This window comes from Bactrocera oleae, chromosome 4, assembly GCF_042242935.1.
Source record: "Bactrocera oleae isolate idBacOlea1 chromosome 4, idBacOlea1, whole genome shotgun sequence".
Classification (NCBI taxonomy): Eukaryota; Metazoa; Arthropoda; class Insecta; order Diptera; family Tephritidae; genus Bactrocera; species Bactrocera oleae.
In genome coordinates this window covers 38,759,965-38,904,143 of record NC_091538.1, presented here as the reverse complement: position 1 = coordinate 38,904,143, position 144,179 = coordinate 38,759,965, and the positions used below count along the sequence as shown (strand labels likewise).

The following is a 144,179-nucleotide window of genomic DNA, read 5'->3' as shown; positions in this document are numbered from 1 at the left end:
GGGGAATACGCGCCATAAACATAGATTGTAGTTACAAGATTTTGAAAACAAGCGACTTTTCTGAAGTATTGCCGCTCTATGTGAATACTTTGGACTTGTCGTGGAACACAATGGACGAAGTGCCCACATTAGCTAGCGACAGTTTGCGAGTGTTGAATGTTATGCACAACAACATTTCCACATTAACCAACAAAAAATTTGTCAAGGTTTCTTATATCCGTGAACTCTACTTGGGCTGGAATAGCATACAATCAATCGAGTTGAGTACTTTCGACGAGTTGGCCCACTTGCAAGTACTGGATTTATCGCACAACAATGTCCATATGTTGGGCCTCCAGTTGTTCCGTTCGTTAATTATACTAGAGACTTTGGATTTGTCATGGAATCGACAATTAAACCAAACTGAGGATATTCAAGACCAGGACTTTTATCGCACTTTTGGTGTTAATACGAAATTAAAAACCTTGCGCATGCAAGCCTGTAGTTTAAGAGATCTGGTTTTACCCGAAAAGGTGCCACTCGTAAAATTAGATTTACGATGCAATATGCTAGAAAGAATTCCAATGAATCTTCCTATTACTTTGGAGATACTTGATATCAGTGCTAATCTATTCCAGAACATTTCGTCAGTGATTACAGCTAATTTGTCTTCCACGTTGAGTGAGTTGTTGGTGGAGGATATGCCGCGTCTGCAGTCTGTCGAAGAGAATGCTTTCGAAACACTTACTGGATTGAGAAAGATCAGTTTTCAGAATAGTCGCCGTTTGACTAAGTTTAGTGGAAACGCATTTGGTTCTGATGTTGATCGCTTTCCAATGCTACGAACACTGATTTTTCGTGGCACTTCAATTGGCTCATTTAATGCTACTTTGGAGCCTATTTTCAAACAACTCATCGAATTGGATTGCAATGGTGTGCCGCTTATCTGCGACTGCGAATTAGTATGGATCAAAGAGATGAAATTGGAAACTAATGGTCGTTGCTACAATCCCTCACAGTTGAGGGGAGAAACTCTAACAAGTGTCGATAAATCCGACTTCAGTTGCCCTCAGTGGCCTCATTGGGTCGGCGGGCTCTTCATTTTCGGGCTTATTTTGCTATGTACCGTTGGAATTTGTGCAGTAGTTATGTGTCTACGGCCGAACAGGGGTGGGGTTATTCTACGTCGGCATGTGGGGTCGGGCAGCCCATATGCCAGAGTTACTATCGAACCAAATAGACAGGAAAACTATTATTGATACTTACTATTACTAAATATATAGCATAGTTTACTCAAATAAAATTATAGTATTAACGCGATGTGATTAAATAAAAATGTATTTATTTAAAACATATATTTTTCTTATTTTACGAACATACATAAATATAAAATTTAGTTCGTATTTGTATATTTCTGATAACGAAATCTTATCTTTGTGTATACAGTCCAATAAGTGTGAGTTCATTGTACAAAGGTTTTACAGTGAAACCGGTGCTGTATTGAACACAAGAACAATGTACAGTATCCCTCTGGATATTGCACTTCAAAATTGCATAATGTTTGGTTCGGGGAATCAATTAACCGATACTAGTTTAATTGAACAATTCCTTTAATTACAGGAATCCCGCTTAATTGGACAAAATAATCAATTATAAGAATATCCTTTGCGCGCTTTAAGTGTTTATTTAGTTTTTAGTAATTATGTTTAAATATTATTTTTAACTTTAAACGGAATAAACATAAGGAACAAAAACAAGGCAATGCACTTACTATGTACATATATATTTAGAGATATAAAAAGTAAAAAAAAACTTAAGGTACAAAAACAATTTATATTATTGTATAAATGCAGCACTTGCATTCACACATTTAGAGATAGTTGCTTACAATTTTATGACGTTAATTTAGGAAGTCTGTAAATCTTTTTTTGTTTATTGTTCAATCTACAAGAAATAACATGCAATTCTATATTCCCTAATTCATACAAAAACTTGTTTTCTAAATAAAAATATGTTTGAAGTTTTTGTATGTCTTTTAAAACTTGGGGAACCGACGGAGGCTTTGGAATATAATTTTCTTTCTCTTGCTCCTCAACATCAGCACCAGAGCTAAAATCAGCATCCTCCAAAATATCTTTACCAATAAACATACATACATATGTTTTCAATTCCTTTGCAGAGATGTCAACTGTTGTTTATCACAAATGCTGGGAAATACATATGTAAATAGATTCCGATTGTACTACGGAGTGTAAAGTGTTATCAAATCGTTACTCATCATATAAATCATTTAAGTTCATTGAAGTGCCAATCGTGTTCTATAATCAGTGTAAAGGTGTTACTTTTATAATGAGTGAGCGCAATGCGCTTAATTTTGCAAACAATGTCGCAATCTTAAATAGAAAAAGAAAAAACGACAACGTGTTCGAACACACAATGTCGAAAAATACCAAAAACAATTATTACGCTATATTAGATGACGATCTCGGAGAGTGCAATGAAACACTTCAAAAATTCGAACAACACGTTCGTTCCAATAATCTAAGTAACGAATATGAACAAAATGAAACTAACAATACAACAAAAAACAATCTATCAACAAGTGCAGCGGGTACTTAGAAAAATCAAAAGTTAAATTCTATTCTTACACCCCTAAATGTTTAAAAACAAAAACATACCTATTAAAAGGGCTAAACGGCAATACCGACCCCAAAGAAATTTTTAATGAACTTTGCACATACCAAAACGATAACCTAAAAATTCTCAAAGTTAGTCAATTTACCACAAAAATTTCCACGCAACGCAATATAAAACTACCTATGTTTATGGTTCAAACAAGTGCCGAAAGTAACATTAACGAATTAAAAGCAATCAAAACTATTTTGTACCACTGCATTAAATGGGAACCCCTACGGAAAGCTGAGATTCCGCAATGTAGAAACTGTCCAAGTTTCTTTCACAGCGCAGCTAATTGTAATCTACCACCAAGATGTGTCAAATGTAGCGGAACACATAAAACCAAAGATTGTACCTCATTAGACGCAAACTCAACCGAAAATGAAAAGGTGTATTGTGTTTTATGCAAGAAATTTGGGCACCCAGCTTCCTATAAAGGCTGTGAGCGATATAAAGAGCTTCAACAAAAAATAAGAATGAAAAAACAAAACCTAATAGCCACGAAAATAAACACTAACCAAAATTTTACTAACTCTAATTTAAGTTATGCAAATGTTTGTAAACAGTCATCTGGTATATTTTGTGATACCAATAATCAAAATTCTCAAAATACTATATTCGAAGAACTAAAAAATACAATGTTATCTTTAAGTAAACTATTAACAGTTCTGCAGAAGCAGTTGGAAATACAAATGGCAAGAGTTGATGCAATTTACAATATAATAGATACAGCATGAATTCAGACCATACTATTACTATTACCCAATCCCAGTTAAATATAATTTCTCTTAATGTTAACTCGCTTATTAATATAAGCAGGAGAATAGAGTTACATAAATTCTTATCGAATAATAAGCCTGATATTCTTCTGTTGAACGAAACTAAACTTAACACAAAACACAAACTAAAATTTATAGGGTATAATTTAATAAGAAAAGATAGATTGTTAGGATCGAGAGGGGGAGGAACCGCAATTCTAATTAGTGAAAACATAAAATACACGAAAGTCTTTCACCAACACGTTATCCTGTTAGAATGTTGTGTAATAAAAATACATATGCCTCCGAATAACATCATGTATATAATTTCAGCCTATTACCCGTCAGGTAATAATAACGACGCATTTAAATCTGAACTCAACACAATCTTTGAATCCTTAAACCTACAAAACCCCAACCACTATTACATATTAGCTGGTGATCTCAACAGTAAACACACAGACTGGGGTAACCCACAAAACAACTCTAAAGGTAAAGCCCTAAAAAACTGGCTGACCTCTAACGAATTAAAGTTCAGATGCAATATGTATGCTTCGGTTTCTCCATCTTACGAAAGAGCTAATTCCTTTCTAGATATTTGCATTGCTGATCACAGAATAGATATTCACAGAGCCAATAACACAATTAACTGCTTGAGATGCATTGATTACGATAGCGATCACTGCGCTATTCAAATCGTTGCGACTAATAGGGACAACACAAACTATTTTACTTTGTTAGGCAACCCAATAAAAACCACATTTGACTACAAAAGGACTAACTGGACCAAATTCAAAAAATATCTAAACATGCAACTTCAAAGCAACCCCCTTGTACCAAACGATAGAAACTTGAGCAACACAGAGATTGATCACCATTTGCTTCATTTAAATAATATTGTCTTGGAAGCCATAGAAAATAATGTACCAAAAGCAAAAATCATTAGCCCTACTCAATCTCTTGTAAACTTGCCTATCATAAAAAAACTGCTAGTAGAAAAAAGTAAAATCCTTTCAGCCATCAAAAAACATAATCGACTTCAAACATACCTACCTCCCACGACACTTCAAGTAGAAAAAGCAAAACTGAAACTTGTAAAAAAATTAATAGATGACAATATTAAGAAACATTTTAATAACCAACTCGAACAGAGACTTACTAGCCTTAAGACTAACGATCCCTCAAAATTTTCCGTTATTAAAAAATCGTTTATAAAAGATAACAATAATACAATCAGTCACATAAATATCCCCTTAAACTCATCCAACATAATCCAAAACGCTGGCTTAGACCGCGACCTTCTGCAAAAAGACTTAGTTAAAAACAACTACGTCATCAACAACAACAAATTTATAAATGAAATAGTCGGGACTCATTTCGAAGCAATCCATGCTTCAAAAGAAAGTAAACCCAACAATCCAGTCCACTACCAGGTACAAGAATGTTTCAGAAAGTTTTTGGAAATGAAAACTTTATTCGACAGCGCTCGAGCGACCAAAACAAACTTCAATATCAACAAAATAGCCAATAATTTAAATGACGACCAAACGGAAAACTTTTTTGTTAGTTCAAACGACCTTACAGACGTATTCTCTAAACTAAAAGGTAAACTATCATCCGGCTTAGATCAAATACCCAATATCATTCTAAAAAATTTCTCCCCAGAACTAATATTAGAATATTGCACTTTATTCAATAATATGTTAAACAATGCCTACTTCCCACCTAATTGGAAAACAGCTAAACTAATTGTGATACCAAAGAAAGATAAGGACAAAACAATCAATGAAAAACCTTCGGCCAATTAGCTTGCTACCAAATATTAGCAAAGTTTTTGAAGTTTTGGTTAACATAAATATAAATAAAGTTACTAAAACCAACAACTTAATTAGCCCTAAGCAATTCGGGTTCAAACACAGGCATTCGACTATACATGCCATTAATCTTCTCGTCTCCGAAATAAGCTGGAACTGGAATAAGAAATATGTCACAGGTGCATGTTTCTTTGACCTTGAGAAAGCATTCGATCAAGTATGGATCGAAGGGTTAATATGTAAGCTCATCGGCTATAAATTCTCTCTCCATCTGATTATACTTATTTATAACATGATATCCGGCAAAAAATTTTCTGTTCATATAAATAAATAATACAAAAAGCAGTCGCGAATTTCACGTAGTAAATGGTCTGCAACAAGGGACAGTAAATGCTCCAATTCTGTTTAATCTTTTTATCCTCGACTTAGTACAAAAAATGGACAACATTGTAGCCTTCGCTGACGACATTGTCATTTACCACTCCGACAGAACGATCGACAGTGTTAATAGGAACCTGCAACTCAAATACAATACTGTTGAGAATTATACAATAAACTGGCATCTGAAAATAAATATTAACAAATGCGAAAGTATCCTTTTTCGCCCTCCCGTTAATAAATGTAACTCAAACGTTAAAAAAAAATGGAAGGAGTTTAATATAAAATCCAGTGTAGCAAATATCCAAATACAGCGCAAGGAGAGAATCAAATATCTTGGTATTCACCTCGATAAGTTTTTATATTTTAATGATCATATCAACATACAAATCCTAAAAACAAATAGAGCCCTTTATACTTATAAAAAAATGTTTTCTTCAAAACTGCTATATAACAGGCTTAAAATTATCATGTATCAATCACTAGTGAGACCAATACTTTCATATGGATGTTCAAATTGGTTTAATATCTCTCCTTCATACATGGAAAGACTCAGAAGATTCGAGAGAAGAGGTCACAGAATAGTAATTTTACCAAATTTATATCTAACTCTAAACTATACGACACGGCAAAAGTTCCCAGAATTGATTGTCACATCATAAATCTAATCAGAAAGCATATAAGTCGCTGCCTATATGATGACAATAACACTTTAATAAGAGCTCCTTTTTACGAAAGTGATGACAACTTTGCATTAGCTATTGCAAACGGATTTGCACCACCAGAATCCTTTCTCTACTTGGACAAAAATGGTTTCATCGAAAACAAAGACAACATCCCAATAATATATCACATATTTAGAAGAGCTAACAACAAAGTAGTCACTTCAAAAATACTCACTGCTGAAAATAAACGATTCGACACATACATCTCGTTTAGAGACAAAACTAAAACCACTTTGACGAAACGGAACTGCTGGTGGCTAATAAATGATAATGATAACTAATTGACTCCTTGACGCAACTGGTCTGATTTCTTGTTCTTCTTTTAACCATTTTATATTATAAAATCATTTATGCATCGTTTTTTTTTACTTTTTCCTTGGTATATATGACAATTTGTTGACATTCCATAATTGGCCTAAACGTACCCTACAAGAAACTGCGGATGGGTTCACCAATACACTCCCATTTGATATGTCAGTACTGTTAATTTACATTTGCATTTTTAAATTCAGAACTATCCACTGATTGGAGAAAGACGTACGCAGAGCTATTGAGAGGAGGAGATTGCATCAAGTGAAAATTTATTTTTATATTTTCATATTTTATTATATTTTTTGTTGCAGTCCTTTTTATATTTAAGTATATTATTATAACTAATTTTGATTAAAAGTTTGAAATTTATTAAAGAAATAAAAATTATATTATCTACTTCGCAAAAGAATTTTTCACTTCTGATAGCGTTTCAGTCATAAATGACAATTTTCAGCTATGACGGATTTATGGTCAGCAATGACTCAGAAAAAACAAAACAAACAAACAAAAAGAAAACAAGGCTCTTAAGAAAATGATAAAAACTTTGTTCTGCGCGCTGACAACATTTTTTCAGCTATGACTGTCATATTACCTATCAGATGACCGTCACTGTTCTTGTAGGGTACATAACAAATGTAAACAAATAGATGTATGAACTGTCAATGAAAACTCATCGAAAACACACAATGTCAGTCAGAACGACTTTGGTTTCATTTATTATTGGATTTTCGTCTTTTCGAACATATGCAAAACCAATATTCGAATCAGCTGTTTACAAACAAAGCTTGATAAATTTGAAATGCCGAATAAAGTCTATTAAAGTTTACAATGAGTTCCGCTATTTTGGCTTTTATTTTATTGGAAGACAAAACAACGAAAAATTAAAAGGAAGATTTAAAAAGATCAAAGTAATCATCTTGATGCACTAGGGGAGTCGCATGTGAAATTTGGCTTGCATTTACTTGTATGTTTGCATACATGCTTACTTTACAGATTTATATCACATTATGGACTGAATAAAGACGCATTTGGGTGTTAAATTACGTTTTGTAAATCCTCTTAAAATATCTGGATTTTGTCCCATAAACTCATTAATTATGACATTTTGTATTTTATTCTTATGTTTTTTCCTAAAGAAATAACGATAAATTAAATTGGATTGATTGCATTAACCTTTGGCATTAAACTAAAGTACGCTTGAAAATATGTTTCCTTTGTTGTTTGTTGTATGTTTTCTTTTATTTAGATAACACAGAGAGTGAACAATCTGGGCATAAAGTCGGTCTTGATTCCGATGACTTTGTGAATTAATGTGTTCATCCATACGCACATATGTATATGTACATGCTTGAGGCAGTGTCTCAACCACTCTTTTCGGTCTTTTGGAATTGAGTGAATTGTAATCGGAGTTTCCTGAACTAGGGTATTAAAACAAATGCCAAATGAGGGGACTAAGAATTCAGCTGCTGCTGCGAACATCAGCTTTACTGATAATGCCGTAGACTCCATGGTGTGATGTTTCTATACGACCCCGGCACCATTGTTTCGCCCCACTTTGTTCGACGTGTGAGTGTCGGCAAATATTCGTGGATCCCTCGTCTCCAAAATGTGTCTTTTAACTCCGCGACGGTTGATAAAGTTTCGAATTACAATAATGCACGCGTCTGTTGAAAGATCGGCACCAATTTCCAGGTGAATGGTTAGTATAGTTAGGCACGTGAATTATACCACCCATTATATCTCCTTACGCCGACCAACTGTTATGTAGAGAGGACCAAAATAATTAATACCTATATAAGGGCTCATGAATGGCGTTAGTCGATAGGGTATGCACCTTGAAGTATTGCAAATGGACTTGTCGATATATCATATCATAGTAAGTCTAATGTTCGACACAAAGTACCTTGAAGTATTGCAAATGGACTTGTCGATATATCATATCATAGTAAGTCTAATGTTCGACACAAAGTATCTTTCCAAACTTCATATATCATTTCATTCGATTGTGACGATCCAGTAATATTAAACAAGTAAGATCATGGTTCAGGCGGAGGAAAATAGGTCGGGTGGTGTCATACGGAAGCCAGCTGGCCGCGTTGATACGTTAAAATGTACAAGGGCTTCTAACAAGGGTTTGTATAACTAAGTTTCCTTAATTACATTACCGCCTTCTCTTAGTTGATTAAACTTAAATGAGTACGAGGCAGAGCGGCATTGGCAAGTTTCGGTTGTTGGATGGCCCAAGCGACTGGCCGCTTCCGTTTAGTTCATTTTTTTTATATTTATTTATATTTTTTTTTACACTCTTCTAAGAGATCAGGCATTCCTTTAGTTGCTGGGCAAGCTTTCATCGTTCTCTTGTGACGGTATCCAACGCCAGTCTATACTATGAATGGTTTGTAGCGACGCGTTCCTGGTCTAATCCAACTTAAAACAGTTTCGTTGTCACTCCATAATGCGCATCGTTTGAATACAACTGAATGATCTTTGACAATAATTTCTAATATCGAGTTTCTAAGACGGCTGATTGCAATTGCCAAGGTGGGGAATTATCATTGGTTTAATGGAGTGCATCTCGTTTTGATCGCAAAGAGTCCGATATGCATATGTTGCTCTCCAGTATGCAAAGGCTGCAAATATATCTTCCCTGGCATCTACGAAGATGTAAAAAAAGAGTTCGGCTGGCGGTCCACAGGCAAAATAGTGATGAGGGACCTAAAAGTTGAAAATATTCTTCAACTAACGGCGGTACTTATCCCACTCTTGATACATATATACATATACGAGGTATGTTCAAAGCAAAAGGTGAATTTTTAATTTTTTTCAAATGCACTTATTTATTCATCAATCTCTATTTCGGCCCCTTCAAAGTAATCGCCCTCGGAGATAATACACTTGTGCCAACGCATTCTGCAATCGTCGAATTTTGAAATGCCCTTTTCGGTACGGCCAACAGCTCTTTCTTCGATTTTGATTTGATTTCATCAATTGTGGCAAAACGCTTTAATAGCATTTCTTCAGTTTTGGGAATAGGAAAAATTCGTAGGGATCCAAATCTGGTGAATACAGCGGTTGACGCATGATTACGTTTACATTATGATTATCCTGAACGATACTAATGCGACATTGATTTTGCTCAAAATTTTGCGATTTCGGAACAAACTTCGCTGCCACACGTTTTATGCCCAAACCATTCGAGAAAATTGAATGGCATGAGCGGATTGATATGCCAACATCCTCTGCAACTTCCCTAATGGTGATTCAATTATTTTAAAGAACAATTTTTTTCACTGTTTTGATATTTTCTTCGATTGCCGACGTTGTCGCACCTCCAGGATACTCATCGTCATGAACATCTTCTCTGTGTTCTGTAAAGCGCTTGTACCACTTATAAACACTTTTTTGAGACAAAGTGTTCACTGAATGCCACAGTCAAAATTTCAAGTGCCTTGGAGCACAATATTTCCTTTTTAACGCAAAATTTAATACGTATTCTTGGATCCATTTCTTTTAAAAGTCAAAAATCGAAGAGCACACAAAAACGTGACTAACCTTTTCTGTTGTCAAACACAAACTACTGAAATTGGCTCCTAATGCAACCATATGATAAACATATGTCTCTAATTATAACAAAAATAAAATATCGACAATCGAATGTACACAGCCCGCAAAAAATCAAATTTCACCTTTTTCTTTGAACACACCTCTTATACGCTCGGGCAGGCGCTCATCATATCCAAGCGGGTCTAGTACTGACATGACCATACTTAATAGCTCTCTTTTGATAGGCCTTTTGTCTTCACTGATGTTACTAGGCAATTGGTCACTTATTCCAAATTGTAACCATTGAGGCGTTTCGCATTCTGATGGATAAATTTAACTTCATTGGCTACTTTAATGGCTTCTTATCTGTCTGTTAATATTTCTAACGTTATGAGCCGCGCAAGACGAACATGCAGTTCTAAATATTATAACCAACATTTCATATACATCGCAACGGATCCTGTAATTACCGTCCAACCAAAGAAATCTCTAGGCGCTTTTTTTATCATCTTTTCTTATTGGAATTTGATGAAACATCTTTTTAATGTCGGCGATGACAAAGAGTACTGTCGTCTTTGGTTAATATTGTTGAGGATCTCTTAGTAGGAAACTGTTTAGTAAACAACCATTGATCACGGCGGCGCTATCCAACACAAGGTGCGGTTTAGCGGGCTTGTGGATATTCATCACACCGAAGTGTGGAAGGTACAATGATCTTGAGTTCATAAATGCAACTTCATCCGGTCGTAACTTACTGGCATAATTTGTTAACACAAATGTTTTATCTCGTTTCTCCTTACGCTCGATTTCGACTAGTCTTCTCTCGGCTATGGAGTAGCTGTAGGTCCCTTGTATTGTAGGGTCTCAGTCTCCGTAGGAATTCCTGACTGTGGTCTAATCCAATAAGAAACTTGCTAACGTCGTTGGGGTACGTTTAAATCTACATCAGCTTTCTGTAAACCTTGCATCGGAAGCTGTAAATCTTGGATACCGTAGATATGATGCAACTTATATTTCCGGCTTAAACCAGAACCGCTAATGTTGATGTCAACGATAGTTGCGTTCTCACTAGCGGCTCTTTCACCCAAGCACTTTAGGAATACTCAGCTTTGGTAACCTTTTATTCCAATCTACTCAATTATATTATATATATAGTTATGGATGATTCTTTATCCAGTAGAGCGAAAGGATTAATACTCGCTTTGTGACTACACAGGAAGTGAAACTATCTGGCTGTAGAACTTAATACTGAAATGGGTGTGGCTGTTTGGGTAGGTGGAATCTCAACTGGCTTATGTAACACTTATGCAATTATGAATCTTTGGCATCCGTTTCTTCTGTAGATTTTTTGTCGACGTCAATCTCTTGTAGTATAAGTACCCTGAAGGCAAGAGAAAATAAAGCGAAGGAGCTTTACTTTATCCCACCTGTCACGTACACTTAATTACTTGAATGTTTCACAAACGATATTGTAATGTACTACATGGCACAGTGAATTTCTCTAGTATTGTTGGCGGCTTGATTCGTCCACTATCTTGTACCGTACATATTAGATGTGCGATTCCACTAAGCCATGTGCTGAAATTTTTAATTGTGAGATATGGCCATATAATCGATAAAATCTTGGCCCACTCGAGTTTCTTGCACAAGGGTCACTTTTCCATAAGCTGCTCCAATAACGTTGGATTACACAAGTGCTGCTGCCCATTTATTGTTTGGAAAACAGCTAAGTTTTTTTTATATGGTATCTCACGTACTTGGCATAACTGAAATGTTATGAGTAATGCTGGAAGGTGGAATCGAAATCGCAAAGTGTCCATAACGGCAGGAATATTATCTGGATGGATTAGGCGGAGTGTCTCTCTGGCTTCATCCTGTAAACATCTATGTATATAGGCGTTGGTTGTTTTCAAAATGTTTATAGTTGTATGTTGCAGTTAACTACGGTGGCGAACATAGGCTAGTTTTCTGCACGTCACGATGGCGACTCGTGAATAATCAGTTAATCTACAACAAGCTTTAGCGTTTCTCAAGCAAAAATGGCAGGACTTTAATTTGATATAAACTGTGTACTCCACTGGAACGGGAGTTACGGCTATGAAAGAATTGGCTAGTTGACGATGGTACAATTGAATTGCGATGGTTGTGCAAATTTAATAAATGAGACGCACATACATACATACGTATGTATGTATATTTATATTCACACACATGTGTTCACGCGCATTCATTTCTATAAAAAAATTTTATTAGAAAACTTCAATATTAAAACGCAAAATGTACTCATTACAGTATCTCAACCACTTCTTTCGACCTTCTGGAATCGAGTGAATTGTAATCGGAGTTCAGGAATAGATAATTTCATTAAGATACATCACAGATTAAATGACGACCTAAAACCAGTATTGCGCAGCGTATTAAGTTTGCCATGCTCTGTGCTCCTGGACTAACGCTTCGGAAATTGATGGTACGGAGCGATGAATTCTAGTTTAATTTTGGCAATGGTAATAGGTTATGCCACTGATAGTTTGGGTTTAGATAGTTTATCCCGTTATATGTGGTCCCCCAGATGGACAAAATTACTGGATAAGGACATTTTTCAGAAAAGTCTTCTAAAGTATTATGCTTACGGTTTTGTTCTGCTTTACAGAATTCCAGAGAGCCACGGCTTAATGAACAATATATGAACTTATTATGTCCCCAACATAAAGTCTCCATTTTAAACCCATGGAAAATATAGAGTCAAAAAACTAATATCGTCATTTATAAACAAATTTAAGTTGCAAGTGGTTTAATCATGTATCCACGAGTGTGCACTACCTACAGTCCTATATGAATACACACACTATATTCAGTTGCCGATTTAAAGTAAAGTGCTCTCTCTAATGTGTCTAAATTGTTATATCAGTCATGACTATCAGTCTGAGCTTTTTATTTTTATTAATCAGCCGTATCGAACTTCTGTTTGCTTGAAAAAAAACTAATAATATCATCCTTGGAAATTTAATGCCTCAAAAATTTTATTTGTGAAATATTGAATAATTTAATGACTACAAGAACTTTCAGTTCTTCGGACTTATACATATACATATACATATATAAGTATGTATGTACATATGTATTCATTCGTCTGCGCTTTTTTTCGAAAGTTTCATTGACATGATTATCTGTTTATCTATTCGATAAATGTAGTCGAAAATTAAAATTATTCCTTTAAATTAATTTCATTGATTTCCAATGGCCGAGTTTTTCTTTCATAGCGAATCGGCTGAAAAGGAAAATATTAATTTCTCTTGCGAAACGTGGGAAACGTGTAGTGCTTAAGCGAGTAACTACAGGAATATTAATGATTCGATTCGATATCGCACTCCCGGAGGCTGAGTTGTATAGGTTGCTAACAAAACGGGTACAATTCTAGGGTCTGCACATTTGCTAGCCATTCAATAATGTGTGTGTCAAGTGTGGTAAATTATCCCACGTATAGTATCGGCAAACGCTTATACTATAAACAAAGTAACGGAGAGATGTTAAAAACAGTTTACTGTAATTCAATGGCGATAGACGTCAAGCTGGAACTTTTGCTTGAATATTGGTCTGCTTTTTTGCTCACTAATTCGAAAGTGATTTCTCTCGCCACTGTCAAGTCGACTCTGATTGACTAATATGGTATTTGTAAATTGGTACTTTGTTTAAAATCATTAGTGAAGGTGTGTTAGAAATCCTTTTGGTGGTAAACTGAACGCATTTTATCGCCGAGCATTACAATATACAATGCTTAATAAATACTATTAAAATTTATTGAAGTTAAAGGTAAGTGATAATAAGATAACTTTACAAAGAAATCCGGTTTATCCACAAGTTTCTTGATTGATTTTATTTTCTATCGAACTTACATTGAAAATGGACTAAAATCTTAAAGCTGTCAATTAATTTTTTTTTGTTATTTCCTTTATTATGATTATTCAGCACATTTACAAGGGCTATTTTGATGGTCACGTCAACAGGAGCTAGCTATGTAGGTATGGATGTATGTTTCAATGAAGCCGCCGAGTTTAACATTGGTTGTCTTTTCTCTGCTCATACCAGAAAGAGCGGCGTGGTAGGGATTTCGGGAGAAGTCAGCATTTCTAAGCATTGTTGGCTGCCATTATAGTAGCAGCAGATCTACTGTTCGGGAGCATATCCTCTTTTAGAGAAGTGATTATCCACTCCAAAAGCATGACGGTGATACTAAACTTCGTACTTAGCAAGGATGGAATTTGACAATTTTTAATTGTGCCGAATTTGGTTCAAAAATGTGCCAAAATGTAGTTAAGAATGCCGAAATTAGTCAAATTCGAATAAACTTTCTATAAAAAAGAAATTTTTTTCAAACAATAAAAAAAAACAGTAAACGTATGTATTAACTTGATTTTATACTACATAATGTGTATTACTACTTATGTATATACATATATTTACAACTAAGTCACCTAGACTTAATAATTAGTTATGTCAAGTTTTCTCCATAAGTTCATTCTCATCTATTTTTAGCCAAAATAATAGTTAATAAGTAATGAAGAGCTAAGTTCGAGTGTAACCTCATACTCTTACAACTTGCAAGGATCAAACTCGAGGGGAGTTTGTGTAATTCGTAGCTCAATATCACATATTTTCGGTATTAAACTATAGTATGTCCAATATTATCCGTTCAGTTAATTTTTTTAAGCATATTCTACATATTGACCGATATATAGTATACGATATAAAGCCAATCAGAAGTATGTAAACCTTATATTTGGTATATGAGAGATAGGAGTAGTATTAAACAGCTTATATTAATTTTTGCCATTTGTACCTCACATACTTTCACCAATATATGCAGGATAAAGTCAACCGGATGTTTTAAAATCCTGATATCAATTATATGGCGGCTAGAACAAGTTTTCACCCGATTTTTTAATTTTTATGCACAAAGAAACATTGTTATAGAAAAAATGCTCCTTTAATTTTTTTGCTGTATAAAGTCAGTCGGAAATTCGAAACATTTTCTGTTAGGTATATGGGATGGATTCAAACCATTTTTGGCACACAGGCATATTAATAACAGATAAAGATTCTCTCTGAGTTTTTATAATATATCTCACAGACTGACCGATATTTTCGATAAAAAATTCGCAAGGGGAACTAGGGTCCATGTAATCGGTGTAAAGTTAAGTGTCTCTGGCGTATTTATTTATTGATTTATCGCGCTGTTAGTAGTTTTTAACAGTACCATTATATGGGGAGGGGATGTGGTTATCCTCCGATTTGATCCATTTTTACAGTGGCGGTAGTGGTGCTTAATTGGGGTTGATTGAGGTAAACTGATGATTTATTCTGAACGAATTTGGTTCTTATAGCTATAGTGGTTCAGAAGATAAAAGGGTGGAAAATACACAATTGTGAACTATAGAAATACATAGGTCTGAGTTACCTTTGCATTTGGATGACAGGGGCTTCACGTAAGCTTGGGTAAGCTTAAACTCCTTGGATCTCTCTTTTTCTGATCGAAATATAACAATTGACAACTTGTAAGATATCACCGTGCAAAAAATATCAGTTTATTTTATGAAATGAGGGAAAAAGGTGTGCTTCCTTTTATATTAATTATAAGCTAGTTAATAAATAGTTAATTTCATTCTGGGGTTGTATGTAAGCCCACATAAGTATACATATGTCTGAGAACTTCATTCACATTGAAACTGTGTCAGGTGTGCGTATTTATAGAGGCATTTGCACAGACAATTTTATTGCCATCATTACTATTCGAGATTATACATATTTATTTTCTCTCTTTTTTAATAAAGCCATCGCAATTACGAGATTGAATTAGGATTGTGTGTGTGTCTTCTTCGCTTGCGACTTGCGTTTCTTGCTGAAGTTAGATACTTTGGGTATCACTTCTGACAGGGTTAAACTGAGTTCACGCTTGTGGGGTGAAGGAACTAAGCTCATGAGTTTGATAGGCGACACAGGATTAGTTGAAAGTTTTTTTCTGTGGCCAATGGAATTGCAATTAAGCAGATTAATTGAGATTCAAAATAAGAGCGCATGAAAGAATCTCTGTTCAATCCGAGCTTATGCCATTGTCTGTATCGTCATTATTGTAATGGCGAATTAAATTTAAGACATTAACCTTAATGAATATTAACATGCCGAACCTTTAGTTGTAATCGGTCTCATAAAACGTTAAAGTACAGTATACTCGTATGTGTTCGTTTCTTTTCCTAGAAGCTTTATTGGATTTTGGCAGAGTTTAAATTAGTGAGCTTGAGTAGTATTAAATTTCAGATTTTATTTATTTATTTAAGGTTTGAAAGCCGTTAAACTCAATCATTACGTTCTCACCGAAGTAGGAGCTCAAATGAATGTTTAAATACAAATTGCTTAATTCCCGTTCAATATGACGCTAAATTAGAGAACGTTATAAAAACTATATCTTAGTTTGTGGATTAGGATTCCTCCTTAGGGTACTAGAGTACTATCTTTCAGAAATTAATTTTTACCTTCGACAAATTAATTTTGTAAAAGTACTTTTTGCTGTTGATCCTATAAAAACCTTCAATTTTTCCTTAATACTTCTCCGCATATAGTATTTTACGAAAAGGAAAAATTAATTCAAATCAAATCAAATCAAAATTTACCATTGGAACAAAAATCCAGGAAAAGCGAATTGCTACAATATCAGAATATGTGGGCAATATTATTTGGGCATATATCGAGCAGCTTGGATAACAGAATCTCGGTAACTAGATTGCATTAAAAATAACAAATTTTGTTGTTTAAAAGTTTCGTTGCCACCTCTCTTTTTTAATGCTTAAGGTGTATTCTTAAGCTGCAGCAGACTTTTGCATTCTCTTTATTTAATAACGATATGAAAGAAATAGGTCTAGACTTAACTGACCATTCGTCCTATTTTGGCCGGGACAGTCCGGGCTTAGAAATTAAAAAAAGGAAGGAATTGAATAAAATTGTGTTACTCTCTCACCTATTATATATATGTCGCGATTTTAAGTGAATTATAATATCGAAAAAATCAATGAAGAAACCGTGGATTTGCCGGAACAAATATGGTCACCTAAGTCTAGACATTGGTCTAAACCTCATATCATGAATTCCGATCCGCTGGTCAAATATCTCCTTTTGTTTGAAGGAGATTGTGATATAAATATGGCGGACACGAAGTAAAATATAACCAAGTGAGTCTCTGATCTATACTATAAGTTACTAAGTTATAAAGATATGAATCTAGAATTCTTACGTATCATTTTTATACTCTCGCAATTTGGTGCTACAGAGTATAATAGTTCTGTTCACCTAACGGTTGCGTGTATCACCTAAAACTAATCTAAACTAGATATAGGGTTATATATAAATAAATAATCAGGATGAAGATACGAGTTTAAATCCGGGTAACTGTCTGTCCGTCCGCCCGTCCGTGCAAGCTGTAACTTGAGTAAAAATTGTGATATCTTTATGAAAGTGGTACACATGTTTCTTAGTACCGTAAGACGGTTGGTATTGCAGATGGGCGTAATCGGACCACTGCCACGCTCACAAAACGCCATTAATCAAAAAGAAATAAATAGCCATAACTAAGCTCCACAATAAGATACAAAACTGTTATTTGATACACAGGATTATATTAGGGAGAGCCATCTCCAATTCATTTTTTTTTAAGTGGGCGTGGTCCCGCCCCCTAAAAGGTTTAATGTGCATATTGACTGGCGCCCTGAAACAACAACATCAGACAGAGCCCCTATCTGGAAAAATCATTATCAGAATTTGATGGGGTAATAAGTTCCTATATGTCCTGGCGACATGCCGCCCATACAGCATATGAAGTATTTAAAAGTTACCAAGGCAGGACGAGACATTTTTAAGCAGTTGTAATAATTAATAATGTGATAATAGCGAAATTGAACTTCACATATGGGGACAAAGGCCCGATATATTTAATTGAACAGCAGTTTTCCCCCTTAAGACTGGGTAATGAAGGTCAAATAGCAACATCAATTTGCAAAATGTATAGAACAGATACGAATTTTTATATCAGGCCTTGAAAGACCGTTATGCGACATTCTGTTAGCTTCTCGACCCAGTGACCTACCTTAACTTTTGTCCAAGAAGTAGGATCAAATAGGGAAAGATAATTATTCGTTTCAAATTTCACAACTTCCATTGAAGATCAAAATAAATGTAGACAAAACATTAATCCAGAGAAAAAGATACAACATCAACAAAGAAATCCCCACTTTGTAAATAAATAGTATAGAACGAATGAAACTAGAAACAGTATAGAAAGAATGAGACTAGAAAAGCAGGAGCCTGTGTCACCCTTGAATATAGATCCGTCGGTGTCAAGATTGTGGCAAAACATAAATTGGCGTACAGAACCATCGCAGAGAACCTCCCAACAACAAAAATGGCAGGGTTACTGGACCAAAGATGAAACGAATTGATACTTTAAATCAAGAAGAGAAAAACGAGACACTCTATAATCAAGAAGATGAGGCTGAATTTGAAGACTTCGAGGAAGAGTAAATAAATTTTTTAAGGGGAAATCCCTATACCCTTAGATTGAGCGGGGAGTAGGCAATCAAGGGGAAAAATATAACTACTGGTGGACACATACTACCTAATATATCAACCTTTGATGGAATAATTGTGTGAAGGGAATTGTGTAAAGTGTAGCTGACTTCGTAAACAAAGAAGACCTTCTTGCCAATATCATCATTCCCCCCTTCAATAACCCGTTTTGAGTTGTTGATAAAAAAGGAATAGATCAAGCAAGGAATAAAAAGAAACGTTTGGTAATTGACTTCAGAAAACTGAATAAGATCACAATCGAGAAAAAGTATCCGATGCCAAGTGCAATGGTGATATGGTCAAATTTAAAGGATGCCCAATACTTTACCACACTTGATTTGAAATCTGGTTTTCACCTGATTGAGTTAGCGGAAAGCGACAGGGAAAACAGGCTTCTCTATAAACAATGGCATGTAAGAATTATGCCGCTTGCCTTTTGGGCTTGAAATCGCCCCAAGTATATTTCAAAGAGCAATCGATGATGTTCTGGCGGACCAAATTGACAAGACATGCCACGTTTACATCGATGATGTAATTATCTATTCAAAAACAGCCGAAGATCACGTAAGGGACATTGAATGACTGTTAAGTAATCTCTATGACGTTAATATGAGGGTATCGGTATGATAGAGGTTGAAATGGAAGCACGATCTGACTGTGCCTCTATGCACAGCGAAGAGTCACTGACCTACACGATTGAAACGGTGCATAAACCAGTCAATTGTTTCCGAAGTCAAATAATACTTCAAGAGGGCGAAGAAAAGAGGTCCTTTATAATATTTGGATAAAAACTATTACAAACGCTGCAGGAGGCAGCTTACCAGTTTTAATGAAAATTTAGCATCAGCTGGTTGAACATCACCCCAGTTACAGATATCTTCAACGAAGGTGACCAATACGAAAATCATTTCGCATTACTATTAAGTTGCCGAGCAAAACCGAGCTTATAGTGCGGCGCAAGAATATATGAATCAGATCTTGACTGACTATTTTTTTCCAAAAATGGTTAAAAAAGCAAAAGAAGTAAAAACAAAAAAGCAAATTGTCGAATTTGTTCAAAATTGAATTACGAACGATATCCAATAAAACATGTTATTACAGCTGCGTCAGTAGCATCGGAGGAATATTACACGTCGATGTTTTCTCTACGGAAACTTACTTAAAGCTATACACTGTGATAATGAAAAGTCACTGAACTCAAATACCATAAAATCAATATTATTAGAATACAATATTGCGAAAATTGTAAACGCTCATCCGTTTCATAGTACATCAAACAGGCGAGTGAAGCGTTTTCACAGTACCTTGACTGAAATAGTTAGGTGCCTGAATCTCGAAAGCAATCTGAATAATACCGTTGATTTGATTTGATTAACCACTTTGAAGGACAACAAGTCAATTCATTCAACTACCAATAAAAACCAATAGATATTCTTTATTCTGGCTCGATCAATATTACGAAATCGATTCGAAATCTCATTGAAAAGGTACGGACCACTGACCTCTCATATCATAATAAGGGTCGTCAGCACATGACATATAAAGGTTAACTAAAGATTATAAAATAAACTTACCACGCTTTTTTACAGAAGGATAAGTTGAACAGAACCTAGGCACCTTTACGGCTATAGTATTCCTTTTGCCGACAACTTTATGGGAAAAACTCATGGTCTAACTCACTAACGCTAACTATATACACTCCTACCCTAGACGGAGACGCAATCGTGTGGGAGCAGTACGGCTACTTGACCCACAACACCGACTTTACGATGTATTCAATAAACGATGAGACAAGAAACCTAATAAACCTATGAGGAAAATGCACATCGAAACACTACTGCGAACTGTTAATGTTCACCACCGTCAAACACGAAGCTTAAACTTTTTGGGCACGACACTTAAAATCATCGCCGGCCCAACCCAGACTTTGATGACTTACAGAGACTACAGATGTGACAGAACATACTCGTTGACTGTAACAACAAACGATAATGGGTACAGGTCACTTATACGAAATAATATTAGCAAGAAATAGAATAATAACTCCCGAGTTACAAGCTTTCACAATTTCTTTAACGTTAGCCAAACTTAATTTTATTAGCTCTGATTATTAGACAATAATAATTTGAACACACTTATCGACGAGAACTCTTCTAATGTAACTATAATAGAAATATTAGAAATGTCTAAAATTAAGTTTTTGCAGAACAGTGAGAAATTGTATTTTATTATAAAATATCCTATACCTAAGATATTTTGTAAGGAAATTAGCCTATTCGCGGTGTCGCACCAAGGACGTATACTACATTTTGGATAAACCAATACTGTGACTGAATGCGGAAATAAAGCGTATGCTCCTTCCTCCTCCGCCTTTGACTCCAACAGCACAGAAAATCAATCTTTTGGATCATCTAGAAACTTTGAGCTTAAACTACGTCAGGAAATGAATGTGGAGTGTGGCACTTCAAGAAGAAGTCAACGTGAAAACTGTGGTTTTCCTAGTATCAATAACGAGACTCAGTATCCTAGTGGTGTTGCGGTTTGCCTTGATAACTTATAAAAACATACAGCTAAAATGGTAATAGATGTCTTGGTAAAATAGGTAACTGAAAGGATCGTGGGCGATCCTTACTTAGGAAGGGAGGAGTTCACCCAAAACGATGGCAGTTAAGTTACATAGTCTGTATTGTCTGCCTAAATTCGACCAGACAATGCTAAACATCGTTGTATCTCGGGTAATAAAAAAATATGTAGAGCATTTTCACTTGTATTACCATAGAATGAACTCACCTCTAAATCCTTATGGCCATACTTGTGGAGGTAGCCATGTCCCGTCAGAAATTGCGTCATATAGAAATCCATGTTCCCATGCTTTCTATCCAACCATGTTTTAACATTTTTAACGAGCCGGTGCGACCATCTGTCTTTGGTACCAGATATGATGCTAACAGCCTCATGCAACACTGTGCGAAAAGCACTGGCTACTCTAACGGCGCTTAGCCGAAACAGCGAATTTAACATTTTAACGTATACTCTATGTGTTAACGCCTATACAGGTGCCGCATATAACGCAACTGATTGGCTGGCTTTTACCCATCAAGGTTCAGAGTAGTGATCTCTAATTTTTTCCTGCTTGTAATCAAAACTGCCTCGGTTTTCTGTGCCGCTAGCTCGAGTTTCGACGCATTTACACAGTTCTTAATGCGATGTAGCTGCACATTTGTTTTGTATTTGATGCAACTCTTTAGCTACTAACACAGATCCTTGTGGCACTCCACCAGTTACAGCGTAACTTTTGTCCAATCGCTGATTTGTGCTTTTACTTCAATTATATTCCGGTTAGTTGCATTGGCATCACTAACCAATTCATCAATAATTTTTTTTAAAGCAGGCTGCGGAAGACTTGGTTGCAAATAACAGCTATAGATGTATACTCCGCATACTTCGTATTGTTTTGTCGCCTCAGGCCCATATTGCTGCTTTTATAGTATCATCAGAGACTCATGTACTAGAGCTCGAGTTTTTATATTGTGCACAGATAATTACGACATCTATTTTATTTTCGTACAAGGTTTGCTTCAAAAGTTCTTGGACGGTTTTGCGATGGTTTAGATTTATTTGTAAATTATTGTTAAATAGGCTTCTACGTAAATAGGACATCACCGTCTGTCCATTTGGTGAACAAAATGTGCTGCGGTCTTCGGAGTTGTACATGATTTGGCTACATGCCCAAATTCCAAACATCGGTAGCATTTTTATTAAATTGTTTTTTTCTCGTATTCTGTATACTACCCAACCAATCTCAATTTTTTGAGCGCTTAACAATTGCCTCGCTTGTTGTACTGGCAGATTTATTTCAGCTCTTTTTGTACCAGCATACACCTTATTTATGCTTTTAATTGAATTCCCACAGAAAAGACTTGGTCCTTCAATTTACGAGCAGATAGCCTCGACTATATCATTCTTCGTGGTGATTTGGTCCAGATCGCGAATCACTATCGTTAGCGCATGAGTCAGAGCTCCTATCTAAACCTATTTCGTCCCGGTATTCGTGAGTACTTCCGGTGTGCGCTCTCCTAAGCTTGAGTAAGTCTTCCTTTCGCTGTCTTCCTTATTCGCGAGACATTTTCGTCCAGCTGTTTGAAGTAAGAAATTCGACTCACTTTTGCTTGTCTTCTCGTAGCCGTTGTGGCCTCTACTGCAGGGAATCATAATTGGTTATTGGAGTTGGATTTCACAATATTTGCTTGCTCTTTATGGGCACATGCTTGCAGCTTTGAGATCACGTTGAGAAGTTCTCTCATTGCGTTATTTATGGAGCGTTGTGGGAGGCTCATAATGTTTTTCAACCTCTTAATATTTTCCCCCAATTCGGACATGTGATCTCGCTCGTTTTCTTTTTGGTTCAGCAGTGGAGGTGGATGGTCTTTATGCAGTGCAGTTGACGACGGCCTTGCACGTACGTGCTTTTCCACGGTAGCCTCTTCTGGTGATCGAGCTACTTATGGTGCTCATCTAAAAAGATCAATTTCTGCATCTTTACTTATACTTGTAGCTATATCTGATGTAATAGCCAAGGACTCTACCATCGCATATACCATACCTCTGTGTGTGCGTGTGTGTGACTCTTATCACATCACACTTGTGTGTAGGCTTCTCACTGCTTTGTGTGTTGTTAAGGTTCAGGTGGTGGCCTTTGGTGTGCACGCATTCAAACATTTGAAAAAAAAAACAGACAGAAACAGAGTCAAGCATCATTATTTCAGAGAAATTTATCACTTAATATATGTACCTATATACACGTATATAAGTATATATATACGGATATGCATGTGGCAACAATGAAGGGTATTACGGCTTTGTGGCGCCAGTTTTGTACATGCTCCTCAAAGATCCTTCTTCTCCAAATGATGTTATTGGCTCTCTTCTTCGAATTTGTTGATATGACTGTGAGTAAGCTCATGAAGGAAATAGAAGGATAAAGAGAGAGTATTTTATTTACAGGGTAATACACATCAACACGTCAACAGGTCGCACTTATGTAGACGCGTATAATCTGGAATTTTGCGGTTGTTACAAGAATTCCTAGACTTTGGATTTATCTTATGGTGAGAGAGTTCCGTGGGATAAAGGTCAAAATTGGCTTAAAAGTGAAAGTAATTAAGTCGAAGAATCCTGATTGAGGAATTCTTTTACACGCGACCCAATTCGTTTCAATTCGTAGCCTAATTCGGCTAGTTTAGCCGTGGTGACAGCGAAGGTGTAATCCGGTGCGTTATCATTCTGTTTCACAACAGCGTTTTAAGCCTTTTGTTTCTAAATTCGGTATAGTGGAACCCTTTAACAATTTTATCTTTATTCAGATAGTCGATGTAGATCACACTTTGGGAATCGTTGCCTTCTTTGGAGCAGGTCTGTCAGTATAATACTACTCATTAAATTTGAAATTGGTGCAATAATTCCTGAGGTATTGGATTTCACCTAAAGGTGGGTACCCCGCTTCCTTGAAACACTTATATACCATCTACTGACGCATTTATTTAGCAGGTTTTCGCACTTTTATTTATATTTTATTAATATTTTAGAAATTTAATTTTTATCCAAGTTACCGTCGGTCCTACCTGACGGACGGAAGTCACCCGGAAATCAACTCGTGTCGTCATCATATATAACTTTATATCTCCTTATCTCGATTAGTATTAAGTGTTACAAACAAGAGCGAGAACATAAAAATAGCGAACACTTACAGTTGAGCAATAAGATTCACATTTGGAGGGGATTTGTTTTTTAGATCCAATATAAACATTTAAGAAAAGAGTAAAAAAAATTTAAATTTGTTTGGCCCCTTACTAAGTACTTATCGCGCCGCTCTGTTAAGATTGTTCGTTTAAATATGGGCAACAAATATGGCATAGGATATTTAACTTGAATTAGGCTAAATCAAAAGAATCATAAGTGTTGACCTAATGACGCTTAATATCTTACTAGGACAGTAAAGTGGATATTCGCAGCTTTTATTCGGTGTGGTGCAGTTACTCAAATACACTAATGTTGCAGTTTAATTTATCAAACCAAATCTATTCGATTAATCTTTGATAGTCAATTGGCAGACACATAGTTTTGTAAATTTTGCGGCTCAGCTTAGAGTTACCTAAAGTTGGTTATATAAGATCCCACAAAATATAATAGTTTTGTGCTCCTAATGGTTTGTTATTGTTGCAAAGGAGAACAACCCGATGGAATTGGAATATTATAATGTTTATATTTAATAAACAACAATTGAATTCGAATACTAGTTTAAATTAAAAATATAAATATCTTAATGAACTTGTGCTTTAACTTTCGCATTTCATTATATATCAATGTATTGTGCGTATAAGCTATTGATGCTTCAATACTAGAAATACTTGAAATTTCCCAAAGTACATAAAGGGTAAAAAATCATCCTCCTCTATTCTCCCCGCAGTAATTGATTGAATTGAACCATTGCAAATGTAATTAAATTTACAAGTAATTTGCATTAAATTACTCACATTCCAATTTAGCGTATTAATTCTTGGGTATTTATTATGGTTATAATATCATCAGCCATATATCCAGGATATTATTACAACAAACGAAAGAGCAAAGGCGAGAGAGAAGAGAGCGCGCAAGCGTAGCAGCAAAATGCTCAACTGGGAGCTGGTGAATGGGAAGAAAATCGCAGTTGAATTTTAGCATCATCAGAAGTTGGTTTGGGGTGAAATGGGGGTGACAATTCAAGCCATGTGGCAGTTACTTTTGTGTGCCAGTGCCTAGCACCATTTGTACATTTGGCGGTCGGTTCCGTCAGTGCAGCTCTCCGATTCCGAAACTTGTATGTGACTTAGTACTCCGAATTCTGGCCTCGGTTGTTCTGGTCGTGGGTGCAAATGTTTATGAGAAACAGCATTCACTTTATATCTGTGCTGGTTATCACTGCGGTATCTCAGTCATCTTTTAGTGACGAAGGAGTGCGGTTTGTTTTGACGGAAACGTGAATACGAATTACTGGCTCTGGAGTGAGCTCTGAGTAAAAAAATGTAAAAGGCCTCGCCTTAATTCAGTGGATATATGTTTTCAACCTAAATCAATGAATTGCTGTTAATGGCTTTTAAGTGACAAGTAAAACTGTGTTAAACAGTGTTTGCAAAAACAACCGAGTTTTGGCAAAGACAGCTGAGACACAGCAAATAAAATAAATACTCTTACCGTTGTTAGTTATGTATTAACGCGCCTAGATTACAAATGTGGCAGTGACAGCGCAAAATTCTCATAAATCAGGTCTTAATTGATATTAAAAGTCAAGAGAAAGGTGCTACACAGCTCTTTCCATCTTCAAAATTTCCACTATAATATATGAATGCCTCGCGTGACCTATGAACACCCGTACTGAAGAGAAATACACACGGATTACATACATACATATATATATGGCTATGTACTTGAAAAACTTTCATCCATATGGCAAATATTAAAGCGTTAGGCGTTCAAGCAGCTAAGAATTGAAACGCAGCATATTGGCATATATAGTGTTTGTATGTATGTTAGTTAGATAATTTATATGAAATGTTATATCGCAGAATTATCAAAATTTTTGTAATTTTTTAACAGTTACAGAAAACGTAAGACTTCTTTACGGTTAGCTCTTTCCAACGATGGTGTCAAAGCATGGTATAATTAGTAAGATAGTCTAGTAAAATTTGTCTGTTTCAGTCAGTCAGTTTTTGAGCATTAATCGAATAATTAAGTTGGCAACATACATAGGTGCATTTATCATGAGTCCTAATGCATTTGCTTAGTTAAAACAAATCAAAAAAGGGACGTAGAAATAAATATTAACATTGCTCCTACTTACTTTCCCTTATCATGTTTCATTGGACAATTATTTCATTGCAGCATATATAGAGTTACAATATATTTCCCGACGATAGAGTTTTAACTTTTTGAGCTTTTGAGAGTTTAGCTGCTTTATTTCTTACTTCACTCAGTATCCACTAAGGGAATGTTTATAAGGTACTTATATACATGTAATATATTTTTCGCTTCTATACGTCTTTTTGAATTCTGCTTAAATTAGGAATGTGCATACACTTTTTGGATAGTTTTTATGAAATCTTTCCTGTACGTGTACAAATAAAACGTTTATTAGAAATTTGTTGTGAATAATGGTAAATATAATAAATGTTTCATAGTAGCTAAGCAATTAGAATATTGATTGTTAAAATTATATTATATTATACTTAACCAAGACACCGACCTGAAATCATTGCATATAACGATATCACTAATTCTTTTACCGAAAGGTAAAATGCTAATCAAAATATTCTCACTTGATTTTATTGACATATCTAGCGTTAAAACAGATAAACAATTATACATTCAATGTATTATGTGTATATGATAAAGTCAACCGTAAGGTGTAAAATCATTATATTCGGTATATTGGGGAAAAGTTTTAACTGATTTTATTTACTTTTAATATTAAAGAAAAATTCTATGCTGGAGCAAATATTTCAACCTTATTTTATTGAGATAATGTTTATAAGTAAGCACTGGAATTAAGAAAATAATTATGTTATATTGTATGTAAGGAAGGAGCGTTGATGGTTTTTGACAGTTTTGATGGTTGTACAGTATAGGTATATAACACACCTCATTTTTTAATTTTTTCTTATAGTGATTCTGTACGTTCAGTTTTATTAAGATAAAAGTTGCTTGGCAGAGAACGATCCGTAAATAAATTCGTATCTTTTTCTTGATGATTTTGAAACAAGTTACTCGTAATGTACCCAGATATACTTCTATATAATACTTGTATATATCCCCTTCGCATCAATAATTGACCACGTTCAAAATCTATTAACAAATATATATTATATATAAAACTATTATAGCTATAAATTCCAGAAAAATAGAAAGAAATTATTACTAAAGATATTACTAAGATATTGCATTATTAATGACGGGATTAAAATGAACGGAAACTGCGCTGTATATTTTCAGCCATCGCGTTTAGAAGATGAATTTCTATTTGAACACTATGTTCTACTAAAAGGCTCACCATGTTGATTGTTAAAAGACACACCCTCAGAATACCCTTGATATCGCTCCATTAATCACTTACCGCTGTTTTCTCTATTTTGACGATCAGCTGAGAGTTTTGCTACTCCCTATGCTTTGTTTGCAACTAAGAGCTTAGTTTTTTTTTTTTTGTTTTAAGCCCTGAACAAGGATTATTTGTAACACGTCGGAGACTCTATAAAGTATATGGGTCATTCTATCCAACATTTACATTCAAGATTTTTTTTCGTGCGAAACATTTTTTTTTATGTTCTTTGAAGCAATACCATATATTGGACACGTATTTTTATACTCTTGCAACATGTTGCTACAGAGTATAATAATTTTGTTCACCTTACGGCAGTTTGCATCACCCAAAACTAATGGAGTCAGATATAGGGCTATATACAGTTTGGTTGAAATATATTTTTTTACTCAATATAATCTCCTTTAACTTCAATACATTTATTCCAATGATCCTTCAATAATTTTAATGATAATAAAATAATGACTTTCCGGAAGCTCTGTATATCTCTTCTTCATTTGACGAAAAACGCTTTCCACGACGAAATTGTTTCAGGTTTTTGAAGAGGTGGTAGTCGCTGGGAGCCAAATCTGGGGAATACGGTGGATGCTCAAGCAATTCGTACTTCTATGCGTTGAATTTTGTCTTTGTTAAAACACCATTGTGTTAATGAAAAATGATTGTTATGTGCTGAAAACCTGGTATTTTCTAACAAATTTTTTCATCCAGCTGATCCAAATAGCTGCAATAACATTCAGAGTTGATTATTTTACCTTTCTGCAGATAATCAATTAACAAAATTCCTTTTGTAACCAGCTTAAACAACCAGCTTCAGTCCACTGTAAACGTTCTTGTTTCAATTTAGGATCGTGGTGGTAGATCAAAGTCTCATCTATAGTTATAAAGCGACGCAATAAATCGGTTTGATTCTACTTAAAACGCTCCCAATTATGCAGAGAAATTTGTTTTCGATTCTGTTTTTGTTGAATTGTTAACGTGTGCGGAACTAACCATATTATATTCGCTAACGGTATTATGCGTCCTTCGCGTGGACCGTCTACAAGCCTAGTATGACCACGTTTAATTCACCAGCCCAAAATTCAACGGTGTGTTTTGAAGGTTAGGACTCCTCATACATTTCTAACAATTGTCCATAAATGTCCTTTGCTTTTAAACCTTTCAAAACAAAGAAGCTAATCACGCGCGATATTAAATTTTTTCCATATTAAAAAAATACTCTGACACGTCAACTTCAAATGGCTTGTAAACAAAGAATTAATTGACAGAATGACTTGTAACTTTGCATGTGGTCTCACGACATACTATGTACCAACTTGAAAAAAATATTGGAGCTAGTAGTGCTATTTCTTGGTGAAAGCAGTCCCTGCCTATATATATAAATGATCAGGAAGAAGAGACGAGTTGAAATCCGGGAGACTGTCTGTGAAAACTGTAACGTGAGTAAAAATTTAAATATTTGGATGAAACTCCATTATTCAAAAACCAATAAATTGCCATACTAAGCTCCACAATAAGATATAATACTGTTATTTTGTATTACGAATCGCATTAGAGAGGGGCATCTGCAGTTTAAATTTTTTGAAAAAGTGGGCGTGACCCCGCTCTCTATAGATTTAATGTTCATATTTTCTAAACCACTAAAGCTATAATAATCAAATTAACTTTGAATAAATCTTTTTTGCACCTCTATCGACAGTTTGCAATCGGGTGATAACCCCGCACACTCCCCATATAACGGTTTTAATTAAAACTACTAAGAGTGTGATAACTCATTAAATAAAAAAGGCAGAGACTTTAAATTTTACACATAGGATGACACAATTAAGCTTTATAGGAGTCAATACGAACATTGGACCCTGGGAATGGCACCGTGGTCATAACTGTTCATCTCTCATATACCGAAGAACTCAGTGTCGATGGTTGACTTATTACCAAAATTATCGTTTAATGTATGAGATATATAATTGGAATTCAAAATCCTTTCCTGATAATATTATGTCTGTATATCAAATAAATGTTGAATCGGGTAAATACTTCTTTTAGCCCCTATATACCTAATAGAAAGATTTTCGAACTTCTGGATGACCTTATACCGCATATATCGACCAATATGTGAGTTATCTTAATAAAATTGTGGGGGTGTGTTTTTCTAATAACTTGATTTTACTCCTTATACATGTATATTGGTGATGATATGAGAGATACCTGACTGATAAAATCGGGTGAATACTATCCCTATCTTCCATATACCTAATATAAGATTTTCAAACTTTCGGTTGGCTTTATTTCGCATATATCGGTCAATATCGTACATATCGTAAGAAAACTTAAGTGAACGTAAAATATTAGTTATACTATAGTCTATTATTACATGTATTATTACATATCGTACATAAAATTATTTTTGATATTTTTACAAACCTTATACCGAATATGTCGGTCAGTGTGTGAGTTATTTATCATAGTGCTTGAAAATATGTCCTCGAGTATACCTTAACAATGGCATAGGTTAACGCAACAAGCTTAGAAAATTTAAAAAAATATTCATTATAAAAGTAACTAGATTGCATAATGTTTACGATTTTTTCTCAACGCATATACGTTGAATTTATTCGATTTTTTGTTTATAAGTAAAATGTTCATTTTTATAATCAAATATTTTTTTTCAATTTTGATCTATTTTTATTAATTTTTTTAATTTAAACATGTGCATTAGTCTCTTCAGTAGGTAGGTAAGTAGATAGAATGGCTGTTGCACTTAGGTCTATAAGAGGCCCTTTGTGATACCACCGGGACTAATGTTCCTTTACTCTTTTGTCTTTTCTCTGAACCACCCCGTACCTCTGATGAAGTTCACCAGTACAAAAAGTTTTATTTGTGCAACCCTTGCCTTGCATTTCGTATGGAAGATTTTTTATAGTCTGTTCTTCATCTACCTCTTGACAGCTTCTACAATAGTCATTTTATGGTGCATACAGTTAGCTGGCATGTCTGCCTATTGGACAGTGATCTGTTAGCACTCCTACTAGAGTTCTTATGTCATTCCTTTTGCATCTTAATAGTGTGCGGCCTATTTGTAGGGGCGATTTTTCCTTCGGCATCTCTCGAACGTGTTGTTCGTACTATATCACTCGAAGCATCTTTGACCCCGCATGCCGCTACTTTTCACGCTACACGCTTGGAAAAAGCTCACTGCACTAGCAGACAAAGTTCGAAAATTCGTCAAAATAACATTTTTGTACGGTCCACTCCGAATTTTATAAATTAGTAACTAAAGCTCCTTATGTACATTTTTCAATAGAAAAACTGAATAAAAATAGTTCCAAATTGAAAAAAAAAATTTTTTGTTTATAAAATTGTACATTTTGTTTACAAAAAAAATTGAATAAATTCAACGTACATACATATATCCCACTGGAAAACTGAGAAAAAATCATAAACATTAGGTCAACTAGTTACTTTTATAATGTAATACTATTCTTCGTATACGCAAATGTCTAAAGGTACTTTTTTAGAGAGATGAAATTTTTAAAATTCCAAATTTTTTCATATTGGGTCGAAATAAAACAAATAAGGAAGAACTTAGTTCGGGTGTAACTGAACATTTTATACTCTTGCACTGTGCAAGAATCAAAGCCCGCAAAATTCCTTCAGGTGCTGGCAAAATTTTATATTAAACAAGTAAGGAAGTTATAAGTTCGGGTGTAATCGACCATTTATATTCTCGCAACTTGCAAGGATCAAAGCCCAGGAAATTACTTCAAGTGTTGGAAAAATTGTATTAAAGAAAGTTTTGATCCGATTCAACCCACAAAGACATACTATTATCGAGAGTTTCAATTATTTATTTTATTATATGAATTTCAATTATATATCTTACACATTGACCGATATTTTCGGGAAAAACTCGGCTATAGGCACTGGAGTCCACATATTCAGTACCTAGGAGCTTGAACAGTTTCGGTTCGATTTAGACAATTTTCGGTCACAAGCATACAAACATTGGTGCTTGATTTGCATAGTGGAAAGTGCAAAAATCAGATGGAATTTAATGTGGTGTTATATAAGAAATAGGCGTGGTTGTAATCTGATTTCGCCCATTTTCGCACTATAACATAGAAATATGAAAATAATGTTATGTACCGAAGTAGGTTGAAATCGGTTAAGCAGATCCCAAGATATGGGTTTTCATTTAAAAGAGTGGGCGGTGCCACGCCCACCATCTAATTTTGAACGTGGTTCCTATAAAATCAGCTTATACCATCCTAGAGATAAAATTTAATATCTCTGATGTGTTTAGTGCTTGATTTTTCGCGCTTGTAGTATTTTTTAACAGTACCGTTATATGACGAGGGGGCGGTGTTGTCACCTGGTTTCACCCATTTTCACACTGTCGGTAGGGCTGCTAAAAATATTTCTTCTCATTGAATTTCGTTATTATAGCTTTAATCGTCATTTTTTTTATATTATCTGGAATCATTGACAATGAAATTTCAACGTTCATATAATACAACGTTACGACAACCTTGACGTCATTGAACCAATGTAAGCATACTTACAATGGGATGAATTTGAAAAACAAAAACATAGGTCTTAAAAAGAAAATCATTTTACCTTCTCCTTAATTAATTGTATCTGACGGCATTAATGTAAGACACAAATACCCTTAATTCCAACTGCTAAACAATAAAGCGAAGTGAAAAGGCAACCAAGAAGAAACAATAAATGGTTTAGGTTGATTTAAAACAAAAGATAAAAAATAATTTACGGCCGATCTATTGTCGCGAAAAGTAAGGGGATGGGAGGGGCTGAATATTTTAGGGTTAAAAACGGTTTATCTCGATATCTAGCAAAACTACGAGTTCTAAAGAAAAAAATGCATTTGGTAATGGTATTGGTAATAAAAAGATCTATAGTTCTTGTATACAGACATTTTTCACATAAAGTCAAAACTTAGTGCAAAAATTCAAATATCCAAGTTTTTGGGTTTTTATATTTTTTTGTAGAAAAATAAAAGTTTATTTTATTTATTTTATGTCCTTAATGCACTGTATTTTTTTCATTTAAAATATTTTTTTCCTAATATCGGAAAAAACACCTTAATTTTCAATCAAAAATTCTCAAGACAAGTTATCCGGTCTTTTTAAAAAGTCACTAAGCTATATGTTTGTTGATATATATACTTTATGATAAGATAAAAGAAATAAACATTACTATGTGTTAAATTTTCTTAAAACATAAAAAGACCCCACTAAATAGCTTAAAAATGATTAAAAACCTCTTTTTATAGCGATTTTAATAGCTTCACCTATATGTTTGTATGTTTGTAACTTTTTCTGCGCAATTGATAACTTGAGTATAAAGTGAGATATTTTGATGAAACTTGCTACATATGATCCTTGGCACCCAAGAAAGGGAGGTATTGCAGATGGGCGTAATCGGACCACCACCACGCCCACGCCAATAAAAGAAAATCTATAAAATGCCATAACTAAGCATCTAATTAAGGTACCAAACTGTAATTTGGTACAGGGGATCACGGTAATAAGGGACACCTATTAGCTGACATTTTTTTTAAATAGGCATGGCCCCGCTAAAGCTAACTAAACCAAATTTGCTGGGAGAAAGTCTTTTTAGCATTTTTTCATACGCTGTGAAAATGGGTAAAATCAGGTAAAACCACGCACTCCCCCCATACAACGATCATGTTGAAAACTACTAAAAGTGCGATAACTCACTAAATAAATGCGCTATAAGCATTAAACTTCACAAACAAGATGTTAGGGAAGAGCTTTATAGGATATAGTGTAGAAATTTGACAATGGGCGTGGCACCGTCCACCTTTAGGGGAAATCCTATATCTCAGGAACTACTTGACCGATTTCAACCATTTGGTTATCAGCTATCCCTATCACATACTGTGAAAATAAACGAAATCGTACAACGACTATAAAACTATGCAGCTAAAAGCATCAACTATCCATGCTATCATTTGTATAACAAATTTACTCCAAGGCATCCATAAAGAAAGTGAAAAAGCATCATGTGTCTAAATAATAATAAGTATGGTTTAGAACGGCTAGACCGATTTGCCTGTTTTTTTTTTTTAGTTTTCTAATACTCTGTAGAAGGTTCTTATTAAGAAAATGTCTCAGAAAGATTGAAAAAATACATTTAATTTTGCATATTTTAAAAAACGCATTCACAGCCAATAGACTATATAACTAAAAATATTGTTTATCAAAAAGAATTAGAATAAACCTCAGAGCAGAGAACGGTATAGAGGCACCATGTGGGCGTAACCATGAGAACTCCATATATGTATGTGCAAAACTAAGATCAATTTAAATAAAGCTATTCGTTGCATTCTAAAGCGCGCGTGGTGTTGAGCTCAGTGTTTACTTCAAAATGCCAAGTTGTTCAGTAGCGATTTGTATAAATGTAAGTGGAATTATGAAACCCTATGGAATAAACACTATTATGAAAAAATATATTTTTTTTGTTTAATAAAATTATGAAATTAGTAAAGTCCTTTTCAGTTATGGCGAGACCAGGGAAATAGGGATTCATTTTTATATGGAGGGTATTATAGATTCCAGCTTAAATTGAATATCATACCTAAGATAGGACAACTGTCAGCTATACAAAATAAAGTAGTGCATCAAAGCTACTCTATGGCAGTACGAAGTTCGCCGGGTCAGCTACTTCCTTATATAAACTGACAGAAATATTGGCCGAAAAATACTTGTATTATTGTAAGAAAAGCGGGCATGGTTTGTGCCATATTTTTCGCACATCACAGTTTTTTCACAATAATAGTAGTATATTTCGTTGCTTTGCGTAATCCTTTCAAAGACATTTGTCTTTTAAACTTTTCTTTGCCTTTGTTTATCACTAAAATCGACAGCGCCGTGATGAAATGACCATCAAAAAGAAGTGTATCTGAAGCGTTAGACTCAACCTTGACCACAAAAAGTTATAAACATTTAAGATAAAAACATAGACCTTGGTATACAACTAGGTTAACAGTAAACAGCCACAATACATATAGTCACAATGGCGACACTATAACTTTTTTCACATGCCCCAGCCCATTATACTAATTATTTTCATACCTGATGACTTAACGTCACTCGATGTTGTTGGCAAAAGTTTACATCGTCTATCCCCTTTCCATCACAAGAAACGATATTTTCACTATTTCTCATGGGGACCCTCGTTAATCCTATGTTAGTAATCTTCAATATGCCAAAATGCTGTCTGCAGGTTTTATCCTTCTCCCCATTTGGCAGAAAGTTAACTTGCAGGTGATTCAGGGAACACAACTGCTACTTTGGTCGCTTTCGAACTTTATGTCAGCTGTGTGTGTTTATGTGTGTAACTTCTCCCATTTTATGTGTAAACAGAAATGAATATAGAAAATAAGACCGCAAGATTTTTGTAAGCAAAAGGCCGAAACAAAAATGTGCATTGTAAACAGATGATGCGAAAAGTTTAAACCAAGCGACGGCAGTGAGCATACCGAATATCAGACATGGTTCAGTGAACAGTGAAACGTTGAAAGACATCCCTAAAACTTCTTTGTCGAATTGGTGTGGATGTCAGTTTGTTTGTTGTTGATTATCGTCACCTGAAGTGCTGTGCTTTGTAAGTTTTGCATGTATAAGAATCAAAAGAATCTTCACAATTATATTGCACGGGAGCACCCGAGTTTCTTTTACTGCACCAATTTGAAAGAGAAGTTCACTGTCTCGGCCTTACTCAGTCAGTCAACAGCATTGCTATTGATGTTTTATCGCTGATCCATCAACCGAAAGTGGCACATACAACGACGCCATAAAGCATCTGGTGTGTACAAAGAATGTTGGCAGTAGCATGGTAGAGCAAAATGTAAAACGACGACGATGACTGCAGACGAGCGCAGACGCACATACATACATTCATTTAAGCCAAGGCACTCGTCCTTCTACTTTGGTCTCGGCTTGTGCCAGACGCAATTAGAAATTCCTAATGAGTATTTTTATGATCTCACTGATGTTAGCAGCCGAGCTCAGATGACAGGCACCTAAATTTATTTGTGGGAATGAGATGAGCATGTCTATCGGCTGTAGGTAGCCAGCAACTGGCAGTTAGTTCGTTCGACAACTAATTAGATTTGACGACTTAAATACTGCAATAAGCGGACACTTTGTTGTCACCATCGGAAGCTCGAAGGACGGCCGAACGTCCACTATTTAAGCTACAGTCTATGGATTTACATTAGGTTAAAATCTCAACTCAGCTTTGTGGCCAAATCTACTAAACTACTATCACCAAATGTGACCATGTCAGGAGAAAAACGGAGAAGAAGTGCAATTGTGGACACAGACAAGTGTTGGAGCATAGATTGCGTTCGTTGAAGAATTATTCAGCCTTTCATCAGACTCTATAAAGAATATATATTTTTTTAAATGATCAGCGTGACGAGCTGCGTCGATTTATGTCCGTCTGTCTGTTTATATGCGACTAGGCCAACAGTTTTTGAGATATCGATCTTTTCATTTAAATATCCTTTTTCACCAAGAAGCGGTTCATTTGTCGGAATCGCTGATATGGGACCACTATAGGACATCTATTATATAAACTGATCGCTCAAAACCAAGTAAAGTATTTTTATTTTTCTAGATATCTTTACGAAATTTGGTATGGATTATTAATCTAAGACAACGTTATCTCCGAATATATTTTTCACAGCAGACTACTGCAGCTGCCACACAAAGTGACGCATAAAAATTAAGTTCTTGTATGGGACATTTTTTATTCACAACCGTTTTTTTATTTTTGAAGGGTGTTGTAGTTACGGTGTAACCGATTTTTGTTTTTTTTTGTTTTAAGATATGTACCTACATATATAGCGTATATATCATATTATGTATGTAATATATGATAGCAAAATTAAGCGAATGTCCAACATTGGATATGTTTTAGTTTGTAGCCAAAAATGCACAGTCCCATATACCGCATAAAATTATTTTCGTTATTCTTTTGAACGTTATGTCGAATATATCGAATGTATGAATTATACGCCTAAAATTGAGTGGAATACGTTCCCAAGCACGCTTTAGTCTAATGACTAAAGTAAATTTCATTAGTCCAGCCGTCCTCCTTGTCACAATATAAGCAATATAGTGAGTTTTGACTAACCGCTTGACACTATTATGTATATGTCATATGTTCGTTATTTAACTATATTAAATAGATATATTTTCTTGGCCACAATGTGGTTTAGCGCTGAATATGAATGAAATCAGAAAAATGAAAATGTGACGTAGATTTATGGCTTAGATTTGCCCACTAAAAAAATTAGGTCGCCTTTTTTATTAAATAAAAAAAAACTTTTATGTTGCACAATTATATTTATTAGCTTAACAAACGGATTCTCAAAGATTTTGAGCATTGGTTTGACCCCACAACTATTCTGTTACGATTCCGGCAAGTTTCGTCGGTTGTTGTAGTTAAAATTTACGTAACCGTTCTGTTTTTAGCCACAAAAGAGTTTTCTGAACCACTCGATGAAACTTATTTTTTATTGTATAAGCAATATGGTACATACAGTAAAATATTTATATTAATTCAGTTTTCTGATATACCATAGTATGATAGTCGCACACTCTGCTAAAATTTCCTCGTTAAATCTTGATATATGTATAATATGTAAAAGACTGCTAAATAGTAAAAGTGTAAAGTTAATTAGTAATTGAGGGCTAAATTTTTTTATTTAAAAAAAACTTAATAAAATATTTCTTGATTCTTCAGTAATTTTGTGAATCAGAACTATGTTGACCTTCATGAATGTACGGACGTCTAGATTCACATTTCTCAAGTAAGCTTATATATCGAATAGAAATAAAAAACACATTCATTAAGTCATAACAAAAATCACGAAAAATTAAATAAAATGTCGAAACAAATTTGAAATAACTTAAGTACCTTAAGCTGACGCTCCATTTACTTTCCACAACCAAATATAATGAGGTGACATAGAATAGCGGAGGAGGAGCCTCTATATTGTATTATTGTACCAAATTACAGTTTTTCCCTTATTTAGTGGCTTAGTTTTAACCCAATTATCTTTCTGCTCAAACACTACATGTTATAGGGCTTAAAATTCAAATATGTATATTTCGGAAAACTATCCAACTGGTTAGAAGTGGTTTAAAATACAAAATGCACTCGTAAAACCACATCTTGTAAGTACTTGATTCAGAAATGAAGTAGGCTTTAAAATTTTTTTTCGAATACTATAAGGGTCTCTTTTTTCTACAAGCAGTCGACCTTCCGAGTACAATGCCAATCCTTGAAGAGTTTTGTTAATTTGAGAAAGATCGCCTACAATTTATTATACGTCAGGAAGGGGATCCAAACATATATAATATAACACATAATATAGATCATATGCTGGTCAAGCCATTATTTTTATAAAATTATTTAAAATTTAAAATCTTTCGTTGACAAAATTGTAACAAAGTTATTCATATCCTCAACTTAACTTACCGAATAAGGTAATTATAACAAAGTCTTACCTTGGGGAAAGTACAAGAATATACCAATTTCAATCATATTTAGTACTAAACCACATTATGTCTAAGAAAACATATCCACTTTATTTTACTAACATAAACGGATTAAAGTCAGGTGGAAGTTCTGGACTGATGGTACTAACTTGTAACATTACTGAATTATACTCGAAGACATGTTTGCTCGTAATTTTAGGCATATACATAACTCACACACTGACCGACATATTTGGCATCTGCTAGAATAGCCAAAATTATTATATGTAGTATATAGGACTTTGTAGACCAATTGTGATCCGGCAATCAATTATAGTATATCCTGTATTATACGTTCACCATATCCAACCGGAACTAAAATTATTATAATAGGTATGTACGGGGCTACGGGTACTATTGACCGGATTTTGTCCGTTTTTTTGGCATAACGATATATTATTATTAGAAAGTCTACCGAATTTTTGAAAATTTTTATATTAGGTACACAAGAGCTAGGGGAAGCACTGACCCGATTGAATCTCTCTGAATTTTAATAATATATCTCACAGATTGACCGATATTTTCGGTCAAAAGTCAGCCGAACGGTTATACTCTCATGTTGCAATGGTATACATATTGTAGACCATCAGCTTGTGCCCATTTCATTGGTTTCCTTAAAATTGCTAATGTTATAACTTCATATGGAATACCCCTTGAAAAGTTAAATTAGATAGAATGGTTAATAAAGTATAGATATTTTTCCTACGTCGTGATTCCTACTGTTTTATCCACTCATTTTTATGGGAACGCTCAAATAACTGTGTCGATACGTATTCATTTAGACTTATATTTAAAGGTTTCAATAGTACTAATCTACCTACTAAATAATAAAAATGTTTGAAATACTTGCTCGATATATGATTGTGGTGTATCACATATGCTGTATTTTGAATGGAACGTTGATGAAGAAGCCTTTCGGGAAAGCGGAAACCCTTTGCACAGTAAACGCTTTACATATTAACGCAGTTGTGATTTTCAACGAAGCCTCAATGCAAAATGCGTAAAGCCTTACTTGCACGGATATTTATGAACTTATGGAAGTGTGTATGCGAAATAATTTGCATTTACCATATGTATAAGTAAATATGCCGTCCGTATTATCGCTCATTCAATGATCACATTTGCGAAGGACTGAGTTGTCATCAGCAAGCATTGTTGGATTTATGAATACACTGAAAAAATTAGTTACGTATCAGCTTCATATTGATGCGTGTTCAATTATGCATACTTACATATATAAATACATGAAACTCTGTGTCGATCTTAAAATCGATAATTTATACTGCAGTTAATTATATTAATAAATAATTACATTAGACGAGGGCACGAAAAATATGTAAGAAAACCAAGACAAAATGTTAACTTCGGCTGCGCCGAAGCTTTAATACCCTTCACAGGTGCATTTTTATATATACAAATACCTTTATTTTGATTTTGATCGAAGAGTTTGAATGACAAGTAATTGCTATAGTGGTCCGATCTGAACAATGTGTTCAGAGCTTGCAGCAATGCTTTGGCTAATAAAATATTCCACATTTCGGTGAAGACATTTTGTGAAGTAAAAAAGTTTTCCCTACATGGACTTGAGTTCGATCGGAGGCTGTAGGATGAAGTTGTCTGACCTCAGCAATTTCTTCGGAGATTGCAGCGATGTCTTGAGTAATAATATGTGCCAAATTTCGTGAAGATATTTTGTCAAAAAAAAGTTTTCCAAACAAGGACTTGAGACTTGAGTTTGATCGGTTAGTTTGTATTAAAACTATATGCTGTAGTTGTCCGATGAGAAAAGGACGTATACAATTTCAGACTGATATCTCGAAAATTGAGGGACAGACGAACAGGCAGATGTGGCTAAATCGACTCAGCTCGTCACACTGATCATATATATATTTATATATATATATTTTATAAGATCTCCTACGTTTCCTTTAGGGTGTTAAAAACACCGTGGCAAAATAAATATACCCGGTTCAGGGTATTGTTACTAGGTTCAGATAGAGATTATTATATAAGTTTAGTCTTAAGCTTCAGTGTAGTCGTGCAACATTCATTTGCATGGTTATACGAAAAGTGCATTTCCTGAGCATTTGTCGCTGCTACCGGAAATTGTTGCGTTGCACAATCAACGATACTCTTGCATAAGTATTTGAGTGAAACAGTTTCATATGTGAGAATAATATGTCATCCTTTAACCCCCCAAAACTTTTGGTGTTATCAATTCCTCAATTCAGCTGAAATGTGAGACTCTGTTCACTCTTTATCAGAAACATCAGGTTAGAATCTATATTTAGTAATATTTGTATTAAGATTTATAACATCACAAAATCTTGAAACTTCTTTGAAAATAAATTTAAGAATTTAGGAACCAAATTTAATATTAAACATTACTCTCGTGTTTACAATATAAATGGATATCTTAGTTCCTACTTTTTCTGACTAGAAAGCTGAGCTGAAATGTGGCGGTTTTGTAGGAAGAACAAAACACTGCGATACTTACACTCGCGTTTAACGTTACAATGAAAATGCATTATTTTTATTACGGATAAGATTTTATTTACACCCAATGTAACTTTTTTAAGTATTTTAATAAAGACAGCCATGCGGAAACGATGTCGAACGAAATCATAGGGTGCTGCCACTGGATCGAGTTCTGATGAAAAAAGACGCGTGAGCAGCGATTTTCAAGTCTAAACCTTTGTTTCCAAATTAAACTAAATTTTAATTTTAGCCTTGCTTTTTATACTCAAAATCATTTTGGTTGAAATTATTGGCCAGAAAGCTAAGCCTGCAACATATTTAATGGAATACATATAAAAAGGAGTACTACTAAAACGTTGATAATATATACAATAATATGAATATCTTTAGGGGTTCCTTGGAACCAATTTCATCCAGAAGCGTTCTTTCGGTATTAAGGTGAATCCGGAAATGGACTCCATTATGTTTTCGCATGTCTTCTCTGTCCGCATAATTTTGAAATTCAAGATAATATGGTAAATAATTGCTTTGACTTCCATCAGTGCCAGCCGATTTCCTGATAAGCATGATAAATATTCAAGGAAATTGCCTATTGTTGATGATATTTTATCATAACATATTTTCTTACCTATACACATTCTGGGACCCACACCAAAAGGTAAATAGCTCATTGGATTAATTTTACTTTTATTTTCATCGGAAAATCGTTTGGGGTCAAACTGGTTCGGATTAGAATAGTATTCGGGATGACGATGAATGCCAATTATGGGTACAAATATATTGTCTCCCTTTTTAATTTCAGCAATGAAACTTCCTTCGTCATCCTTAAGTTTTTAATCGGCGGAACAAATACGATCTGTTATGATTGCTGGGGGCCATTTACGTAAAGACTCCGATATAACCATATCCGTATAGCTCATCTTCATAAGTGTATCGTAGTGTAAGGCGTTTCTGTCCAGTGACTTTTGCGTATCCAAAATCTCTACGTAAAGTTTATTTTGAATTTCGGGGTTTTCGAGCAACTCATGCGCTGTGAAACACAAACAAGCGGATACGGTTTCAAATCCGGCAACGAAGAACAGCGTACACTGAGCTAAAAGGTCTTCATTAGTTAATTCAGCATTTTCTCCCTCCAAATCCGATGTTTTTCTTTGTAGTGCTGCTTAGCTTCCATCAAAAGGTGTATCATATCGGGGCGTACAATATTGTGTTCTTTTCGGTATTTCATTCCATCGATTACCAAGTGGTTGAAGTAATTAAGAATTTTGCCGTCAAACAGTTTTATACGTAACACCTGAAAGACAGAACCAAGAGCTATAATTAACCAACATTTTCAAAATATGAGGAACCCACCTTCATCACTTTTGGAATAAGTCCAAATAAGATAGCTTTAACTAAAATGAAACAAGTAAATTCAGTTACTGCTTTTCCTGTCTGATAGAACTCATTGTTTCGATCATTGAATGAATTAATTCGTATGCCGAATGCCGTGGATGCAATAGCGTCATTTGTGAATCTTGTAAAAAAATCTTTCATTTCGACGTCCACCTCATTATTGCCACTCGCTTGAATCTCATTGGTGATGTAGTTAACCGCTTTAATCACACATTCGTTGACCAGCATAAACATCAAACGCATTTTGCTTCCAGTGAACGCGGGTGACAAACAATTTCGCATTTCCCGCCACTTTTGGTCTTTCAAAACGATCAAACTTGGGAATGAATCAAAGTCTTTTATTACCACCTTTTTGATGAGTTCCAAGTCACGAATGTGAATTTTGCAATCACGCATCGAATAAATTCCATAAATTTTACTGCAAATAATTAAAAACACTTTATGACATGTGACAGTTTTCAAACTATCCATAGTGTTATTAATAATATTGGAAGAATTACGTATATATTTATAAGGCTAGATCGGTTTATAAAACTATTTCTCGAATTTCCATATTCCAGCCCAATTTTTTGTCTGAAATACATATGTTATATGGTATAAAGTCAACTTAGAGTTCGAAAAATCTTTATATGAGGTATATGCGATTTTACCTCTTTTCGGTACAAGGGCACACAGTTATGAGGACTACATTTTTTTTGAATTTGAACAATACAAGTATATCTCAAAAATTTAGCTGTATTTTAGGTAAAATATCATCTATAATCTTGAATAGTTATGATCCCATTTCGACAGTTTTTGGACGTAGATGCCATGCTCCATTCTTTATACAAAGTTTTATTCCGATATCTCATTGGGGACTATATGAGGAGTGGGCATTTTCACACTGTCGGAGGAGGTCTCGAAAATATTTGTCCTGTGCGATTTGGGTTGATATAACGGGTGTTTTTTCAGACGTGTAGTTTTCAATGAGGTAATTCTTTTTTTGAGTTGATCTTTTTAACAGTTGTTACTTAATTTATACTCAGTTTGGTTTGCCATATTATAATGAACAGACTACTCGAATAACAATTTTACACTTCGGGTAAATTTTTTACCAACAACACTACTGCTGTTGTGGTATGCTGTTTGAGGGCTTAAAAAATCCAACTCGAGCATTAATTAAAGCCGAACGACCATCAAGCGCGAGGGAGGTTCGGTGAACGAACAAGGAATTGTCACTGTTTGGAGTGCTTTATAGGCTTAGGGATTTATATTTCCACATTACTTCAAAAATTAAGCCGGCCATAATTTTACAGTCAATGAGGGACGCTACTGAGCTATAATAATTGACTTTTTCGTGCCGAAGGATGTTGATGTGGACGACCTTTAGTTCCAACAAGATAGCGCTACATGCCATATATCCTACGAAACGATCAATTTATTGGAAGAAACTTTTGGTGAACGCATTATCTCGCGTCGTATGCCTGTGGCGTGGCCTCTAAGATCATGCGCTTTAACTCCGTTGGACTATTTTTTGTGGAGTCTTCTAGTCGCTTGTCTACGCAGATAAACCCGAGACGATTGACGCCTTTAAAGAGAATATTCGACGCATTATTGCTGACATACGGCTCCAATGGCTGCAAAAACCGTCCGAAAATTTGGCCTCTCGGCAGGAATTTATTCGAGCCAGTTGGGGCCTCAAATCATTTTTCAAACATAATGGTAAACCCTTATCTGTATAATAAAGCTAAATTCTTGGCCATAATATAAAATTATATGTGTTTTATTTCTTCTTGAAAACCACATGCCTAACAAAACGTCCTTTTACCTTGAGTGTTTTGGGAGGTATGTATATTAAAGTTATTAATCGGCGGGACCACATCCTATTTTTAAAGATTTGTAATCCCAATTCAATTTGTTGTACCATGCTTAATTGTGGCATTTTATATGTTTTCGATTAATGGCGTTTTGTGGGCGTGGCATTATTTCAAATTTGCCCATCTACAATACAGACCTTCATATGATGTCCAGGAAAATGTGCATCAAGTTTCATCAATAAATCTTAGTTTTTTCAAATTAAAACTTGCACGGACAGACAGTCACTTGGTTTTCAACTCGTCTCGTCGTCCTGATAATTTATAAATGTATAATTCTTCATTAGTTTCGATTAGTTTTAGGTGTTAGAAACAACCGTTCGGTTAACAAATCTAAAACATGTTGCAAGAGTATAAAAACATTATGAATTAGGTGTAAGTCAAATTTCAATTGCGGGAAAAGTTTCACTGAAATGCAATAATGTCGGAAGAAAAAAATATTAATATTACTTTCATCAAGAGGCGGCACCGGAGCTGATTTTCTCGCAGGGGTTGTATCGTTTACAAACAGAGAGAAGTATAAATAATTACATATATATTTTTTATCGCTGTTGATGTTATAGTCAAACAAATAGAACATTTGTCTATAAACTCACCTGCTTTTAAAAGCTTGATATCGATCGATAATAAATTTTATAAAAGATGATTTTCCCATGAAAATTTTAGTGTCAATCAAAGGAGTTGGCTGGTCGTGCGGTATCCCCCGATCACGAAAAATGTGATATTTAGAAACACTCCATTTGTAAAACAAAAACACAACAACAGCCAAAAGAATTAGTACTTCTACGAGAGCCATCACTGAGTATGCAAGTAATTTTTAACGATAAAACGATAGAAGCTTTATGAACACCGCAGGGATCGAGATATATTGACTTAATAAATATTGTTATTGACACATTTCACAATTTATACAGTAATCACGAACACAGCCGACCTTTATCGCTACTAGGTGCTCTTACTCAACTACAAGCTAGTTAAATAGAGAGCGATTTTGATGAAATAATTCCAGATGAATGACGTCCTAACTTATGAAGAGAGAGACAATACAAAAATGCAATAACTGAAGAACATTACGTATGTGATTATTATTTGATATATGATTTCTATCTTTGTTCAAATACCTTTGAACATGCTTATCAATGATAATGATGAAGCAGTACAAAACGTACATACATACATAAACAAACACATAAAATTATGTGCATTTACTTGCAATAGGGACGCATACAAAATTAAATGTATGCATTGATAAAATAGTGTTTCTAAAAATACATTTATGTATGCACTATAATTACAATATTTGAAAACAACGCTAACATATCGTAAACTAAATATGTACACATAAATGTATTGTAAACTCATACCAAATAACACAGATTACATATATGGTATATGTACACACGAACATGCATTGAGTTGTACAATTAACAAGAAAAAACGTTAACTACATTTGCACCGAAGCTATAATACCCTTCACAAATACAAAGGTTCCTTACAAGAACTGGATTCCGTTCGTTCAATTTGTATGGCAACTATATGATATAGTGATCTGATCTGAACAATTGCTTCAGAGTTTGTATGGCAGCTATATGCTATAGTGGTCCGATATCGGCCGTTACAACAAATGAGCAGCTTATTAGAGAGGAAAAGACAGGTGCAAAATTTCAGATCGATAGACTGAGAGACTGGTTCGTATATACACAGACAGACAGACGGACTTTGTATCTTATTAAGTTATACTATAGGTCATATAACATACTCACTTAGTTTTATTACTATATCTTACTTCGCGTCAGCTAAAATTGTATAAAAATTATCTTCAAATGAGATATATGGGATCTAAACTCATTGATATTGAGATTGCTGAGTTATACTTGAGATTCCAGTAATTTTATAAAATAAATATATAGCTCACACATTGAACGACATGTTCGGCATAAGGTTTGTTAGAATAACGAGAATCAATATACATATGTATGTATGTATGTAGTATTTTGGGAGTTATATATATATATACGACATATTGATCGATAATATATATATTATAAATATTATCCGTTAAACTATGGTATATCCAATATTATACGTTCGCTTAATTTTGTTAGGATATTTACATATTGACTGATATATATGGCATAAGGCCAAACGAAAGTTTGAAAATCTTATATTAAGTATATGAAAGGCTGGGGTAATATTGAACCGATTTTATCTATTTTTGGCAATGCAACATACTATTAACAGAATTACCTCCCTGAGTTTCATTGAGGTACCTCACATAATATCACCAACATACATATGTGGAGTAAAAATAACCGAATGTTTGAAAATTCTGTGATTTGTTATATGAGGGAAAGTTTTCACCCGATTTTACTTATTTTAGGCACAAATATGAAGCATTATAAGGAAACTATTTCCACTTAATCCATCCACTTAATTTTATAGAAATAGCTCACATATTAGCCTTAGCCGATATATGCGGTATGAAGTAAACGGGAAGTTCGAAAATATTTCGATAAGGTATATGGAGGCTTGAACAGTTATGGTTCGATTTTGACAATTTTTAGACTTGAGATGGTATACCTCAAAAGACTATTTGTGCAAAGTCTTGTCCTAATATATTGTTTGCTACTTGATTTTTATACTGGAAAGAGAAAGAATCATATGTCATTTAAAAGTGTGCTAGATACGAAGTAGGCGTATTTGTAGTCCGATTTCGCTCATTTTCTTATTGTGAGATGAGATTGTTAAAATAATTTTGTGTACTAAATTTTGTTGCTATTGATCAAGTAGTTCCGGAGATATAGGATTTCGCCTAAATGACGGAGATGCCACGCCCATCGCCCACTTTTGGTAAACAACCGTTTAACAAATTCGTTACATACGGAGTGGGCGGAGTTATCATACGATTTCATCCATTTTTACACTGTTGAAGGAAGTGTAAAAACTATTTATTCTGTGTAAATTTGGGTTATATAGCTTGAGTGGTTTAGGAGAAATAAATATTTAACTTATAACGAGGCGGGACCGCGCCCACTTTTGAAAATTTGTTAACCAAGGGGCATATCTCCCCAATACAATGTTTTGTACCAAATTACAGGTATATATCTTATTTTAATGCTTAGTTATGGCGTTTTATAAGTTTTCGATTAATGGCGTTGTGTGAGCGTGGCAGAGGTCCAATTACGCCCATCTACGAATTCATTCTTTCTTTTTTTGCCATAGGACTCGTGTACCAAGTTTCTTTAGAGTTTCTCAATTTTTATTCAAGTTACAGTTTTCACAGACAGACAGACATTCGGATTTCAACTCGTCTCGTCATCTTGATCATTTACAAATATACATAACTCCATATCTACTCCATACCTATTATACTCTGTAGCAACATGTTGCAAGAGTATAAAAATAATTCGCTTCAGAGCATTAATGATTAAATTATATGCTTTGAGAATCTAAGATCAGAATCAATATATGTACTCGTATGTATGTATAAGTATATGATTTATACACCTAGTAAGTAAAGACCGATTTGTTTTGCTGTGTTTTATCCATCCATTTTAAAAGAGAGATCAACACTTTATTTGTGTTATTGAGAAAAGTGAGTATATTAAGTAAATTTAATAAATATTAAAAACACAAACTAGTACCTAATATTATATGCAAAACTCGTACAAAAGCATTACATATATTCATAAACATATTTACAAACCACATGCTTTACATAAACAAGAGTAAATTAAAATTTAAATGGGATCTTCACTAAAGCAACTAGAATAACAATATTTAGACATATTTGTTAATTTTGACTTGTTCGACTTAAGGTTATGTGCGTGGTACAAGGCAGACCCAGAACCCGCCCATTGGATTTATTTGAAAGCCACGTATATCATCCATTATGTTTTCCACCGTTTTCGGAGAACGCTTCAACTTGAAGTCCAATATCATATAGTACATCATAGCCTTGGCTTGCATCAATGCATATCTATTACCTATATCAAAAAATAATTTTTCACTTAAGATAAGATATTATAAGATAGCATGTATATGTTTTGTAACTAACCAATGCACATTCGCGGTCCCACGCCGAAGGGCAAGTACGTAAAGGGTTTAATATAGTCTTTGTTTGCATCACTGAAGCGTTCAGGATTAAATGCTTCGGGATCTTCGAAGTACTTTTCATTATAGTGTAGACCAATGATGGGAAACCACACATAGTCATCAGCCTTAAATTTAAATACCACGTTTCCTTCATCATCAGTGAGGTCGTAATCCTTAGAGCACAAGCGATCTGTAAAACCGGCAAGATTCCATTTACGTAATGTTTCCGAAGTGACCATGTCCATGTACTTCATTTTCATCACTGCCTCGTAAGTTAAATGTTGCCCATTAAGTTCCTCCCGCACTTCTAGTGCCTCTTCGTACAAACGTTCTTGTACTTCAGGATTTTCCATTAGCTCATGACAGATTACCGAGGTGAAATTGGCATTATTTTCAAAAGCGGCGAAAAAGAAAATGAAGCATTGTGCTACAATGTCGTCGTCGGACCAGTTTTGGTCAGACTCCTCTTTGGCTTCAATCAATAACTGGATCATATCCGGTCTATGGATTTTATTCTCTTGTCGAAAATTCATTGTATCAATAACTAGTCGTTTGAAGTAATCCGTTTTATCGGTGTCAAATATTTTATACCCCAGGATCTGTAGATGAAATGTAATTGCAATAAAAATTGCATATGTATTACTGAATTTTTTTTGAGTATTCGAAACAAATACCTTTTGTACAAAGGGCATTGTATTGGAAACAAAGAATTTGAGCATTTGTTTGCCACGAAAATTCGAAATCGACTGTCCGATCATGTAGAACTCATTGTTTTTATCCTCGTATGAATTGATCTTCAGACCAAATGCAGTCGAGGCGATAATATCATTTGACAAGCGCGTAAACCAACCTTTGAGTTCTATATCGTGACTCTTACCACCTTTTGTCGCATCGCGTAGCCGACCCAAACATTCATTCAGACATTCGTTCATCAAACTAAACATGGCACGCATCTTGGCGGCGGTAAATATCGGTGATAGTGTGTTGCGCATGTTTTTCCACCGCTGATCCTTCATTACAGTCAGCATTCCGTTAATAAGAGGATCGTCGTCGGCTTTAAAGAATGGTGTGTGGTTTACGAAGAAATCAAAGTCTTTTACAGTCATATTTTTAATATAATCGGGATTTTGTACCACGAATACGGGAGAACGAAAATTGTAGAAGCCGACAATATCGCTGCAAAATAAATAGGTTTGCCTTTAAATACATTGCTTAGGGTTAATATAGTTATATTAAAATAAAAAAGAGGAACTCGTATTAAATATTTATATTGAACTGTCTGTTCCAATTAGTACGAGTATTTCAAAGAATACTTTCTCATAACTAAAAATATAAATAGTAGAAATTAAATCGATAGTTGGTGAAGTTATATATCTTGTAAGTAGGAACAATGTTTTAATTTATACAACAAAAAATAACAATAACAAATAAGGAAAGGCTAAGTTCGGGTGTGACCGAACATTTTATACTCTTGCAACTTGCAAGGGTTAAAGTCGGGAAAATTCGTTTAGGTGCTGGCAAAGCTTCATACTAAAAAATGTTGCGAAATAATTCAACATTCATTATTTATATATAAGTATATATTTAAATCATGTTCAGATGACATATAACTGACATAAACTCAGCCGAAGAGGCTAAATTTAATATATTAATTTGACGCGCAAAACGTTAATCAGAAGATCGGAATTGATGATATTAGGGATATGAGGTTAAGATCAAGGTCTACACCAACTTTATTCACGTTCAGCGCTAAACCATTGATATAATAAGGTTTGTTAAAATAATAGAAATTATTATATTTTCGGTATTAAACTAAAGTATATTCAATATTATACGTTCAGTTAATTTTGTTTTGTTATTACTTCATAGTATTAACAGAAAAATGTGCTTTCTGAGTTTCATTAAGGTACTTCATATATCATCAAAAATACAGGAGTAAACTCAACTAAATGTTTGAAAATCTTGATATACGTTATATGGAGGCTAAGGCAAGTTTCAGCCCGATTTTATCCAGTTTAGGTTCAAAGATGCACCGTTAAGAAAAAACACGCTCTCTCAAGCTTATTAAGATAACTCACATATTCGCCGATATATGGGGTATAAGGTCAGCCGGAAGTTCGAAAATATTTCTATTAGGTACATAGGGGCTAAGGGAAGTATTGACCCGTTTCAATATATTTAAAATCGTTTACATACAGGCATACTATTATCAGAAATATACTTTCTCTGAATTGAAGTAATATATCATACAGAATGTGCGTTATTTACGGTAAAAACTTAGCATCAGGCACTGGGGTCCCCATATGGTATACCTCAAATGCACTATTTATTCAAAGCTTTGTCCCGATATATTGTTTTGTGTTTGATTTATATATTGGAAAGTATAGGAATCTTATGGAATTTAAAATTGTGCTGCATGGGAGTGGTCACACTGGAACATTGGAATGTTAAAATAATCCTAATTGCTTGAAATTAGTGTAGTAGTTCCGGAGATATGAGATTTCTCCTAAATGTGGGCGGTGCCACGCCCATCGTCTAATTTTTATATTGGCTCCTACTAAGCCTCCTTGTGACATCCTGAATTTAAAATTTAATGTCTCTTACGCATTTTGTTATTGATTTATAGCACTTCTAGTAGCTTTTAACAAAACCGTTTTGTGGGGAGTGGCGAGTGGGAAAAACGGGGTTTCCAGCCGATTTCACCTATTTTCCCACTATCGTAAAATAAGAGTTGAAAAAATGTGTCCTGCTCAATATAAATATATCAATATTGGCTTGGAAGATATATACATTAAACTTTATAATAGATATATACATTAGTGTGCCTCTGTGTATCTTAACTTACGCCTTAGTTATGACACTTTATACGTTTTCGAATAATGGCGTTTTTTGGGCGTGGAAGTGGTTGGATTACGCCCATCTTCGAACCTGTCCTTAGTCCTTATTAGTTTAATCAATATTTTACTTAAGTTACAGCTTGCATGGAAATACAGTCAACCGGATTTCAAGACGTCTATTAATCCTGATCATTTATATATATATATATATATAACTCGATTGGTTTTAGGTGATACAAACCACTGTTAGGTGAACAAAACTATTATACTCTGTAGCAACATGTTGCAAGAGTATAAAAAAGTATATATTAAAACAATATTAATATTAATTGTGGAATCTGAAAAAACAAGTTGAGTAATGTTAAGTGTATTATTATTTTTAATTTAATTGTAAATGTGCATAGCGCTGTCACGAGGCTGAGTAAATACAATATGACATAGCCTTAACCGTAAATACATATGTCATGGCTTCAGGAAGTTGCTAACCACAGTTATTTTTTTTTACGAAAAATCAAAATTTTAGAATTTTAATTTTTTCGAAAATTAATATTCAAAAAAGCCTCTGGCTAAATGTGCATGCATTGTACAATATAATGGTTGAAAACATACTTCAGTTGAAGCACACTTACTCAGATATTGTTGTTCTTATTGAGCAATATATACAATAAAAATCTACAAGTATGCACTTATTCCAGTAGATAATGTATGCACAGTAACTTGGTGGCTAAACACATTTGTTATCGAAGAAAAAATTTGTCATACATATATTTGTACATATATTTCCCGAATTGCATTGTGCGCAATTATATTTACCTTATTTGTATGTAGTACGTACTACCATATATAATAAAATATCATATGCACATTATTGTTTCGTGCAAATCGGTGGGACACAGGTGTTTAAGATTAGAATAGCATGTTTTATTTCTTTTAACTATGATCTGGCACGCCGAGCTCGCGTGGGTCATAAGGGCTTAGTTTAAGGGCCTTCGAAATATCGATAATGTTAAGAATATTTACTAACTATATAGGTATAACTGAGAGCTAAAATTTATTTGAAAGTTGTATCCAAAATATCAAAAGGGTGGTAAAATTCCACAGATTCGAATCCGAACCTTAGAATCGAATCTTTAGTTACTTTTGCCTACCACACTTTCATTTAGGGTAACATTTTTTTATCATTTAAAATATTTATCCCAAATGTTTTTGAAGTAAAAGTCTTTATTTTTCAGAATTAAGTAGTATTTAAACATCCAATCGAAAATATTTAAGTGTGAAAGAAGCGAAGCATAAGTGGGTAACATTTTCGACTAGGCTTCCGCTAAGAAGCTCATACATACTATGTACATATTCAGATGCTTGGATCAGATTACCATAAATATGTACATACTTGTATATATGCGTATGCATTGTACTTGCATATTATTCCACTTGATCGCAACAAAGTGAATGACAATGAGCACCACGTAGAGCAAGGGAAGAACAACTAAATCATAAATAAAACAAGAAAAAACGTTAACTTCGGTTGTACCGATGCTATAATACCCTTCACAAATACAAAGACTCTTTACAAGAACTTGATTCCGATCGTTCAATTTGTATGGCAGCTATACGCTATAGTGATCTGATCTAAACACTTTCTGCGGAGAATACATTGTTGCCTTAAACAATAACTCGTGTCTAATTTCGTGATACCTCGTCAAATAAAAATGTTTCCCATACAAGTACTTGATTCCGATTATTCAGTTTGTATCGCAGCTATATGCTGCTATCGTTCCTACAAATGAGCAGCTTCTTAGTGAGAAAAGGACAGGTGCAAGATTTCAGACCGATAGCTTAAAAACTGAAGGACTAGTTTGTACAAGTAAATATACAGACAGACGGACAGACGGACTCGACTGAATCAACTAAGCTCATCATGCTGATCATTTATGTATATAATTTATAGGGTCTCAGACGTTTTCTTCTGGGTGTTACAAACTTCGTGGCAAACTTAATATACCCTGTTCAGGGTATAAAAAGCTACATATGCTACGATTGCCCGTTACTTATGTAACAAGGATACTTTTATGTAAGTAATATTAAATATGTATGTACTTACTGATCTTTATTGCGTTGATAAAATTTGAGGACAGTCTTATTGAAGCCTTCTCTATTCAAGACCACCGCCCCCGCGTTGCCCACCAGTGGCCAAGGCTCTTCGTAAGGCACTCCACGTTCTTTGAATGTGTTGTATTTAAGTGTAGCCCATTTGTAGAAAATGTATAATAGTAGCAAGGACAAAAGTCCCAATTCCATTAATACCATGTTATCCTTTTCTCTAAGTTTTTACGTATGGATCTAAACTCTCAATTTATTACACAACTGTTCACTTCTAAAGTTTAAGCAATACTGAATTGATATACAATACAAGTAGGTATATTTGTTTAGCACTACAAATGATTTCATAAAATGTTTTAAAGCGAAAAAGAGCTTTTTGTGTAAACAAGAAAACCACTTCTCCATTGTTTGTGAGTTTGTGAAAGCTTAACAATCTGAACGATTCAAGATTTCTATAATGTGATATTTAGTTAACAGGTAGGGGAACATACCTGTACATATTTGCACTGTTACAAACAATAATCTGATGAAAACATTTCATTTGGTATACAAGTATTCTAAAGTCGTTGATCTTATTGTTTATAGTGCAGAAAAAAGCTCAACAGGTTAAACAATGAGAACAAACAACCATAAATGGTGAGATATAATATAAAACCTTAAAATATAATATTTTAACCAGAGGCCTACAAATTTGTACAAGTGAGTACATTTTTATCAAAAATTGCGTTAAAATTAAAAATTGTAGGGAAATTAGTTAACATTCTGAAACTCAAATGATTCTGTATCTTAAATGATTTGTGTATATTAATTTATAGTCATATATAATAATAATAATAAACCCAACGATTACCCTCCTCCCGCCCAACCGACGCGAGGGGCGCAATCCGCATACGTGCGGATTTAGCCGAGTCAGAAAAGGCAAGAGAGTTTTTTAAGTGTTGAGATCTAAAACTGCTCAGCTACAGAAACAAAAATTTCAACAGCTAAGATCTAAAGTTACAATATAATAAATTGTTACATTTTCATTTATTAAGAGAAAACAATAAAGTCTTTTTAATTTTGAAAAGTGAGTCAGATAAGTCAAATGTGCTGGAAAGAGAAATAAAATCATGACATATACGGCGGAATGGCTCGTTTAGTTCAAAATTTGATCTACAGGATTTTAGCAGTAAAGGTCTAAACTGCCTCGAAAGGCGAACCGGGATATTAAATTTAATTTCAGACAGGAGAAAAGAACTGCAAACAGTTCCATTCAAAAGTTTCACTAAGAATATTATGCCAAGCATTTCCCTACGACTAGAAAGTGTAGGTAGATTAATAAGTTTTAAACGACTAGTGTATGGAGGTAGACTTACCCTAGAATCCCATCGGAAATGCGCTAAGGCGAAAAGTAAAAATTGTTTTTGAACCGACTCTAACTTGTCAGAATGGATTTGGTAGCTAGGGTTCCATACCACAGAGCCATATTCCAATATAATACGGATCTCTAAATTCTTTAGACCAACGTTTAACAAAACTGAGGACAGCTTTTGCTTTCAAGACCATGGTATCAATATGAAGACTGAAATTAAGCTTAGGGTCAATATTAACTCCCAAATCAACATAGTTAAAAACTTGCTCTAGAATATGGTGTTTTATTACATAAGAAGAGGGGTGCACAGATCTACGGGAAAAGCACATCGTCTTACATTTATTGAGATTCAATGGCAAATCATTTCTATCACACCATGCAACCAAATTGTTTGAGTCTGTTTGCAACAGACACCTTTCCTCAGTTGAAGTTTATGATTTAAAAAGCTTTACGTCGTCAGCGTATAATAAAATTTTTGAGAATTCAATTACTGAAGAGATACGTTAATAAACAACAAGAACAGAATCGGGCCAAGGTGACTACCTTGCGGAACACCTGAAGAAACATTAATTGTATCTGAAGGTGTATCCTCAAATATCACTCGTTGTGTTCTATTATAAAGATAGGAAGATACCCATTGAAGGAATCTTGGCTGAAAGCCCAGCAGATCAAGTTTATGTATGAGAATCGAGATATTTACTTTATCGAAAGCTTTGCAAAAGTCTGTGTATATAACATCCGTATGCTTATGTTCCCTAAAACCCAATGATACATGGTTTACAAATTCAAGTAAGTTTGTTATAGTCGAATTCCCTTTACGAAATCCATGCTGAGATGAGGAAATTAACGGAGAAATTGAATAGGTTATATGGTCAGTGATGATAGCTTCAAAAAGTTTAGGTATAACTGATAGTTTTGCGATACCTCTATAGTTTTCAATGTTGGATCTAAATCCACTTTTATGCAAAGGAATTATAAATGACTGTTTCAATATTGCAGGAAATATACCGTGTTTAAGAGAGGAATTAAATATCATTGTCAAAGGCAGGTAAATATATTTGGCACTATTTTTTTGGGAAGCATGAGGGTATCATGTCTGGGCCATAACTAAAAGATGGTTTTAACTTATTTAAATTAAATAGGACGTCTTCTTCAGAAATAATTGGAGCGTTAATTAAAGTATTCGAAAAAAAGTTTTGAAAGAATTATTACAGTAGTTTGACTTGAAAAATTCTGCAAACATATTGGATATAATATCATTGTCACTTGAAATGATAGATTTGTATTTAATTGCGGACGGAAATTTGGAAATCCTGCGTTTGGAGTTGACGAAATCATAAAACGATTTTGGATTACTTACAATATTTTTTTTTACTTTATTTAAGTAATTATTATAACATTTTTTGTTTAGGTCAAAATATTGTCGACGCAATACAGAATATTTAGAATAGTCGACAAGTGAACCGGTTTTTTTAAAATGTTTAAAGGCTCGAGTTTTTCTGTTTTTCAATTTATATAACTCTTTCGAAAACCACGGACTAATACTTTTGCTTTTATTAACAATTACTATTGGAACATACTTTTCAAATAATTTCATAATAATTTGTATTAAAATGAGAGACACTAAATTCAATGTCACCATTATAATTAGGCCATGTTATTGTAGAAAGTTCTGTATTTAACTTTTTAAAATTAGCTTTTGCAAAGTTAAACCGAGTACAGAAGCACGAAGTTTGATGATTATTATCCCGAACATTGCCTAAGATTTCGACAGATATTTCCAAAGCAGGATGATATGAGTCCTCTGGTAGAACAAGAGGATTACTCTGAATAACGGAACACTTTGAAGGGGTATCAACGTATACTAAATCTAAGCATTTACCAAATTTATTCGGAATCAAATTAATTTGGTTCAGACCCAACTCGCACATTTTTTCAAAAAACTCATTAAAACATGACCGATTGCAAATCGGCACGATATAGTCATCGAAAGGTTTCCACGAAGCACACGGTAAATTGAAATCACCTAATACAATTATTGAATTCGCATTATTTGCCATCGAGGTAGCACTATTTATTAAAGAAGCATGCTGCATGTATACAGATAAGTCCGAATGGGGTGGTATATACGATAGGGTTAAATAAATAAAGCAACTATTAACGTATACTCTAATACATTTAAATTCAAATGAGTCGGTCCCTGGAACAAGAATATTTTCAGATGGGATAGAAGAATGCACGGCAAATAGAACACCTGCACCGATTCTGTTCAGTCGATCACATCTAAAAATTTGAAATTCGCTGTTTAAAATCTCATTATCAAAAATGTGAGGTTTTAACCATGGTTCTGTAAATCCAATTATATGGAAATTAAAATTGGAACTGTTCAAATACAAGTCGGTTAATTTTGTATTAAGACCTCTAACATTTTGATAATAAATGCTTAGCGAATTTCTACCAATCAGTTTTTTATATCGGTGGTTACTTTTGGTAATTTAACAATGTTTTCCTCAGTTTGACTTCTAAGTTTAGGTTTAAATTCGCGTACAAAAGCCCCAGGTGGCCAGAATGAACTATCTAAGATCTTTTTGAATGTTTCAAGAGATACGTCTATTTTAAACGATGATATACTTCTATCATAATTGAAGTTAAATTTACGGATATTGATATCATCGATTTTTAAACGTGACGAAATGTAAGATTTAATGTCCTCCACCAAGGTATCTTTGGCAAGTCTCGAAATAAATATAGACTTTTTAGGTGGAATAACTATCAAATTATTAACTGATGCTACTATGTTATTAGGGGGAGCCTCTGGAATTGTGAGACACTTATTACTATTAGATAGAGCTTTAGGGGAATTGAGCTCTTTGGAAGTTGACGGCTTATCACCTTTAGGGCAAGGAGAAGAGAGATTTATTAGGTCATTGGAAGGAGACGTTCTTTTCTGTACAGAAGAACCAAGTGTTACTTCATCGGAAGGACGTTTACGCTTAGGAGCAGGTTTAGAGGATTCGTGAGAATCATTCAGGCACTTAAAAGATTTGAACAATTTTTTATAGTGCTTAAATTTTTCAGTGAGGGTTACAAGATCTCGACCGATTTCGTTATAGCCATTGCGTGTCTCCCTATAAACTTTAAATAGATCGATTTTAATAGATCTACAATTTAAACAGGACCAACGCAACCCCTTACAGTCGAGAATAGAATCTAAGATTCTACCAGTCAGTCCAGCGCATTTAATATGGGCAAGCCCATCACAAAGCCAGCATGAAACGTAGCGATCTGACTCGCCTTTAATGTTACAATTGGGGAAGTTACAAGTCATAATAAATAACAAGAATAAAGATCAAATAAGAGAGTAAGTAGAACAAAATTTAATAGATATATAATAAATTAGTGTGTTAACAAAATATTAATAATAATAAATTCAATTAAGAATAAACGCAAAAATAATAGCAATTTTTTTTTTTTTTTTTATCAAAGTTTAAAACCAGTTTGACAGACACAAGCAATATAGCGAGCAGTTTTAGAAGCGCTGTAACAAATAAAAAGCTAAACGCAACACAGCTGTGAATAACACAGTAGAATGAAATAAAACAAAATGAAACAAAAAGCTGACTCGGCACCAAAAATTCGTAAGTTTAAACTTTTTAATGCTGCACAAAACTGAAGAACATTTAATACTTATCTTGCAGCTCCGAGTTAAAATCACTAAATATTGAACAAAATCACTAAAAAATCAATTAAAGTTTAAGAAATTTTGCAAAATTACACACAATAGTTCAGAGCAAAAAAAGTATGGTTAAATTAAAAATTTTAAGACATTTTGAACTTTTTTCTTCTTTCCGTTGCAGTCCGGTAGTTATTCATGTCTTTACAAAATTTAAAAAAAAAAAAACAAATTTAGCTGATTTGTCTGGTTCTTCAAAATTTCGTTAAAGCTCATGACTTGTATCGAAAGGGAAAATCACTCGTTCTCAGGAAAAACTTTTCCTGAGCCCTGGTATTTGAGAAATACATCCAGTGAAATATCGAACAGTGGTTAAAGCTTAAGTTTCAAAATTTCTATTACTTGGCCGAAGCTGAGCGTTATTATGGTTCCATACTGGATTCTGTTGAAGATCTCGTTTTGCTAAATTTGTTTGTCCACCAATAAATTAACGATAATGCGATATATACAGCAGCAGTGTCAGGCGTATACCAACACGCCCCAACCAGCAAGTCAATTTTACTTGAAGTCTTTTTTAGATATGTGTCGCGCAAAATAGGTTGGCGCTCCGTAGCAGTATCATTATCGATATATTCATCGAAATTTTCTCGCTTGTTAATGCAGATCAATATTTCTGAAAATAATGTCATAACAGTTGAGAAGCTCGTCCTATTTTAAATAAAAACTAATTTTTGGAGAAAGTTTGATTTTATTAGTCTACATACAGTGAACCAAAAAAACTCGAGCAGGGAGATGGTTTGACTTTGAAGTGACTTAACTATTAAATTTTTTGAGTTGCATCCAAAACTGAAAAAAAAAACGTTTTATAAGTTTTCATAATGTAATTGAAATCTATTTTTGTAAATCCTGTTTTCTTCAAAAACTTTGAAAATCCAAAATAACTACAAAAAAATAACTCTAAAAAAAATTTTACAGTTTGCGCAAATTGACATTTTAACAGTTTGGACAATTGATAATTTGTTTGTATACCTTTGCCCTCTATCATGGTTTGTAGTCTTTAATTAATAGAGTTCTCCAAATTTTGTGTAAATTCACGAGAGATATAACCATATTTCCTGAAGAGCATCCTTAACCACATTTTTGCTTTTAATTTGTCTCCATATAAGGCCACTTTTTCATGTTGTACAGCAGTTATTCTTTAAACTATAAAGCAGAATGCTTCAGGTCGTTATCCTGAACAAAGCAGTAATTACCATTGAAATTGATTTTAGATGCTGACGGAGACAAGTAATTTTATAACAATGCCAAGTAGTCAAGTTATCTACGCCGTTTTCTACCATTGCACCCCATATGCTCTTATTGCACCATACACTATAATGCAGCCTGTACCATGCTTAAATTTAAAATTTTTATTTATCAGCGCTTAACCTTCCTTACGTCATACAAAGCGACAACCGTCAGATTCAAATAAATTAAATTTGGACTTATATGTAAAACTCTTTGGAATATAGTCAACGTTTCGCAATATTTCTCTTCGATAAGTGTAGATTCGTTATTTTTATGCTCTAAAATTATCTGAAAACAAGAAGTTTTGAACTGTTTGAGGGTGGACTTTTGCAATGCCAGCTTCCTCCAACTGCTTGGCGAAGCTATTTTTTGAACCATTCTCTACCATAAAGTCTTCCAAAATCAATAGTCCTTTTGAATTTAACAATAATGTGCCGAAAAGTAATATGTGTTTTTTGACAATATTGCATATTTCGCGAATACTTTTGTTCTCTTGACAATATATGACTACCAAAGCCTGTTAATCTTGAGATGATTGTTTTGCCACTGCCACAAAAAAGAAATTCGCTTACCAAACAATATATTATATTTTAACCAAACTCAAATAATACCAAAAAAAAAATAACGGTACATACAAGATAACTGCAATCGAGGAACAGAAGATTCTCATATTGTTACTCTTGGTTGCAGCTTAAAATCTGACCTTTCAAAGTGAAAAAATATGTCTGTAAAAATTTTTTTTGGTTCACTGTAGGTGAAAGTTTTGTAGTATAACTTATCTTTTGTTTGAAATAAGCCTCAGTTCAGAGCTTTCTTTTCAGTACCCATTTCTTGAATCATCTGTTGCGGAGAATATTTGGTTGCGGGAGCAATTTGAAGCCCAATTCATACAATTCTGACACCCTCCTCATTGATTTCTTTTTTCTTCTACTTAATGGGTTTCATTGTATATAATATTATATAATAAATAACGAATAACTTGTAGTATAAACAGTGTTAGTAAAAGTTCCGTTAAAGACATTTTTATTTTAGGGATTATGTGTGTGTACATACATATATTTTAAGATTGTGTGTTTATCTCAGATGGTCAACAGCAGCTATAATAATCAAACCGTTTTGTAGATAATCACGTCCAAAACGAAAAAAAACCATTTCATTTACGCTACCTGCTATTATTACTTTATAACGCTTTTCTTAGTTTCATCTGGATGTTTGTATGTACTTTAATATAATATATTTGTATGCTACTTTTAATACTAGTATAATGAGTTGATGTGAAAACGTCCAGCACAGGATCGCAATTCAGTATTTTAGGGGTATAAGGTTTGGATTAAAGTCTATACCAATTTCATTCATATTCCCGCACAATTTTTAAGAACACATGTTCATTAAATTTTTTTAGAGTATCACATTTTCTCAGTTGGAAAGTTGGAGATTATTATACAGGCTATATTGAGGACAGAGAAGCGGATTGGCTGATTGAGTAAATTTTGACCTTGCTGAGTTATACTTGAGATACAAGCATTTTTATAAAAATTTAACTGCCACATTGCACGACATGTTCGGCATAAGGTTTGTTAGAATAACGAAAATCAATATATGTAGTAGCTGGGAGTTGGGTTATTTTTCGACTAAACTCGCATATGTATTTTCGGCATTAAACTAAAGTATATCAAGTTTATAGTTAAACTATAGTATATCCAATGAGATGGTAAACCTCAAATGCCCTATTTATGCAAAGTTTTGTCCCGATATATTCTTTTGTGCTTCATTTGTAAACTGGAAAGTATTATAAATAAAGCAATTCCTAGTTTTAATTAATTGCTAATGCCATAGGCATCTTAGATGAACGAATACTTCATATTTTACTTGGAGTACTACATATAAAAAAGATGTCTGAAAAGTTAGTGCCGTACACGTTAACAATTCAACAAAAACTTGATTGAAAACAAATTTCTCAGCATAATTTGGAGCGTTTTAAGCAGAAAAAAAACGATTTATTGCGTCGCTTTATAACTATGGATGAGACTTGGATCTACCACCATGATCCTAAAGTGGAACAAGAACATTTGCAGTGGACTGAAGCTGGTTGTTCAGCTCGAATGCAGGTGAAGTCACAACGATCAGCAAAGAAGGTTATGGCATCAGTTTTTGGATCAGTTGGATGAAAAAATTTCTGAGAAAAGACCTGGTTTGCAGCACAAAAAAATTATTTTTCATCAAGACAACCTGCTTACAAAGGTTTTTAACAATGACAAAATCCAACGAATTGAAGTACGAATTGCTTGAGCATCCACCGTATTCACTAGATTTGCTCCCAGCGTTTACGACCTCTTCAGAAACCTGAAACAATTCCTTCGTGGAAAGCGTTTATCGTCGAATGAAGAAGCTATTACAGCCGTAGAAGGGTATTTTGCACAGTTTCCGAAAAGTCATAGGAATGGCATACAATTATTGGAGGATAATTGGATTAAGTGTATTGAAGTTAAGGGAGATTAAATTGCAAAAAAAAAAACAAATTTCGTAACAACACAGTATTTTTTCATTTCGAGCACAGAAACTTATGAACCAATCGGTAGTTTTATTCACCTAACGGTTGTTTGTATCACCTAAAACGAATCGAGATAGATATAGGGTTATGTTTTTATATAAATGTTCAGGATGAAGATACGAGTTGAAATCCGGTGTCTGTCTGTCCGTATGTCCGACTATACAAGATGTAACGTGAGTAAAAATTGAAATACTTTAATGAAACTTGGTTTACATGTTTCTTGGTACCGTAAGAAGGTTAGTATTGTAGATGGTCATAATCACGCCATTGGCACACCTACAAAACGCCATTAATCTAAAAGGTATAAAGTACCATAACTAAGACGTAAATTAAGATACAGAACGGAAATTTGGCACAATTTTGGACATATTGGTTCAATCATGGTTCGGTTACGGTTTTATTAGGAACTAAGTGCGATATATGTATGTGTATATTTTAATTGTTTACAAACATAAGCGTAAACTTTTTCATATACATACATATACATATACACATATGTTAGGCTTTGCTGAATGCAATTGAGAGTGAGAATATGAAAACTGAAACTTCGAAAGCTCCGCTGATCTTTAGAATTTAATTGCATCAATTATTTCACACTACGATTATGTAATTAACCAAATACAACTTAAAGGTTTGCCCTGTCGATAATCAAGGATGTGCTTTATTTATGACCATTTAAAAACTATAACGGAGTACATTTTATGAGTATTAAAATCTGAAATGCATTTAAACTGGAGCAATTCGATTGGAGAACTATGTAATATTTTCTTGATTGAATAATTGTTTTTCGAAATGTTTGAAAATGCTTGGCTTCGCTATTGCTTCTCGAGTGTTGCTCTAAAATTAGAGATTGGAGAAATAACTAGTTATTTAATTACTCTCTAGCTAATAAATACATTTATTTTTAATGGTTTTCAAGTAAATTTGTATGAGTGTAAAAGTGTTGAACAACTAGCGCAAAAGTTATCGACTCTGTTTTATTTCTGTGTTAACAAATTTATTTATTGATGCCCCCACTTATATATTATATTTATACCATTTCTACGAGTATATGTACGAGTATATTACAATATATACTTATATACCAGGCCTTCACACAAAGGCATTTTGTTTATTTAAGATAATTTATATCAATAAATGTTATACATAAGCAGAATAGCGCCTTCATGGATCCCGAGATACTATACGGACCCAAAATCCACCAATAGGATGGATTTGGAATCCACGAACATCTTCCATAATATTCTTCACCGTTTTCGGAGATCGTTCGAACTTGAAATCGAAAATCAGATAGTACATCATAGCCTTGGCTTGCATCAGTGCGTATCGATTACCTGTTACGTAAATTATTACACAACCCACCAATAGATAAATACTTTACTGTTACTTACCAATGCACATCCGTGGGCCTACACCAAAAGGCAAATAAGTGTAAGCCTTTATATTGTCTTTATTTTCATCATTGAAACGTTCGGGATTAAATAAGCTGGGATTTTCAAAGTATCTTTCGTCGTTATGCAATCCCACCACCGGAAACCCCACATAGTCGCCAGCTTTAAATTTAAATACAATATTCCCATCGTCATCTGTAAGATCGTAATCTTTGGAGCACAAGCGATCAATCATGCCTGCAAATGACCATTTGCGTAATGTTTCCGAAGTGACCATGTCCATGTACTTCATTTTCATCACTGCCTCGTAAGTTAAAGGTTTTCCGTTAAGTTCCTCACGCACTTCTTGTGCCTCTTCATATAAACGTTCTTGCACACCAGGATTTTCCATCAGCTCATGACAGATTGCCGCGGTAAAATTGGCATTATTTTCAAAAGCAGCAAAAAAGAAAATGAAGCACTGTGCCACTAGATCATCATCGGACCAATTTTGATCAGACTCTTCCTTGGCTTCGATCAGCAACTGAATCATGTCCGGTCTATGAATTTTGTGTTCTTGCCGATATTTCATTGTGTCTATAACTAAACGTTTAAAGTAATCTGTTTTTTCGGCGTCAAATATTTTAAAACCCAGGATCTGTAATCAATGTTTAATGTTTTTATATTTATTATTAAAACATAGAGAAATAACATATATACTATTTTCATTTGATATTATGTTTCTAAAACCTACTTTTTGTAAAATTGGCATTGTGTTTGATATAAAGAACTTTAGCATTTGTTTGCCGCGAAAATTGACGACGCCTTGGCCGATTGAGTAGAATTGATTATTCTGATCTTCGTACGAATTGACTTTCAAACCAAATGCAGTGGAGGCGATAATATCATTCGACAAGCGTGTGAACCAACCTTTGAGTTCTACATCATGGCTTTTTCCACCCTTAGTTTCTTCTTGTAAGCGACTTAAACTCTCACTGAAACATTCATTCATCAAACTAAACATGGCGCGCATCTTGGCGGCGGTGAATATAGGTGAAAGTGTGTTGCGCATATTTTTCCAACGCTGATCCTTCATCACGGTCAGCATTCCATTAATGAGAGGATCATCTTCGGATTTAAAAAACGGGACATGATTTACAAAGAAGTCAAAGTCCTTCACAGTCATCTTCTTTATATAATCTGGATTCTGGACCACAAAAATTGGCGAACGAAAATTATAAAAACCGGCAATATCACTAAAAATTATAAATTGATATAACTAGTTGGTTAGTAATTCATTTATTTTATTTAGATCATTATATAGCTATAGGCAAGTGGGTAAATTTTTCAATATGTTCGAAAACTACTCAAATGATACATAATTTGCTATAATTTTATGATGTAAATTCAAAGCAATAAGCATGCAGCTAATGCGTTTGATTTCCTATAGGACTTCTAGAAGTAATCGTCTACATAATGATTAGTCAATAAGCAATCGTAAACATTTCGGTTACATTTATGTATTGTACGAGGGTGGCCAGTACGATATTGAAATATGAAATAAGATGTGTTGTAAAACTGCATGGTGAATTTAGGAAATTCAATATGTGAAATATGTAAAAAAGTATATATATGTATATAATGCTTAAATTGGACTGATATAAAATTTTGACTTGAATCATCGATTAAAAACTAATTAATATTTTAATTTTTGTATTTTTTTCATTCAATGAATGTGAACAGTCATTTAATAATACTTATACATAACTACATGTGTGTGTACGTGTGCATTTATAGATTGTTGCATTATCTTGACACTGAAGCAATCTACTCAAAGTGATTACTTATACGTGATAACTTTCATAGCAGAACACCACTGCGCATGAGATGATAAGGTTTTTCAAATTGCAATTAATTTCATTAATTACATATAAATGTATGGATCTATGAATCATTCCTGCATTTAATCTAAATCTGACAATTGATATTTGAACATACATACTACAAACAACTACACAGTGTTTTCGGACAAAATCCTTTATACAATATATACTTTGAGGATAAGTGAATGTATCGTCCTATATAACGCAATGCTGATCACGATTGTCACAAGAAGATATGTGGACAATTGGTTTCTCATACTGGTGGTATATTATTATTATTATTATTATTTATCAGATATGTTATAAAATATTATATCTAACATAGTATGGCGTGCTAGCTACAGCGGCCTTTGACGCCTATCGAATGAGTAAGTTTAATATTATTACAATTGGTTGATCAATCTAAGTTATTCTATGAATAAGTAAATTAAATTAATATTTATAGAGTACATCTGTTTTAAACAATCTGTGGGGTTGGTTTGGTTGAAGTAGCTTGCCCTGATTCTCGCCAAGTTGTCTAAGATGTGTTCGGTTGTTAGAGTGTTACGGCATTTGTATCTTTGCGGAGTTTTGTTGGTGATCAGATGTTCGTGTGTAAGCTTCGTGTGTAAAATAAATAAATTTACTATTTTGGTTTTGGCGTGTTTGTTGGGTATATGACGCCTAGACCATTTACATTGAAAATGGTATATCTGTGATGGAAAATTTTCCAATTAGCTGCCTTTTTTTGTTGTATATATTGGGATATATAGTGTTGGAAAGACTGGGTTATTACTCGGCACCCAGAAAAGAACAATTTTTTTTGTGACAATTATGCTCCGAGTTTGGGCGATTAAGTTGTTATGACAGTTTATGTTTTTCACGGAGAAAATTGTTGATAGACTATCAGAATATACTACGTATTTTCCTGTATTATTACGCACAAACGAGCATGCCTTTAATATGGCTAAAGCCTCGGCTGGAATAATAGTCAGGAAGGAGGCCTCCTGAAATTAAGGTGTTGTTAATGTCGACGACAACGAAGACGGTTGCGATATTGGATTTAGTTGCATCGGTAAGTAACCAGTTCCATGAGCTTAGTTTAAAACTTTCTTTCAAGAATAGTTTGTGATATAGTATTTTATTTTGAGTGTTACTTTTTTTATGTATATGAGATTCAAGTTTATAGACTAGTCTTGTAGTAGCCATGGCGAAAAGCTTGGCTTTTATCTTATTAATGTAGGCAACTGTAGGTTTAGTTGTTTAAGCAGTGATGCATTGGCACTCTATCCGTAAATGGAAATACCGTATTCCAACTTTGAGATAATAATGGCTCTGGTTGTATTAATAAGAGTATTTACATGGATTTTTGAAAAATTTTAACATAGAAATTTAGTGATATTTAGCCAAGATTCTAAGTTAGTCCTTAAGGTAATACAATGTTGATTAAAGTTAAATTTATTATTAAATATTATTCCAAGAATTTTTAAATTATCTACGAGTTTTATGTTTATGTTATTTATTAGTGTGTTTTTAACCGTGCAAGGTTGCTTACGGCATATATGTAATATTTTGCATTTATCAATAGATAATAAGGCACACATCGAGTTTCCTCAGTTTTGTATGTCCTGAAGGACGTTGAAAAAGGCTACTTTCCGTGTTAGTATCCTTTATTTTGATATAAATTATTGCATCGTCTGCATAGATATGCATATATGTAGATTAGATTAGATAAGGATAGAGGTATGCACCGCGACCTATGGTCTATTGTGCCCTCATGCATATATGTAAGGTTTTAAAATGATAATGAAATGGATCACTGATAGAGGCGAACCTTGTGGAATGCCGTTAAAAACTGAATAGTGACATGGTTCGAATATTATTTATTTGCAAAAGAACATCCATCGTTTAGTTTTTTCGTTTAAATGTATTGTAGATTGATTGTATGTTGTCACGCTAGAATCTTTTCGTAAAGTTTGCTCATGCGTGGTAGAAGGGAAATGGGTCTAAAGCTAGTTATGTCGTGGATGGGTTTTTGTGGTTTGAGAATGGGAATGATCACCGTTGTGGTCCACGTATGTGTGTGGAGTTTTCGCATTGTGATCGCGAACAGTTATTTGGAGAATGAGGTGGTATATTACAATTTACGCATATACTTCTAGCTTGCTTCTTACAGTCTTTCACCGTATGGCCTAACAGCTGACAATTTTTGTAACGCATTGGGTTTGGGATGCGTTCTCGTACCTACACTGTAATCTAAGAAATGGAAGGTTTGCTAGAGAGTATGTACAGGTCAAAAGTTATAAAAACACCACCGACCTATCTGGTAGGTAGACTGTTCACGATTGTGCTAATTTTTTAAACCAAGGTAACGTGTTGTGCTTTTAGTTCACTGACAATTTCTTCCTCTGGTATTTTGTTGAGGAAGGGTGCGTAAATTGTGCCTTTGATATTATTTAGGTATTCATGTAGTTTAGGCGGAAAGAGTTAAATATTTTGGGTTAAGTGATTGCACGTCGGAACGATCTGGGAATTTAATTTAATTTGATATTGTCGCTTTTTGTTCTTTCGGCTTTCACTTAACAAAGAAAACATGTTTTCTCTTCGGTCGGTTGTTTTTTAGATTAACACACTTATAGAGAATGAAAATGTGATAAAGGAAAAACGTGTGAAGTTAAGTAAGCGAACTTATCACCGATGACGTCCGTTCGCGCGCAGTATAAGTCGAAGATGGGCGTGATGATATATTGTTTTGCATCTTTATCCACTACGAAGTATATTATAATTTTTATTATATTCACACCAAATATGCAAAGAGGACATTTCGAAACTTCAAACTTGTTAGATTTTGAATAAATTTATGTCTCGAGTTTGTGCTTTCTAAAGTAATTGATTATAGTACATAAATTTGATTTGAGCAGTGTCAACAAGCGAAATATATGTATACATGTGCACATTTATTATATAAATATATGAATGTATATAACATGTCTCATCAAATCATGAAAATCTCACATAAATTTCAATTTGTGGCCATAAAATTCACACCACGGCTTTCGTCCAGCTTTATTTAGTACTCGTCTAAGATATCTAGGAGCTTCGCAGTTCAAGAGACTAGATAAAGTATCAACATTAGATATCAAGTCGCTCTTAACGATCGCAAAAAGCGTTGAGGTCCTGTATGACGAGTACTTTAGCTCAAAATAAACTGAACCTCCATCGGGTCCATTAGCCGGCCAGTATAATCTAACATAACCTGTTTCGAGTTCCCATCGATGGAAAAATTACATTATCTATTATATCATAACTGTCACAATAACAGTTTTCTCTTTTTAAACCGTTTTTTTATGTGAAACAAAGCATTTGTTGATAGAAGGGTCAAACCGTTTCGAATTGCTTTTAAAAATATTAATCGCGCATTTGCGTATCGTGAAGAAAAAAGCCTATTGGGAAAATTTCCTCAATATTCAAAGAATTTAGTATAATGCCATTGAATAAAATAAATATTTCTCCACCCACAGTCAACACTGGCCAAAGTTTCAGGCTGTGTAACAAATTGTCTCGCCAAAAATGGTATATCACATTTGAGTTGGGTTATGTATTCGATAAAGATGGTTTTTATTTTAGCAAAAATTTCTAAATTTCTTGAAAGTCTAGCTCTTTGTTAAACAAAGTAATGTCATGTGTTTAAATATTTCGAATTATTTCATGTTATTCCATACTTATAGTTAAAAGAACTAGAAAGAACACTAGGCACTAAACGCTTTCTTTGGCTTTTTAGTTTTCATAAAGCACTAAATCTGGTGCTGAAAGCACTAAGTTGGCAGCTATGAAGAGAGTATAGTTCAGTTCTCTTCTTTAGTACCTTCGGTTGAACGGTGGAATAAAATATTACGATTTCAAAATTAAATAAACTAAAGTATATTTAACAACTTACGAGTATGTAGATTTGGTTGTTAATTGTTAGGAGCTATTTTGCTACCTGAAAATCTGACGTGGGTAAAAGGTTTTAAGTGCAATAGGGGCTTAGCTTATTCAAAAATTTAATGTACACACACATTTTCTATGTGTATATACAAGTATGTATATACAAATTACGTGTCACGTTTTTTCCGGGTTTATCTTCTAAGCTACTGAACCGGTTTTAGTAATATTTAGCATACTTTAGTTAGTTACGATAGTTTATATCTCAATTATATTAAAAGTAGAACAATTAATAAATTATTTCTAAACATAAGCATGTTTTCAAAATTCAAAAAAATTAAATTAAATTTTCAGAAAAATGCCGAAGGAAGAGTCATTATTTTTTCCATTGACAAATATTTGTATGAATCATTTTCAAAATTAAACCTTAAGTACAATGCCTTGAATTCCTATACCGACAATTACGTTTTCGCCTTTATTCGTAAATAATATTTTCACTATATTGAAAATTGATTGTTGATAATGAACAATGCAGTTTTTTCTTGGACGCACTATGTGGAACCGGTTAGACTTCGAGTTCAATCCGGAAATAACGTTTTCGTCCGTATTTGTAAATAATATTTTCATGTACAAGTATTAGGCATTGCCTATTGACCTACCAGACAAACCTATTAAATACATAGCCATACCGCCAATGAAGGCGGGTTATAATACTTGTAATAATATTTAATATATACCCCGAATAGCTGTAGAAAGAAAACCGGTGAGGGGGGGATACAGAGTGAGGTCCCCCTGATCCATCAAGTAATGTAATGGAAATTATATTTTATTTATTTTGAGAAAAAATTAGTTTAATTTTACCACGTGTCTACTTATATACATAACAAAGAACAATATTTTTGTAATGTATATAGTTTATCAAATGCATTACACAAACTCCTATTATGACTATTCACCTATGGCTATTCAATATGGTGTCTATTCAATGATCGAGTGTCCTTTCAAGAATGATGACTATGCATACAAACTAGCTTATTTCCACGAAAATGTTTGATTTTCCCTACCCAGTAATACTATATTAATATTTCGCAATATGCTGTAAGTTATTTAAAAAAAAAAGGAATTGTTTATGTGAAAATGAGGGTAATTTTAAGGTTTCAAATTTCTACTCACTGATTTCGGTTGCGTTGATAAAATTTCAACAAGGTCTTATTAAACCCTTCCTTGTTTAATACTACCGCTCCGGCGTTGCCAGTTAGGGGCCAAGGCGCTTCGTAAGGCACTCCACGCTCTTTGAATGTGTTGTATTTGAATGTTGCCCATTTGTAGAAAATATATAGTAGTAACAAGGACACAAGGCCCAATTCGATAAACATCATGCTGATAATACAGGTATCCTTTCTTTTTGAATATTTAGTTTAGATCTCAAACTTAAATTTGATTTCGCAACCATTCACATTGAAAGTTTAAATAATACTAAAACAATATAAAAGCACTTCTGATTGTTAGGAACGGGGAACACCAACAATTACTATCATTTAAATGCAAATAACAGCTTTATGCAATAATGCGACAAATTTCTACCGAAAGCTCATTTCACTAATGAATGAGAACGAACACAAATTGAGCGACTGAATAGCAAGTAATGGCTGATTCTCGTACAACTTTTGCTTCGCTTTGATTAAGACGTTTCTTTTTTTAAATACGATATATGTTTGTATAATTATATATGAGTTTGATCACATAAAAAATGCTCAAAAATGATCGAAGTGACGCTGAGCGAACCAAATGTTCAACAACTCTCATCTTTTTATGCTTTGGCAAACAGCTGTCGCCATTTTTATACTCACGCAACATGTTGCTACAAAGTATAGTGGTTTTATTCGCCTAACGGTTGCTTGTATCAACTGAAACTATTCGAGATAGACATAGAGTTATTAATATGTAAATAATAAATTGCGCGATTTAAAAGTTTGGCTTGGATGACGAAGAACGTTCTGGGTGGTCAAAAAGTGAAGATTGTTGCCAAACCCAAGAAGAGCTCGCAAAATTGTTGAGAGTCCTCAAGCAGCAACTTCATAACGTTTAAAAGCTGCCGAATACATTCAAAAGCAAGGAAACATCAAGACATGTCAGGAATGCTTACTTACTTTACGGTGTAGAAATCAAAAAGTGGGATGAGGGCATGGCATGTTACGTCTAAAAATTGTCGAAATCGAACCTTAGTGAACTAAATATGTGGAGCTTAGTGCCTAAAAATATTGGTAAATTTCTGAGATATTCCATTAAAATTTAGAAAAAATATTTTCTTGATAATAGTGTGCCATTGTGCGAAAAAGAGTAGAATTGGGTAAAAAAAAATATAAAGATTTTCAAATTTCAGGTTGACTTTACGCCTTATACCATATATTGGTCACCCTGATCATTATACTCTTATTGAAAGTAGCGAGCATACTTTTGTGGTAATACTATGTCGTAATGTCAAAAATGGATAAAATCGATAATAGTATTGAAATCCAGCTGGCTATCTGGCCGCCCGCCTGTCCTTGCAAGCGACAACTTGAGAAAAAATTGAGATATCTTGATGAAACTTGGTACATAAGTTCTCTTGCGCGCAGAGAGGGTTGGTATTGCAAATGAGCGGAATAGGACCCACAAAACGCCATTAATCGAAAGCCTATAAAGTGCTATAACGAAACTCCCTGTAATTTGCTGCAGGAGATTACATTGGGGCGGGACATATCTGGTTTGAAATATTTTAAAAAAGGGGGCTTGGCCCCGCGGCCTAATACTTAAGCTAATCAACCAAACTTGCTCACAGCAAATCTTTTTAGTATCCCTTTCGAAAGTGCACAAATTGTTCAAATTGGATGATGTTGAGTAGTTTTCAAAAGTGCGATAACTCATATTATAAAAGCGTCAGAGACACTAAGGACTTTTTTGGTAATGCAGTAAATACTGGAAAACCTTCGCAGTTTGCACTAATAGTTTTGATGATGTTAAAAACTTCGCATTTGAAAATTTCCATACTCTCACTGACGAATTAGATATCAAAATTAATCGATTTCAATTAAATAGGTATCAAAAGAGAAAGAAACAAGTAAGGATGTTCTAAGTTCGAAATGTAACCGAACATTTTATACTCTTGCCCCATTTTTGACACAAAACATACTATTATCGAGAGTTTCATTTATTTATTTTATTATATGATTTTCAATTATATATCTTACATATTGACCGATATTTTCGGTAAAAAGTCAACTATAGACACTGGGGTCCACATATTCAGTACCTAGGGGCTTGAACAGTTTTGGTTCGATTTAGAAAATTTTTGGTCACAAGGTGGAACACTATAACGCAATATTCACGCAAAGTTTTACCCCGATACAATCATTGTTGCTTGATTTACACAGTGGAAAGTGGAAGAATCAGATGGTTGTAATCCGATTTCGCCCATTTTCGCACTATAAAATAGAAATATGAGAAGAATGTTAGGTACCGAAGTTGGTTTAAATCGGTTAAGCAGATCCTAAGATATGGGTTTTCACGGTAAAATTTAATGTCTCTGGCGTGTTTAGTGCTTGATTTATCGCGCTTTTAGTAGTTTTTAACCGTTATATTGGGAGTAAGCCGAATTCACCCATTTTCACATCACATAATTTGTTCACAGTGAATTTTGTTATAATAGCTTGAGCGGCTTAGGAGATATGCACATTAAACCTGTTATGGGGCGAGACCACGCCCATTTAAAAAACAAAATTTAACTGCTTGCCCTTTCCTAATGTGATCCTGTATACCAAATAAAAGTCTTTTATTTTGGAGCTTAGTTATGGCAATTTATTTGTTTTTTATTGATGCCGTTTTGTGAGCGTGGCAGTGGTCCGATTACGCCCATCTGCAATACCAACCGTCTTACGGTACCAAGAAACATGTGTTTCATAAAGATATCTCAATTTTTACTCAAGTTACAGCTTGCACGGACGGACGGACGGACGGACAGACAGGCAGACTCGTCTCTTCATCCTGATAAGTTACTTGTATATATGTATGTATACATAACCATATATCTAACTCGATTAGTTTTAGGTGATACAAACAACCGTTAGGTGAACAAAGCTATTATACTCTTTAGCTACAGGTTGCGAGAGTATAAAAAAACGGCATTTATTAATTGCGAAAAGCTTAAGGTTAAACGGATTGCTCTTGACGCAATCTCTTTCTATTATGATGCACAAATATAATAAAGCGATAAAATTAAAATGGCATTTAACATAAATCACTTACAATGACATTTTAGCTTGCACAGTTGGTTTTGGTGTAAGTTTTTGTGCTAATATTCAAATTTTGCAAGTTTTGCGCGTTTTTGCGCACAGCTACGACAATGATACTACTGGTTGCATCATACACGCAACTAGCATTACCGAAAACTATTTGATGCATTGCATTATCCTAAAAATCCTATCTTACAGTGCGAAAATGGGCGAAATCGGACTACAACCACGTCTATATACCGAACACCGAAAGCGAATATGAGGACCCCAGTTCCAATTGCAAACTTTATATTGAAAATATCGTTCAATCTGAAAGTATATTATTGAAATTCTGAAAAATTACAAGATGAAAATATCAAAACACGAAATATGGGTGTACATATAACTGAGAATAACCGAAAACAAAGCATATGAACTGTCAAGCAAGGTGACGAAAGTTTCGGCGGGAATCTATTGAAATGTTTGCAAACATAGTTTGCTAATGATTCCAGCATTCTCAGTAGAATGCCAAAAATTAACCAGAAAGTCGTCCTCGTTTGCGGTATAAAATAACTAGGGGAAAGTATGGGTAGTATTTTTTCTTGTTATTCTTTGAATTTTATGGATGTTGTACTATATAAGTAAAACGAATTTATTTATTTTAACATTTTAATTGCTGTCTAGAGCTCTTTCTGTAAACTCGCAGGAACCTCAACTTAATAAAACTTTGTCGGCTTCGCTTCCATCACGTGAAATTCCACTTACTCAAAGCCTTGTAGATGCTATTTTTACTGTTGCGACATAATAATAAATTACCGGACCAAGCTACGTACATATATTTAAGATAACTCTTCGCTGTTTAAATGAGACGGTTTCTATTGCTGCTGCAACTGATTTGCTTATAGCGACTTTCTCCCTGATTTTAACTCCCTCGCTTAGTAGAATTCCAGGATGGATATGTTCACAACTTGTCTTCTTATGACACTCAGTTGTAGATGTCTGATGTACTGCAGATTTTGCTGATTTAAGTAGTGCATATACAGTGTGTTTAGTTTATCCATATGTTGAGATAGCTTAACACCTGTCGCGTTGCCATTATAAAAGTTAGTGTCGTATATCTACAGTCTTTGACGATTATAAGAAAAGTTATGTTGTTTTAAGCGTAGGTATAGGGTTATTTATTAAGGAATACATTACATTATTACAATGTAGAACTTTTACCCAGCTACTGACATGATATCGGCTCCTATTAGGTTAGTGAGGAGTGGAAAATGTGGAAAATTAAACACCACAATGCGCCACCTGTTAAAATTGATATTAAGAGCTCAAATTTTACCAAAGCTTTTTTGTCCTTCGAGCCAGCGATTTTTAGTTGAAGTTTAAATTTTAGGAATTAATAAAATTTCTTTGTCAGTTTTTGAGATATCCGAATGAAGTTAAATACATAGGTGCATTTTGATATTCTATTGCTCATTACCCTGTTTAGAGTATAATTATAGTATAAAATGTTCGGTTACATCCTCCATTTAGCCCTTCCTTACTTGTTTTTATATGTCTACATAAAAGTATCGTCGTAATGTGATTTTAATATTCACAGGGACTACAAAGATGTGCAGCTAGAAATACAAATGGATTACATAAGAGACCAGTTGGAACGCAAGAGCTACAAGTAAGTATTGAATACCATATACAAATAAGCAACAAAAACTGCCAACAAGGTTGCGATCAAAAATACATGCCGAAGGAATAAAATCACGACTATGATTAATTTTCAAAATTTTTCCAATTTCATCGCTTATCAAACTTAGAAGAATTACCGCGATTAAGATTCTCAAAGCCCGCAGAGCCAAAACCAATAAATGACTTCATAGAATTTAATCCATCTGGTAAGTTAGTTAGCAGTTAGTTTTAATATTGACCAATTATTTGTTGAAATTAGCAAAGAATGTTAATAAATAAATATTAATAAAATTCATTAATTCTCTGAAAACAGTACCTGTACGAAGCATACATTAAGGAGCAACAAGTCCAATGAATTAATACCTAAGTATAGAAAGGATTAGTTGAAAAATATATCCAATATGTAATCAGCCGCAATGACGCTCAGTGGGAGAAACAGATGAAATAAAAACTTCAGCAAATATGACAATTATACCTTCACAAAAATTGGAATAAGAATAATTTTTGTTGAAACGTAAATTTTTACATTTTACATAAGTATCAAACTGCTCTACTTAATATTTGGCTCGTTTCGACCTATTCTAAGCCATTTTCACGTATTTGAATACAACTCGATATTACCGCCTTCAAAATATACTGCTTTTGAGCGAATGCAAGCATGTCAACGTTAATCCAATTTTCAATACACTTGTTATAAGTCTCGGCTGGGATGGCCATCAGTGCTGTCAGTGAATTTAGGGGTTTTCGGTTCCGGCTCATTTTTGGAACGTCATTAGCTAGATTGTTGGATATTTTCGCCGACATGTTTACAGACCCACCTCTAGTCACCAGTAATGATGTGATTGATGTAGGGTTCTCAGCCACATTGTCAAGCGACCTCTACTTTACGTCGTTTTTTTCAAAAGATTCAGGTCTCTTGGTACGATCAAGCATTGACACGCTTCATACCTATAATATTAACCAAAATGGTTGAGTCGATCCATAAGAGATGTTGAGATTCTCTGCTATCTCTCTGTCATGATTAACAGAGGTGGATGGACGACTCGCATTAGGTAAGTGTTCGATGACTTCACGACTTTGAATGCTTTGTAATACATAACTATTTGTGTTCGTGATAAAGAAGACTCTCTAAAATACTTCAGCAACATTTTTAACGGTTCCGTGGCCGTGATTCCATTGAAAACACAAAATTTCAAATAAACTCGTTGTTCAATTTTTTTACATATGGAGATCAAACTTCACACGAACATAAAAAAAGTCTGGGAAAACGTTTATAGTCTGAAAAGTTTTCCCTTAAGTCTTTATTTCAAATAAGGCTGATTATATCTTAAACTTTAGTTCATCTTTTTTAGAAGCTTTTGACAGCATCACAATGAATGGGTTGTTGAAATGAATAGCCAAGTTTTCGATAGTGTTTTTACGAGATTTTTGGAGTGTTATTTCAAATTTGAAGATCTTTGTTTTTGGCTTCGAGAGCTTTTTCTGACAGCTTACCAATCGGAAGTGTTTCTGCAGCATGTTTTAGAATTTTATGGACAGATGTAGGCAAATAAAACCATGGATAGCACTTCGCTTGCCAGAGTTATAGAAACTAGTATTGGCCGCAGATAAAAGAACATCGCATGGAATTTCTCTTACGATATGCGTACATTTTTTTGTGTGTTTTTTCTTGACAATTTGTAAAGTTATGTTTGGGTCGTCCAACAAGTGAATTTTTTTCTTGTTTCTTACTTTTCTCAACATTCCACGCCAATTTTTCGAAAAAATTTTTTATTTCCTTAGATATATTAGCGCTCACTTTATCAATAATATTGCTGACCGCTGACATCATAAGCCAACATCGTCATACTTGTACATACAGTGGCACGAATTTGAAAAAAAAATCAAATCAATCAAGTCAGTAATCGAATTTTTTCTTCACAGTAAGTATGTATAGTATACCCATACGCACTTTGCATTTGTGTTTCTTTCTTCATTTTATAGTTTATATATTTACTTTTTTAAGCTCTTTCGAGAATAAAAAAACACACATATACTTAACAGACTATTGCAACCAACTAATTTGGTACAAGTTTGTCATTGAACATTTGATTTAAAAGTTGTCGCAAGCTTTTCTCTTTGAACGTTGCTGTAGACTTATACCTCCACCGCCAAAAAGTTTTTTGAAAACTTGAACACTGACATTTGTTAAAAAAATTAAATCAAATATAATATGCGGAAATATGCGGCTCAATTTGGACAATTTTGTGGCGAAAAAAAACATGACTAATTTAAAAAAAAAACCATTGATAGCAAACACGGTCGAACCTCAAAAGTTCAGCTCTACGAAAAATGAGTTTATTATTGTAGTAAACATACATATATGTATTTATAAAGTCAATTGCTGTTGGAAGCATACAGCGCTAATAGTCACTCAATTTCTTGCGTATCAGGTATGAGAACGCAGTTTAGCATAAATCCAGTATTCTTTAATAGCAATAATATGAGTTGGTTGCTCTCTTTAAAGCGATAATTATAATGTTTCTCATAATGCAAAAGTTGTCATTTTCAAAATGATATGAGAGTAAATATTATTCGATTTTGCCTCCATTCCCAGTATACTTGATGTTCTAGTACAGTTTTGTTAATGAGTTTATTATTGTAGTAAACATAACATATCTTAGAAACACTACAATTAATACTGAATTTTACTTAATTTGTTAACAACAACAACATACTTTTTTCTTTACTTAGAGGAACAAATAAAAATGCGTACCATAAACGAAAGTTATAGGCAAATTTCAGCGGTTAGCAGCAGCTGACAGAACATTTGTGTATTTGAAGATTTGCAACTATGTATTCGCATATTGAGAGAATAGCGAAACGAAAAGTTTTCTTTGTCAAATCGGATTACAAAACGGTAATGGCGCCAAGAACAAAGCGGAAATTTTAGCTAATTGCTCCTATATCAGCCGTTGCTCCCATTGTGCGACGGTATGTTTGCATATTTGAAGGTGGCCGTAGTTGTCGTCTCATTTCTTGTTTACAGCTAAGAGATGTAATTTTTAACGAACCGAAGTTATTTTTTTATTATTGTGGTGCGAATACAGAGAACATTATTGTAGACGATTTTATTATTTTATCATATAGGTTTCTATCTGGCTACGGTCCTTCCGATATAAAAACAGAACAGAGTATAACTACAAAGCGGGCTTATCGGGACTCACCAACATTTAAATCAGGATCAGGATAATATATTTAAAAACAATTTATTCTTTATAAGTTTTTATATATATTTCTATCATCTATACATAGTTATGAATGTGATCCCATCACCAAATAAGAAATACTATATTTTCCATCTTTCCAGGTGACATAATGGATGACATAATTTTTCAGAGCTCTAATCAAAATTCCGTATATGTGTTAAATTCTAATTATCGATATTATGGGGTAAGGTAAAAAATAAGTTACTTAACATATATGCGCACAAGTTCATATCATAATATTCCTATCACATTTTCATCTTCTCAAACTCATGCATTTTCCTAGGCAGAAAATAATTTCACTTATAACCTTTGTTACGTTTTCGCTTTCTTAGAACTTCGCCCGCCTAAATGTGATCGAACCTAATGACGCGATCAGTAAAAATCAGTCACATTGTCAACACGCATCGCTTACGAATTCTGGCAATCACAGTTTTTCTACGACTACTCTGCCAATGCAGTATAAACTACGTCATTTTGGAAAGTTTTGTGATGTTCCGGAAGCAATCGAAAATTCTGTAACGACAGCACCTACTACAACAATAAACCCGCCTGCAACGACATGCTTGGCATCTACAGATGTACTTCAAAAATTCTTCAATTGCAATTTCGTAGCAAATGTCGGTGGCTGCGACAGTCTTCATTCAATACATGCCGATTGCTGTAGCGGAGGAGCAGCTGGTGCCTGCACAGATACAAACCCGATGCAAAATACTTGCAAAATCAAACCCAATAACAACAATAAGAAAAAGAATATTAACTTAAAACCTTCCCTAATCGCAAAGAAAACGAAATTCCGAAAATTCATTGAAGAAGAAAAATGGAAGACCAGCGATGAATGCATTTTTGAAAACGAATACCAGAATAAGTGAGTTTGCTATTGCGTATGTACTTATATCCACGAATTACTCCAATATCAGTAATAATCAAATATGATATTCTAATACTGAATTGATTGCGAAAAGTTTCCTAATGGACCTAATTCGTCTCACCTTCATTAACAAGAGAAAATATTTCAATACCCTTCAATTGCCATTACTATATATTTATTATAACATCTTTCAAAAATATATAAAATTCTCATGTAACGGTGTTTGTTGTCAAACTTCTCCATAACGGCTGGACCGATTTTGATCAAATTTGGTATGCTTATTGGGTAGGTCTCAGGATCGGCCAACATCTATTTTTCATACCCATAAACGTTAAGGTTGGTCGAAGCCAAAAAAAGTTTTTATACTCTCGCAACCTGTTGCTACAGAGTATAATAGTCTTGTTCACTTAACGGTTGTTTGTATCACCTAAAACTAATCGAGTTAGATATATGGTTATGTATACATACATATATACAAGTAACTTATCAGGATGAAGAGACGAGTCTGCCTGTCTGTCCGTCCGTCCGTCCGTCCGTCCGTCCGTGCAAGCTGTAACTTGAGTAAAAATTGAGATATCTTTATGAAACACATGTTTCTTGGTACCGTAAGACGGTTGGTATTGCAGATGTGCGTAATCGGACCACTGCCACGCCCACAAAACGCCATTAATCAAAAACAAATAAATTGTCATAACTAAGCTCCGCAATAAAATACCAGACTGTTATTTGGAGCACAGGATCACATTAGGGGGGGCATCTGCAATTAAATTTTTTTTTTAGTGGGCGTGGTCCCGCCTCTAATAGGTTTAATGTGTATATCTCCTAAACCCCTAATGCTATAATAACAAAATTCACTGGAAGCAAATGTTTTTAGCACTTCTATTGACGGTGTGAAAATAGTTGAAATCGGGTGGCAACTCCGCCCACTCCCCATATAACGGTACTGTTAAAAACTACTAAAAGCGTGACAAATCAAGCACTAAACACGCCAGAGACATTAAATTTTATCTCTGAGATGACTTTATAGGAACCGCGTTCAAAATTAGACAGTGGGCGTGGCAAAGCCCACTTTTAGGTGAAAAGCCATACCTTGAGATCTGCTTAACCAACCGGACTACAGCCACGCCTATTTCCCATATAACACCATTTTCAATTCCATCTGATTCTTTCACTTTCCACTATGCAACAATGATTATATCGAGGTAAAACTTTGCTTGAATAATACGTTTAAAGTATGCCACCTTGTGACCAAAATTTGTCTAAATCGAACCAAAACTGTTCAAGCCCCTAAGTACTAGATATGTGGACCCCAGTGCCTATAGTTGACCTTCTACCGAAAATATCAGCCAATCCACAAAGAAATCTCAAACGAGTATACCATTTGACCCTACGAAAGTATAAAATGTTCGGTTACATCCGAACTTAGCCCTTCCTTACTTGTTTTTATATACGGTTTTTTTTATTGATTTTTCAAAAGATGATAACTTTGTGTACATTTGTAGGATTGAAGTCAAATATGCGCCGCTTTGTTCGTAAACTTGTTGCCAACGAGATGCCAACTTCATTATACCCCTGTCGTGAAGGCTGCGTCCCTATTGGCAAAAAACTCGGAGAGACAATTTTCATAGGCCTCTCTTGAGGCCAACTTCTCACCATTAGGCGCGTTCGCCATGGACAGGAAAAGATGGGAATCACTTCCGAGCTCCCGGAGCTTCTGGCGCGTCACCAAAGACGTGTGTGGAGTGGCGTTGTCCTGATGGAATACAATTCGGCCTCTGTTGATCAAAAATGCTCTTCTGGATGAGTGCTGCCTTCAAGCGGTCCAGTTGTTGGCAGTAGAGGGCCGAATTGAGCGTTTGGCCATAGGGGAGTAGCTCGTAGTAGATGATTCCTTGCCCATCCCACCAAACACACAGCAAAACCTTCCTGGCCGTCAATCCGTTCTTGGCCACCGTCTGGGCCGCTTCCCCGAGCTTTGACCACTACCGTTTGCGCTAAGTGACCCATTTTTCATCGCCATTCACAATCCGCTTCAGAAACGGGTCGATTTTGTTGCGATTCAGCAGCGATTCGCAGATGGAAATTCGGTCCATCATGTTTTTTTGCGTTAGTTCGTGTGGCACCCAAACATCGAGCTTCTTTTTGAATCCAAGGTTATGCAAATGGTTCCAAACGGTTTTTTGGCTTATCTTTAGTTCCTCAACAATTAAATGAGTGCTCACGTGACGGTCTGTTTCCACTATTTCCATGATTTTATCGCTAATTTCGACGATGGTCGTGGTGCATCTTTGACATCGAAATTACCGGAACGGAACCTAGAAAACCACTTTTGTGCAACACGTTCGTTTACAGTATTGGGCCCATAAACTAAATTAATTTTTTCTGCCGCTTTGGCTGCTTTTTCGCCTTGATCGAAGAAAAATTGTAAAATATAGCGAATTTTCTCTTTGCTGGTGTCCATCTTTGACGAGCGCTCACAACGTACTGAGTCAAGCAATCGAAAAACTGTCAAAGACAAACTTCGAGCGCGAATAAACACATTTTCGGCGCCGTATAGTATGACATGATGCGACACGCAACTCTAGTACTATGGATAATAACGCCATCTCTTAGATAAAAACCTTTTTACTTGACCTTATATATTTAACTATACTACCATAAGCCTCCATTCCATGCATTCCAAAAACTATAAATTTTCACTTATTATTATTTCCCTTTTAATTCATTTCATACCAGCCACAATGTTCGTGTCGATTTTCCCGGTTCCAGTAGACTCACTGAATTTCGTACCAACTCAAGTGTGAAGGAATCAAATACCGCTGAGTCAACTACACTAACCGCTTCAATGGCCGCAATGACAACTTGTGAGCCGTTGAACAACATCGTCAAGCATTACTGGAATAGAAAAATGAAGACGAATACAGCGGAGAGCGGGAGAAAGAAATACCAGCAGCAGAACCAATCGAACAATTGGAGCGGAAGTGGCGAGAGCAACAATCAACAGCAGCAAGCCCAACAACAACTGAAGGTGTTGAAGTCAACCCAGCAACAAAAAACCAATTATGAGCTTTACAAGGATGCCGCCGATTTGCTTGGATTGCCTTGCACACTTTGTGATAACTGCCGTTGCCTCGAATGCCAGGTAAGTCAGAGTAGAACATTAGACATGAAGTACTAATATACAAGTACCTCTGTGCTTAGAAGAATACACAATAAATTTACTTAATTTTTGTCATAGAATATATACGTTAATAGTCAATCAATTTCTTGCGTATCAGGTATGAGAACGCAGTTTAGCATAAATCCAGCATTCTTTAATAGCAATGATATGAGTTGGGTGATAATAAAATACCAAGGCATCTCACTTATTGCCGAGATGCTCTCTTTAAAGCGATAACTATAATGTCTCTCATAATGCAAAAGTTTCCTTTTCAAAGTGAAGTGCTGATAGAATTTAAAATGCTATTATATCGGATATAAGATTAACTATTATTCGATTTTGCCTCCATTCCCAGCACACTTGATGTTCTAGTAAAGTTTTGTTAAAAATTTGTTCAAGGTTTGTTAAGTTGTAAACATACGGTCACGTTTTTTGAATTAGTTTTAAAAACTGCTGATTAATTTAGATAAGAAGTTAGATAGTTTGTGGAATATACACATACTTATGATCAAATTTAATTATATAATATTACCTCTTAACATAGCAATGTTTTCACAAGTTTCAACTGTGAAGCATTTTATTTTTACTACAAGAAATAGGCTTGATTTATTTGTCACACCATTTTAATATAATTCAGTATACTGTACACTATTCTTTACCAAAATAAAAACAAAAACAAAAAACTTCGGCTGCACGAAAGCTAGATTACCCTTCATAAATAAAGAAATTTCCATACAAGAACTTAATTTTGATCGGTCAGTTTGCATGGCAGCTATATGAAATAGTGGTCCGGTCTGGATATTATAATATGTTCGGAGATTATAACGATGATTTTGACAAAAATTTTGGCGGTTCCGACAAATGACTAGATTCTTAGAGAGAAAAAAATGTGTGCAAAATTTCGGATGGATATCTCAAAAACTAAAAAAATATATTTTATTGTTTTGGTGACATTTAAACTAAGTATATTTAATCTTTGTGTGATCCGAAAAATATTGAATTTATACTATACATTTCATTTATAGAGCAGCTACTTCGATTGTGATGACTCGGACAGCTTCGCAGAAGTATCTAACTCCGATGAGTACGATGACGATACCATGAACGTATTTAACAATTCGTTTGAGCTCTTGATGTATGCTAATTGCTACAGTGATGATACGATGACAGTCAATGGAATATCGACAATAAAGCAACGACAACGGCAAAAAGTGGTTCGTTGTTCCCAAGAGCAACGACAGCCTAATTTCACTTGCGCTGATGTAAATTGCAATGCAAGAGAATTCTGTGGTGTTGACCGAGATAGTTACAATATGGCTGTCAACGGCGGCGAAGAAGCTGCCAATGGCACTGAAGGAACATACGTCATCAATCAAAATGGACTGCACTCGGTACAGTGCAATGAAGGCAATGAACTGGAAAATTGTACAAGTTTAAATGGGCTTAGTTTGAGGGATGCCAATATAGATATGCCGCTAAGCACTGGAAGCGAAAACCGAGGATAGAAGCACGTTTGTGGACACGTTGGAGAGGTAAGGGAGAATATAATTTTAGAGGTAAGGGAGAATATAATTTTAGAGTTAAGTAAATTTCTTTCTGATTAGATTAAGGCAGGAGGTTTATCTTTTAATTTAAGTGAGAAAGTTATATTTGACGATATTGGTCATATATGGTATTTGATGAAAATTAAACTAATTAAAAAATTAAATTTAACTTTTACATATCGAAAATAACATAACATAACCAAAGATAAATTAACCTCATTAAATGATAAGTACATGTTTTTCTAAGAACGAATCCTGTATAATTTTAGCAAATTAGCCCTTCTTCTTTATATATTAGTGGTATTCAAACCAGTTTTGTTAATTCGTTAGTCGTTATTCGATAGTTTTTTACGTGAATTTTTTTGTTTAAAATTACCATATTATCGTTTTTCGTTACTTGGTAATATCGAATCAGCTGCAATATTAAAACCCTTTTGACAAATTGTTAATTTAAAGCTATCGACACTACCTTATGTACATACATATATGTATAACTGAATCATGGATAAAAGGATAAAATTTTTATTTATTCTCTGGAATAAATATACAAATGAATCCTAATGATTTTTAAATAAATAAAATAAGGGGATGACGAGGAAAAACAAAGGGATCGTACCGCTCGTGCTCGGATACTTATAATTGTCAGCTGTTACGCAATTTGGCATTCCTTTTCATTTTGAAATCCCTTTCGTGGTTGCAATAGCGGTCGGATTCAAATGAATATTTACAACATGTTCGTAAATTTGAATTTTATTTTCTACTAGTTTAAACCTATGCCTCCGCCGGAAGTTGAGAATGACATGATATCTGTATTGCTTTTTTAACAAAGAACAGAAGCGAGTAAAGATATGACCAATCGAAGACAGCTAATATAATGGAATAATTAATTTGGCAATCTACCTTTTTTACTGACTTCGCAAACCGTTTAAGGGATAGTACATACACAGTGGCGTAGCAAAGGGGGTGACACTGACCCGGTCTCTCAAAAATAAATCGCACACAAAAATTTCTTTTTCGGGGATTCCTCCACTAGCACTATCTCAGCTCTATGTATACGGTTACTGTTTGGGTGTCTCTAGATTTTTTTAAGTTTATTGTAGAACGGGATTTTACAGAATCTCTTCCAAATTTATGATTGCACTGAAATTGTTCATAACGGTTTGAGTGTCCGTAGCTTCATGTGAGAGGAGTCTCAGTAAATTAAAATTAATAAAAAACTTTTTGCGGGCAACAATGACCCAATCGCGGCTTAGCAATCTTGGTACAAGTATATTAGCCATGAAATACGAGGCAATACAAAATAAAAATTTCGATGAAGTTGTTATTGTGTTTTGTTATTTCTTCAATATTATAAATAATAAATGGTCCATGTCCCTATATAACATTTATTGATTTTGACTTTCCTTGGGGTGACACCACCAACTTCCACGCCACCCAAGGTAGTTATGCCACTGTACACATAGTCAATAAAGTTTGCGTTCACCCTACACATTTTTTTAATTGAAGTAAAAACCCAATGTTAATAGGTAATTCAATTCAAAGTTCCAAGAATGTATATTCTTATTTTCGTTTTTCATATAACGGGGTTTTAGTGTAACAACAACTAAATATAGGTACCAGGAAGTCTGCGTTCAGTTTGCTTGAATTGGAATTGCTTTAGTATTTTTTATTTTGGAAATACCGTTACTTTTCATGAATATTTTCCTTCAGACTTTATTAAATTATTAAATAGCACGTAAAATATGAGTGTGTTTGAGCTGGTTAATAATTATCGTAATACCATGTTCCGACCAACACTTAATCACGAGGTTAAAGTTATTGAGTAGATTATCTCAAGATATCAAGATTTCGCTAAATAAAAATGATACTTGTTAATCTCGTCACCGAGGAGGATTTGTGGATTGACTAATATTTTCGGTAGAAGGTCAACTATAGGCACTGGGGTCCACATATTTAGTACTTAGGGGCTTGAACAGTTTTGGTTCGATTTAGACAATTTTTGGTCACTAGGTGGCACACTCTAAACGCATTATTCACGCAAAGTTTTACCCCGGTACAATCATTGTTGCTTGATTTGTTTAGTGGAAAGTGAAAGAATCAAGTGGAATTTAAAACGGTGTCATATAGAAAATAGGCGTGGTTGTAATCCGATTTCGCCCATTTTCGCGCCTTAACATAGAAATATAAAAAGAATATTATGTATCAGTTATGCTTTTATTATTTTTTAACATTACCGTTATATGAGGAGTGGGAGGGTTTGTCACCCGATTTCACCCATTTTCACACTGTCAATAGAGGTGCTACAAACATTTGCTCCCAGTGAATTTTATTTATTATAGCTTTAGCGGTTTAGGAGATATGCACATTAAACTTATTAGGGGAGGGACCACGCCCATTTAAAAACAAAAATTTAACTGCAGATGCTCCTCCCTAATGTGATCCTGTGTACCAAGTAACAGTCTTGTATCTTATTGCGAAGCTTAGTTATGGCAATTTATTTGTTTTTGATTAATGGCGTTTTGTGGGCGTGGCAGTGGTCCGATTACACCCATCTGCAATACCAACCGTCTCACGGAACCAAGAAACATGTCTACCAAGTTTCATAAAGATATCTCAATTTTTACTCAAGTTAGAGCTTGCACGGACGGACGGACAGACAGTCACCCGGATTTTAACTCGTCTCTTCATCCTGATCATTTATATATAACCCTATATCTAACTCGATTAGTTTTAGGTGATACAAACAACCGTTAGGTGAACAAAACTATTATACTCTGTAGCAACGGGTTGCGAGAGTATAAAAAGGGAAATTAGTAATGTAGAGTGAGGCTGCCAAAGCCGATCTAATAGAGTTGTGGCGCGAAAAAATTACACAGCTTCGTTAAAAACAGCTGTTTTATAAATCTCCAACGGCAGTAAAAACAGTCTAGATTAGTAAATAGATTAAATGTTATCTAATAATTTCAAATGTTTGGAGAGAAGATGGTATAATACTGCAATCCTGTTACTAACTTCATACTTTGTTGCTGATACTCTGCTGTAATGCACTAATTATTTCGCGCGGAACTTAGAAATATGATAGATAGAAATGTGTATGAAAATTTTAACGTATATAATTGCAGACGAAATGTTAGAAAAGGAAGGTCACAATTTGATAAATAAAGACAAAAGAAGATTTTTATTTAAAGAATACTGCAAAAAAATTAGAGTCATAAAAGTAATATTGAATTACTCTTAATTTTACACTAAAAACAAATAACAAATTATATCGAACATAAAATTTATATTTATTACAAAATTCACCTACAATTCCTCCTACATTTAAGCGCACATTCAAAATTTTTACGCTAGTGATGGGCAACAGATTTATAACAAAAGAGTGTGTGACGATGGCAGTGTTGGCAGATGGTAGCAGAAGGTAGCAGGTAGAAGCAGTGGTGCAAAAAGTATGAACGTTCCAAATGAATTCCTGCGACGGTCAGTGACTGCCCTTGTGCCTTGTTAATTGTCATTACAAAAGCTAGGGGAACCGAAAACTGAAGTTTTTTGAATTTAAAAGTTATGTCGGAAGGCATGAGAGGAATGCGAGGTATGAAGATATCTTCATCTGCCAATATGCCAAACAAAATCGTGCTTCAATAATATTAGAATGAAAATTTTTGACGATCAGTTGAGTTCCATTGCACAATTTAGGTGTTCTCAAATTTCTAAACATCATTATTGTGATCCAAATTTCAGAAATAATTAATGAGACGGCATTCCTGATGGTTCCAGCGAATTCAGAAGCACTACAGGGTAGTTGACAGCTTATTTTTGATCAATAACGGTATTTCTCGAGAGGCACGTGTTCATAACAGAAGCTTGTCCGGACTTTTTCCGAATTTCTGAAAGATTAAGAGGTGATTTAAGCGCTGAGTGAAAAATCCTACCGCCAGCTAATAAAGTAGCTGCGATACCTGATGACGCTACAGCAAGCGCAAGTCTGCCTTTTTTTTACTTCTGTAAGTGTAAAATTGATGAGAAGAAGTTTTGCCTGTTCTTTCGGTTGCGTTAAGAAAAAAAAATACCTCCCTCATTGCAACTTATTCTACCAAGTATGCGTTGCGTTGTCTTCTATGTCGATCTAGGCTTTGTTGTAAATAATATAAGGCGGCTGTAAATCAGCTTTGTTGGAAGCTCTACGAAAATGTAGCAGATAATCTTCACTCAAAAGTCGCATGCATTTCTCACAAAACCTTAGGATCTGACGGAAAACAGGTTGTAAATATTATTGCACACAGAAGACGCATTTGGGGGGGGCATTCTTCTAAAAATGCTATATCCCAATGTTGATCATATATAGGTATGTTGAGCAGATCTCGCCTCCAACAGTTCTCAACCCTTCAAATGATATTGATTTTTTCACGACATGCAGAAGCATTCATAAGTGAAAACATTCAGCGTTGGAAGGGTATACTGTGTACATGTGTAGGTCAAGAGCATCACTTTTTCTTGTCGTTGTACCAGGTACTTCAGCATCTTGTTTTCTTTGATAGTATTGTTTTTTTTTTGATGCTTTCCACATGTAGTACTGCTAAACTTTTGGATACAACCACGTCTTAGCCAACTGATCTTCTGCACATAATTAAAAAAAATAACTGTAAGGGTGATATTTGGCTGGTTAGCTGCTAATTGTGCCACATTCTGAGCTGTAAATGTAATGCTTTGTCCGTTTTCCAGGTGCACGGCGAAATTCTTCGAACTGCTTCATTACTGGATATGTACCATCCCATTTGATATGAACTTATTTCATCATTTTCGTTAGTGACACCGAAAATTGCTCCCTAAGTTGATGTATTTGCAAATATATTTTACCGATTTCACAGAGTTGCAATATCAACGTTAATATGAGCCTAAAAAGTTTTCGAAAGCAGAGGAGTGTGTGGTTTAACCCATCTGTTGTCAACCTGCACTTTCCTGTGTCCTCCGTCTTCAGATCTGTTTCTTTGTCTTTTGCCTCTTCTACAGAGATGATCTTGTCAATGTAATCAGAATGAATTTTATCTTTTTGCCGGATGAATATGTGAGTATGCGATAAGCCTCTTTTCTGCTACTCAATCGTATACATAAAGCATCGAACTGTAAAATGATCCGAAGTAGAGCATAAAAAAGCACAATACCTACATGTTTGTTACATATAGAGAAGTTTGTGTACATACCGTTTCTAGGGAATGCATACAGTCTTTATTTTATAATGTGATATGTGAGGCGTAATTCAGCACTCTGTCTTACCTATAACTTACCGACTGTACATAGTAGTTTTAGTGTACAACGATGAAGAAGGATACCAGAAAAGGGCGTGTCGCATGCCTATGTCTAATCATGTGGTAATGCTTTGTTCAACATTTATCGAATGTAACGAAAGAGCGTTTTATTTTTATATATACAATTTTTTGTATGTAATATACATAATATAATAGAAATATTTGAGAAAAGGGTGAATAACGATAAAGATTAGCTTATCAAAAATCAATCAAATACAAGAATTTGAGAATGTGATATGGTAGGGAATGCAGACTCGTATAGTACAAAGAGCGACACCAAAAAGAATATGGCAACCACTACATTTTGTATGTAGGATAATTTTCCATAGTAGTAGAGGTCAATTTGAAAGGTGAGTGTGTTTCACAGCAAAACAATTTGTTGAAAAGACTGGCATCAAATCGACGCAGTAATTGTCAATGTTTATAAGCTTACCATAAAATGAGCCTTAAAGTACTTATTTCATTCAGAGTTTATTTCTGGCGACACGAAATGCCAAGAAAGGATATTATTTATTTATCTCAGGGCGTAGAAAAGGGGGCAAAGAAAGTACACACCACAAAACCTATAAAATATTGTATATTGTGCTTGTGTGTAGTAAATGTTTGAAAAAAAAGGAAAAGTAAAGGAAATGAAACAATCAGCAATTGAGGAAAGCGGACACAGAAGAATGCAAAACCCTCAACGTGCAAAAGCGTAATAAGTTCCTTGACAATGTTCGCAATCGTAAAATTATGGAAATAAAACAAAGGGCATTTTTAGTGAATAGTCACGAGACAGTCATCGCAAGCGCCATGAAAGATTACGCGCTTAACGAAGGATAATCAAATTCACATACTTATTTATGTTGATATATACATATGTATAGTACATAGCCAGCATATGCAAAAGTAGTACTTGTATATATGTATATAGACACATGCATTCGTTTAAGTATGTACATATATTTATCATATTTAAATTAAAATAAAATAAGTCCCAGTTCACACTCGGACTCTTTTCTCGCCCAAACCGATTTTTTGTGGGCGAGGGGATGCATCGGTTTGCATTTTGATATGCAAATATGTATGCATAGAATAATAGAAATATTTTGAAGAATTGTGAATTAAATACTCAAAAGTATTTAATTTAAATTATCATTAACATTTAGCGGTATTAAATGTAATAATATACGAGTATACATAAAATAATTCTAATAAAAATGGTAACTTTACTTCTTTATATTTACATAAAATATTAAGATTCTGTCATATTTATTTCTTTTAACCGCAAAGGATTTAGTTCGAATATCATTTTATTTAAAACAAGAATTGTAATTAATTCAAAAATGTTTTATAGTCAATAGAAAAAAATATGGAGTCAAAAAATTATGGATTTTTAATACTTCCCGAAAGATTGGGAAATTCCTGTTATAAATTTGGTCTTGAAAATATAAGTAAATTCCCGACTTAAGTAATTCTTTGCAATGATTAAGCGGGTATTATGCATTATGTATTATGCACCAACCCAACATACAAATTAAGTATGCAACACACTCTAAGTGTCGCGTAGCCGAACCGCAATTGCGAAAATTGTATATTGCTGGACTCTTTTTGCTCGTGTGAACGCACAGAGCGACACCAAAAGAGAATTTGCCGATAATGAGCGATAAAAGAGTAACCATGTCAACGCAATATAAGACAAAGCCATTTACACTCGCCATGCGATTTTAAAACATATAGATTTAAAAGCATAATAACAAAAACTCTAAATACTGTTTGAAGCATCAGTATCCGACTCCCTTTAGTAAGAAACTGTAGCAAATTGCACATATCAAATTTCGCCTGAAGTATAAAACTTAATATTTACAAGCCCCGAATAAATCCCAAAGGAGCGGAAGTAAATCATATTCCACTCGACATTGACTCTCTACGTGCCGCTTTGGCCGCTATATGTGATGCCAAAGCTCCCACATTGCAGATGTCCACAAAAGCGTGCAGCAGCGAGTGCTAGTGCGTGATGAATCTGCAGCTCCAGCGGGGCATTAATTAAATCATCACGGCGAGTTGCTGTGTTCTACGCGCCCACCACTTTGCAAACTCAATGTGCACTTTCCTGTGACCCTGATACAACTTGTACCATGTAATCAAGCATGTTCCATATATTATTTGAATAAAATTGGTGACTTTAGTAATAAATAATAGATCTGTTTCTAAGTGTGAATTAGACTTTGTCTGTTTGTAAGGCTCAAGATTCACAAGATTGTGCCAGACCTTGAACATTTGACCTCTTAATTTTTTTCCTGGTCATGCACACTTTTCATTTTGTTGCTGACGCTGGTGTACCTGCTACTTTCATCGGCTACTCTCGCAGATTTTCACTTGCGTTTTCATATTTCAGGTGTGTGATAACATACACTTGTATGTGTCAAACTTTGAACTGGCTACAGTCTAAAAACTTGGCGGGTCACAGTGGATGCCTGATCATCAACACAAAGTAAACCCTTAAAATATGGCGGTTTCTGTCCTCCGTTGAGCGCCATAACTTAACAATTGCTTTTTTTAGAGCAGTTTTAATTATAGTTTTAGCGCATAGTTTCTTTATAAAATATATTTTTGTATCTTACTTGTATATTTATGCTTATGTGCCCATACTGAATATTCAAAACCTTGAACTAAAACAGAACTAAATATTATTTAATAAAATCATTGAAAACTAATTCAAATAGTATAGCTTTCGGTACATACTAATTGAAAGCCTATTTTATTACCTTAAATAGTGCATTAAATGTGAATACTGAAGTACCCTCATTATTGCGGAGCGCTAACCACCTTCTGTGAGCTTGGATAATAACTGACCACGAATAGTTTAAAGGAAACGCCCTTGTGATTGCTAAGTATGCTCTTTTCGGTTTTATTTATTGAACAATTTACATCGATAGTAATCATTGCATACGAAATAAAATTTAATTTTTAATCGAATAAAAAAAGATAATTTTATATGGCTGATGACGCCGCAAAACAAAAAAGCCGTAACGTAGAGGATCGCTGTCGAATCGAATTGTACCGCGTCCTTTTTGTTGCTTGGCGGTGTGGGGTGTCGTCGTATGGTGACATCTTGCTGAGTGTTGTGGTATTATCAGGTGTGGTGTGTATTAGTAGAGTGCGCCAGTTTTTCTCCGGTAGTGTGTTCATGTAGAGGGAGGCTTAACTCATTTAATCATAATGCAATTTAATTTAACAGAGGGTGGTCTTATATTTACTTAAAATAAAAAAAAATTCTGCAAAGATATAATTTAGACGTACTATGATAACTTCTATACAATTCAAGTTGTGTATCTTCAATTGTGACGTAGTTATAGGTATCACGTTTAATTTTCCTTAGAGAAGAAATACATGAAGCAAGCTATCATGATACCTCAATTTACACTCAAGTTAGAGATTTCCCGGCTAAATAATCTGCTTAGCAAAAGCAGTTAAAAGAAAAATACTTTTTTCGAAAGTGATGAGAAAAAGGCTTTTCATAACATACCTCGCGTCTTTTTGTGACAGTACGTATATAAAAAATGACACTTAATTTGGACTAACCATTAATAGGTGTCATTTCGTTTTCCATGTCTACCAAAAAATAAATAATTTGCATGACTTTTTTCTTTTTCTCAACTTCAAATTCAATATTTTCATAATCTATTCTAATCTAATCGAACGAATTATTTTATTGCAAGTTTGCTTTAATGTTCTTTATAAAAAAGAAATATTTTGTTTTAGTTTGAGTTCAAGAAATCCATAATAAAAGGCAAATCATTTTTCCCTGTTGGGATGAGATTAGAGTATTTGATCGCATTATCACTTTACTCATTTCCCATTAAGAAAGTGAACAAAGACGCGATTAATTGATTTCAAGTACACGATGAAAACAAATAGTTCTATATATGTAAGGGGATGTGTGTGCCAGGTAAAGCTGCAATAACACTAGTCAACGTGGTTTACTAAAACTACTCAAAGTAGCAACAACGGAAACAGTAAAAAAGTGTTCAAGCAATTAGTCGTAAAGACCCTTGCTAAGGCTCAATAACTTATTTCAGCCACATTGCTTAGCTTTCTCTTTCGCCCAAAGCCACATAGTTATGTGCGAGCACTTACAGTTCCTGCCAGACAATGGATAAAGTTTGCTATTGTTCCATAAACAAGCCACATTAGTGCATCATCCTCCCCATCCCTTCCGCTGTCTACGTCTTGCCCACACGATTTCTTGTAGCTTTAAAATGTTTACACAATATGAATGGTTGGTCCTTCACTTAGCAACTGCCCCTCTTGTGACAATTTAATTGTTTTGTGTGATTCCTTCATATTTCATTTATGTTATGTAGGTATATACTTTTATCGTAGCAGGCGGTATTTTAAATGTTCGTCCACCAAAACAAAGCTAATTGGTAAGCAAGAACGAATGCGATTGAAAATGAAGTCTTATATGATGAATGAAATATTAAAATTGCTACGCTATTTATCAGAAGAAACAAGAAATGATGCTGCCATGTTAGTCGGGTCTATACTATATTTTTTTCCGAATGTATGTTTTTCTTTGTTGCAGTCTTTTGCAGAATTAAAAGAATGCTTTCTATCCAGATGAAGAAGAAATAAGAAAAATACATTTGATTTTATTTTTTTTAAATAATATTTCGATACAGATCAGAAAAAATTCTAAACAGATTTCATTCATATTCAGCGCTAAATCATATAATGTTAAGGAAAACGTGTCCACTAAATTTCCTTAAATTATCACACATATTACCTAACACAGAGGGTTTAAAATTATCAGGAAATTTGGAAATCGGGTGGAATGGAGTTAGAGGAAGGTCTGGACTGATTGCAGTAACTATTGGCAATACTCAAGTATACTCGAGAACTTGTTGTAAGTAATTTTATGAAGATAACTCACACACCAACCGACTCATTTTCTAGGTCTAGAGTGAGCAACGTGGACTTACTAGATTTCACAGATTGACCGATACTTTCGGTAAAAACTCAACCATATCCGCTGGCACATATTTGATATCTGGGGGCCTAAAATGTTATGATTTAATTGAGGCTATGTTTAGACGTGAGATGGAATACCTTAAGGATTTATTTGTGCAAAGTTTAAATGTGATAGCATCATGTTATACGTACATATATACGTTTTATATACTGTAAAATCTATAAATGCTGGAACCAATCACTTTATTAAGTTGAACTCTTGGGTTGGGGGCACAGTCATTTTAAGAAATGTACCTGTTAGTTGGCCACCTAAGTCATATGAAATAAATGTGTCAAATCATTGATCTAGTAAATAAAGTGGTTCAAAATTAGGACGACAGGATGGTGTTCATAAGATTCAGGATGATATGCTCAAAATTTTCTTCGAACACTAAACGCCATGAATTTTGCACCAAGTTCAAATTGATTTTTTCTTTGATGGTTACATTGTATTACTTTAAATCATGCAAACACGTACAAGGGAGTTTCACGAATTGTGTCGCATAGTTTCATCGTGATTCGTAATACATATTCTCTAGCAATTAGTTTAAAAAACACACGGCTTATAAAGCAATCCTCTTTCTAAAGACAAAATAACCAATTCAAATTCATTAACACCGTCATATTCTCGCAACATTTTGCTACAGAATATAATAGTTTTGTACACCTAACAGTTGTTTGTAACACCTAAAACTAGTCGAGATAGATATAAAATTATTTATACACATATATATATTTAAAAGATCAGTATTGGGAGACCATTTGATTTCCGAATGAGTGTCTGTCTACCCATCCGTCCGTCCGCCCGTGCAAGCGATAACTTGAGTAAAAATTGAGATATTTTGATTAAACTTAGTCTTCGTGTTCCTTGGCACATCTTTACAGAATATAAATTAAGCACCAATAAAGTGATGGAAATTAAACCTAGTGAAAAAAGTGCCTCTGAGGAATCACGTCTAAAAATAGTTAAAATCGGACCATATATTTTCAATTCCCGTGGCTATAGCGGATTTTATACCGAAAATATCGGTAAAACTTTGAAGCATATGGGGTCTAATCATTGAATCAGTTTCGAATGAAAAACTTGCCGATTCAATCGAATTAAAACAATTGAAACCGTGTCGAAAACAAAATTTTCGATAAAGTTAAATTCAGTTACCTACTCGATAAAATACATTGAAACCAGGAAAACGAGAACATGTCGAAATCTATCCGTATATGAGTGAGTGGCGGAAATTTAAAAAATGGGGCATTTATAAGTATTTACGTGAAAAAATTACTAAGGATCCACTAAGTTATGTTTAAAAGTGTATTTTAGATACAACATACAATACAATACAACATACACATGTTGTATCTAAAATACACTTTTAAACATAATTTAGTGGATCCTTACTAACAAAAATTTATTTGGAGTACAAAGTTGGGATTTTCATAAAGATGGAACCAAGTACGAAAAGTTTGTACAGATTTTAAGTTTGCAATTAAAAAAAATTCCGTGTGACACTCGGGGACTGCCGCGATAAAGCTATTGCATATGATTTTTTATCAACTTATGCAATTATAATTATGTTTTTTATTTTTTATACAGTATTTTTTTTTTCTTTGATATTTAATTAAGTTACACTTTTTGAGCGTGGTGATCGATAAGAAAACAAATTGTTTTCTTTTATTGAATAAATGAGAAATTAATAATATAAGTTTATGGTATCTGAAATAAGAAACATAAGTTTAAGACTTGATATTCTCTAAATATCTGGAAAATACCGCGTCAATGGTGGTCCCATACTTTGTTGTGGATTCTTGTGGATCATTATTCATTTTCAAATTAAATTTTTCAGAAATAATATTTGTCAACCGCTCTGATATTTTATCACCAAAGTTGATGTTGAAATCGCCAGCCAAGATAAGTGAAAATTTATTACCATTGATAATCCGATGGAAATACCTAATTTCAATTGTATTGTTCAAGTCAAATGAGATACTGTTCCGAAAGGTGGCGTAGCAATTAACCACAATAACTAATATTTTGACTCCGAATATTGAATAATTTTTTTTATTAATTAAATTTTTATTAACTTCTATGTTTTTATTTGGCATTAAAAAATCTTCAATTGATTTGTTCCGGTTAAGATATGCCCAAATATGCCTAAAAGTATGTAAACATTTCGCGCATACTGTGGAATTTCTTGATTCAGTCCCCGTTTTCAAAGCCTGCGATAAAAGCTATGCAGTAGCTTAAAAAAAGTAGCAAAAATTCAAAATAAATTTCTGGAACAGAGGTGCGTCCTTCACAAAGGAGGCCATTGCAGAGAATGGAATTAATAAAGAAGAGCTGTTAGCTGTTCTAAAATGTAAAATATTATTATTGAACATCGAAAAAGCGCAAGTTCGAAAAGTTCACCACCCTTTCAGGGAACTCAACGAACTACACCACTCTATTACGGAACCAAGCAAAATGTATCGGTAGATGTTCTTTGGCATGCATGCATAAACGAAAATTAAAATAACAAAAAGAAAATTATTTGCCCTATGACAAGACATTCTTTAATTCACTGATGTAAGATATCTTTAAAAAATCAAATGAAATCGTATATTGTATATAATAAGTTGGATATGCTATAGCCGAAAAAGTCTGAAATCTCTATAGCCCCTATATACTACAAATTTATGGAATTTGAACGAAAGTAAGTGGATTTCTTTTTATACTCTCGCAACCTGTTGCTACAGAGTATAATAGTTTTGTTCACCTAACGGTTGTTTGTATCACCTAAAACTAATCGTGTTAGATATAGGGTTATATATATATAAATGATCAGGATGAAGAGACGAGTTGAAATCCGGGTGACTGTCTGTCCGTACGTCTGTCCGTCCGTCCGTCTGTCCGTCCGTCCGTGCAAGCTCTAACTTGAGTAAAAATTGAGATATCTTTATGAAACTTGGTAGACATGTTTCATGGTACCGTGAGACGGTTGGTATTGCAGATGGGCGTAATCGGACCACTGCCACGCCCACAAAACGCCATTAATCAAAAACAAATAACTTGCCATAACTAAGCTCCGCAATAAGATACAAGACTGTTATTTGGTACACAGGATCACATTAGGGAGGGGCACCTGCAGTTAAAATTTTTTTTTAAAAAGTGGGCGTGGTCCCGCCTCTAATAGGTTTAATGTGCATATCTCCTAAACCGCTAATGCTATAATAACAAAATTCACTGGAAGCAAATGTTTTTAGCATTTCTATTGACGGTGTGAAAATAGATGAAATCGGGTGGCAACTCCGCCCACTCCCCACATAACGGTACTGTTAAAAACTACTAAAACCGCGATAAATCAAGCACTAAACACGCCAGAGACATTAAATTTTATTTCTGGGATGGTATGAGATGACTTTATAGGAACCGCGTTCAAAATTAGACAGTGGGCGTGGCAAAGCCCACTTTTAGGTGAAAACCCATATCTTGAGATCTGCTTAACCGATTTCAACCAAATTCGGTGCGTAACGTTCTTTTCATGTTTCTATGTCATAGTGCGAAAATGGGCGAAATCGGATTACAACCACGCCTATTTTCCATATGACACCATTTTAAATACCACTTGATTCTTTCACTTTCCACTATGCAAATCAAGCAACAATGATTATATCGGCGTAAAACTTTGCGTGAATAATGCAATTAAAGTATGCCACCTTGCGGCCAAAAATTGTCTAAATCGAACCAAAACTGTTCAAACCCCTAAGTACTAAATATGTGGACCCCAGTGCCTATAGTTGACCTTCTACCGAAAATATCAGTCAATACACAAAGAAATCTCAAACGAGTATACCATTTGACTTTGCGAGAGTATAAAATGTTCGGTTACATCCGAACTTAGCCCTTCCTTACTTGTTTTATTATAAAAATTTCTGACAAAAAAAAATGTAGTTATGAGAGTAAGTCTGCGACTTATAATATACAGAAGTTAATAAAATACCAAATTTGAATATAAACCGTTCATTTTCTTCAGATAAGGAATGTTGAATTCTTTCGAGAAAATTTTTAATATAAACTTTTTTCCCCGCCTTTGCAAATTGTCAGAGTTTAAAATATTCGGTTACACCAGAACTTAGCGCTTCTTGTTTTTATTTATCATTATAATAAATTTTAACCTACTAGTTTAAAATAACAAACTCTCTTTCATTTCAGATGTATTCAAATAATCCACATAAACCTTTAACAACTATTGAGTGACATGCGTTTTCGGCCCTAATGTATTCAATCACAGTTTTTTATTCATGCGGTGACTATAATGTCAAAATTCACTGGAAACAATAATACATCACAAATTACATGTAAATAGTGTAATTGGTATTAGCGCCAGAAATGAGTTTTTTAAATCTATATCTATATCAAATTTCGAGAAATTCTTAGCATTATCATATGTTTAGATTATACTTATTTGTAGTACTGTTATTAAAGTCAGTACTAATTGTTAATTGATCCATCAGCTACATATATACAGTGAATCAAAAAAACTTATTCAGGGAGATGGTTTGACTTTGAAGTGACTTATTTCCACCTTTGCCCTCTATCATGGTTCGCGAGTCTTTTATTTTTAGAATACACCAAATGCGTAAGTTCAGGAGGTATATTTTCTGAAGAGCAACTTTGCTGGTATGGACTCCGCGGAGGGTGCAACAGCACTTGTTTTATTGTACAACAACTATTCCTTAACCACTAAACTGAAATGCTTCGGGTCGTTATCTTGAATTAATTATAATTGTGTTCAGATGCTGACGGAGCCAAATTATTTTTTATTATTCACAAGTATTCCATTCTTTACATAATTCCTTCGATGAAAACAAGGTTACTGACGGCATTTGCTCCCACTACATTTCTTTTGCTGCCATTGTGCCACACACCTCACAATGCAGCCTCCTCCATGCTGAGAGTTTTATTAAATTTTTTATTTATTAGCGCTTAACCTTCCTTACGCCATACGAATCGACAACCATCAGATCCAAATAAATCAAATTTGGACTCATCTGTAAAAATTACATAATCCTAAAATTCGTTATCACGGTGGATATACTCTTTGGAATATTTTAGCTTCCTACAACTCCTTAGCGTTAGCGGCGGTTGATATTTTTGGGTGTTTCAACCTGGGGCGTGTAAATTTTTTGGGCATTCCACTACCATCAAGTTTTTCAACTCCACTAGTCTTTTTGAATTTAGCAAAAATGTACTGAACAATAATATGTATTTTATTTTAAATATTGTCTATTTCGCGAGTAAATTTGTTCTCTTGCCTTTCCTATTTGACTATCAGTACCTATAAATCTTTAGAGGTTTGTTTATTCACCATTTTGTCTGCAAAAACTACAACCGCACAAAATAAATTCGCTTATCAAAGAATACATTTTGACCATACTCAAATATTATAATACCAGATAAAAAATATCGGTACCTACTTGAACCTGCATTTAAGTATTGCCAATGTAAGTGTACAAACTTTTTTGCCTTCTAATTTTTTTAATTGTTTGCAATCGTTATCACCAAAATTGATTTATTTTTTAAATTTTTATGAATGTTTCGGTTTCAAATGATATTATATATGCAAACTTACTTCATACTAATTGCTCTATGTCTATAGCTATGTATAATCAAAAATTATTTACGCTAAGTTCATATGATTATTTTTACTTTAAGAATTACCTAGTTCAAATCAGAAAATCTATTGTCTCGTCAAATATAAATATATACGTATTAGAAAAAATGTATATGCTTAATCTTATGTAGCTAAAATAAGTAAAACTACTTACTCATATAATGAACTTAAATTTACTTACATACATTGTCTTTTATTATATATGTACAAAAATATAACATATTTACTATACTCATGTGTGCCAAATAAATTTAAAATATATAATATATATTGATATTTCGCCTTAAAAATTAGAATTGAAAATATTGAAATTATGCGAGTGCAAATCACACATTCGAGTGTGTGCGATTTCATAACAAAGTTTGTGAACCAAGTATATATGGATATTATATACATATATGAAATAAGTTTTGATGTTCAAATAACCATTTGAATTACGTACTATACATAAATATGTTAATTGTTTGTGCTCTTTTACTTTATATGAGGCTGTAATCATCCACGTAAAAGTTTCGATAAGTTTGTCATATGCTCAATAACTTTTCGACTACACTTGTGTACAAAATAAGAGTACTTTAATAAAAAATGTTATTGAACTCATTTGGTGACGCTGAACAAGAAATTAACTTCGATTATGTTTCCAAATACGGTTTGTCAAAAAATCTGCTTTCTGAACCTTTTACAGTTCACCACAAACACACCTTAAAATGAATAATAAAACTACATAATATTTTCCACAAAAAATATCCGTTTGTGATTCACTTTAATCACTAATCCTTCATCTACTGCCGTTTTCTTGTTCAGCAAGCGCAAATTAGTTCAACAAGGTATTTAGATTGTAAATAATCTCAAAATTATTCAATAAAGTAAAAAGTTATCCATTACGGGTTTGTTGTAATTTACTTTAATGATTATGAATAAAATAATCAAAATGGGGAAACGAAAATAACAAGTAAGGTACATGCCGAAAGCTGTTTTAGTTTCACGATTTTCTTCAAATGGAGGCAATTTAAGGCCGTTTCGGGGACAAAAATCGCAAAAATTAACAGCGGGAAACGTGAACGAATTAAATCGAAAATCTTAATATACATATGTGTTTAATGAAATAAACATATACCTATATTTTGGTTTTATTTTCCCTTTTTCATGTGCAAAATTATCTTCAAATGGTGAAACAATAATATAAGTTAACTTCGGTTGCACCGAAGCTAGAATATCATTCACATATATAAAAGTTTCCATACTAGAACTTGAGTTTGATTGTTCAGTTTGTATGACAGCTATATACTATAGCGACCCGATCATTGTTCGAGACTTGTAGCGTTACTTTGGCTAATAAACTATGCTAAATTTCGTGAAAATATCTCATAAAATAAAAAGTCCTTACAAGGACTTTGTTTTGATCGTTCAGTTTGTAAGGCAACTATATGCTATAGTGCTCCGATATCGGCGGTTCCGATTAATGAACAGCTTCTTAGAGAGAAAAGCAGATGTGCAAAATTTAGAAATAATATCTCAAAAACTGAGAAGCTAGTTCGCGTTTGTCAACCTGATTATATATATATATAATATATTAGGGTGGTGAAAAAAATTTTTTTTCCCCTTGATATTTTGAAAAATAGGTTCTAAAACACTTCTACGAAAAACTCACCAAGTATGAGCTCTTGATTGTGACGGGAAGGTCCTCCACTTTAAATTTTTTTATTATACTCTGAACAGGATACTTGTATATTAAGTTTGCCACGAAGTTTGTAATATCCAAAAGGCAACGTCGGAGACCCTATAAAATATATAGTTGATTTAGCCATGTCCGTCTGTCCGTCCGTCTGTTTATACGCGAACTAGCCCCTCAGTTTTTTACCTATCGATCTGAAATTTTGCACTTGTCCTTTTCTCACTAAGAAGCTACTCATCTTTCGAAATGGCCGATATCGGATCACTATAGCATATAGCTGCCATACAAACTGAACGATCGGAAAACTTTTTCATTTGACGAGGTATCTTCACGAAATTTGGCATGGGTTATCATCTAAGGCAATATTGCAATCTCCAAAGAAGTTGTATAGATCGGGTGACTACAGCATATAGCTGATATATTAACTTAACGATCGGAATCAAGTTCAGTGAAGGGTATTATAGCTTCGGTGCAACCGATGTTAAGGTTTTTCATGTTTTTGTTTATTTTTTAATATCAGATAGAAAAATTCATATATTGCTTTCACCTACTTGAAAAAATATCTCATTTCATTGATGTAGCAAACTAAATGCTCTACAAAATGGTCTTTTACGATTTTTTTCGTAAAGCTAGCCGTTTAAAAGATATTAACGGTTAAAATTTGATTATTTTAAGGCAAATATTCATACTCTTATAACATGTTGCTACAGAGTATAATAGTTATGTTCACAAAACTAATCGTGTTAGATATAAGGTTATATACAAGTATGGTATACATATATAACATAATTGTTCATAATGAAGAGACGAGTTGAAATCCGGGTGACTGTCTGTCCGTCCGTCTATGCAAGCAAGCAATTGGACACAAATCGCCATTAATCGAATACCAATAAATTGCCATAACTAAGATCCACAATAAGATACAAGACTGTTGTTCTGTATAACAAATCACATTAGGGAGGGCAACTGCAGTTTAAAATTGTTTGTAGCCCTCATATACCTAATTGAAAGATTTTCGTTCTTCCGGCTGACTTTATACTGCATATATCGGTTAATATGTGATTTATTAATATTGAGTGAGCGTGTTTTTCTAATAACGGTATATCTGTGTGCCTAAAATGGATAAAATGGGATGAAAACTTGCTCCACAAATATCAGGATTTTCAAATATCGTTTGACTTTACTTCTTATACATATATTACTGATGGTATGTCAGTTACCTGAATGAAACTGAGAGAGCATTTTTGCCGTTAGCATTATGTAGTAATGCCAAAAATAGAGAAAATCGGGTGAATATACCATATATAAAGTTTTCAAACTTTATATTGTGTAACACTGAAAAAATTTTAATGTAGTAGCAAAACTATTTTTCCAAACCTTATACCAAATATTTCGGTCAGTATGTGAGTAATTTTTTTTGCTTATAAAATTGGTTCAAAATGTTTTCACGAATATACCTTAAAAATGTCAAATGTTAGTGTAACAAGCTTAGAAATTTATTTGCCCCCAATATACCCTGTATAGTGATTTCTAACTTTCCAGCTGACTATAAAATGTTTATGTTGGTCAAAATGTGTGATGCTTTAATGAAATTAAGTGGACAAGTTTCCTTAAAAATTATAAAATATTATATAATAAATATCCATCCTCTGGTTGACGTTTTCCACTTCATCTCAATATATTAAATTTAGCCTCTACGATTGAGTTTATATCATGGATGTTTTTAATATGACCTTAGCTGACGCGAAGTAACATATAACAATAAAATTAAGTGAGTCTAAGACCTATAATATAACTTAATAAAATATCAAATTTGATTGTATTCCATTTAGGACTTCGTTAAATAATGAATGTTGAAATTTTTCGCAATATTTTTTAATATAAAGCTTTGCCAACATGTGAAGGCATTTCACTGGCTGTAATCTGTTCGGTTGCACCCGAACTTAGCTCTTTCTTACTTGTTTTTTTTTTTATAACTTTTTAACTCGACGAAAAAATAATAATTTCATATTACATAACTTACTGCCTTGGCAGATTTCGCTCATAAATTTTTAATTTCTGTTCAAATTTAAAAAAAAAATATTATACAAACACCAAATACGAGTTTCGAAAATTTGACAGAAATTCAAATGTTATACAAAATTTAAATATAGTTCTATATACAGTGCGATTCAATATTATTCTTTAGTTCATTAGAAAGTGAGATCGATATAGAGCGGCGATACAAACGAGAATTACTAAAATGCGCTTTTCGGTACGGCCATCAGCTCTTTCTTCGATTTAGACTTGATCTCATTAATTGTGGCAAAACGCTTTCTTTTCATTGGTTTCTTCAATTTTGGGGAATAGGAAAAAGTCGAAGGGAGCCGAATCTGGTTAATACGGTGGTATACGGTGGTGGTAACGTCATTCAACAACTCGATACTAATGCGACATTGGTTTTGTTCAAAATTTAGCAATTTCAGTCCACACTTTCGAGAAAATTGAATGGCATGAGCCGATTGATATGCCAACATCCTCGGTAACTTCTCTAATAGTGATTCGACGATTTTCAAGAACAATTTTTTTCACTGTTTCGATGTTTTCTTTGATTGTTGGCGTTGTCGCACCTCCAGGATACTCATCGTCATCAACATCTTCTCCGTCTTCTGTAAAGCGCTTGCACCACTTATAAACACATTTTTGAGACAAAGTGGACTCACCGAATGCCACAGTCAACATATCAAATGCCTTGGAGCACTTTATTCCATTTTTACGCAATATTTAATACATATTCTTTGATCCATTTCTTTCAAAAGTCAAAATTCGAGAAGCACATAAAAACGTGACTAACCTTTTCTGTTGTCAAAAACTAACTACTAATCGAAATTGGATTCTATAGCAAGCACATGATAAACATATGTGTCCAATTATAACAAACACTAAATATCGATAATCGAATGTGCAAAACCCGCGAAAAATCAAAATTCACCTTTTCCTTTGAACAAATCTCGTATATCCTATTCAGGGTACAAAAATAAATGCAAGGAAAGCGTACCTAAGCAATTTTTGAATGATCATATTTTTAGTGATAAAAAAACTAAAAATAAAAAAGGGCGTTTTGATATGTACAAAAATAATATTTAATTGTAAGTAAATATGCTTTGGTATTATTTATGGTATTGGTTCCCTGTAAATGCAACAAGTTAAAAAAAAAAGTTTTCTTGGCAATTAGTGATCGAGTTGTTAGTGCAGAAGTATATGGAAAAACTCTGCCCTCCAAATAAAATTGACGTGTCTTCAAGAGACCTTTATCTTAAAATATTCAATTCCCTCCACCACGTTTTCAGTACAACTATATATGATTTGCTGCCAACCGTTTATTTATTTTGGTTTTCCCTTATTCAATGCTTATTGTCGATCCTCAATTTTCATTTTCATTACAGTTCCGCCAACACTCACTTCATTTTTGAAAAAGGTTAACACAGCCTTTAGGACGCCGCGCGGAATCTGATTGGGCCAGGTATCCGTGTCGAACTCTACTGTTTTTATATAATACTCGCCGGCTGGTAAAGGACACAATCCCTCATCGGGTATGAACGGGAAGTTCGTATTTTCACCCTGTTTTAGAGAAGGTTGTACGATTTTCGTGTACAAATCTTTAAATCCATCGCAAACTCTAGTCATTGGCACACCCATTGGTAGTTGCTTGTATTGACCATCACCCTGTGGACTCGAGAATAATTCAACTTGAAATTTAAAGTTATCACTATCCAGGTCTTGCAGTATTGCGACCGAACCATTCACAAAACGTTGGCGACCCACAGTTTTTAAATTTGACATCTCGACGCATGTTTCCCGCAGTCCTTTGAAGGGTTCTAGCGCTTCATTTTGTACCGTATACGGTTGTTCAGCCTGAAATATAAAGCAAGTGATCTGAGAGTGATTTCCTTCATTATTATAAGACACATTTGTGCTTTAAATATTTTCAATCATATTACCAAGCAAACCCCAATCAGGCTAATGTATACAATCGTGACAGTCAAAATCCTCATATCGCCAATGGGAACTATTTTTAAACTAGATCCAAAACACAAGTTGTGTATTCAATAGATTCGTCATCTGGTATATATAGGTATGTAACTCGAGGTGAGCGAACGCGACAAACGCCATTGATATCGAAAACATGAAATAGTACATGTACACTTGTAATGCTTTCGTGTAGTTTGTTTGTAATTAAAAATAAAAACGTTCTGTTATGCAACTGACTGCCTATTAACACTAACCCACTGATATCACGACCTCCAAATCACATTCTTGCTACATTTAGAAATGGGTAGTTCAGAAAATGTATTACAAGTACATGGAAAAGAATCATTTTTAGTGCTTTGTAATAATCAAAGGTATTTGATGAAATCTGAATGGATAGAGGAAATCTACAATTTCTCAACTAACTATATCGATGCAGTGAATAAGAAGTACGACAGATTAAAGATCAGACTGATCCGTGGTTAAAGTATTGCAACATCTTTGTGAAAATGGAAAAAAGGACAGAAGGGTGCTGAAATTGAAGGTTCTTTACAACTCCCTAACCTGTTGACTGCGAGTTTAAGTATTTACATATCTTATACAATAGAATTAAGTTCATCTATACATATCGGAGAGCTGCAACGAATGCATAATTTCCATATATAATATATTCATACCATGTACAATATATTGATTGGGAGAAGGTTCATATATTCATACATTTCGTGAACTATACGGAGCAATCTCCGAAACCGAACAATATCACTTAATAAAAATTGGAACAACCATTATGCTTGCCCCTCAAAAATCAATGCCAGAAGATGGACTCTTTACATAATTTACAGGTTTATGTTTAAATAAATATTAATGTCGACAAACAAAATGATTGCTTAGGAAGGGTAAGTTTTAGTAAATAGTTTCGTATTATCTCAACATTATCAAAATCCAACAATCCAATGACGAATAAAATCAACTGACAGCAACATTTGAATTTGTAATAGAACATTTAAATAAATATAGAATAGACTATTTAGTTAAAGGTAAATAGTTTTTGACCCTTTTCAAACATAAAAATGAACGTTCTGCGCTGCGATTTGCCACAGCTATGTTTATGTGATGAATATTCGACGCTATATCCACGTTTGAAAACTCAGGTCGGATGGTCTTTCTCAGAAGGATACGCGTGAAAGTGCACCACCAACATGTCAATCAATGAAAAATTAGAGTCCAAATTGTAAATTTTCGTTAAACGTTCTGAACTTTTTAAAATTTCTTTGAAATTTATTTTGCAGAATTCAGTGATAATGGCAAATTTTTGGTTGACTTTTGGCTTCGCATCTATTCCGCAATTCAGAATCGGGGTTGTAAAAATGACGTTAAAATTGTTAACTTGTATTTTCCTAACCTATCAGCTTTTAGAATCTTTGACTGACAGCATTAAAGCACAAAAATAAAAAATATCAGAGTCTGCAAGAACGTAGTTTCGAGTCTTCTCACTTCTTGCCTTACATTATCGTTAGTACAATATTTTACTGTAAAATCGAAAATCTACAATTAAGAAATCTGTAGATAATAATCTTATTTTATGTTTTAAAATTTTCGGCCCCAGAATCTACCGCCCTGTGCTCGAGCCCGAGAGCTCCTATTGTAAATCCAGCGCTGAATATAACAGTGTTAGGATCGTTATCCGTCTAATGAATTGCACGGAATATATTATATTTCATAACTATGAATGGTTGAATCAGCTACTTTTCGATATTTTAAGCCAATCACTTGAACTTTAATTTCATATCAAAACAATGACATTTTTCGAGCTTTGTTTCAATAGCAAGATATGTATTTATGATATATAAATATATTGTATGTATGTATGTATATGGTTTAGTTTCGGGTTGTTGTCTGCAATAGTAAAAGAGCTTTTGACGAAAAATTCAAGCTTTAATCAATATTAAAACTTTCTTAAGCATAGATGAATGATGTACCTATAGGCTAACAAATGTAGTTCTGTATCTATAAATAGTATCAAATTAATATATATACATCAAAATTTTTGATTTTAAAGTTTAAAGTTTCAAGTCCGCTTAAAAAAATATGCTTTTTTGAGAGTCCCTTATGGCGATTCCAACTTTTTCGGTTGCTGCTGGTGGAGGCAGTGATATTAAATCATTTGAAGACAAAGAAGCACAAAGTGGCAGCAACACTTCTCTTCAAACTTCAATCATATCAGATTTTTCCATCGGAGAGACCCCAGAATTTACCGACGATGGTAGGCTTGTGGGCGTACCACACAATTAATGAGAATCACAGTTTCAGGTTTGTTATTCAAAGATTCATTTAAAAATTAGCAGTTATCGTTCGATTCAAAGTTTTTCAATCTTTTTGTTGTACTTGTAAAACAAACGACTGCGCAAATATTTCGAAACTGTTTCCACATAAAAAAAAAAGTTTCGTGTTCAAGAACAAAAAGTGAAGCGATAATCCCCAAGATGTTTCCTGTCGCCATTTGTTATTTTCTTCCATTATCTGGAGTGAATGTTAAAATAATTAAACTTTCACAAGAAAAATGTAAAACGTCGGATAAAATTTTTTCATTGATTGAAAGAGTCTTGGAAAATGTTAATTTCACTGAAAACTTTATGTTTTGTTGTTGTTGTTGCAACGGTTATCTTGTCCCCGCTTGGATGATAAGTTATAGTTTGGTTGTCTAACGGAAGGCCCAAGAAAAAAGCTGTTTCGACGGGTCGGGTCATAGGGAAAAGGGTGCTAGATGAGTTGGGTTTGTTGAACATGCAGAGAGCATGCAGAGACTCATTGCACGCAGGACATATGTTTTGAATGTGGGGGTGTATTCTGAATAAGTAGGAGTTTAACCTGCTACAATATCCAGAACGAAGTTGCGCGAGGGTCACTCTGGTTTCGCGAGGCAACTCGAGCTCTACGTCGACTATGGATGGTGGTTTGACTAATAGTACGCCATTCAGTGAGAAGGAGTCGATGAAGGTGTTGATGGCTCCACTGTGAACTCTGGTGGGGAGTGAACGTCGGAAATACCAAGGCCTCAAGTGTCTTCACTACTGGGGAAAGGAGAGTTATCGGGCGATAAGACTCCCCTTTGTTGGCGGGTTTCCCAGGTTTCAGTAGTGGGACCACTCTTCTGACTTTCACACATCGGGTATTTGAAGAGTGGACATCGACAAGTTGAGGACCTTACTCCCGTCGAGCCTAGATGTTTTAGCATCAGCATGCTTATTCAGTCAGGGCCAATGGATTTAGACGATTCGGATTTTTTGATGACATTCTGAACCTCCCCATCGGTGAAAGTAAGTGGTGCGCAGTCTTTTGGCATTTCGCGCAGACGTCGGGTAACACATCATTTGGCCTTGTCGGTCGAAAGGTGCAGTGTAAACTGCCGGTTAAAATAGCTCGTGCACTTCTTCGGGTCCGAGGAGGCATGGTCATCGAATTGAATTTCTACCCGGTCGTCATGTCTCCTCGGATTAGACAAGGCCTTGACAGTAGTCCAAAGTTTACTCACACCGGTGGAGAGATTGCAAGACTTCAAGTGCTCTATCCATTTTGTCCGCTTATGTTGATTTACCATTTGCCGAATCTATAAATTGAGATCCCTTTTTCGGGGATCACAGGAATCGGAATGGCGTAAGGTGTCGCGCTCGTTTGCTAATACAGATGCTTCGGATGGGAAATTGATCTTACTGTGGTGACAATGCGTCAATTAATTTCGGTCGCATTGATCGGAAAAGTGAATGAAATGTTTTTGCAAAATTAAAGAAATTAAAATCGAATATACTTGGTGGAGGTTGTGCAGCACATATCGTGCATAATGCGATTCGTAAAGCATGTAATGCACTTGATATTGAAATAGAGAGCATTGTTGGTCAGATCTACAAACATTTTTACATCCACACCATTTGTCCAGAAGCATTAAAGTCAATCTGCAAGATTTCTGAAGGCGAATACGATCAAATGGTTGGTTAATGCAAAACTCGGTTCATTGGCTTGAGGGAAGCTTTGGGAAAAATCATTCGAATGTTCCCATCTTTGAAAACGTATTTCGGCGACCTTCCCTCACCCCTCAAAAAAGCTAGATGAATTCGCAAATTTTTGGCTAATCCACTATCGAAGCTCTGGTTCATTTTTGTCCATGAACAGGTGAAACTATTATTTTATTAACAGAAATTTTTTCAAAATTTAAAAATTATTTAAATGTTAGCTCATTAATTTTAGGCCATGATTTTGGAAGAAACAATAAAGGAAATTAAAGGCGATGATATTCCATTCCCCGAGCTTCTTCGAAACATCACTCAACAAGAGAAATCAGATCAGACCAAAGAAGTCTTCAGCAATTCCGAAAAGCCCGTCCACTTCATCAACAGATATACAAACGATCGAACCAAGCAGTGATTGAATCTTTTAATCATTTCTATACTCTCGCAACCTGTTGCTACAGAGTATAATAGTTTTGTTCACCTTACGGTTGTTTGTATCACCTAAAACTAATCGAGTTAGATATAGGGTTATATATATAAATGATCAGGAAGAAGAGACGAGTTGAAATCCGGGTGACGGTCTGTCCGTCTGTCCGTCCGTGGAAGCTTTAACTTGAGTAAAAATTGAGATATCTTTTTGAAACTTGGTAGACATGTTTTTTGGTACCGTGAGACGGTTGGTATTGCATATGGGCGTAATCGGACCACTGCCACGCCCACAAAACGCCATTAATCAAAAAATTACCATAACTAAGCTCCACAATAAGATACAAGACTGTTATTTGGTACACAGGATCACATTAGGGAGGAGAAAAATTTTTTTTAAGTGGACGTGGTCCCGTCCCTAATAAGTTTAATGTGCATATCTCCTAAGCCGCTGATGCTATAATAACAAAATTCACTGGAAGCAAATGTTTTTAGAACCTCTACCCGCAGTGTGAAAATAGTTGAAATCGGGTGGCAACTCCGCCCACTACCCATATAACGGTACTGTTAAAAACTACTAAAAGCGCGATAAATCAAGCACTAAATACTTTATAGGAACCGCGTTCAAAATTAGACAGTGGGCGTGGCACAGCCCACTTTTAGTTGAAAACCCATATCTTGGGATCTGCTTAACCGATTTCAACCAAATTCGCTGCATAACGTTCTTTTTATATTTATATGTTATAGTGCGAAAATGGGCGAACTCGAACTACAACCACGCCTATTTCCCATATAACACCATTTTCAATTTCATCTGATTCTTTCACTTTCCACTATGCATATCAAGCAACAATGATTATATCGGGGTAAAACTTTGCGTGAATAATACATTTAAAGTATGCCACCTTGTGGCCAAAAATTGTCTAAATCGAACCAAAACTGTTCAAGCCCCTAAGTACTAAATATGTGGACCCCAGTGCCTATAGTTGACCTTCTACCGAAAATATCAGTGAATTCACAAAGAAATCTCAAACCAGTATACCATTTGACTTTGCGAGAGCATAAAATGTTCGGTTACATCCAAACTTAGCCCTTCCTTACTTGTTAATAATACTTTGCTTTCTCTTTTGTCATTTACATTCTTTTTGAATAAAATTTTGTTGCTCTCTCACATATTATATATGGTCACCTAATTCTAGATACATAAGTTTATATAATAACTTGAGTGTTTAATGTCCCAAATTGAGTCTGGTGAATTCTGAAGATTGGAAAAAAATCCAAAACTGATCTTTGTAGGTGTTTTACAAAATTTTGCTGATCGTAAATAGCAGTGTTCGTTAGTAGATATATCAGATTATTGAAATTTACAGTGCATCTTTTGCAACAGTTATACATAATTTTATACGTTTCTATATAATTTCAACACATCTGAAATTTTTTTCTTAATATTTTCCGAGTTAACCAACTAATTGAAAACTATCAAAGAAAAGTTTCAGGCAGGTGTCATTTCAGTACCTAAAATATGTTAAGTACTTCATGGGCCAAGAATTTCTTTGACACAGCCGCTAGCCTTTTCCTGTACTGTAATTTGTAGAATAATAGTTCCGACAATAAAAAAGTCGTAAATTAAACGCAATGAAATATTGTTAGGTCAAAGGTTAGGGTTAATTTTTCGAGATTTCTGTCTTCTTATTCCGCATAATACACGTTTCTTATACAAATCGTGTTTTAAAACTCTTTAAATCGTTACGCTTTGTAACTTACTAGAGGACCCCGTCCACGCGTTGCTGTGGCTAAGGTATACATTAATTACATACTATTAAATACAGTAAAATTAAGTGTGTACGTCTGCTTGGTGGCATTTTTAAAAACGAAAATCCAACTGAAAATAAAAAATTACTCCCTTATATTTTCTGTTTGTCCATGTATACAAAATTTTAATATTGTGTAGTCATCAAAAGTTACTAAAAATCGATATTAAGCTGTGAACTTACCGTGATTAACAAACACTTATTAGCAAACAACAAACTTCTTAGTCTTTAAAACAAAACAAACTTTATCAAAAACTTAATAAAATTATTGTTAGCGCTATGTTAGGTTATGTGTGTCAGATTACCACAGATTACAAAATAGGTTATTCGAAGTTTCTATACTGCGTTCTGAAATCTAACTCATAGTATACATATTTTATTATTATTAAATACTTACATTAAAATAAAATCATCACTGGTATTATTAATATTACCGTCAAAGTCGGTACATTTAATTGTGGCGAGTAATTTTCAAAAATTAGTAAATTAGTGCGATAGAATTTAATTAAGTAACCACATTTCCGAACAAACGATGCTCTTTCAATATAGTCTATGGCTGTGAATGACGATGACATTCGTTACGCGCGTTTTTTAAAATATGCAAAATTAAATGTATTTTTTCAATCTTTCTGAGACATTTTCTGAATATTTTTAGAACCTTCTACAGAGTATTAGAAAACTACAAAAAGAAACAACAGCCAAATCGGTCTAGCCGTTCTCAAGTTATAGCGTGACAACGGGAAACGTTTCATTTTTGTATATATAGATTACCTTGAGTGTTGAAATAAAGTACATACATAAGGGAGAAACATTTGAGTCGCAACTATGGTATATGAGAAAATGTCTCAGCAAGACAAGGCTTCCGAAACTCCAGTACATTGAATGAACTAGGGAGGAAACTAAAACTTTCCCGTTGTAGAACTCGTAAGGAATTTGCTAAAAAAGAGGTGAATGATCACACCTACACAAGAGTTTGGTTAGAATTGTCATTTGGGTATTAAGAAACTCATAGAAATTTTACAGAAATTTCTGATAGCACTGGGACTTTAGCGATAGATGGTTTGCAGGGATGAAAAGGTCATTCCGCATTTGTGAAAAAGGCAACTCTGGCTATAACAATTGCCTGCGGAGAAGGAAATAACAAAACAAATGGGGAAAATACAAAAGCTCTTTGCAACATATTGACAGGATAATTACGAATAAGCTTTTAAGCTCGCTGACTGATGAAAATAAATATACGAGTAGTACGTAGCATAACAGCCAGACAGATTTTAGCATTCAAGAGAGTAAACCATCTGACAAGAAAACTAAGCGACGCGCATTAACTTTGCTTTGAAGTGGTAATGGAAAAACTTTGTTATTAAAATGTGCGAAAAATATTAAAATGAAATGAAAATACCAAATGTGCTCAACTGAAATACTTTTGATTCCCCGGTTAAATTTACGTTCTTAAATGAAGGACAGTTTTTAAGTGATTTTATACACATATCCTTGCACTAAGCCATTTTTGTCAAGCTCATTTCTATACGCATATCGATGTATATTTGTATGTCCTGCAGCTCCTGTATGGTTAATGTGAAAATTGGTAAACCACAAATGGATTTTTGGTGAGTAGATACCAATGAAAACTAATTCCCAATTTGTTTCTCGGTGATATTAAACTAATGATTCATCGGTGGGAAAAGGAAAAACTCCAATCTCCCAGACAACTTATGTGACTCTGTTGAATACAGAAAATATATGTGTACATCCTCAGATATGTCCATATAAAAAAGCTATTTAAGCGACTTCATGTATGTATGTATGCGTTAAGAAACATTTGTTTTTATACATTTTGTTTTTGTTATGCTTTTTTAATAGTAACTTTAAAAAAAATTAAAACTGCAGATGCCCCTCCCTAATGTGATGCTGCATAACAAATAAGAGTCTTGTATCTTGTTGTTGAGCTTAGTTATGGTAATTTATATATTTTTGATTAATGGCGTTTTGTGGGCGTGGCAGTGGTCCGATTACGCCCATCTGCAATATCAACCGTCTAACAGTACCGAGAAACATGTGTACCAAGTTTCATTAACTCATCTCAATTTTTACTCAGGTTACAGCTTGCACAGACGGACGGACGGACAGACAGTCAGCCGGATTTTAACTCTTCTCTTCATCCTGATCATTTATATATATAATATATAATCCTATATCTAACTCGATTAGTTTTAGGTGATACAAACAACCGTTGGGTGAACAAAACTGTTATACTCTGTAGCAGCAAGTTGCGAGAGTATAAATATCTTAAAAACTATAAGTCAGCGTCAGCTATATATTCTTTATCTGGAGAACCTCCTCAGCTCATATCCATTTTAACCCCGATTTCGGGAGATGCTATTCTAAATACAATACAATATACATATGTATATATGTGTATTCACAAAAGTTGCCTATTTACGTAGGCACGCAAGATCGTTTGTTTACATTGAATTTTATCTAAAAGTCTTCGTTTTCGCCCAGAGCCCATTCGCCTGTACTGGTTATTCAACTACTAGCACCTATTGATTTCTGTAGCTATATTCTGTTAGCTATATTATGCATTTAAAATTTAATTTTTTTATTTTTCATTTGTTGTAATTCTTTGCAAATTTCTTCAAATACCTTGGAAAATCCGTATGCTTTTCGAGCAGCGGGCCATGCTGATGGATGTCCACTTGCACACATATGCCACACACATTAAGGTCGCAAAAACACACTTACATTAACACATCCATACGTACGAATATGACAAACTTTTTTATGGAGTGCTGCTTCCAGCAGAATGTTAGCAAAAGTTTGATTAACTCGCTGGTTCGGCGCCATTGTTGATGCAAATTTCTTGGATGCGCTTGTGTGTGCACCGCAACAAAGATAGCAATTAGACGTTATTTTGTGGCCCACTTTACATTGCAACCCTCTTTCTATTTGTGAGCTGTAGTATTACTGCTTTGTCAAAGTTTACGGTTAGACAGAAAGCTAAATGTGAAATGTGACATAATGCAAAACAAACACAAAAGGATAATGCTTATCTCTGCTGCGTATATATTACAGCGGATTTTACAGCAGACTGAGTATTATGAAGCCTAGGGGGGTAAATTTTGAAGGACGGTAGATTTCGGAAGTAATTTCTTTATCTCTGTTTACAAAATTAAAAAAAAAATTAAAACATTTAACAGAAATTCAAATATTTAACAAAGTTGAATTATAGTGCTAAATGCTATATATTGTACTTCAACGCTCCACAAGGAAAATTGTTAAACAGTTTATGAATATACTTTGATCATCATGTAGAATATCGCAACAGCGAATCGATATTATAATTGAAAACCTTACTAATTTTTTCATATTTTCGTCTCTTAAATATACTTGTTTTTTTTTTTTAAAGAATCAATTTATAGCACTGTATATAAACTACTGAATTCGACTAACTTACATCATATATGTACATACATATGTACATATACTTTTGTTACATCATATACATGTCACGTATGTTCACGACCCTACAGTTTTTGTTATATGTATGGGCAACTAACTTTTAAATCTCAGCGTCGTAATTTCACGTCATTAATTGAACTGTGCTATTTAGACTATTTTTGATTTCTTGTGAGGAATCAAGATAAATCCTGGGTTCCACATATATGTTGTGTAACGTGTGTGATGCTATATTTACTATACCAATGATTTGGACCGAACCAAAGGATCATGTAAGTGATTGTTGTTTTTGTTTGACTCAAGCAAAAGGCATTACAACCAAATCCAAACACACTACGCCGTATGCAAACTTGTCTTCGACCAACAGACCCGTCTTACATTACCTGTGCCAAAGCTTCCTATAGATCAAACTCAGCGAAGCCAAAATTAAAGAGGGAATACTTGTAGGCCCACAAATACGGCAACTGGTGAAAGATAAGAGCTTTGAAAAAAATCTGAATGATCAGGAAAAACTCGCCTAGAAATATTTTTTGAACGTTGTCCAAAATTTTTTTTGAAACCATAAATCGGAAAATTGCAAAGACTTAATAAATGAACTTATAATGTCATATAAAGCTGTGGGGTGTAATATGTCCTTAAAAATACATATGCAGGACTCTTATCTGGATTTCTTTCCGGCAAATTTTGGTGCTCTGAGTGACGAACAAGGCGAGAGGTTGCTAATAATAAACTTGTTGCTTTTCAACTGTAGTAAAAATATTCGATATTCTTGAAGAAAAGGAAGGGTATGCAATAAATGCTGCTAATGGTGCAGCTAAGGTTTTCAACTCCCCTCGATTGAATTGAGCTTGAAGCAATTTAACATCAGATTAACCCAACTCTGTTTTGGTATTACGTGTTGCCAACTTAATAAATAAGGATTTGACAGATAATTAAACAGCGAAAAATCAAAGTAACTCATTTCAGTTATTGCTCTCAAAAAGGTGAATAATTATTAAAATGGACCTTCGTTTTAATTTATATTCCGATGACAAAAGTGTTAGCCAAAATTACTGCGAATAAGAAAAAGCCGGAGTTTTATTGACAATTAAAAGGCTTTTAAATATTGTATATAATCATTTTTTTTTACTAAATAAGATGAAGGAACTTTACTCCGTTTTATTGCTGCCGGTAGTTATTAAGAATTTTAAATGATTTTAACGTTAAATTGAAGCCTCGTCCAGATAAAACGATTTTTTTTTATAATTACCGATAATACCGAACTTCAACCAAATTGCTGCAATTGGGTTGAAACTCGTAACAGGGACCCAAATTTAATTTGCCTCTAAGGTTTATTTGTATGTCCCCATTTTTCTAAATATGAAGTGAAATAAAAGTCAATGTTTTAATGATAAAATTTTTTACTCACATTTCTCACGTTTCATGCCCAAAACTTTCGAGAAAATTGAAAGGCATGAGCCGATTGATAAGCCAACATCCTCTGCAACTTCTCTAATAGTGATTCGACGATTTTCAGAACTCTTTATTTCACTGTTTCGATGTTTTCTTCGAATGTTGACGTTGTCGCACCTCCAGGATACTCATCGTCATCAACATCTTCTCCGTCTTCTGTAAAGCGCTTGTACCACTTACAAACACTTCTTTGAGACAAAGTGCCACAGTCAACATCTCAAGTGCCTTGGAGCACTTTATTCCCTTTTTAACGCAAAATTTAATACATATTCTTTGCAGCACACAAAAACGTGAGTAACCTTTTCTGTTGTCAAAAACAAACTACTAATCGAAAGTAACAAACTACCTAATGCAAGCACATGATAAACATATGTGTACAATTATAACAAAAACAAAATACCGATAATCGAATGTTCACAGCCCGCGAAAAATCAAAATTCACCTTTTCCTTTAAAACTGTTTTCCTACGTCTGTTCAAGAGTCTTCCATTTAGAGGGAAAAATTAAAAGTTTGGAAATCTAAATAAAGGAAATTATTGTATGATTTTGGAATTATTAGCAGAATTCGATACTTTTCGAGCTCTTCATATTGAAATATTTGGCAAATACCATTTGCGATTAGAGCATTTGCTTGATGGGTAATAAAGTCTTGAAAAAGATTTGAGACGAGATAAAACTTGAAAAATATATTTTCCGAATCATTGGATTTAACACCAGATTTTTTTATGTTTTCGAGTCAGGGGAACCACGTAAGACTTCTCAAGTTTTTGCTGTCAGTAGGACATAAAGCTAAGGAAATGTTTTCTGCCATTACTCCAAATCTTGAAGCTTATTAAAGACTACCGTTAGCCTGCAGGCGGCAAATCTATAAATACGCTGCTGAATATATATACTATAACTTACAATCAGTGAATTTTTATTATTTTTAATTACACATTGAAAAGCATTGACATTTAGATAGAAAGATAGAAATAAATTGAGTCTTACACCGCGACCTATCACAACGAATCACATAGTCAAAGCACAATGATAAATTCCTGTATCCTGCTAGGTGCTATTGAGACGATGTGCTCCCTATTAGGATACATAGATCCAAAGCCCATTATACTGTTTCTACAGACTGGCGTGCAGTGTATCATCAGGTGTTAAGGAGTTTCTGGCTCCATGTTGCAAAACCGGCAGTTTGCGCAAATGGTTATACCCATATTAGGATAGCAGGATCCCGGTCCTATCATCGTGAGAGCAGCTGCAGAACGCGCAAGCTCGTCAGCTAATTCATTCGCGGCTACACCCTTGTGACCTGGCGCCCAGATGAGGTGCACTTGGTTGCGAACTTTCATTGCGATAGTTGCGTTGGAGATTTATCTCTACTCACTGATTTATAGCAAAGACTTCTGCTTGAAAGTAGTTCCTTCCAACGTTTTCGAGCCGGCAGTGTGGAGTTACTTCATTTCGTCTTACTGCCGAGGGTAACTTTAAACTGTTGTGTTGTGTTTCATCACATAACTACTTCATTTGCTGGTACGAGATTACCTTCCCTTTGCCATACCTTTCTGCTGTCATTTGAAGCATCGTATGTTTAGCTGTTTGATTGATTACTAGGAGGAGCGGTGTGAGTTCCAGCATGACTAACCTAAAGACAAAGGGTAAGCCGTTTAATGTGCTAAACCTTTGCATTCAAAATGTATTCAACGACTTAACTGAACCACTTAGCCTAGCTGCTCCTTCATCCTACGTGGTTCATGCATATTTTCTTACTCATTTTATAGTTGGTTCAATCGATTTTTTTTCAAAAGACAGGTTTCTTTTATTTTTTACTTACATATATCTACTGATTCCTTTAAAATAGTGCTGATATGTACATACATACGCAAGCCGGAAAGTTCTTATCGTTTCCATGAGAGGGCGCTACTAGAATTTAATCAATGTTTTTTTTGTTTTGGTATTTTGGAAAAAATTGATAAATGGATAAAACTAGTTTCCTGTATTATTGAAACACTTTGATAAAAAAAAAATTAGTTCCTGTCAAGAGTATTATCCGAGCTCTGCGCTAAGCGCGGTAAATATTATACGTACATACTTGTATGAGAGAAAAAGACGGTGAATCCAATGTGATAGCTTGGAAGCATGTTCGTAAGTTGCGGTAGAACTATATCTTCTGCTTTAATGCGCTTATTCGCTTGGGGGAAATTAGGATAATGGGAGACAGATTTTTTTTGAGATTTGGACTATTCGTCCGCCCTTTCCCGTAATTTCAAAATTGGCTTGTTTTGTTGGCAGTTGTAGCCTATTTTGTGCCCTAGATGGTATGAATGATCGTTGCCGTCCTTTGTTTATTAGGAAGTTTGAAGAGTTCTCCTCTTTGTTCGATTGATATAACTATTGTCGGTAGTGTATTTGATTGGTGTCTTTTATGACAATATAAGCAATTGAATTTGCTTTTACAATCTTTATGAGTATGCGCATGTGCCAAACAACAAGTAAACGATTGTGTTTTGTAAAAGCTTCTGATTAATTTGTTTTTGCTACTAGCTTGGGGTCTATTGGAACTTCTTTTCAGATTATGGTGAACAATTTTTGTTTTAATATTGTAGGTTTTTTGTATACCCGTTAAGCGATTTCGTACTAAGTAGTTAGAAAATCTTTCGTTTGTTGCAACATTGGGCCATTTTTTCAAAATGGGAGCGATTGCTTCCACAAAAATAACGATATTTCTTGTAATGCTGCGGAATCGAATATTTTGTGTCGATAGAACCGACAAACAATTTGAAACAGTGGATAGTAGTTTAACAAATTCTTCAATTGTTTCTTTTTGAATTTTAGGAAAGTTTATTAGTGTCGTCGTATGCAGTTGGCTAAATGAGTTAAGCTTCCCGCCCCGAAAAACTCAACTACACCGCACAAGACAACACTGACACACACCCCACACCTGGAAACCGCAGAACACCCATACACCACACATCACATACAAATGCACTACACTACTGGAAGCAGCCGCATACACACACACACAGTAGGATCTCTACATAGCTCAACATACAAAACATCTGTCTTCGAAGCGGACAGCCCCTTCTCTCAGCGACTTTCGAGCAACAAGCAACGGACTTTCTTTCGGCGCGCGAGTCACTTCGTTTTCTTACATCGGAGTGTGTGCGTTAAAATAATCTTTTTAGAATTATTCAAAAATAAATAAATTGTGTGAACTTTTTGAAAAAACAAAAACCATTTATTCCGGATATTAATTTAATCTCAGTGGTGAAAGTGTCAAGTAAGTGCTGGTGTTAACATTGGTCCTTCGACCCATTCAGAATGACACTATTGTGAAAATCAAAAAAAATTTATAATAAAAATAAAGGTGAACAAAAAACCTTAAAAAATTTTTTATACAAAAAAATAAGTGACAAATAAATACAAAACAAACATGAAAAGTGCTCAAAAGTGAAAGAAATAAAAAACAGAAAACCATACTTGTGTGCTGGCGAGAAGCCTAACAACAAAGGGTACTGCAAAAAAAAAGCAGAAGACAAAAAGTGCAGTGATCACAACAACAAAAAAATGTATATATACATATGTTTTTGATGCATAATTAAAGTGTAGTGACTAAAAGAAGCAATAATTATACAAAAACAAAACGGGCGCGGAAAAACAACAAATACAATCAAATGAAAACTGGCGCGAATAAAAAACCATATATATATATATATACATATTATATTAACACATAAAACGAGCGCGAAATTAATACAACAAAAAACACCCAAAAATACCTAGGAACATCCCAGGAAAGGATTTGGATGCGTCTACAGGAAGTCCACAAACAATATATGCAAGCTATAGTCCCCAAAATAACTTGACGGATATTCAAGTGAGTTGTATCGATTCCGTTTTGTATTTCACTACTGCAGGGTATATGTATATTTATTACGGTTTACATTTAATTTCAAGCCGGTTTGAATAACAAAAACAAACCAGGTTGCCAAACGGTTTAATTTTTTCGGTAACAACCGAAATACCGCAAGTACAACAGTTTGGCATAATACATATAATATAAATATATATATACATATATATATTACATATATATATATAATATATACATATTTGTTTTGCCTATGAAAGCTTAAACATAAAATATTTCAAATACTAAAAACAAATATATGATATATTATATATACTCTACTTGCACAAATATCCGGAAATACCCCTTATGCTTGATCAAGTTATAAGCAGGATTGCCTAAAACAAGTAAGCAAAGGCAAATAAAAAAATAAAACATACATATACCCATAGCAACATATAACGAATAAAAGAGATATAAAGGACAATATTCTCAAAATACAAAAATATAAAAGAATTTTTTACCTATAAGTGTATGCCAAATCTCTCATTATATAATACATTGTACATATTTACATATTTTGCACATAACATATACCTATATAGTTAGATAATAATAATAATAATAGACATAATATGAGCGCATGCAAATACATATATACATATTCTTAACATAATTTACCAACAAAAAAAAAAAAGAAGAGAGAGGAAGGTAAAGAAAATCAAAAGTTTTAAACATATACAAGTACAACATAAGTACTTACTCTCATACATACGTACATATTTACTTGCACTTTATATACCGAGAGTGCACATTTACGAATCGTAGTGCACATACGATTATTCTGTTGCAAATTACGTTTATGCGCTCTTTCTCTACAGATAATAAACGTCCGCTCGCTGACTTATACAAATACAGGACATATTATTATACTCTACTAGGGTACCACTCCAAGTTAAAGAATTTCTAAAAGCGCATTCAAAATAAAAAAATAAAAAACCATCAACAACGGTTCGATAAAGAAAAAACGAATTCTTAAACAATATATGTAGGTATATACTTATAAATAAAAAAAATTGTGAACAATATTATACATTTATATACAATTTAATGTAATATATTCAAAGTCCAAATTGGTACATATTCGGCAATACCCCTTGTTGTTTGGCAAACCAAAAAAACAAGTAGGATTGCATACATATCTATAAAGTGCATTGATCTCTTATACGAGCTCTCATTGACACATACTAATTCGCTTTTAGGTTTACCCTATAACGCATACGAACACAAAAAGATATAACAAATTAAATATTACAATTTTTTAATAATTATTGAAATAAACAATACAATCGAGACAAATAATAAATAAATACCGCAACAACGAAACACGCTATCTTATTTAATCCGATTTAAAAAACCGAATTACTAATTCTCTTATTTATAAAAAAGAGATTACGCGTTACAATTACGAATTTCGCTTAAATTTAATCAGTTTACACTGAGAGAAATCATTTCATTAATTGAACTTTTTAAAATGAACGCTTTCTAAAGATTCTAAATCTACACAACTATTAAAAGTACCAAAAATGATTTTGGTAGATAAAAAAATGGTCAGAACGAAAACCGTTCAACACGACCTAAATAGAAGCTCCCAAGCCAGTAGCAACAACAATTTAAAGCTTCTTCAGAAATCAAACGTTCACATCCGAACAGTACAAACAAACGTCATGCGAATTATGTAAAGGGGCGCATAAGCTCAAATCATGCGAGAGAATGAATATTATCGACGGAAACAATTTTATAAAAACAAAAAGATTTTGTACAAACTGCTTGTCACATGCGCATACACTTAAAGAGTGCGAAAGCAAATTTAATTGCGTTTATTGTCGTAAACGACTGCTCAAAGGGATTAAAAACTCAAACGCACAGGGAAAACCAAAGTGGGGTACTACTACCTACAGCAGTCGTCTCCATCGAACACCGAGGAGAACTGTTTAAACTTAGGGCTTTAAAAACCAAGGATCACAACGATCTTTCATAGCGTCAAGGGCACAAAATAGGCTACAACTGCCAACAGAACAAGCCAACTTTAAAATTACAGGAATGGGCGGAAGAGTAGTTCAAAACTCTAATAAAATCTGCCCCATTACCCGCCAAGCGGATAGGAGAATTAAAGCAGAAGCTATAGTCTTACCGCAGCTAACAAATATGCTTCCAAGCTATCATGTAAATAGCAAACATTGGGAAAAGGTTTCATACCTCAAATTAGCAGATCCCAACTGCAACACCCCCGCTCAAATAGACATTCTATTAGGCAGCGATCTCATACCTCAGATAATACTCGAGGGTTTTGGGTGTTTTCAAACACACTATTGGCACAAAATACCATTTTCGGTTACTACGGTTACACTATAACAACTCAAGTTGAGGAAATCTCAAACGAATACCTCAATTCACAATTGAAAAAATTTTGGGAGTTAGAAGAACTTCCCCTCATTTCAATTACAAACCCAGAAGATCAGTATTTTGAAGACTTTTACAAAGCCACACCTACTAGATCAGATAATGGTCGGTATATCGTACGACTACCACTAAAACAACAATTTCCCAACACAATCGCCTTATGTCATTCTCACACCTCTGCAATACAGCAGTTTCAAAGTATGGAAAAAAAACCTACTTAAAAAAGGCGAACTCAAACCAATATATGATGGTGTATTGGAAGAATACCTCCATTAAGACCACATGGAGGAAGTAAGCCCATGTGAAAAAATTATCAACGGCAAATACTACTCATTTTACTTGCCGCATCATGCAGTAGTAAAGCTAGACAAAAAAACCACTACAGTAAGAGTTGTCTTTAATGCATCAAGATCCACCAGTTTGGGGAATTCCCTAAATGATATCCTATTTACGGGAACCACGCTCCAACCAGATTTAATGCTACTCATTTTAAATTGGCGTATATTTAAATACGTATTTAATGGCGACGTCGAAAAAATGTATAGACAAATAGTCGTACATAAAGACGATCAGGATTTTCAGCGAATTATTTTCCGAAAATCCCCCAATAGTCCCCTACGCGACTATAAATTAAAAACAGTTACCTTTGGCGTCAACTGTGCTCCATATCTAGCCATTCGAACACTGCACGAATTAGCAGAAAACACCAAGTCAGAATTTCTTCTGGCAACCCAGGTGTTAAAAACACAAACGTATGTAGACGAGATCTTGTCTGGAAGTCACAGTCTTCCACAAGCATATGAGTCACTATCACCACTAGCCCTCAATACCGCAGGGTTTCCGTTGAAAAAGATAACGGCGAATCACGCTAACATTCTAAAAAATATACCAAATGAAAATTTGTTATATACTAATTTCCTAAAATTCGAATAAGAGCACAAAGTCGAACTGCACGGCTTCTGTGATGTTTCTGAAAAGACATATTGCGCAACTAAATATACTTGTATATGTTCGCACACAAAGCGACACTGCGACCACAATCCACTTACTAGTAGCAAAAGCAAAAGTGGCTCCCTTAAAAACAATAAGACTACCACGACTTGAACTATGCGGAGCGCTATTACTAGCCAAACTCGTGTCCATCGTACAAACGCATTTAAACATGACACAATATAAATTATATCTATGGGCCGACTCCGAAATTGTACTAGCCTGGTTAGAAAAACCATCACATGCATGGAAGACGTATATTTCCAATCGAACGTCTCAAATACTTGACCTAGTAGGATCAGCCACTTGGCGACATTTAGACAGTGCTGACAATCCTGCTGATCTAGGTACAAGAGGGTGCAAACCCCTGCACCTTGTCACCACCACCCTCTGGTGGAATGGCCCCCGATGGTTAACAGAACCGCCTGATTCTTGGCAATATAATTGCCCCAGAAAGTCGAAATATCGACTCCTTTCACACGACATTGTAAGATAATGACATTTTTCTCGTACCCTCGAGCACTCAGTGTAATCGCTTACATGCTCAAGTTTATAGAGCGACTCAAAATTAAACTTAAGGGAGTAACCTCATTACATTCTCAATGCGATACAGTGACGCACCTAGACTTACAAAAAGCAAAGGTCGCTCTTATCGCATCTACGCAAGCGCGTTACTTCAGCAGAGAAATACCATTACTAAGAGATTCGAAGCCGATTGATAAAAGGAGCTCGCTCTTAGTACTAAATCCCTTCAAAGACACAAAAGGTCTACTTCGTGGGAATGGACAAAAGCAGTGCACCTCGAGCTATGTACGGATCTGATGAAGGAGGCTTTTCTCGCGGCATTTACTCGCTTCGTCGGCGACGCGGTTTTCCGTCAAACCTCATGAGCGACAATGGCAAAACATTTATAGGAGCTCAAAAAACTGGAAAAGCTCGTTAAACTATGCTTCCTGCCAATCTCAAATAATAGCGAAAACGCAAGTAGTAAACTATCTGTTCAATAATACCTACAAGCAAAAATCAAAATATCCGTCTAATAACCGAAAACAGAAATAAAAAACCGCAAATATAATATGACATACCAGAATCATATATATTAATTAAATAATGGGTAGACTAATACGATCACCAAACCAAATAAAGTTGGTTACATATAGAAAGATATCCATACTCTATGCCATTGAGTCGTAACTAAACTCGCCTTTTTCTCCATACAGGTATTTATATATGGATACAGAAATGCATTCAACCCCAACGCCAATAATGCGATCGGCCATCAGTGTACCTCGCCCTAGGGTTATTCCAACAGCGGCGCCGGTATTCGAGCATCCGCAGCCGTTCCGTCTCCATCAGAGGCGCCCCATCGCATCCGATGCCTCCTTTGTCGCTGTCCACACAAATTGCAGCACTGTGGACTCTTCAAGGGCATGTCGCCGACACAACGCCAGCAGGTTGTCCAGGCGCATGGGCATTGCCACAATTGTCTGGCACCTACACATACGACGCAGGAATGCGACTCCGGGGCTTTGTGTCAAATGTGTGGCAGGCAGCATCACACGCTGCTTCACCGCACTCCGAGACGAGAGGTCAATCGGCAGCCTGTCCCACGCATCGGCGGCACAAACCGACTGCAGCAAACCATCCGTGTGGCACGTCGCCGAAGAACGGCACCCCGTCCTGAGTCCTCTCCATGGAGTCAAAAAAACATAGCACCGACTAGGCCGTATTATCGTCGCACGTCCGGACTCAGCAACGTTGCAACAGCTACAGGGACCGCTAGGCTGAACATTCGCCAAGGGGGCCCGGGATGGCTAAATGAGTTAAGCTTCCCGTCCCGAAAAACTCGACTACACCGCACAACACAAAACTCACAAGACAACACTGACACACACCCCACACCTGGAAACCGCAGAACACCCATACACCACACATCACATACAAATGCACTACGACTTTCGAGCAACAAGCAACGGACTTTTTTTTGCGCGCGAGTCACTTCGTTTTCTTTCATCGATTTTTTATATAAATTTACACCGTCTCCACTGGTATGCGACCAGGGAGTGAGTGCGTTGAGCAAATCTTTTTTATAATTATTCAAAAATAAATAAATTATGTGAACTTTTTGAAAAAAAACCATTTATTCTGGATATTAATTTAATCTCAGTGGTGAAAGTGTCAAGTAAGTGCTGGTGTAAACAATAGTATCGACCAATATTCTTTCATTTTCAAATCGTGCTTTTAGAGCTTCTCAAGCCAAATTTAAATTGTCGTCATTAAGTGCGAACTGTTTGACTATGACCTTGTGATTATTTAGGATGGTTAATGTAAACAGCTGTAAACATGTTCCAGAAGGCGGCCATTCTTCACAACCTCCATGAAATATTTCTGTGTCAAATGCGGGCACCTGGAGATGGATGCCTGAATTGCCTCTGGACTTTGTATTTGTGGCAGCTCTACTCTCGGATGTGGAGTAGGTGCAATTGAATTTATTGCTTTAGTTGATCGGTGATGATAGCTTCCGATGATTTAAATTTTGTAGTAGATCCAATTCGGCAGAATCTACTATGGAGTGGATATTAGGGAGGGGCATCTGCAGTTTAATATTTTTTTTTAGTGGGCGTGGTCTTGCCCCCTAATAGGTTCAATGTGCACATCTTCTAAAACCGCCCATTCCCCATATAACGGTACTGTTAAAAACTACTAAAAGCGCGATAAATCAAGCACTAAACACGCCAGAGACATTAAATTTTATCTCTGGGATGGTATGAGATGGCTTTATAGGAACACAATTTTAAATTCCATCTGACTCTTTCACTTTCCAGTATGCAAATCAAGCACTAATAAATGTATCGCAATAAAATTTTGCACGAATATTGCTTTTAAGTTGGGCGACCTTATTACCAAAAATTGTCTAAATCGGATTAAAGCTATTCAACCCCCCATATATTGAATGTGTAGACCCCAGTGCCTATAGTTGACTTTTTACAGAAAATATCGGTCATTGTGTAAGATATATATATGAAATTAAAATGAATAAATGAAACTGTCGATAATAGTATGTTTTTGTGTCAAAAATGGGTTGAATTTCCCGGGCTTTGATCCTTGCAAGTTGTGAGAGTATAAAATGTTCAGTTACACCCTAACACCCTTACTTGTTCTGTTTTATTTGCTCTCTTGTTTTTATATTTTAGTTATATTTGATTTCGCCTTTGCTTACTTAATTTAAGCAACCCTGCTCATTGATTTATTAAGGATAAAGGATATTGCTAGAAAATTATGTAAATACTTGAATTTTAGTTTTCTTAGAGGGTTAAGCGTGTTTTCAATACACGAAGGTAGGCATATATGTATAGGAGTAGGCTTTCAAAATGTTGTTATTTTTTTGTGATATATATATACATATAATATACCAAATACCTGATTAAACTCCTCTTAATAATGCGGTATTTCGATTTTTATACCCTGAACAGGATATACAAGTATTAAGTTTGCCACGAAGTTTGTAACATTCAAAAGGAAACGTCGGAGACCCTATAAAGATATACATACATAAATGATCAACCCTATGAGCTGAGCCATGTCCGTCTGTCTGTATTTATGTAAACTAGTCCCTCAGTTTTTAAGCTATCGATCTGAAACTTTGCTAATTGTCCTTTTCTCACTAAGAAGCTGCTCATTTGTCGGAACGGCCGATATCGGACGACTATAGCATATAGCTGCCATACAAACTGAACAATCGGAATCAAATGTTTGTATGTAAAACCATTTCATTTGACAAGGTACCTACACGAAATTTGGCATGGATTATTATTTAAGACAATAATGCAATCTCCGAAGATATTGTATAGATCATATGATTATATCATATAGCTGTCATACAAATTTAACGATCGGAATCAAGTTCTTGTAAGGAGCTTTTGTATTTGTAAAAGGTATTATAGCTTTGGTGTAACCGAAGTCAACGTTTTTTCTTGTTCACATTAATTTTGAGGTTAACGAATGTATATGCCACTTTGTCGTAAATCCTTCTCTTTCACCTGGTATTTTTGTTTTAAATATCTGCGAACGTTTGTGTACCATATATATATATATATAAATGATCAGGATGAAGAGACGTGTTGAAATCTGGATGTCTGTCCGTCCGTCTGTGTAGAAACATTTGTACTAAGTTTCATCGAGATATCTTAATTTTTATTCAAGTTACAGCTTGCTCAGACGGATAGATTTCAACTCGTTTTTTCATCCTTATCATTTATATATATAACCCTATATGTAACTCGATTAGTTTTGGGTGATTCAAACAACCGTTAGGTGAACAAAACTATTATACTCTGTAGCAACATTTTGCAAGAGCCTGAAAATTGAGACACAAAACCAATGTCAATAATAATAAAAAGTAAGTATGCACTTATTTCGGCTGTAACCGAATATTTCATAGTCTAGTAATTTACGATGAAATTTGGGTGCATGAGGGCTAGGAGAGCTATTCACACGATTTTATCTTTTTTTGACACAAGGGTACATTATTACGAGAAAAAGACTCTTTGAGAATTTCAATAATATGTATATCTCCCAGACTGATGATATTTTCGGTATAGAGTCAGCATAGGCACTGGGATCCACGTTTTCTAAATCTGGGGATTGAAGAGATGGCATCCTTAGAGGTACTATTTATACAAAGTTCTATCCCGATATCAGTGGCGTAGCTACCTTAAGTGGCACCCGGTGCGGAACTCCAAGGAAAGTAAAAAACCATAAATGTTATATAGGAACATGGATCACTTCTTATTTATAATATTGAAGAAATAACAAAACACAATAATAACTCAGTCAAAAAAAGAATTGTTATGCAATTAAAATTTCTTTTTTCTAGCTATGGAAGCTGCAATAAGTTCATCGAAATTTATATTTTGTATTGCCTCGTTTTCTATGGCTAATATACCAAGATTGTTAAGCCGCGATTGGGTCATTGTTACCTGCAAATAGTTTTTTATTAATTTTAATTTACTGAAACTCCTCTGTAATGAAGCTACGGACACGCAAACCGTCATGAACAATTTCAGTGCAATTATAAAATTTGGAAGAGATTCTGTAAAATCCTATTCTACAATAAATTTTAAAAAATTTAGAGACACCCAATCAGTAACCGTATACATAGAGCTGAGCTAGTGCTTGTGGAGGAATCCCCGAAAAATCAATTTTTGTGCTAGTGATTCATTTTTGAGAGACCGGGTGGGTGTCACCCTAAAAAAGGTGACACTCGGTGCGAATCGCCATCGCCGCCCCCCTTTGCTACGCAACTGACCGATATATTAATTGGTGCTTGATTCCCGTACTTTAAAGCGAAAGAATCAGATTGAACAAAATTGTGATTCGTCCATTTTCACAATGTAACATAAGAAACGCAAGATAATGTTATACACTCATTTTAGTTAAAATTACTAGAATAGATCTTGAAGCAAAATGTAGTAATGAAACTAAGTGAGTCTACTACTTATAATATACATACCAAATATTATATAATATAATTGTAATACATTCGAATAATTAATTTTTAATTCTTACGCAGCATTTTTCATAATACCGCTTTGTCAACACCTGATAGTATTTCCCCGGCGTCGATCCTTGCGAGAGTATAAAATATTCGATTACACCCGAACTTAGCCCTTCCTTATTTGTTTATTAATATGAATTGACGTAGCATAAGTTCAACTGTTTATTTTAAGTCGTGAGTTAAATTTTGTAGTTTAATTTGGCCACATGTTTAATGTTTCAATCTAAAGCCTCTATGAGATTAATGTATTCAGTTAGGAGATTTTTCGCTAGAATAAAGTCTACCATTTTGATGACGAAAATTCCTTGTCAAAAAGCTTACATTCTTGAAGAATAATTTAAAGAAAAGTGGCATTACTAGTAAATGAAGTCATCAATGAATTTCTGTTCTATTCATATTTCACTTTGCTTTTCTTGATATGTCAATAATGCTCTAAATAGCTATTGACTCTAAAATAACGTTTCTTCGTCTCTTGCAGGTAATGCAACTAGCGGACCTAGAAGTAATTGGCACTCCGAAAAACAGGTAAACAATGTGGTGTTTAGAGAAGCAGCAAACCGAAGGCACATGTAAATCAAAATAAACTAACTCTGCATGCTCATAGTCCAATCACAAATGAGTTAAAAGCAAGATTACAAAAGATTCTTAACAATTCTTTTAATTCTTCGTATTCATGTCATGGGCTGCAAGCTAAATTTTCATAAATCATTCAAACTCTCTGAAAAGTTGCATTATGTGTTTCTCTATAAATTCTCTATAATTTTTAAAGTTTGTCCGAACTACTTCACAAATTGGTCCCGACCGTGAATAAAGTATGTATGTACGAGTATATGGGTGAAAGAGGAGTGTAATGTGGTGATCTAATTGTATTTGATGCTTAGGGCAACATTTTTTGTATTTTGTTAGTGCGATATCAAAAAGAACTTTGTAGGATGGCACCTTTTAAACTGAAATTCCGAATGGGCAGCTCGCGCAGCACATCTCAAGAGCACGATTCAGATCCACAGGTAAACGAAGCGCTACTCAACCATCATCAGCATCATTCGACAGCCATAGGTGCCAGTAGCTCCACCATCGATTCAACCGACTGCACTAGTCTCGGTTCCATGGGTACCAACGAGCGAAAATCTTTACTGCCCAACAAAAGCAACAATATGCGACTAGGTAAGGATTCCACCAAATTTCGACAATACAATTTTTTGAATTCAGCTTCTTGCCCTTTCTTGACGTAGACAAATTACTTGTGTAATTGAGAGTTCATTAGTTTAATACAGCTTTTATTTTATTATTTATATTTTGCCTTGAATTTACGTACCAATATACATATAAGTTGGATGCGCAAATCGTTATGTACTTTGAGTCTACTATAAATGAAATCATGGGCATACGAGAGCATTTAAAGGCACATTTAGCATATCATTGATTCACCGCTGCATATGGTATTTCACCATTTTTCCAATATTACTTGTTTCGCCCAACTTTCTCAACATACATTGTATCCACGAGCTTCATTAACCTTTAAGAAGATCATGAGAAAACAAATGCATATTAAGGATTAGAACACATCTGGTTTTTAAGTTGAAAATTCGTTTTTTATGTAATAAACATAATACAAACCCAAAAAAAAAAATAATATTTCCAATTTATGTATATATAATGTATGTAATATATCCCCTACAATATTTATTTAATCAAAGAGCTAAACCTAAGATCCTCTGAATACCGTACTTAATGGCATTATAAAATATTATATGTACATATATATTTACATAAAAATATATATATTATAAAACAAAAATCCAATTTCTGTCATAAAGCATCATTTAGGTTCTCCATAATAGCAATTTCACTTTCCCTTTTACCACGCAAACAAGTGTCTAGAAATTTTTAAATCAGTTCACATTTTTTGTAGTTCTCTAAAAATGAAGCGTCTTCTTTAATGATTGACTGCCTCTATTGTCGGTGAATTTTACGAGTAGTATTTTGAATCAATAAATTATTGTGAGCATGGTAAAGAAGTTATGTATGTATTATATATACTTGTACAAGTATTGTTATGAATGTGACGCATGTATATTTGTTTTTGTTGTTGCACACAGAAGTAGACTTGTCTAGAACATTTGCTATACCATATGAATATATATTTACATTTTTGTTCTAGGATACATCGATCACAGGTTCACAACAAGTAATGGCGAACCGACAACAGAATCAAGTGCTATTCCTACAACTCCTCCATCCACCTACAATTATATGCTAGAAGAGGTAGATAAAACTCATTTGTTTTTATACTCTCGCTACTTGTTGCTACAGAGTAGAATAGTTTGTTCACCCAACTGTTGTTTGTATCACCTAAAACTAATCGAGTTAGATATAGAGTTATATATATATGAATGATCAGGATGAAGAGACGAGTTGAAATCCGGGTGACTGTCTGTCCGTAGGTCCATCCGTGCAAACTGTAACTTGAGTAAAAATTGAGATATCTTTATGAAACTTGCTACACATGTTTCTTGGTACCGTAAGACGGTTGGTATTGCAGATGGGCGTAATCGGACCACTGCCACGCCCACAAAACGCCATTAATCAAAAACAAATAAATTGCCATAACTAAGCTCCGAAGAAGATAAGTGCTCCCGCCCCTAATAGGTTTAATGTGCATATCTACTAAACTGCTAAAGCTATAATAACAAAATTCACTGGAAGCAAATGTTTTTAGCACCTCTACCTACAGTGTGAAAATGGGTGAAATTGGGGGACAGCCCCGCCCACTCCCCATATAACGGCACTGTTAAAAACTACTAAAAGCGCGATAAATCAAGCACTAAACAAGCCAGAGACATTAAATTTTATCTCTGAGATGATTTTATAGGAACCACGTTCAAATTAAGATAGTGGGCGTCGCGCCGCCCACTTTTAGGTGAAAACCCATATCTTGGGATCTGCTTAACCGATTTCAACAAAATTCGGTACATAATATTCTTCTCATATTTTTATGCTATAGTACGAAAATGGGCGAAATCGGATTACAACCACTGATTATATCGGCGTAAAACCTTGCGTGAATAATACGTTTAAAGTATGCCACCTTGTGACCAAAAATTATCTAAATTGAACCAAAACTGTTAAAGCCCCTAGGTATTGAATATGTGGACCCCGGTGCCTATAGTTGACTTTTTACCAATAATATCGGCCAACAAGAACAAGGCGGCAAGATCCACAAAGAAATCTAAAACGAGTATACCATTTGACTTTGCGTGAGTATAAAATGTTCGGTTACATCCGAACTTAGCCCTTCCTTATTTGTTCTATAATGAACTAATTCATAGGTATTATTCAAGTTCGTTCATCCATTTACGAAAAAGATTATATGTTTTATATATTTTCTATAAAACTAAAATATTTTGAACCATTTTTTTAAGCCCCCATTACGGGTTTCAACTCAAATGCATTTTGGTTGAAGTTTTGAAATTCAGTAGTATCGATACCAACTCAATCCGCCAAAAAAAGTTTCCGTTTAAGTGTTTTTAAACTTGATGATGACTAGAATATCAAAAGGTTACCACTGCTGCCAAGCAAATGTAGTTAAACGTTACTGCGTTAATTTAGAAAAAATTTTTAATAGATTTTATATATAAAATCAAACTGTTTTAATCAGCTATTTTGTACAAATTAATTATATTAATCAACCGTTGTTTCGAACATAAAGAGTCAATACTATCTGCTATTCCTAGGAACATAGTTTTTGAGTAAAATTTTGCTTTGAAGCATTTGGTTCCTCTTCAGTTATTTTTGTTTTATCGACTGCCACAAATACGGCGTTCATAATATTTAAAACCTCCTTAAGTACCATAGAGATGGTAGTCTGCGCCAGCCCAAAGTTAAAATTCTTAATTAAAGGAAAATAACTTATGAATATGTAACAAACATTACTTAAAATCCATTTAATTGTCAAGTTAGAAAGTTCCAATGGATTTGAATGATCACGAAAGCTTCAAAGCAGCACATCAGTTTTGGGCTCAACATTTTTGTCATCGTAATATAAATCAAAACTAATGTGCATTTTAATAATTATTCACCTTTTCGTGAACAAGACTTTTTTTCATCGTTTTTCGTTTAAAAATTTTTGGCTGTTTAGTTATCAGTCAAAACTTTTCTTTCTATGTTGGCAACTCCAATGAAACTTCGACCGAAAATAGTTGAAGTTCGTAGTAGTTAACTTTCAGTAAAATGATTTCGAAAAAATTCTAATTTATATGTAAATTATAGAAAAGTCATTTAACAATATCGAAATGTTCATTCAACAGCTGAAACTTATCTCCCATGATGAGAGCACAATCAACGGTCGCCGTGATTCCTTAAATAATCCAAGAAACAACATTATTTTGTCGTCAATAGAACATCTCGCACTAAATGAGGAAGTCACCATTGAATGCACTGACCCCAATTGCCAGGACAATTATTTGTGCAACGAGCAACTTTTACAGCAACGACAACAGAACGCAACCTTAAACGAGTTCAACAATTTCCATGAGTTCATTGAGCAATCACGAATAATAAACCAAAATATTCGTAACAACGAGGTCAAAAATTCCGAAGGGGAAGACGAGTGCGAGGAAGACAATCGTAAAGAGTCGATAGATTCTACAGAACTTTTGATATCTACGAAAATGACAACTTCAACGACATCAGTATCAACCGAACACGAAACCACTAATCTAATGGATAACTTTAGAGGTGACTGTGCACAATGCGAAGCAGATCACTATAATGAGGAATGCAACGATGAATGCAACACTAGTAGCAAAACCAATCGTGGCGGCAATAGCAATGACTTTTTCGATCCACTAATTAATCATGGTGGATACTGTAGTGAAGGTACGTTCTAAATTTATTCCAATATTTTGTAGTATCTGAGATCTCCAATTTACAATGGTCGTCCTTATGTTCCTAGAGTCTTTTACTATTAATGAAAATGTGTACTACTCACTCGGTGTTGACTAATATAGCCACGGTATCAACAAGGAATGTGTTTTAAATAACTTTCCTCTAGATGGCTTCGATGCTTATATGAACCCATTTCTGCAATCTACTATCACGAACAAACGAGGTGCACTACGATGAAACAAATAAACAATCAAATCAGTTTGTAATCATTATATATTTGTCTAGAAAATATGATGCGAAAACATTTGTCCCATTGATTTATGACATTTGATAGGAGTGGTACTATGATAAATATAAGATTTGAGATTCATATCCTTTAGTATATAGAATTTTAATAATATATCTAAAATAACATGCTAATTGCACCGAAAAATACTCTTCACAAATAAAGAAGTTCCCATACAAGAACTTGATTTTGATCGTTCAGTTTGTATGGCAGGTATATAATATAGTAGTTGACAATTTGAAGTTCAAGCGACAAATGTCACCAGTTATTGAGTAATGGGTTGAGAGGTTAAATTTAAGAGACTTATCTCTGCAAGCAAATTTTTCTACCGTTTCATTTTTTTTCATTTTCTTTCTTTGGAAGAGAATTCTCACGGATGTTCTTGATTTGAATTGCCGATGAGTGATGGAAAATTCTCTTATTGAGCCAACTGACAACAATTTGTATTCCTGATAATAATTTTTTATTTGCCACTTTGTAGCTTAAACACAATACGGGCGACGACGAATATTCGTCGTACTCGGCGACGCTGTCGGACGGATTTTCGCCGAGTGTTGCCGCCATGTAAAACACAATACGCACGATTTTCGTCGCAGCTAGTGTATATTTAGCGTTCAAAAATATCACAATAAAGGACGAAACCAAACATAAACAATCTTAATATTGCCAACGCAGACATTTTATTACATTTGAGCTTGAACTTCAAATTGTCAACTACTTTTGAAAATCCTTAATACTTTTACTGAAAATAATCTTTCTTTGATATGGTGATGCCGTTTTTGCCGCTGCAGTCGGCAATAAAATTAGAAATAGCTCTATCTCAAAAATCGACATGGTGGGCAAAATTCGTCGCCGTCGCATATTGTGTTAATCTTCATATACAATCGTGTGTTCGAATCACCGACGGCATCACCGAGTACGACGAATATTCGCCGTCGCCCGTATTGTGTTTATGCTATTGTAAATAAATTTAAGAGACTTATCTCCTAACTCCGCTTCTCTAACTGAAAGCAAATTTTTCTCCCGTTACATTTTTTTTCATTTTCTTTCTTTGGGAGAGAATTTTCACGTATGTTCTTGATTTGAATTGCCGATGAGTGATGGACAATTCTCTTATCGAGCCAACTGACAACAATTTTTATTCCTGATAATAATTGGTTTCACTCACAGCAACGCATTATAACCAGGAGAGTGGCGATAATCAGCTGCGGGATGAGTGTCAGGGTAGTCAGTGTGATAGCGATGGCGATGGCGGTTGGAGCCAGCATCAAGAAATGTCGAACAGGCATAATCATGAGCATCAACTACAACAACAACACCAATCGCAAACATACGATTACGAGTATAACAGCAAACAGCCCACACAGGAACGCTCCATCACACCGGAAATAATAAGCAACAAATCGTCAAAGGAAATATACAAAGATTTAGCCAAAGAATGGGGCATCACGTGTAAGATGTCAGACACATGCCGTTGCATGGAGTGTCAGGGTCATTATTTTGATTGTGAATACGACGACGTAAGTGTACAATGTATACTCTGTAGTTCAACCTTGACTGTTCTTCTTCTTCTTTCATTCCTCTTTTCACACATAGAATGAGCACCAGAAAACGGATGGCGGACTGGGTGCGGGTACACCGATGTTTATCAGTGAAGTAATGCACGGTTCCGCTTGCAGCATTCTCTAAACTCGAGACCTTCTACAAGTAGATATATGGATGTTTTGAAAAGAAAGAGAGGTCTTAACATGTTTGACCATATCTAGGCATAGTTCATATGAAAATGTTTATGGATTCGGTGGAAGGCTATATGGAGTGTTGATCTACATTTGCATACTCATACATATGTATAGCCAATTAGTCAAATAATGAACAACGTGAATGCAAACCCTTTTGTTTTAATGCTCTTACAGCAGTATAAGCACACACACACACACACCTACAAGTAAATATATAGAAACGAAAAAGCATTGAATATTCAAAACTAAATGTTGTAGTTGGAACATTGGCCCACTAAGTTTTATTGAAACTATAAGCACTGATAAAAATGTTTATAAAGAGAATATTCTACAAATACGATGACAGTAAAGGTATTAGAGAAAATTTGTACACATGTTTCGTGCAGTTGATTTGAACCTCCTTGAGGAAGAATTTAAGATGAGGAATTTTTGTAGAGGCATTGCTAACTTTAATTTTCTTTTTATAACATCTAAGTGATTAAAAAAATATGTACTATGTATTTTTATTCATATTTACGAGTTTTAGGTATGTAAACATCACTTGCCAGACGCTTTAAGGAAGTTTGAAGGAGAATTAGGTAATCTTTGAACGAAATATAGTAATTTAACTAATTTTACCCATGGAAGTTATGCAATTTGTTTTCACGTTTCAACTTAAAATATGATGCTATTAGATAAATTAAACTTCCCGATTTAGCAGGTTATAACATAAGTGAAGAGTTTCTACATATTTTGACTGATGCAGAAGAAACACTATCCCCCGCTTAATTGACCCCTTGTTAATTGATTTTGCCGCTTATTTAAATCACTTAATCGGTCAAAATATATTGCATACAAAATACGTGTAATTTTTTTTGTTTTCCCGCATAATTGGTTAAAAATATGTTTTTGAAAAAAATATACCTTTAATTTCCCCCGGTTAGTTACATAAAAAACTTTCGTTAAAAAAATAATCTGGCATTGCCGCTCATACATACACATTTCGCACCATTAGTGATAAGCAGCAGTTAACATGGTTGACTTCGAAAACGTACTACTGCAAAGAATCGATACAGTTTGACTACAGTATTTCCCATATACATCCTTGGTATGCAACGTCAAACAACATTGTAAATTGATGCGCTGTATAATTTGACGTTACAGAACACTTTTACTGCAAAGTTTGTTTACCTTCGCAATAAACCGTTTTTTTTTTGCGAGCGTATAAAGATAAAAAATGTAAAAATTAAAACCAAATTTAATATAAATAAGTAAAACAACTAATCTTTACAATCTAACTCCTCCATCGTTACATATGAACATGCCAAAAAGCATCCACTTTATTTGTGATGTGCGATTTGCTCTGTCATTGCAATCGACTCCCGGTTTAATGCATTTCAACACATGATGCAATGTCAAATATATTTCGGATGCATTACAGAACATTATACTTTGTTCTTATACCATACATTGCAATTGACGTTTTCGAAGTCAGCCCATCTCTGCAAAGCAATTGAAAACATATGTTTATTGATGAAGATATAATATTTTGGATCGTGCTGATGTTAGGGATGTAAAGAAAGAAGATGATCCTCCAATGCTTTCGTCAGCTCTCGAAGTTTTAAAACAGATATGAGAAAACTAACATATTTTTATAAGCAATAACATGCATTTTTTTGTTCCTTAAGTTAATTTTTTTTATTACAATGATCTATATATATATAAGTACATTGTCTTGTTTTTATTCTTTTGTTTCCGTTCAAAGTTAAAAATATTATTTAAATATCATTAAGTGCACATATGAATTATTTTTAATTGATTAAGTTGTCCAATTAAGCGAGTTTCGTGTAATTGAACGAATTGTTCAATTAAACGAGTATCGGGTAATTGAACCAAAATGTGTGCAAGTTTTGAAGTGCAATTATCCGGGGGATACTGTACATATAAAAGATAGGCGTTTATTCAAATTCAATTTCAAAATACAAGGAAAATTCCTTCTGCAAAAACAAAAGCAAACATTAATCTGGAGTTTAAAACTCAAAGTAATTCAAATAAATAGATTGTAACTACATTATAAGTAACCATAAGAAAGAATTTAGAAGACGTTGCTATTAAAAAGAAGCCTTATTACTGTTTAGTCGGCGAAAAAATTAGTAGTGAACCTCTTCCGTGTAGCATTGCAAACATATATAACGGTATGGCGCCCACACTATACTTACTTAGACTGCTTAAACTTTTTTGTTTGTTCTCATCCACTCTTTGTTAGTTTGAGCATTTGGTGCATACTAAAGGAGTAGAAACTTCTCAAGCCTCCTATTTTACATTTCGCAAGACTTGAACTAAGTTTTTTACCTCAAACGCGCCTAATGCTTGATTATCTTTTTGTCACAAGCACACCAACAACTTTATGTAACAAATCCTTCTGTTGTGATAACGGTTTCTACAAAGAGATGATGGTTTCTCGAAACAACCAAAATATCGGTAACCCTTAAACTGCTGTTTTTAACACACCATAAAAATCAAAAATACCTATTTATATTATTTCTTATGTTAAGCTTATACAATCGTACCTACACACAAATTTTGTTTAATCATTGAAGTTGTTTATGTATCTATCAATCAAATCTTTGTTGTATTTGCGAGTTATTACTGCAATACATAATTGTATAAATAAATATGTTCACAAAAGACTTCGACTCTTTTAAATAAAAAAATATTTACTGTAATGACTTTCGATCTCGAAGTTTACTTCATTTATACCACGGTTTTTAATTTGGGTCCAATATAAATTCATCATTTATGCCGTATGCGAGTTACACTTTGTACAGTAGGCCTAATAGCACAGTGAAGGCGGCGATCACTGAGAAAGCCAGAGAACAAAATTAATTTCAAACAAGTAAGGAGGAGCTGAATTTGGGTGCAACCGAACATAGTATACTCTTGCAACTTACTAGAAACAAAGACCGTAAATCTTTGGTCCTAGCTTCAAGCGCCTCTTCTGACATAGTTCCTATTGATAACGAAACGTTTTCATTCGATGGAGGCATTTAAAACCAGCAAAATACCGCTGCAAAGATTTCTGCTGTTTCCCAAGCTTATATACGAAAAAACCTTTCCGTTTACAGCATAGCCACAAGCCATTGTGTGTAAAATTACGCTAAACCTAATGATTAATTCCACTTGTGTTTTGTCAGTATTACAGCTGTTTGTCTTCCCTGAACCCGTCATTGGAATGACCTCCAAGATACCTTTTTGTTTTCTCAGATCGAGTTGAATTTTTTTCTTTGTTGATTCATCAATGTCTTTACTTTCTCCACGATCTTGTCAGTTTTTTATTGGAAGTCTGTAGGCGATATGAATTACGCATTCGAATTACCGTATCCAATCAATGGAGTATTGATAATCTATATTCATACAAATGTTCCTTTTGTTGCCGGAGCCGAACCAAATTAAATTTTTTCATTATTAAATACTTAGTTGAAGAAGACGGATTATTTTGCCATAATATTGTGGATCCTTTGGCACACCTTCATTTAAATATAAATTTTAAGCAATCGTTGTTAAGGCTCTCGAATTCTGGTGAAAAGCCCTTTATTGTACGTACAGCAATGTGGTCAACAAGACATTGCAAATTCACTTCAGCTCTTTTACTTTAAACCAAAACATCGTAGAACAAATAACTATTGCAATTTCCTTCCTTAACACCATATTGCATCAATTTATAAGAGTTTTTTGTGTAGTCGCCATCTAAAAAAAGAGTCAACGCTTCCTCAGGTGTGTAAGGAGTAGTATTGTGTAATCATCAATAACTTTTAACCTTTTTTGAAGTGAATGCCACATTGAAACAGGTTAGGTTAGGTTATACTGGTAGGCTGTTACGACAAACATAGACCTACTGGTCCTTAGTAATGCCAGCAACATTGAAACTTACGAAGCATAGCTTTTTCCAGCCTTGTAAAACTAAACTAACTCTTCGTGCGGAGTTTAATCAACGACAAATGAAATTTCTTTTGTTTGAATCTTGGTTGGGCACTCTGAAAAAGGTTTGTCTTTACGTTGATCCATGGTAACAATGTCATGATCCTATGGCCCAATTTCCACTTATACACCAATTTACTAACCAATTTTCTCAATTGTTGTTGAATTTGTTGGCATTGCTTTTCATTAAATTTTGATGGATCAATAATATTAATAGATACATGATTTTCAACCGCTAAAAATTTGTTTGTTGACTCGCTGTACCAACTTCCACAGAAGTTTGGGATACATATGCTAAAACACTTTATTCCAAAGAACACATTTTTATATTTAATAATTTCATTAAACCATTAATCCAAACAAAAAATTATAAATACAGTAAGACCTTGCATAACTCGTTAAATTAGTTCCATCAAAGTAGACCGTAATGCGAAACAGCGCTAAACTAGACTATCTTTAAGGGGAAGAAGGGTAGAAAATTGGTTAGGTATTAAATTTAATAATTATGTTAAAACAAACAACATCAAACAATTATTTCTTATAAATATAAAAACAACATAAAAGAATATATTTATAAAAACAAATAAAATTCTAAGTCAGTTAGATCATTCAACATATTTTGTGTTTTCAATTTTCTGCATTTTTTTCAAGAAGTTGTCCTTGATTGCTCTTCTCCTCCGTCTATTTTTTCAAACATTTGCTTTAATGTTCGCTGCAAATAGTAAGCCTTAAAATTGGGTATAACGCCTTGGTCCATTGGTTGGATTAATGTATGTGTGTGTCCGTTGAGATTATTGTATGTATGTATTTTTGTGTGAGCAAACTTTATACAGTAAAAGAACGCGAGAATGATTAGTACCCTTGTAAAACAAATGTTAAATGTGCAGCGGCGCTCAGCAGGCGATTTCTACTGCGGCCTGTGCTGATAATGTGAAACCCTCGGAGACTCTCTCGAGTAGGATCAACTGCTCGGACACAGAGGAGTCGCAACGGGCGTCCACCCGAGGGGCTCGCAAACGTGGAACGAAGAGGGGAGGCAGACTAGCCCCCCTACCACCAACTGGGTGTCCTGGAGGACAGGATGATCCGAGAAGGAAAGGCATGAGCGGTGCCAGCCTGAAGTGGTACCTGAGGCACCTCCAGGAGGGAAGAACTCCGGAGGAAGCCGAAAAACTACGCAGGAGCCGCCCAACACCAAGCAGAAGTGGGGCAACATCGTACAGGCGACCGGTGGCCACCACTCCGCCTCAAACCCCCCGGGCTGTAGAGGGACAGCGCAGGTACGCGGATGCCCTCAAAGGCACTCGCATGGCTGTGCTGCCGCTGAACTACCCGGCGGACACACTGGGGCCGGAGGAGCTCACCATGCTCCAAGACCTACTCATGGAGGAGGTGTTCAGAGGGTCTGGATACAAAGCCTCCTTCCATGGGGTTTATTCAAAGGAGGCATGCTGCAGGTTGACTGCAAGGTCGGCTGTTTGGCTGAGGGAGACCGCTTCCAAGCTGACAGGCTGGAATGGCTCCATCCTCTGCGCAAAGAAGGGAGACGAAATTCCGCCCATGCATAGCATGACGGTATTCCTCCCCAAATGCGAAGGAAAGCCGTACGAGTTTGCTCTCGGGCTCATCCGGAACCAGAATGAGGGCCTCTCCACATCGGCCTGGCGTGTGGTCAGCAGCAAGGCCGAGGATTCAGGGTGGAGGCTCAACCTCTGCATAGATGACGAATCGTATAAATTCGTCCGGAGAGTGAGCTTCCGCCTGAACTACAGGTTCAGCTCGGTGGTCCTGAGGCCATTTAAGCCTAAAACTACCACTGAGGGTGATGCAGCAGAAAAAATACAGGTGGATGAGGTTGCAACTCAACCTGACGCTCTGGCAAGAGGCAAGACGGACACAGCACTAGCAATTTAAAGATCTGATGGGACATATACGTCCAGCGCAGAAGAAAGAGCCACAGCCCTTCTACTTGCGCATTTCCCGGAGACAATTCAAGAGGACCAGATCCGACCTATGGTCGAACGAAAGCCATCACGCTTAGATTGGATAGTCGCAAAACAGCTCTTCACTGCAGACTCCATCCAGTGGGCTTTGGTCTCCTTTGAAAGATTTAAGTCTCCGGGGGCGGATGGCATCCTTCCAGCATTTCTGCAACAGGGGGAGCAGGTACTACTGCTCCACCTTGTTCGGCTAATGAGGGATAGCCTAGCGCTGGCATACATCCCAGAACCGCACCGCAAAGGTGATCTTCATACCCAAAGTAAGAAGGAAAGACTACGCATTGGCAAAAATCCTTCAGACCAATCAGTCTTACTCCCTTCCTACTTAAGAGTATGGAAAAGATCATAGACCACGAAATACGAACGAAGGTGCTGAAGGCTTCACCGCTTCATACGAAGCAGCATGCTTACAGGGCAGGCAGATCAACAAATACTGCCCTGTATCAGCTAACCTCGGAGGTTCAAAGTTTGTTAGATGGGGGCGAGGTGATGTTATGCGCCTTCCTTGATATTGAAGGTGCCTTTGACAACACATTTCACGAAAGCGTGACAAGGGCACTGGAGAAAAGGAGTGTGGTAGCGCCGGTACGCAGATGGATTGCATCCGTACTGCGCACTAGGGTAGCTGAAACCTCCGTAGGAGATACCACAATTCGTCTTGGCACAACAAGAGGTTGCCCACAGGGAGGAGTGCTATCCCCCTACTGTGAAGCCTTGTTCAGGGATATGCGGATGACATTGTTATCTTAGCTAGGGGTAAATTCGTAGGCAGACTTCGGTAGGACTTAAACTGTCGAAGCTGCAAAGACTTGCCTGCATCTGCGCGTCGGGCGCAATGCGTACGTGGTATGGTAACCATATGGTAATCAAACATAACATATGGTAATCAAACAGACAGCCAAACAGACTCTACTCCGAATGACAGCAGAGGGAGTTGGCAAAGGGAAAGTAGTCTCATCCCAACAGATGAAAGCGCTAAGTGAGGAAATGCCACTGGCCCTTCTCCCAAGAGACAGTATTACCAAAATAGTATGCTTCACTTAGAAGTTCAAAGTTACCCTTGGCAATAAGGCGGAATGGAATGATTCATCACTGGACCTGCTGCTAAGGGAAAGCAATATCAAGTGGTACACCGACGGGCCGAAAACGGCGGAGGGAATTGGTGCAGGGGTCGCTGGGCCAAACACCAAAATCTCCATTCCCATGGGAAGTTTTCCGAGCATCTTCCAAGCCGAGGTCTATGCTATAAGTCGGTGTGCAGAGATAAAACTCCAACGCAACTACTGCAATAGAAGTATTGCTATACTCAGGCGGCACTAAAAGCGATCTCTGCCTATGAGGTCAGATCACTTCTAGTGCAAATGTGTATAGAACGGCTAAACAGTCTATCAGAACACAACCGAGTCCACCTTATTTGGGTGCCCGGCCACAGGGGTATAGCCGGGAAATCCCTTCACGATCAACTTCAACTTAAAAAGCAGTCGAGGGATGGTCATTGCGAAACAATCTGGGTATGGCAAGGGTGAAGGGCCCCAAACATGGTCAATTGAATGAGAATGAGACTCATTTCCGATAGCAGCATTATGATTGGATAATTGCAATTTAGTCCAGAGTCCATCACAACTCTACTAAGATGATTGATTTC

General features: G+C 34.7%; 7 protein-coding genes across 24 annotated transcripts in view; 3 read left to right on the top strand and 4 right to left on the bottom strand.

Annotated features, from left to right (window-relative positions):
* Window positions 1–1,405, top strand: part of LOC106618451 (leucine-rich repeat neuronal protein 3) — a 1,641-nt gene extending 236 nt beyond the window's left edge. The window contains exon 1 of the mRNA XM_014236213.3: window positions 1–1,405. This exon is cut by the window's left edge and continues 236 nt beyond it. Coding sequence (XP_014091688.1) covers window positions 1–1,238 — 1,238 coding nt within the window. The 3' untranslated portion in view covers window positions 1,239–1,405.
* A 24,351-nt stretch (window positions 1,406–25,756) lies between these two features.
* On the top strand, window positions 25,757–100,867 carry LOC106618443 (uncharacterized). Of its 14 annotated transcripts, XM_070109017.1 has the most exons (11): window positions 64,759–65,651; window positions 65,713–65,755; window positions 65,833–66,441; window positions 75,138–75,209; window positions 75,349–75,426; window positions 77,003–77,142; window positions 78,570–78,652; window positions 78,801–79,333; window positions 82,073–82,478; window positions 83,522–84,028; window positions 98,522–100,867. In XM_070109017.1, exons 7-10 carry the CDS (start codon window positions 78,578–78,580, stop codon window positions 83,999–84,001), a joined length of 1,494 nt encoding a protein of 497 aa, XP_069965118.1. In that variant the 5' UTR covers window positions 64,759–65,651; window positions 65,713–65,755; window positions 65,833–66,441; window positions 75,138–75,209; window positions 75,349–75,426; window positions 77,003–77,142; window positions 78,570–78,577; the 3' UTR covers window positions 84,002–84,028; window positions 98,522–100,867. The 14 variants fall into 14 exon arrangements, 13 of the variants coding, with proteins under 13 accessions (XP_036218060.2, XP_069965116.1, XP_036218061.2 ...); XR_011396208.1 differs by lacking the exons at window positions 64,759–65,651; window positions 65,713–65,755 and adding an exon at window positions 25,757–26,351 and having other exon boundaries at window positions 66,140–66,441; window positions 83,522–84,052; XM_036362167.2 differs by lacking the exons at window positions 64,759–65,651; window positions 65,713–65,755 and adding an exon at window positions 25,757–26,097 and having other exon boundaries at window positions 66,140–66,441.
* On the bottom strand, window positions 41,231–45,415 carry Cyp9c1 (Cytochrome P450 9c1). Its single transcript, XM_036362163.2, is given in 6 exon segments — window positions 41,231–41,299; window positions 41,363–41,548; window positions 41,621–42,136; window positions 42,139–42,286; window positions 42,346–42,805; window positions 44,837–45,415. Coding segments are annotated over 5 exon segments (1,494 nt in total). The 5' UTR covers window positions 45,037–45,415; the 3' UTR covers window positions 41,231–41,299; window positions 41,363–41,378.
* Window positions 47,766–53,602, bottom strand: LOC106618459 (cytochrome P450 9b2). The gene is made up of 4 exons (XM_014236222.3): window positions 53,274–53,602; window positions 49,010–49,511; window positions 48,298–48,934; window positions 47,766–48,226 (listed from the first exon to the last, which is right to left on the bottom strand). The coding sequence occupies exons 1-4, from the start codon at window positions 53,477–53,479 to the stop codon at window positions 48,060–48,062; spliced, it is 1,512 nt and encodes a 503-aa protein (XP_014091697.1). The 5' UTR covers window positions 53,480–53,602; the 3' UTR covers window positions 47,766–48,059.
* Window positions 63,110–70,804, bottom strand: LOC106618447 (cytochrome P450 9b2). The gene is made up of 4 exons (XM_014236205.3): window positions 70,464–70,804; window positions 64,259–64,760; window positions 63,526–64,162; window positions 63,110–63,468 (listed from the first exon to the last, which is right to left on the bottom strand). Exons 1-4 carry the CDS (start codon window positions 70,667–70,669, stop codon window positions 63,299–63,301), a joined length of 1,515 nt encoding a protein of 504 aa, XP_014091680.1. The 5' UTR covers window positions 70,670–70,804; the 3' UTR covers window positions 63,110–63,298.
* Window positions 100,868–104,756: 3,889 nt separating the features above from the next.
* On the bottom strand, window positions 104,757–105,781 carry LOC106618452 (uncharacterized). Of its 2 annotated transcripts, none has more exons than XM_014236214.3 (2): window positions 105,639–105,781; window positions 104,757–105,552 (listed from the first exon to the last, which is right to left on the bottom strand). In XM_014236214.3, exons 1-2 carry the CDS (start codon window positions 105,690–105,692, stop codon window positions 105,049–105,051), a joined length of 558 nt encoding a protein of 185 aa, XP_014091689.2. In that variant the 5' UTR covers window positions 105,693–105,781; the 3' UTR covers window positions 104,757–105,048. The 2 variants fall into 2 exon arrangements, with proteins under 2 accessions (XP_014091689.2, XP_036218086.2); XM_036362193.2 differs by having other exon boundaries at window positions 104,757–105,573; window positions 105,639–105,747.
* A 7,397-nt stretch (window positions 105,782–113,178) lies between these two features.
* On the top strand, window positions 113,179–136,726 carry LOC106618448 (putative mediator of RNA polymerase II transcription subunit 29). Of its 4 annotated transcripts, none has more exons than XM_070108205.1 (7): window positions 113,179–113,517; window positions 130,144–130,190; window positions 130,572–130,829; window positions 131,827–131,930; window positions 133,973–134,543; window positions 136,009–136,358; window positions 136,435–136,726. In XM_070108205.1, exons 3-7 carry the CDS (start codon window positions 130,598–130,600, stop codon window positions 136,525–136,527), a joined length of 1,350 nt encoding a protein of 449 aa, XP_069964306.1. In that variant the 5' UTR covers window positions 113,179–113,517; window positions 130,144–130,190; window positions 130,572–130,597; the 3' UTR covers window positions 136,528–136,726. The 4 variants fall into 4 exon arrangements, with proteins under 4 accessions (XP_069964306.1, XP_069964303.1, XP_069964305.1 ...); XM_070108202.1 differs by adding an exon at window positions 119,641–120,682 and having other exon boundaries at window positions 130,144–130,829; XM_070108204.1 differs by lacking the exon at window positions 113,179–113,517 and adding an exon at window positions 121,553–121,703 and having other exon boundaries at window positions 130,144–130,477; window positions 130,547–130,829.
* Window positions 136,727–144,179: the final 7,453 nt, after the last annotated feature.

What these genes read in the sequence shown, in the direction of transcription:
- LOC106618447 (XM_014236205.3), bottom strand. Translation starts at nt 70,669, where the DNA reads ATGATGTTTATCGAATTGGGCCTTGTGTCCTTGTTACTACTATATATT. An exon ending in TATCAACGCAACCGAAATCA is followed by an intron (nt 64,761 to 70,463) that starts GTGAGTAGAAAT and finishes TATAATTTTTAG; the next exon opens with TGATATTGCCGGTTTTTATA. An exon ending in CAATGCCAATTTTACAAAAA is followed by an intron (nt 64,163 to 64,258) that starts GTAGGTTTTAGA and finishes CATTGATTACAG; the next exon opens with ATCCTGGGTTTTAAAATATT.
- LOC106618452 (XM_036362193.2), bottom strand. Translation starts at nt 105,692, where the DNA reads ATGAGGATTTTGACTGTCACGATTGTATACATTAGCCTGATTGGGGTT. An exon ending in GCCTGATTGGGGTTTGCTTG is followed by an intron (nt 105,574 to 105,638) that starts GTAATATGATTG and finishes AATCACTCTCAG; the next exon opens with ATCACTTGCTTTATATTTCA.
- LOC106618459 (XM_014236222.3), bottom strand. Translation starts at nt 53,479, where the DNA reads ATGGTATTAATGGAATTGGGACTTTTGTCCTTGCTACTATTATACATT. An exon ending in CAATGCCCTTTGTACAAAAG is followed by an intron (nt 48,935 to 49,009) that starts GTATTTGTTTCG and finishes TTTCATCTACAG; the next exon opens with ATCCTGGGGTATAAAATATT. An exon ending in GGGACCGCGAATGTGCATTG is followed by an intron (nt 48,227 to 48,297) that starts GTTAGTTACAAA and finishes TTTTTGATATAG; the next exon opens with GTAATAGATATGCATTGATG.
- LOC106618443 (XM_036362167.2), top strand. Translation starts at nt 78,578, where the DNA reads ATGGATGACATAATTTTTCAGAGCTCTAATCAAAATTCCGTATATGTG. An exon ending in CTAATTATCGATATTATGGG is followed by an intron (nt 78,653 to 78,800) that starts GTAAGGTAAAAA and finishes TCGCTTTCTTAG; the next exon opens with AACTTCGCCCGCCTAAATGT. An exon ending in GAAAACGAATACCAGAATAA is followed by an intron (nt 79,334 to 82,072) that starts GTGAGTTTGCTA and finishes ATTTCATACCAG; the next exon opens with CCACAATGTTCGTGTCGATT.
- LOC106618448 (XM_070108205.1), top strand. Translation starts at nt 130,598, where the DNA reads ATGGCACCTTTTAAACTGAAATTCCGAATGGGCAGCTCGCGCAGCACA. An exon ending in ACAATTATATGCTAGAAGAG is followed by an intron (nt 131,931 to 133,972) that starts GTAGATAAAACT and finishes TTCATTCAACAG; the next exon opens with CTGAAACTTATCTCCCATGA. An exon ending in TTGATTGTGAATACGACGAC is followed by an intron (nt 136,359 to 136,434) that starts GTAAGTGTACAA and finishes TTTCACACATAG; the next exon opens with AATGAGCACCAGAAAACGGA.